The following is a 113668-nucleotide window of genomic DNA, read 5'->3' on the forward strand; positions in this document are numbered from 1 at the left end:
GTGAAGGAGCTGCGGCAGGGCTACGCCAAAGCCAGGGAGGAGAGCTCCCGGTCTGGGGCAGCCCCCCACTACTGCCCCTACTACTCAGAGCTGGACCAGATCCTGGGTGGCAGTGCAGAAGCACACACACCACGGCGGTTCGTCCAGTCTGGATTGGCAGACCCCGTGGTGGACGCTCCAGAGCGGGAGCTACAGCAGTCTGGAGACGGGGACATGGGCCCAGAGGAGGAGGACACCGAGGAGACGGCGACCCTCACCCTGGAGCCAGTCACCCAGACCTCTGAGGCCTCCCAGGCGTCATCTGGCACGGGAGAGGAAGCAGCAGGTGAGTACAGTGAGTTTGTGTCACACCCGGGGGGGGGGGAGGTAGGTGGGTGGGTGCACAGTGGGTGATGCACAAGGGAAACCTGTCATGCTCAGGCTGATGCCCAGGTCACACACACACACACACAGTGTGACCTTCACAATGTCTGCTTCCCCTGTCTCAAGGGAGAGGGCATGCCCTTTTGGACAGCTGTTGCACACATGACTGATTGTGATAGAAATGTAGCCGTGTTACTCTGATCTGAGGAAGTGGGTCTGGCCCTGGAAAGCTCATCCCCAAATAAACCATCCTGTTAGTATTGTAAGTGCTACAGAGTCCAGTTTATAGGACTGATTGTGTCTTCTTCTTTTCCTCCACAGCCGGACCAGCCGTGGAAGAGGGCCGCAGCACCCCAGCCCCACCTCCATCTCCATCTCCACCTCGGAGACATGGGAGCCGCAGACACAGGCGTGTCTACGCCGACATCCTCCGGCAGCACGTCGAGGCTGTGCAGGAGCAGAACGCCATCCTGCTACAGAGGGCGGAGGCAGAGGAGCGGTGGCATGATCGGCTCATGAATGAGCTGGTCCTGCAGCGCACGGTGCTGTACGCCACCCTGAGGGAGGTCAGCGGCTTGCCTGCTGCTGTGCCTGGTCCTGCTCCTCCAGCACCCCATGACCCCACCCCACCAAACCCCCCTTCCACAACAGCAGTCCTTTCCCCCCTTGAACCTCCCTCTCCCCCAGCCCCCCCAGCTCCCCAGCCCCTCTCTCCCCCTGGCCCTCCTCTCCCCCAGGCTTCCACGTCCCAAGAGCCCCCCAGCAGCCAGCCAACCGACAGGTGCATCACCCGATCCCGTAGCCGGGGAGCACCCCAAACACGAGGCCCAGCCAGGAAAGGGAAATCTGCCAAGCCCCGTTTTACCTGATCCCCTTCCTCCCTCCAGGTTTCCAGGCCCCTTCCCCCCTCCAGGTTTCAGTCACCCCCATCACCCCAGTTAAAGCACAAACAAAGGGTTAAAGGCACTGTTTGTTTATTGTATATAGTTTGGCAACAACAAAAATGAAGAAAATTTTTGTTATTTTGCCACATTGTTTGATTATATGTACAAAATTATAAATAAGTAAAGAGAACATTTTATTTTGAAACACACCCTGGTGTAAGTGATGTGTCCAAACTGGGTCAGGAGATGGGTTGTGGAGGGAAGCTTCTATTGGGGGCCAGGGCCCAGTCCCCAGGCAGAAGCCCCTCAGTGCACTCAGTGGCCTCCACTGGAGAATTGGTCCCGGAGGGTCTCCCGGATGCCAACTGCAGACCGGTGAGCCTGGCGGATGGCAGCTGTCCGGGGCTGGGCAAAGAGCCTCTCCTGGGCATCAGCAGCTCTCCCCCACCCTGGTAGGAAGGCCTCCCCTTTCCTCTCCACGAGGTTATGGAGGACGCAACACGCGGCCACCACCTCGGGGATGTTGGTCTCCCCCATGTCGAGGCGTGTGAGCAAGCACCGGAATCTGCCCTTTAAACGGCCAAACGCACATTCCACCTGGTTGCGAGCCCGGTTAAGGCGAGCATTAAACTGCTCCTTGCTCGCATCCAGCTGGCCGGTGTAGGGCTTCATCAGCCACGGCATCAGGGGATAGGCGGCATCAGCCACTATGCACACCGGCATGTGCACATCCCCAACCGCAAACTGGCGATGGGGGAAAAAAGTTCCTGCCTGAAGCCTCTGGTACAGGTATGAGTTCCTGAAGATGCGGGCATCGTGTGCCCGCCCTGACCACCCAACACAAATGTCCGAAAACTGTCCACGATGGTCGACCAGGGCCTGGAGGACCATAGAAAAGTAGCCCTTTCTGTTTATGAATTGGGCTGCTCGATGGGGCGGTGCACGGATGGCAATGTGTGTCCCATCGAGCGCTCCTCCGCAATTTGGGAAGCCGAGGGCAGCAAAGCCGGCCATGACGCTGTCCAGATCCGGTAGACAGATGAGCCTGTTGAGCAGCTCCGAATTGATGGCCCTCACCACCTGCAGAACGAGACAGACAACAAAGTGTTAGAAGGGGTGCCTTATGTCTTAGGAGGAGAACCCACCGCCCACCTTCCCTCTCAAACAAACAGCCCGGGAATCCCCTCCTCAGAACCCCCCCCCCCCATTCAGGGTGAGTGGAGGAGCTCCCTCCCACTCCCACTCCCACTCCACTTGGCCCTTCCTGACAGTCTCCCTTCCCCCCACCCCAAACTGTGACTGTCCCCAGACAATGACTTACCTCCATCAAGACGGCCCCGACAGTAGATCTCCCCACTCCAAATTGGTGTCCCACGGAGCGGTAGCTGTCGGGGGTTGCCAGCTTCCAGAGGGCAATGGCGACCCTCTTTTCCAGGGGGATGGCGGGCCGCAGGTGGGTGTCTTGCCGTTGCAGAGCAGGGGCGAGCCAGGTACACAGCTCCTGGAAAGTGGTCTTTCTCATGCGGAAGTTCCGTAGCCAGTCTTGGTCATCCCAGATCTCCATCACGAGCCGGTCCCACCAGTCAGAGCTGGTGTCAAACCTCCAAACACGCCTGTCAACGAAAAAGTTCGGAGGCAAGGGCAGTGTGGCTGCCGGACGGGGGAACCCCTCGTCCCTCTGGTCTGGGTCCAGCTCGGGAAGGAGCCTCATGATTGTCTCACGAAGATGCAGCAACAGCTGCAGTATGGTGGTGTGGGGCCCTCGCCTGCCCAGGGGCAGCTCTGGCTCCATGCCACAAATAAGGGTCTGCAAGCAGAAAAACCTCACAAGAAAAAAGCTGCTGGGGTGTCCCAGGAAGCTGAGCACTCCAAAGCAGCACTGCGATGCCTTGCCAAATTCCTCAAGGGACAGCAAAGGCAGCTGCAGCAGCAGAGCAACGGGTGTTCAGGAGTGTCCCTCTCACCACGCGTCTCTGCAAAGGGCAGGCAGGCAGCACCCGGAAGGAAATGCTGCCCCCATGCCCTGGCAGAAGCAGTTCCGGGTGGCTTTCAATTTCGAAAGAGCGTCCGGCAGTCTGGACGCTCTTTTTCGAAATAGCGGATCGATCTTTCGATCCGCGCATTGTAGTCTAGACGCGCTCTTTCAAAAGAGCCTCTTTCGAAAGATGCTTTCGAAAGAGGCTCTTTCGAAAGAAGCCTGCAGTCTAGACACACCCCTGGTGGAAAACAAGGTGTGAAAATTCCCCAAGGGCAGACACACAGCTAAACAATAAGTTTTTGCTGAATTGGTTTTGTGCAATAAGTACTGCTTCATGAATAAGTCCACTTTGCCTCATGATGATGCAGAAGTGTTTCCTGTATTTGTACAAGACCATTTCCTGCACCAAACCACCCTGCCTCTGGTATCAGCTCTGAGCACAGGAGATCACTGTCACTATCATCTGATAAAGCCTGCCTATGAAGGAAAACACAGTTCAGTGAACTAGGACTATGGGGCTACGTCTACACTGGCCCCTTTTCCGGAAGGGGCATGTTAATTTCAGCTATCGTAGTAGGGAAATCCGTGGGGGATTTAAATATCCCCCGCGGCATTTAAATAAAAATGTCCGCCGCTTTTTTCCGGCTTTTAGAAAAGCCGGAAAAGAGCGTCTACACTGGCCCCGATCCTCCAGAAAAAGCGCCCTTTTCCGGAGGCTCTTATTCCTACTTCGAAGTAGGAATAAGAGCCTCCGGAAAAGGGCGCTTTTTCCGGAGGATCAGGGCCATTGTTGACGCTCTTTTCCGGCTTTTCTAAAAGCCGGAAAAAAGCGGCGGACATTTTTATTTAAATGCCAGGGGGATATTTAAATCCCCCACGGATTTCCCTACTACGATAGCTGAAATTAACATGCCCCTTCCGGAAAAGGGGCCAGTGTAGACGAGCGCTGGGTGTTTATGATGTGGAGGCATGTGGAAACCAGCATTATTTTCAGATAGTACTGACTTGTGGGGGGAAAGGAGGAGAAATTAGCTTCCTTTAAGTGTACAAATATATCCACCACTCAACATGACTGAACACTTTTTTCCCTTTGACTTACCACTACTATTCCTTTCTCCCTATTGCACTAGAAATTCTGAGCGATCAGTTAATCCCATGTTTCATCTTCTAAACAGACAACATGTATCATGAAAGAAAGTGTCTGTATAGCCCTGGCTTTGCACACGAGTATGCCTTAATTACTGCTGTATTCTGCAGAATTGGTAAGTACCGTGGTTCAAGTAACACGCTACACTTGTCAAACATTCTGTGTACACTATAGCCATTTACTACAATTAAAAATAAATCCTTTCTGAGATACAAAGGGAAAACAACTTGTCAAATCAGCAGCTGAGGAAGCATTTTCCAGCTCATTAGAGCACTACCTGTCACAAGCTTAAGCAGCTCATAGAATAACATAAAATTGTGGACAAGTTTAGAGGCAAATACAATCTGGAAGGGCAGACAGACAACTGCATATCTCTACTGACTACAACCTAGTGACTAGTTTGAGTATTTTTGTGTCCATCATAAATAACCATTTTATGTCCTATGTAGACATTTGATACATGACAAAGACACCATGTAATATGACAACATCAGCAATCTTTGTTCACAAGACACCAGATTGAAATAAGGATGAGGTATTTTGCAGAGTGACACTCAGAATCATGCCTTTTTTCATGCTCTTATCTGACTGTCACCAATCTAAATTCATCAATCTTTTTAATAATTCCAATGTAAATAGAAAATCATAAAATAATAGAACTGGAAGGAACCTTGAGATGACATGAAGTCTAGCCTCCTCTTGGAAGAACCAAGCATCATCTAGACGAGTGGTCTCCAGCCTTTTTACACCCAAGATCACTTTTTAAATGTCAGATCTACTGAGACACCCCTCCTTCTCCCTTCCCCTTTCCCTTCTCCCTCCCCCCGCTTCTTGAGGCCCTGCCCTCTCCAAACCTTTCTGTGGACTACCTGTTGATAATGGAAACTCACAGTTAATTACATAATTACACTCAAGCCATTTTGCTAGTGCTGCAGCCGGGGAGAATGGTTTAATTTAAATTATTAAACAGATTAAGGGTTTTAACTTTCTCATGTTAGTTAATCAAACTTCATTTTAAATAAAGTAAAATATTATATCCAACACAAAAGGTTTCAATGTTTTCTTTATTTATGGCAAAGGTGGGGAACTTTTTTTGGGTTGGGGGGCCACTGACCCACAGAAAAAAAATCAGTTGGGGACCACATAAGTGAGAAGCAAAAAAACTCCTCCCAAAATCTCCAGCCCTTGTGGAATGAAGTGTAACAGTTAACTCGAATTAAGGACTTAGTACGAGTTAATGTTTGACTGCCGCGTGAAGCCGCAGGAAGTTAGTTCGGAATAAGGGGATTTAAAAATGGTGCCCAGATGGGAAGATGCAAATAAAGCCTGGGATATTTAAATCCCGGGCTTCATTTGCAAATTCGAATCCCTACATTAGCCTCCCTAGTTCGAACTAGGGAGCTAGTGTAGACATACCCTAACTGTCAGAGTAGTCAAACACTGGAATAAATTGCCCAGGGAGGTTGTGGAATCTCCATCTCTGGAGATATTTAAGAGTAGGTTAGATATGTCTATCAGGGTCTAGACAGTATTTGGTCCTGCCATGAGGGCAGGGGACTGGACTCGATGACCTCTCGAGGGCCTTTCCAGTCCTAGTATTCTATGATTCTGGATAATAGATAATAGCACAGATATCACCTCAGTCAGTTTGAGTATTCTAGGATGCATTTGATCAGGCCCTGGTGATATGAAAACATCTTACTTGTCTACATAATTTTTAACTTGTTCTTTTCCCACTTTAGCTTCTGAACCTGCCCCATTTTTACAGGCGTTCACTATGTTAGGCATCCCATCATCACCTACTTTCTTCATGAAAACTGAAACAAAGAAATCAATAAACATCTCTGCCATTTCCACATTTTCCCTCTTAAGTAACAGACCTACCCTGTCCTTGGTCTTCGATTTGTTTCTAATATATATATATGGAATGTTTTCTTGTTACCCTTTATGTCTGTAGTTATTTTGAGCTTGTTTTATCCCTTGGCCCTTCTAATTTTGCCCCTGCATGTGTGTGTTGTTTGTTTATATTCATTCTTTGCAATTTAACCTAGTTTCCATTTTTTGTAGGCCTCCTCTTTCATTTTTAGATCATTCAAGAACTCCTGGTCAAGGCAGAGTGATCTCTTGCCATACTTCCCATCTTTCCTTCACAGTGGAAAAGTTTGCTCTTGTGCCCTTAATAAAGTCTTTTTGAAAAATTTCTGTCCAATTGTTTTTCTTCTTGCTTCCCCAGGGATCTTACCTACCACCTCTCTGAGTTTGCTAAAGGCTACCTTCTTGGAATCTATTGTCTTTATGTTGCTGTTCTTCCCCTCCTACCATTCCTTAGAAACATGAACTCTATCATTTCATGATCACTTTCACCCAAGTTGCCTTCCACTTTCAAATTCTCATCAAGTTCCTCCCTATTTGTCAAAATCAAATCTAGAACAACCTCCCCCAAGGAAATTTTTTATTATTTCAAAAGATAGAGAAAGTGTCTCTAATACATGCCAATTAAAAATGAAGAAGATTCATCAAGAAATCAATGCCAATATAACTCACTCAGTGTAAATATATCCATGAGGGTACCTTTTCCTGTTATAGAGTAACTTTTGCTGCTGTCTTCAAAGTATCTGGCCAGCATAGATATCACAGAATTTTTGTGACTGAAGAATTGAACTTCACCATGGTTCCATGTCTTAGTGGAGAGAGGTATCAAAGGAAAAATTCAACTTTTATCATCATACAGTATTAGGGGAGTAATTTTTAATATCAGCCCAAATTTACTTCAGTGGGAGATTTGTCAGTTAAAGGACAATGTGATATCTCTGTTATTAAATGTAGTTATATATTCCCATATATTTGGTTAAAGATTTATAAAAGTTCAACAAGTTTTGCATCCTAAAGATCATCTAAAGGAGCCAGTAAGAACCAGACACAGGCAGGCAAGTGTTGTTGAGAGATTTTTGGTGAGAAGAAAATAAGGAGACTTTCTGAAAGAAATGGTTTTCAAGGATGGATTAAAAAGAAGAGGGCAAACAAGAAGTGTGTCATTGAATTATTTAGTACTTAGTGTTACTTATTACTAAGTGTTAGTGAGCTCTTCCTGGAAGACACACGAGATCTCATCAGTTTCTAGATGTTAATCATTCATGTGATTACCTTTGCTCACTGCCACTTTGAAGAGATACCAGATAGGGAAAAAAAGGAGAGAGCCATCCAAGTATTAAAAAAAAAAAATGGGGTATTTAAAATTAGGCTTCCTCATTTTTCATTTCAGAAATCTTGCGTTTTCTCTATAAGAATACGTTGCATGAGAACATGATATTCTTTCTTTATTTCAGTGGAAAGGAGAAGAAAATGTGATGACTGAATGATAGTAGAGACAAAAGGACAAGGAAATACTATCCAATGGCAAAGGCTAGAGGAAGTGCAAAAACAATGGCTGATCACTATAGTGAATGAGTTAATCCAGCTACAGCACTAATTAGTACCAGGTGCTAGACTTTGGTAAGCAAAAAGCAAAATGCAAATGATATACATCTTTCTTAATTGTGGTTATATTGATTCACGGACAGGGAGAAAAAACCAGCTAGTCCATTCCCACTTGTTATTGGTCTTCTGCAGAAGCTTTTCATGAATTCTTAATCATATGAGCAGCTGTGACAAGTATGGTGCTACTCATGCAGTTCCATTCTTAATTTCACTTTTCTTCATACTCAGTGTAAATCATCAGCATCATTGTCAACAATCAATCCAAACTGGATCATGGTATATGCGTAAGAGGTCTAATCAGGTGTTTGAAGAATCCGCTTATGGCTGACAAGTCCAATTGAAGCGTGACGCAGCTTGTTACAAATTTCACAGGTCCATATGTTGTCTGAGTTAGATTCCAGGATTACAGCACACTGCTTTCTTCTTTCTTGCTTTGTTTCCATCCTCTGGATCAAAGCTGCATCATGTTGAGCTACACCTAGTGCCAGATATTCCCTCAAATTTGGATGAGATTCTTCACACTCTTCCCAGCTTTCTACACTGATGTTGAATGACTTTGTATCATTTTTGCACACTCTGTGGTACCTCCATAAAGGGTGACCCTGCTTTCTTAGAGCTATCCTGAATCTTGCTCTACAAAATATTATTAAGGATAGGGTATCCTCAGTGTAAATAATATAATATTAATATATGCTTTCCGAAGTATAGGTCTCTGAAGTGGTATAGCATTGAAAAAGGAAAAGAAGATAGGTAGCCAAATCACCAGCAGAATGCCTCAGTATATTTATGTTCCTGCTCCTTTGCAAATCAGTATCAAAACATTAAACAGCAGAGGCCTCAAAATAATTATTAGATTACTTAGAAAGGAGTTTGTTTTCATCTGACTTATTTGCAGCAGAGCAGTACTGCTGCTTTCCTGGTATTATCGTGCTTGTGGGATGGATCATGGACCACGTAGTTCCTGATATTTAAACTTAGCATCTCCTGGCTCTGGTACTTTCAGAGATACTGCAAAAATTGTATTTACTACTTACAAAATTCTAACTCCAGTTAGAACAGGGCTTGTTTGTGAAAACAACACACACAGAAAGACTGTATATATGCTTAACTCATTAGTAGGATCATATAATTTTAAAGGTGGAAAATGTATTTAGGAATGGCATTTAAAATGCATGTTCACTGTACAGAGACAAGCAATGGTTCCCTCTAAAAGACAGGTCTCATACCAAAACTTTTGTGTCTGATGGGAGATTTTTCTCAAACACAGCTTTTGTAAAAGAAAAGGAAGGAAACAATCGATTGCCTAGTGCATTCTTTCAGATATATGAACTGATTCACTGCACTAATCATTAATAGCTCTAGTTTATCCATTTATGTGCACTTATTTTGGTTGAATGGGCAGCTTGCAGTATTGCCCTTTCCATGCCTCCCTTGCATATTTTAATGCATTATTGAATTTCAGCCAAAATAAAATGATTTTGCCTCTTTAAGAATATATAATTGTTGTTGACAGCAAACCAACAAGAAGAAGCACTGCCAGATTAATTAACAGTGACCCATAATTAAACACAGCAGTACTTAGAGATGGATTGGTCCCTTGATAGTATTGCTTTAGCTATAATGAGTGTTTATCATTATTGTTTGCTTGGACTGTAGCAGTTACCAAGGTTAGTTACAAAGTTTTTTAATTAAAAGGAAATTATGTAAAAGGTACTAGCTTTGACAATAAACAACTTGAAATATTCATAATTTACAGATCATCTCACTATACTCAGATCCCTGCAGCATATTTTTTAGTCACGGACTAGCTACATAGCCTAATATTCTCCTTAATAAAGCACATTTAAATAAAAAGAATATTGTTACAGTGTTTTCTTTCATTTATAAATCAATCCTCTATTATGGGTGTGCACTGTAAAACCTTGAAAGTAAAATATATCTCATTACTAAACATGTATTCTTCCATTATTCATGAAGGGCTTGTTGTCTCATGATTGAGTGTGAGGGGAAGACTCTTGGTTCTGGGATTGCTAATGAATCATATATGGGCATGTCTACACAGCAGGGCTAAAGCCAAACTAAGCTACACAACTTGAGCAATGTCAATTGCGTAGCTTAAGTCAAAATAGCTTTTTTTGGCTTTAGACGCAGTCTATACAGCAAGAAGTCCGAGAAAGAGCACTCTTCCTCCAACTTCCCTTACTCCTCGTAAACAAGGGTTACAGGAGTTGGAGTAAGAAGTCCTTAAGCTCAACATTATTTTGACATTATGTCAAAATAACTGCTTGTAGTGTAGACACGGACTATGTTCTTTTGGAATAACATCAGTAATTCCGAAATATCACTGCTGTGTAGACATATAGACACTTAGGCCCAGATTTTTACAGCCTCCCTCTCCCCCCACAACAGCAGCTGCCTAATCCTGCCCACCTTCAGCCTGGCACCCACTCCAGCCCTGGGAAGGTGGAGGTGGGTGCCTGGTAGCTCCCAGGGGACCCAGCCCACCTTCCCCGGATGCCTTACCCTGCCCACCTTCAGCCAATTTAGATATTGCTATACTCTGTTGCACAGCCTAACTAATTTAGGAGCCTAAATGTCTTTTTCAAAAGGAATTTGAGTCTAAATCCCATTGACTATCAAGGCCTAATTCTAATTTAAAGTCAATGGGAGTTCTTGGTGCCCAACACCTCAAAAAAATCCCTCTTTGTTATAAAAGTTAGGCAAAAAATTGAGGCAAACAAAATAGGATACAGGGAAAGAGTCAAATATTCAAGATTCTCTCTCATTTTATCCACTTTTTAAATAAGGTTTGCTAAAATTTAGCTGGCTCCTAAGAGTGTATGATAGGTTTGATTATAGTTTGAAAAGCATCTCAGTCCAAATATGGGAGGTGTAATCTTAGTGCAGAAGATAAAGAATGCTTTTCCATGCAAATGTCCTGCAATATAAATCCAGGTCATCCACATCATTTATTTGCATCATGTTGATGACATGGATTTCTTTGTTTCAATTGACATTTTTATTCTTAAAACATAAACATTAACTATGGGTTTTAACAATAGATACGGGAAAAAAGAAAGGTAGGTCAAATTTAGGTTCCAGTGATGTCCCATGCTAATTGCTCCAAGTGCTTAGAAGAGGGTAATCTTTGTTTTCTTTTGCAATTGTTTAAATCCTAGGTAAAAATAGAACACTGACCAGGTTCAAATGAAGGTTGTTCTTAAAGCAACTTGTACACACAGAGCTAGAAGGATTCTTGCTGCCAGCAGATAGCCTCTATTTGTATGGTATGGTTACCACATAAATCTCTACATAGAACATACGGTGCCCACCCATAACAAAACTTTGTTTTCAAGAGCATTTTGTAAAGTAGCACATATAGAACATAAATATAACAAAAGGCCTACTATGTATTTATTTATAAAAGTGTAAAAAAATTGCATGTATTTTCCCTCCTCCACCTCTTATTTCCTCTATAACCACCCTCCCCCGTCCCAATTCCTCATTTGGAATCAAATTGTTCCAGTCCTTGATTTCTACAGCAATTTATTACTGAGTCATGACATTTATCAGTCTAACAAACTGGATGATCCCTCATCATAGCACTTATAGGAATATTGCAAAAGCAATTTTTTGGATGTGAGGAAACAGAAGAGCTTCCAAGTCAAACACTGCTGAAAAACTTCATACAGACAGTTCTTTCAGACAAGCAATTAGTCATCTTCTTAAAAGGAAGTTCACCATTTTTTAGGGTCATACATTTCAAAAAAATATATAATCAGCTAGCCCTATCATGTTACAATGCTTCTGCTGACATGCCATATTACTGGAATGCCCAAATGACCAAAACTTACAGGTAGTGACCACTAGAAGAGGCTTCTGTTGTTTATCATGGTGCTACTGAAGTCTTTTGGAGCTGGCATATGCCACTCCAGAAGATTAAGAAGATGAAGACAGCTCTTCCAGTTGGACCATAAGAGGGATTATGTCTGAGCAGTAGCTCAAAAGATTATTCCAGAAACAGACACTCTCTTTTTTTAAACTTCGTCACTCTTGTCACATTTAGGAGTTTACCAGATCAGTTCCCTGTTCAGTCTCCTGGATTACAAGTTTGTGTGATTGAGGAGTTTATTCAGTAACTGTATTTTGGTACCTGTTTCACTCTTTGAATTGTTTTGAATCTCAGGCAAACTACTGGACTTTTTCTTAAAAATATAAGTTGGGAATTTGAAATCTGTTAGTCTAAACCAGTCACATTTCCTGCAATCCTTAGAAGTTCTGAACTGTCAGCATGCATTTGAAAACTGGATTAATATTTCTTGTAATTTGTCTTGCTCTCCAAGTTCAAGGAAGAAAAGGTAAGTTCACATGTAAAAGGATTTTGTTTATTGTGTCTTAATTGAAAAATCTTTGGAAAGATCAGTTTGTTTTCCCTAGCTATAAAAGTCAGTGCCTAGAATTGGGTGCTATAGAAATCTCAGTTATTGACACTGTTAACTTGAAAGGTTACCCTAAGAAAATGTTGACTAAACCTGCTGAGTGGGTTTGCTCAGCATTAAACTCTCTAAGAAAGATGCACTTTAGTTTATTTACTGATTTATGTTTCTAGATGAAAGAACAATTACAAATGATGTAGAAGGGAAAAAATAGCTGAAGTGAATGCATAAGAAAACATTTTTACTATTAATGAGAATTTGTTGTTACTGGTCTGAAAAGAAAGCAACAAAGTATATTTTTGGCTTTACTGGGCTTTGTCAGGGCCAACTTAAGACTTGCAGGTATGTGCACAAATATTGTAACTCGTAAGTGGAAATAATACTGTTAAACAGAGAATATCAATGCAAATAAGTACTAAATTTCTAATAAATATGGACAGCAGATCAATCAGAAAAATATAAACATTATTTTAAAAATGCAAAAGAATACATCTACTGACAACAGGACCTTAATGAAAAATGTAAAATAAAATAATCATAATAATAATACTTTTTTCTGACATGAGAAATAAATTTAAAATCTCTTGCAATGAATAGATTGCTACAAATAATAAAGCAAAGCATTGATAAGTTTGTAAGTCTTTAAGAAGACTAAAAGCAAGACAGAACAGAGACAAATATTCCTATTCAGTTAAACAATTGTTATTTAGATACATTAAACAATTAACGAGTCTTTTAATTGTTTGACCCAAAAACAAATACATGAAAATGTATTTTTCCCCTTGTTCATTTGCATACAGGGGAAAAGATTTTATTTCTATCACGAAATATTGTTGGATTTCTTATTTGTTTTCATTTTTGTTTTTTCCCCCTTTGTTGTTATTTTTTAGATGGCTTGTTAACTTTTGTGCCTGTGCTTTGACATATATATATATATATATATATATATATAAAACCTAAATAAAATCCCATGTCACTATTGCTTTATACTTTGCCTAAGGGATTAATAAATGGCCTAATCCTTTTTACTTTCTTTCAGTCCTAGTCATGTTAGTTAAAAATTCAGAGATCAGACAGTATGAGAAAAAGAGTATTTTCATGTATATTTACTTCTTTGTAGAGGAAGAAAGAACTCCAGCATTTTTCCGTTTGCTGTTCATAATCTGTAAAAAAACAATCTGTACAGCAAAAACTATTACCATTTTTCTATTTCAGGATTTTTTTAAATAATTGTTTTATCTCACTGAAATACAGTTAGACAGCTACAAAGAACATTTAGAGAATCCAAGTACTGAGGATATTTTATTTTGGCAAAACATAATGGGTCAGCTAAGTGCTAGCATCAGATGCAGTTAATTTGTATGGGGCTGCTTTATTTTTTCACTTCATATAAATAATTGCAATGAATCATTTAACATTTGGAAGTGTGGCAGAAAAGGGGATGAGCGAGAGGGAGTGTATGAATCCAGCATACGTGATTAGGAAATAAAGGTTTACCAGGATGCATTGCTTTTGTAATTAAGGCATGCATTTATAAAATTGTAAGATAAAACTTACTCTATGTTGTTGTAAATGCATTAATTATGGTATCAATAATATGTACAATTGTGATGATAAAACTAGAAAAAAAATTAAATGAAAAAAAGCCGAATTATCTGGTTTATCTTACATTTTACCTAAATATTGCAACATATCTGATAACAGTGTAATTGGATGGCATTTTACAAAGAGCATTGTAGACTAAATATTGAGGGAAACTTCCTAACAAAGAACCAATTGGACAGTAAGTGTTTTCTGCAAGAGATGTAGTTGAAGTCCCATTGCTGGAACATTTAATGTCACCCATAGAAGATTTTATATATATGAGCAGGGGTGGGGAACCTCAGGCCCAAGAGCCAGAGGCACCCCCCCTCACGCCCACTTATCTGGTTTCATCCCTCAAGGTTCATGCTCCCCCCTTCCAAGCACTGGGGAGCCTGCACTGGTACTCCAGCCTCCCTCCCTCCTCACCCCAACGCAGGGCTGGAGCACACAAAATCTACTAGGCACGGCCCATGCTAGGCTCTGGTGTGCAAGAGGAATGTGGGGCATGTCTTTTTCCTCAGTTGAGAGTGATGTCAGTGAGCAGTTTTGTGTGCTTCCTTCCTATGTGTGGCCCCTGATGGATTTTTCTGTGGGTCAGTGGCCCCCGATCCAAAACAGGCTCCCCACCCCTGTTTTAGAGTGGGTCTGTCTGACTGCAAGCCCCTTTGTTCAAGAACTCCTCCTAAATGGTAAGAGTAGGGGCCACTAAATTTGGTATGTAGCTTCCTCTTCTCCTAACTTAAAAGCAAGGTCAGGATTTGGTTGTGTCAGGACAACTAGAAGACCAAGGAAAATGACTATTTTCCATAACATGCAAAGGGAGGGACTGCTATTCAGAGGGATGCAATATGAGTGGCCACAGAGGGCAGCAAGTCCACAGGGGAGAGCTATCCTGCAGAGTGACCACTGGGGCAGCCGCACCACCAAGTGAGATGCCAGCAGGGCTGGGGCTCTGTCATCACACCAGCACCCGCTACCCTTTTCCCCCGCTCCTGGCCTTTGGCCATATTGCCAGGAAGGAGGGGAATAAAATAGACCCCTGGCAGCTGGGCGGGGGGGATGCTTGGGAGTGGGGAGAGAGATCAGGCCCCTGGCGGCTGCGGGGGGATCTTCCCTGAAGGATCCAGGCAATACTGGGTAAGTTTGCTAGTACTAGATAACATTGAGGGATCATCTTGTACCTGAAGGGGGAAAGGACTAAATGATTAAATAGACTATTTTCATCTCTACTATCTCTAATTCTTTAAAATAAACAACAGCACACAATAGCTTGCTCAAATATTATTTCAGTACTTAGGAACAAAGGCAATAGGAATTTCCTGCCTTTTGTTGGTTTATCTGGCAGTGCTTTGTTATAATAATAAACGATGTGGGGATTTTTTTCAATATTAAGTATGTCCACGCACATATTGGGATTATTTTTGTTCTCATGCATATTATTTAATATTATACACTAAAACCTTTTTAAAACTAAATTCTGCTTTCAAATATACATGCACAAGACACATTAATTTCAACAGCATTTAAGTGTTCAATGATGCACAGACAGTGGCTTGTGGGATTCTCAGAAATTCCTAGAGCCCAGAAATTTAAGCATAGTTAGTGCCTTATCAATGGGAGATAAGTACGTACCTACTGTGTTTTTGAAAATCCCACTATTAGGTTCTTTGCATCTTTAAGTGCTTAATTACCTTTGCAAATCTCTCCCTAAGTACTTAAATATAAGAAGTGGGTATTAGTGAATAGTAGACATAATTTAGATGTGTTCAAAACTTTCACGGTCCTTCAGGTGTACTATAGAGTACAACAGCTACATAGGTAAAGTTGGAAATACTAAACTTTCTTAGGATATTGTATGTTCAAATGAAAATTAACATTTATTTCCTTAAGAAGTTCTTCAGAACACTATCTCTTAACTAATTTATATATTAATTAATTGCTCATTGTTTGCTCTATGGCAGAACTGTTACACTCAATATTGTTTCAAGGTGGACAAAAAATGGAGTTAGTTCTTTGAGATACTCCATTTTCTTCCTACCCACCTAAGGCTATGTCTAGACTGCAGGCTTCTTTCGAAAGAGGCTCTTTCGAAAGAGCCTCTTTCGAAAGATCGCATCTAGACTGCAGGCGGATCTTTCGAAAGAGAAATCCACTTTTTCGAAAGAGCACCCAGCGAGTCTGGATGCTCTCTTTCGAAGACGGCCTATTTACATTGAAGAATGCCTTCTTTCGAAAGAGGAACTTTCGAAAGAAGGCGTTCTTCCTCGTAAATTGAGGTTTACCGCCATCGAAAGAAAAGCCGCGTTCTTTCGAAATAATTTCGAAAGAACGCGGCTTGAGTCTGGACGCAGGGGAAGTTTTTTCGGGAAAAGGTTACTTTTCCCGAAAAAACCCCTGAGTCTGGACACGGCCTAAGTGTGCTGTGAGACTTTCAACAATCAAGGTGGCTACACATGTCAAAGGGGGTTATCAGAGTCAAATTACAAGGTACCCTCTCTCCTTCATGGGCTGAGTAGACAGAGTTTCAGAATTTGTTAGTTCCAGAAGGATCCAAAAATTGAACTTCAACTCCAATTTTATGCATTACCCTACCACAAATCATTTTTAAGAAAGAAAAAGAAAATCCTTTATGTAGGCCAACAGAAAGTGTGCACTATATTTCGACCTAGAATGAATGTGAGTTAAAAAGCCTGAAAATACAAATTTACTAATAAAATGTTGAGAAGCTTTGAGCTACAGCAGGCTCTCCTAATATTATGAATTGAAATTATGCACTTTTGTACCCCACTTTCAGTCAGAAAGAATGTAAGTGAGCTGCACAACAGTACTAAAGACTGCTAAATGTGAAGGGATTTTTTTTTAAGTAGACAAATATTCTCCATTCAGGCACAGTCATTCTTTAGGAGACAAAGGCTTTCTGTGTGCTCTGTGAAATCATTTTAATTCATTCTGACTTATCCCTTCCCATTGAGCAGTTCCAATTCACCAGTAACTGTTGCAAATCTTTGTTACTGTAATTGCCCTTGAGAGAGGGGTTAAACAAATCTATGCCAAAGGAAGAGGAGAAAAAACAATAACAATTTCAAAGAAACAAATTATGGAAATGTTTGATTTATTCATCAGAATTATTCCACAGTTCTTCCATAAAATAAAAGTTCATCTTGCTGAATTAAGGATGGTAGCTTCCCTGTTTATGTTTATAAACAACTGAAAAAATAAAATTCAAATATTTTGAATGCAAAAATACTGAACTAATTAAGAATGTTTTTAATATTTAGCATTCCTTGACTTAACTCTAAAGTTAAATATATGTAATAAAATGTTAGTATTGCCAGTGAATATAATGCTAGAAATGCTATGGAAAGCCATAGAATTGTTTAGCGCTGAGGTGGGCAAAATGTGGTCCTCCAAGCTGCTGAATTCAACCCATGGCCTGTCAAGAGCCTCCGCCAGACTCCCTACCCTCTCTACCCCTGCACAGTACTCAGAAAGACAGCTGCAATGGCCTTGTATTACTGTGAGTGCTTTAAGTCCAGAGGGAAGGCAGAAGAGACCTCACATGCTGCCCACAGTCACAGCACAATCTCCCAGTTCCCATTGGCAAGTTTCCACGCACAAAGTACTCCTCTATTCTGGGCTTACAGCATTCAGAGCAGCACATGGCCTTGCTGACTGCTCTGAGCAACCGGAGGGGGCATGAAAGGCAGAGAGCCTGGCTGAGGAACCTGCTGGGCAGGGATGCTGGCTGGGATCTGACCAGGTAAGTTTCTCTTGGTTACAATCCACCTCTGGCATCCCAGCCCCTTCTTCCACCAGCCCTCTGGGCCCCTCCTGCACCTCTACGTCATGTAACCCAAACCTTCTGCACCCCTGCTCCTGCACCCATATCCCTTCCCGGACCCTGCACCCCCTCCTACACATCTCCTTCAGGTCACAACCCTCTCCCACATCATGTGCCCCAATCCCCTAGCCCCATTCACATCACGAATTCCTGCACTACCTCCTACACTCCTACCCCCAGGTCACAATCCTCTTCCATCTTCCTACACCCTCCTCCCCCGACTTACACCTGTCCTCCAGGTCACCATCCCCTCCCAGGACATGCACCCACTCCCCTACACTCCTCTTCAAGGTCAGAATCTTCTGCACTAAAACCCATTCCCAGATCCCACAGTGCAGTCTCCTGACCCAAGTCACAAACCTATCCTTCACCAAAACTCCCTCCCAAATCCCAAACCCCCTCATGCATCCCAGTCTTTACCCCAAGCTCCCTTCTGCACCTAGCCTCTATCCCAGACCACCTACCTCCTCCATTAATATCATGGAAGAGTGCATCCCTTGACCACTTACCAAATTCCTAGTGTGGTCCCTCATCAAAAATCACTGTCCACCCCTGGTTGATGTGTTCTGCACAAATTCTTATGATGTCCTCATAACTACGGTATGGTAGTGCCTTCTAGTCAGACATGTGCTGTCATCCTTTTCCTAGGAGAAAATCTGTATATGGGATGGGCAAAAGAGCCTCCATGGGCTGAATCTGGCCTGCCAAGCAGGTTGATCCAACCTGTGGAAGCCCTGCTTCTCCCCCCGCCCCTAGGCCAAACAAGGTCCTTGGGATAGTGGGGGGGAGAGCACATGAAGTCTTCTTCCGCCTGCCCCCATGCTACAAGAAGCATGTGACGTGTGCTACTGGCAGGGTCAGAGGAGACTTTGTGCACTCTCCCTGCACCCAAGCCCTGATTGGCCTGCAGGCATAGAGATCATGTGAAGTCTCCTCCCATCCTACAAGGGGCACAGAGCTTCTGAGTGCCGCACACCCCTTGCAGAATGGGGGCAGGGCGAGAGGAGACTTTGCATGCTCCCTGTGCCCCCAGGCCAATAACGGCTTGGGAGTGAGGGGGACTGTGAAGTCTCCTCCCACCCTGCAAGGGGCTTGACACTTAAAGTCAACCACTAAGCTGGTGGTTGACTCTAAGCACAGCACTCCCTTGCAGGGCAGGAGCAGGGAGTGAGAAACTTTGCATGCTCCCCCTTCCCCAGCCCCTGATTGATTTGGGGACCAGAGGGAGTGTACAAAGTGTCCTCCTGCTGCCAGGGGCATGGGCACCTTGAGCGAACAGCCAGCTGTTCAGAACAGCTGAAGGTTCTCTCTGGGGTGAGGCAGGGCAAAAGACATTGCATGCTCCCTCACCTCAAGACCAATCAGGGTCTGAGGGTGGGGAAGCACGGAAATGTCCTGGCCTCGCCCCTTCGGGTAGCCTGGGGACACTTCAAAAGTTTCTGAAGTGGCCTCCAGTCAAAAATTATTGCTGTATATTCATTATGATGTATTTTTATAGGGTTTAACTTTTTTTTTTGAAGAAGTGGCCTGTGCCTATGAAAGCTCATGATACCATCTACGGCTACATCTACACTGGCCACAATTTCTGGAAAAGGGATGCAAATCAGGTAAGTCAGGATAGGGAAATCCGCGGGGGATTTAAATATCCCCCATGGATTTAAATAAACATGTCCGTCCCTTTTTTTCCAGCTTGGGGAAAAGCCGGAAAAAAAGCGTCTAGACTCGCGCGATCCTCCGGAATAAAGCCCTTTTCTGGAGGATCTCTTATTCCTACTTCTCCCCAAGCCGGAAAAAAAGTGGCGGACATGTTTATTTAAATCCGAGGGGGATATTTAAATCCCCTGCGGATTTCCCTATCCTGACTTACCTGATTTGCATGGCTTTTCCGGAAATTGTGGCCAGTGTAGACGTAGCCTACATGTTTTCTATAAAGTGCTACCAGACCATTTGTTATTTTTTAACTTTATCGTAGATTATATGTACACGTTTCTCATGGACACAGGGCTAGCTGTTTCACCGGCACCTTTTAAGTCTCTCTAAGTGTGTGGCTAGACTATGGAGTTTTTTCAGAAAAAGTGGTCTTCCTTCGAAAAAAACTTCACTTACATCTAGACTGCTGTCACGTTTCGAAATTAAATAGAAAAAACGCCACATTTTTTTCAAAATTCATAAACCTACTTTTACCAGGAAGAACATCTTTTTTCAAATGAGCTCTTTCGAAAAAAGGTGTTCTTGAACACAAACAGGGCTTTTTTGAAAGAGAGCATCCAGACTGCCACTTTCAAAAAAGTAGATCACTTTTTCAAAACTCTTGTGACTGTCTAGATGATCTTTTTCGAAAAAGGGTTTAGGCATACCCTAAGGGGGCATCTACTCTTCACTATTACCTCAAAATAGCTTATTTTGAAATTTGGTGCTCTGTAGACAGCACCAAATTTTGAAATAAATCATTATTCAAAAACTTTCCCTTAACCTTCATAGAATGAGCTTTACAGGGACATTGGAATAGCAAGCCAGTTATATTTTGAAATAACAGGGACCCTCAAAAGACATGGAATATTATTTCAGGATACTTCCGGTATCCTGAAATAGTGCCACAGTGTAGACATAGTCTAAAGGAACCCTCTCTGAAGGCCTCTTGTCCTTACATAAGAATGGCCATAGAGGATCAGACCAAATGTCCATCTAGCCCAGTATCCTGTCTTCTGACAGTGGCCAATGTCAAGTACCCAAGAGGAAATGAGCTGAACAGGTGATCATCAAGTGGTCCATTTCCTGTTGCCAGTTCTCAGCTTCTGGCCTTATCTGTCTTATGGTGGAATTTTGGTTTCTTCCACTCAGACTCTCAATACCACTTACCACCTGGCAGGCCAGACTTTCCGGCATTTTCAGGAACCTGTGATATTGACCAATATCCTTATTAAAATACAATATTTTTATTAAATAATTGGAACCATATATTAGAGAAAAAGGGACTCTCAGTAAGAAACATGTCTTTAGTTTCACCTAATCTTATGTTTCACTACAGGCTGTTAAAAAGGCTTTCCTTGGACATAAAAGAAATAGAACAGAACCAACTTTTCTTCTCCTAACAAGCCCAGATCCTCCTGAGGATCCATGTGCCTCCTAGTCTGACCCATTCTGTTCAGACATGTTTCCATACTCCCTGGCTGTGTCTAGACTGGCCACTTTTCCAGAAAAACTTGCCAGCTGTCTACACTGGCCGATTGAATTTCCGCAAAAGCACTGACGATCTCATGTAAGATTGTCAGTGCTTTTGCGGAAATACTATGCTGCTCCTGTTCAGGCAAAAGTCTTTTTCCGAAAAACTTTTGCGCAAAAGGGGCAGTGTAGACAGCAGAGATTTGTTTTCCGCAAAAAAGCCCCAATCGCGAAAATGGCGATCGGGGCTTTTTTTGCGGAAAAGCGCGTCTAGAAAATCATGCCAGTGTAGACGTAGCCCCTATGTGTAGTCCAGTGGAAAAGCTTACCTTTATTATATTGGCTGGTTCACATTATATTTTGCTTTATTATATTTAGCAGAATGCAAGAAACGTATAGGTTAATATCTGTAGGACTTTGGCTTTAGCAGTCAGCATAAGGCTTGAGGCCTATGAACTTTGTAAAAAATAAATATAGGTAACCCATAGGTTATGGGATACTGGAAGTAAGAGGGAGTTTTGTCCGTAATATTAGCCAACTACAGAACATGAACTGACACCATCTTTTGGAAGGTTTTGAAGGAAACATCCAATCACAATGAATTAGCAAATATAATAATGGGGCAAAATTATAAACATACTAACCTATTTAAAAAGGACACCTTAACATTGGTAAGGGGGGGAACTGCTATTGAATATGCATTAGGCATAGTAATGTCAGTGTAACAAATTATAAACAAGGCATCCCAGAGCGATTGGAGTAAAGATGTAGACTTTGGGAGGATGGTATAAAAAAGGATAATGGCTAACATTTCAGGTTGTTCTGGGATGGTGTGAGTATAAATTTTCAGATGTATTTTCTGTCTTATCTCTATCTGCCTTGCTGAGTTAGCGTGTGGAGTTTTGCAAAATGTATTAAATTATGTGATGATATAAAAAAGTTCCTATCATATAAATATCAAACCTGTGCACATTGGGGTTCCCAAGCATCAACTTACTGTAACAGTCTAACTGGGCTTGATCTTGGAACAAAAACTCCAAGACTTGTTCATCCTCCAATTTGTTAATCCTCCAAGTAACAACTGAAAATCTTTATATCAGACTACAGATCTGGTGCCTGAACAGGGACCCCAACGAACACACAGGCCTCCCATTCTGGCATAGATAAACTCTACAACTTTGGTAAAATCTAAATTAAAATCCAGGTAACCTCTGTCAGAATTTGGTGCCTGTCAGAAACACTCACTATATCTCGCTAGGGATTTCTTCTTTTTCCTTCAGTTATTATTCCTCTTTTCTCTTTCTTTGCCTCTGGTATATTGCTTCTGGCTTTCTTATCAAGAAAAGGAGGGATCTGCCCTCCTGGGGGAGAGTAGTAACACAGATACACAAAGGGTGCATGTGTCTACACAGCACCCTAATCTCAAAGTAAGATATGCAATTTGCTGCACAAATTGCATATCTTATTTTGAATCTATTTCAAAATAGCTTATTATGAAATTTGGCGCATCTACACAGCGACAAATTTCGAAATAATGCACTATTTTGAGCCATTCCTTATCCCTCATGCAACAAGGTTTACCGGGATGACAAAATAGCACACTCATTATTTTGAAAAATATTTCAAAATAACAGGAGGTTTGTGTAGACACTGGATAGCTATTTCTGGGGTTACCTCTGGAATCCTGAAATCACCGTGCCATGTAGATGTACCTGAAGAGAGGAGTGCTCAAGTTCTTGACCATCAGATTCATTTGGCATGATAGTGACAGGATGCATGAGGGGTGATGTGGGACATCAGCCTGATTGCAATCTTCATTGGGTATTATTGCCTTGTCACTGGGTTAAACACATGATAAGGGGTTTCTGGTTGGAGGTACCAATAAAAATCTGTTAAAAATTGCAGTTGCACAGGGCCCAGGTGATCCACACTTTGAGGTGGCAGGTGAGTTGATTACTTCATATTTTAATTGGCACCAAAAAGGCCACAGTAACTCAGTAACTATATGCTTCAAGCTACCTTAATGTCAATCCCTGCAACTGTCCTGGACTGCATTCAGATCTGTCTACTCAGAGCTTCCCCCTTGCTGCTTGGTAGGTCCCAGCTAGAAAATAAATTCTCCATCAGCTAAGAGCATATTAGCTACCAAGGGAAGAGAGAGGAAGCAGAACTCCCCTCCCTTCTGCTTTTCTTGGAACTTATTTAAGTAATTGTTCAAACTGATGTATTTTCTTTACTTCCTTTACATGGTACAAACACTGGAGGTTGTGAGTCTGCCTTTCTGAACAAACTGCTATAACACCAGATTGACACTGGCAATATTAGATATGCGATTCCACCCATGACAATTGTGTAGCTGGAATTGATGTACCTTACTTTTCCGGTGTGGCCCCACAGAGGGAGGTCAATGGGAGAAATGCTGCCATTGACTTCACTTACTCCTTGCAACTGTGAGGCATGCCAGGTTGATGGGGGTGCCATCAGCATTCAATTTACCGAGTCTTTAATAGATCTGCTAAATCAAATGCCGGAAGATCAATCACCACAACACCAATCTCTACAGCAGTGAAGACAAGCTCTCAGATGCTGCCTTTAGAGGAGCCCAAAGCTTTTCACTCCAAAAACTGCAGAAAGGGATTTGCAAAGTTCCTTACTTATTAGCTGATGACAGCAAAGGAGAGCATGACTGATGCTAAATTGCATGCTAATTACTACTCAAAGACTGTAGGGATATTTTTTGACCCTGATATAAATGTTGTCTGTGTTTTATAGTAAAACAATGAGGAAAACTAGCTTCAGGGATTGAAGTTTGAAGTGCATGTTCATGAGGCATGACTCAGAAATCACCATGTCTCAAGGTAAAAGGCCATTTATGTTGTGATAGGCCTTATTTGGAACAAAAGCCTGTCAACTCTCAAAGTAATAACTGAAAACCTTTAAAATCAGACTACACAGGAGAGCAGGCTAGAGCCATTAAAGCTGTTCATTTTGTCATTGCTTCTTAATGATCCTTAAGTGTAAGTTCAATCACATTTTCAAAAAGGACTTAATGAAAGCAATGTCAAAAAACTTACACTTGGGACAAAATGTAGTGAGGTTTGTTGTAGTTCTTTGCTCCTATAGAAGTTCATTGTGGATTCATGAACTGGCCCCGAGAATGTTCTATCTCCTGTATATACAAGCTTTATCTTTGCAAGGGACAGTTCCATCTGCCAGAGGACAGATGCCGTTACCTTAGAACTTTAAGTGATCCTTTAGGCACCATGGCTTCAGACTTCTAAAAGTATTTTCTTCTGCCAACTAGAATAATCATCTTACCTGAACTCAGCTTCCACCAGTTGCTTTCTTCATGCATTAGTTGATCTTCTCCCATCTGTGTACTATCTTGGTGGTTCATGTCCCTATCAAATGATAGATAATTGGATATTATCTGCAAATCAACAGCTTTTAAGCCCCTGTAGTTTCATAGGCTATGTCTACACTACCAGGTATGCAGATTTTGAATAGCATTGAATTGAACAACCATTAGTTCTCAACCATGGTATGTCTATCACTTGGAATACTCAGGGGTCTTCCGGGGTTTTACAACAACAAAAAAAGCAATAGTGAAGTCAGCATCAACTAAAATTTCATAGACAATAATTTGTTTATACTGCTCTACTACAGCTTTTCTCAAAGTGGTTTACAAAACCACTTTGAGAAACCAGTTAACTGGCCACTCCAGTGTGTTTATGATGGCTACGTCTAGACTACAGCCCTTTTCTGATATCCCGAAAAAGTTATGCCACATCCAAGGAATGTGTCCGCTATTCCAGAAAAAAAATTCACCATCCCTGTAAACCTCATTTTACAAGGAATAAGGGATGGCTCAAAAGAGGAGATTTTTATGAAATTTGGAGCCATGTAGATGTGCCAAATTTTGGAAAAGCCTCTTTTGAAAGACAAGCGAAAAAAGATACGCAAATTGCGAACCTGAATTTATGTATCTTTTTCTGACTTTTCTTTGTAATGTAGACATAGCCTTACTGACGTCATGACCAAGGAACCTCGCAACTCCTATTGGCTCCATTTTGCCAGTTGCAGCCAAGGGGAGTCGTGGGAAGCAGCAGCCCAACCCATGCCGCTTCTTATGGTTCCCCTTGATTCCAAATGGCAAATCTGAGCCAATGGGAGCCACAAGGCTGCACGGCCACGATGCCAGTAAGTAAACACGCCAGAGTGGCCATTTAACAGGTTTCTTGAAGTGGTTTCATTGACCACTTTAAGAAACCGTTGTACTAATATACACTGAAATGTAAGTACAATATTTATATTCCAATTGACTTTTTTTTTTTAACAATTATAGAAGTTGAACCTCTCTAGTCTGACAATCTTGGGACCTGACTGGTACCAAACCAGAGAATTTGCCAAACCACAAGAAGTCAATATTGTCTAGCAGCATTACCAACTCTTTCAATGCTTACTGGGCTTTTAGAAGACATTTGGGGGTAAATTAGAGCTAAATAACAGCATGGAACAATGAGAGCCAGAACTGGTGGCTGTAAACAAACCTTTATGGGACCACAGGAAAATTAGCCATGCCCATGATAAGTGAACATCCAGCTACCCAAAATCATGCCAGACCATGAATGTTGCCAGACTACAGAATGCCAGACTAGAGAGGTTAAACCTATATTATAAAAATGAAAAAGAAAGCAATTTTTCAGTAGTAGGATGCTGAGACAGACACTTGTGTATTATAACTTGTTTTGTTAGTTTTTAAGTGAGGTGAAATTTTGGGGTATACAAGACAAATGAGACTCTTGAAAGGGGTACAGCAATCTGGAAAATGGCAAGCACCACAGGAATGGCAAATTGATCTTAGAGGCACTCTTTAAATGAGGGGACTATTGGGAGAGGTGCAATGTCTATTCATTGTCCTTTGGGTGCATTCTTCAAGGAAGGACTTGAATCATTTAGAGTATTCTCTTGGATGGGACTGATGTATCTCAGGGTCAACAGAATATAATCCTGCAAAGAAATTGAGGAGAATGGGAATGGAGGCCCATTATCCACATAACATCAAGAAATCTTTCCTCAGTTATATTAATGCTGTTTCTGGCCCATGTCCTGGCTTGATACGATATTGTGCAGGATGTCGGGTAATGGCTTCAGCTAGATGAACTCATGGGAAGCCTTAGATTAGTTTCTTGAAGAACTCACTCAGCAATGGACCGTTTTACACTGTTGTTCCAGCTTCCCAAAAGGAGGGGGATCTGTGCAGCCACTCCTCAGGGAAAGGAATGGATCCATATGCTTACTGCCCCACCATTTGGGAAGATGAGGGGGGCCAGCAACTGTTGCATGGATAGAGACCTGGTCATGTTCATCCCTGCTGCCTGCCCCCTTCATCAATCTCATTCCTATGGAAATGGAGTGTAGGGGCTCCCATTGTATCAGGACAGACTGAATGAGCATGCTGCACAGGCCCTGCCCACCACTGGCAAGTACCACCAGATTGGCCTCGTGAATGATCCCACTAGAGAATGGGGTGTGTGGCTCTGAGTAAGAAATCCAGCACTTTTCCTTTAGCTGTACCAGTTGCACCTGCTCATATGTTAGCTTTCCATTCATACTAATCAATCATTTCTAGAGAACTGCTGATCTATTTTTAATGTATGTTGTTATCCCTACCTACTGCTCAGATTCAAATATCAAATACTGTACTGTTACTTAGAATCATAGAATCATAGAATAATAGGACTGGAAGGGACCTCGAGAGGTCATCGAGTCCAGCCCCCCGCCCTCAAGGCAGGATCAAGCTCCGTCTACACCATCCCTGACAGATGTCTATCTAACCTGTTCTTAAATATCTCCAGAGAGGGAGAATCCACCACCTCCCTTGGCAATTTATTCCAATATTTGACCACCCTGACAGTTAGGAATTTTTTCCTAATGTCCAATCTAAACCTCCCCTGCTGCACTTTAAGCCCATTACTCCTTGTCCTGTCCTCAGAAACCAAGAGGAACAAATTTTCACCTTCCTCCTTGTGACACCCTTTTAGATATTTGAAAACCGCTATCATGTCCCCCTTTAATCTTCTTTTTTCCAAACTAAACAAGCCCAGTTCATGAAGCCTGGCTTCATAGGTCATGTTCTCTAAACCTTTAATCATTCTTGTCGCTCTTCTCTGTACCCTTTCCAATTTCTCCACATCTTTCTTGAAATGTGGTGCCCAGAACTGGACACAGTACTCCAGCTGAGGCCTAACTAGTGCAGAGTAGAGCGGCAGAATGACTTCACGAGTTTTGCTTACAACACACCTGTTGATACAACCTAGAATCATATTTGCTTTTTTTGCAACAGCGTCACACTGTTGACTCATATTCAACTTGTGGTCCACTATGACCCCTAGATCCCTTTCCGCCATGCTCCTTCCTAGACAGTCGCTTCCCATCTTGTATGTATGGAACTGATTGTTCCTTCCTAAGTGGAGCACTATGCATTTCTCTTTATTAAACTTCATCCTGTTTACCTCTGACCATTTCTCTAACTTTCTAAGGTCATTTTGAATTATGTCCCTATCCTCCAAAGAAGTCGCAACCCCACCCAGTTTGGTATCATCTGCAAACTTAATAAGCGTACTCTCTATCCCAATATCTACATCATTGATGAAGATATTGAACAGTACGGGTCCCAAAACAGACCCTTGAGGAACTCCACTTGTTATCCCTTTCCAGCAGGATTTAGAACCGTTAACAACAACTCTCTGACTACAGTTATCCAGCCAATTATGCACCCACCTTATCGTGGCCCTATCTAAGTTATATTTGCCTAGTTTATCAATAAGAATATCATGCGAGACCGTATCAAATGCCTTACTAAAGTCTAGGTATATGACATCCACCGCTTCTCCCTTATCCACTTGCTGTACACTGAATTCCTGGGTGACAAACACTTTTATGGGAAGCACTTGAAATAACCCATTTGGTAATTTTTTGGTCAGTTTCTTTGTTACTAGTTATTGTTTTCTTCCTTGAATGAGTCTTGGGCTTTAATTAGTAATGAGTTTACTTTGAAGACAGTATGCCTTGTTTATCAATCAAGCTTTTTTTTCTACACTTAGTGAACATGCTCTTTTTTTAAAGACACCAATTTGCTTTTTTTTTTTATTGATTTCAAACATTGGGTTGATTTCAGGCAATTCTTTTCTTCCGGAAGTATTAAAATATAACCATTTTTGTCCTGATGTCACCCTTTACTTTTCTTTTCAAGCATTTGCAATTTTATAATTCTTTGCATATAATCAACTTTCTGACATCTAGTCAAACTATTCTGAATCTACCCATTAGCATAATGCAGTCATGAGAGTATATTTTGCAGGCCTACAAGAAAGAAAATGACAACGAGGATAACAGCTAATATTGTCAGTCAGAAATAAGGAAATATTTATAAAAGGATATCCACTACAATAATGGGAAAGTAACATAGATGCAATCTCCCTGCTTCTGAAATATCCCACAGATTTGCTCCATGAAGTTTCTAAATTTCTTTTTTTCTAAGAGCACTGTTAAATAGCCATGAATTTTCCTGTTACTGTCATGCAGATTCATAAAGTTGGTTGGGAAATTTTGAAGAAATATTATTTTGACACAAAATATTGATTAGATTAATCAAACTTTTCATAGAAAAGGCTATTTGACAAATTTCTCAACCCCAAAAATGTTTTGGAAAAAAAAATCAAAATTACCAAAAGGTTTTGTGTCAACATTTTTTAAACAAAAGATTCTGGTTTTCTTGTTCAGGACTACTATAGATTCAGAACCTATGTTTTAAATGTTGAATATCAGTTCTAGAGGACCAGGCATTCCTAATTTTAATATCTGCACTAACACTAACTCCCACCTTGGCCCTGTTAAAACCATTTAACTGGTCTTCCTCAGTTATTCCATCTGGAAAATGGGGGTAATTATATCTACCTCCTTCAGAGGGAAGTTTGTGAGGATTAGTTACACATTTGGAGAATATGAAACACTTACAATTTATTATTGAAAGGTTACCCAACTGTGGCAGATGTCTCTTTTCTTGGACTAGACTTACCATGAAAAAATAGAAATAATCTTCTATACATTTCCTGATGTTAAAAACTGGTACTTGATCTTTGACAATTAACATTACTAAACAAAAGGGCCAGAGAGTTGTTTAGAGCAAGTGTTTTATGTATACACACAAAAGTGAAAAAGTATTTTATTTTACTTTAAAATAAATCTCCATATTCATGGGATACCCTGAAATATGGTTTCTTTAAAAGTATTCAAAGTATTGAATTAATATATACACTGTATAAAATAGGGATGGGTCAAGTCTATTCAAATATAGAAGGGGGGAGAAAATAGTGAGAGTGTAGACTACGCAGCTGATAACCACATCACCAGCTGGCAAAGAACGTGTTATGTATAAGTGAATTTTTTTATCCAACAGAAGGAGACAAAGGCTACGTCTAGACTGGGCGGGGGGGGAGGGGTTGGAAAAAGATATGCAAATTGCGAACTCCTGCTATTTCCTCCCCCATTTTCCTGCAAAATTATAATTCACTGAGTTCCAAAAATTAGCAAATGGATATTTCTTTCTTATTTTCCCCTTATTCGTCTAAAAACAGGTGACAATTTCAGTGGGGCTAGAACTAGGGTGCTGTCATATCTTGTGGCCTGAAGTAGTATTAACACCAAATATCAGATATCCATCATCAGCCCCCTGCTAGAAACATTGTTTCAGCACTCCTGAATAATATTGTACAATATTGTCAGGATTTTTTTCAAATTCACATGAAAATTGACTTGATTTGTTTTACACTTGGTGTTCTAATAATCTTATTTCCATGTAAGTGTGTTCTATTGGTTTATCACCTTTCCCCTCTCCTTAGAAAGTTTGAACTTTTTCAAAACGCAATTGTTGTTTGCAGCCAATTCATCAGCATCCAGGCTTCATGCACATTATGTTACCCTCTGATTTTATGCTTCAAACGTTTTCCAATTATCTACAGAATTCACCCCCTTCCTTTTCACAGCAGTTCTTCCACCTACTAACAATTAATTATATTTACATTTTTGAGTATTTATGAGTAAAGGCTGCATCAAGCCTATGTAAATGCATCAAAAGTAGTCTTAAAAGTGCATTTTAACATGTACATTATAATTTATGCAGCATTAAAGAAGAGAATCTAAAATACATAGATTGCTTCACCCAAGAGCTCTTTTATTATCTTCATCAAAAGGCTACTTTTTAAGCTTGCTGAAATATATAGCTTACAAGTTATTTTAATTTGATTACAGCTTTTTAATATCAAACTTGAACTCTCATGTAACGTGATAGCATGTTGGGTATTATGCAGAATTTGGACAAACGTGTCCTGAAAAACTCCTAGCCATTCAGAATATAGGGATATCTGCTAATCTGTGGATAAATTGAACATTGTCACCTTGGAAGCATTGCCATTCCTTACAAATGTTCTGCATAAAACAACACTTACTTACTAATGATACAATTTTATGCTAACAACTACACCCCACTACAAAGGCTCTTAACACCTCTGTAGTGCCTTCCAGGATTCTAAATGATTATGAAACCTTTAAAACATCCCCATGAGGTAAGTACAGCAAGCAATATCTATCCTCATTTTTTCATGAGGAAATGAAGGCATACAAGAGATTTAGGGGTCAGATTTTGAAACGTACCTGAAGTAACTTTCAATGAAACTTAGATTTCTAAAGGTAGATTTTTACAGGTATTTAGGTGCCTAAAGTGGCCTACTATCATTTTCAATATAACTAGGAACTTAAAGTAATGTGAATTAGGCTTGTAAATCAATTTAGGCACTTTTGAAATGCACACTAGCCACCAATATGAATCTTTAGTCACTTAAGTACATTTAAAAATATGGCCCTAAGTTCCTATGTCACTTTTAGAAATGGGACTTAGGCTAAAGTCACGCAGACCCACATCCTCAAGGCAACTCGGGCAACTAACTTCCATTGAGTTAGTCCTCTAAATACCTTTTAGGCTCTGGGCCTTAGGATAAAATTCTCAAAAGTTCCTATGTGTTTTCAAGGTCATGCAGTGAGCTAATCAGAGAGGAGATTAGAAATCAGATATCCTGCCTCCCAATTATATGGTCTGATCACAAGACCATATCCATCAGCCTGTACATTGACATTTTCTCTGTAACGTAAATATTTGAGAACCCTAGTGTTTGGTGTTTATTTTCAACATGTTATCTTATAGTACATATGGACTTCCCACATACAGTGTGTTCATGTATTTATGTTTCCATTATTTTACCCCTTACAGAAATCCCTAATAAAATAAACCACGATGAAACCAAACATCTTAGTGATCCCTCAGGGTCAGAGAAAACAGAGAAAACAACAAAGAGGTCCAGAGTGTCGACCATCAGAAGGATGTTTGATATGGCAAAGCATCGAACAAAGAGGTCATCTATTTTCTCAACGGGTGTGAAAGTCTGTCCACAAGAATCAGTGAAGCAAATTTTAGCCAGCCATCAAGCTTATTATCGGTTAAGAGGTAAGATGAGGATAGCACCATATATTCGTTTCTTGTATTTCTTTCCCTTCTTTAGTACTGGGCAGAAAACTTGTAACCTACTCTTCTGTTAGACCAATGAAAAATTACAGGTACATCACAAAAAAGTGGTAGCACCCAGGATGAGGGGTTATCAGAATATAATGCAGCGATGTAAATAAAAGATACCAAGTTGCTATTATAATCATCAAAGAAGATACAAAGTGTTCTTGTTTCACTGATGATAAAAAACAAATAAGTGCATGGATAGGTGAAGAGAGACTACCTGTAAAAAAGAGACATGGCAGATGCTTCAGGGTTTCATAGAATCATAGAATACTAGAACTGGAAGGGACCTTGAGAGGTCATCAAGTCCAGTCCCCTACCCTCATGGCAGGACCAAGCACCATCTAGACCATCCCTGATTGACATCTGTCTAACCTGCTCTTAATTATCACTAATGATCAAGATTCCACAACCTAGTTAGGCAATTTATCCCTGTGTCCCCTTTCATCACTGCTCACTGGTGCTCCTCTCCTCACTCCTTCTAGCACAACACAGACTGTAGAAAGATTATTTTGGTCCTAAACAAGCAATTCAAGTTCAGTAGAACACTCATTCAAGCCTCCATTATCTGTATCTCCATATCAACCAAACCACCAGCCACTCACGGCTAACAGTGGTGGGACGTGGGCAGTCTGGTCCAGGAGGCTAGAGCTCTAACTGTTAGCCCCATGTCACCCCCACCATGTTAAAATAGGGATAGGAAACTCTCTGCCAACTCTCCTGATTACCCACATTTTTGAGGATCTGATCTGGCCCCAGTCCCAATTAGATTGGATAAATGGGGTTCCACTATATATTATTGTAGATTAGATTGTGATAGTATCCAAAATGTTCTATACACCCTCCAAATATAGAGCTAGACATAGTCCCTCCCCTGGAGAATTTGCAATCTTAAAAACAATTTCATCACTAGTAATTGCCATCCTTCCTTTTGTGTAATTTCAAGCTAAAATCAATGCAAGTGACTGGAGCAAAACTGTGTGTGTGCAAATAATGCAATCAATGTTGAAGACCTTACTTTAAATCTTAATCCCAAATGTATTTTGTTGTAAATTACAAATTAAACTGAGTTTAGTGGTTTTATCTTAGTTCTTCATATTGAATGTTTATTCCTGTTACAGAATGAACACACAAAGATCCTGATCCAATGCTCATTGAAGTGAATGAAAAGACTCCCATCCAATTCATATGCGCTTTCAACCACACTATAAAAACAAAAAGGATGTGGTGATATTTGCACAACCCATACCATACTGGGGGGGGGGAGTAGAGGTTGTGCATGGACACCATGGTTAAATCCATGGGGTGATATCAGACTTTACAAGCCCCGTGGTCCAAAGATGCTCATCCCAGTGTCCAAGGTAACATGGCCTAACAGCCAGATTCAGGGTAGCAGCCCTTCACTTACATGGCAGTGTGGCCTAACAACCCAAGTCAATAAACAGCCCTTCACTACAGGGCAGCAGCTCTAATAGCCAGTGTCTACATTGCAGCTCTTTGCAATGGAGCAGCTTGGCACAATAGCCAGTACCAAAAAGGCCACCAACAGGAAGCCTAGCAGCCCAAGTAGTGGGACCTAGATCCACTCAACTCTCTCAAGCCACAACGCAGGTCTCTGCCAATGTCAGCTCAGTACACCACTGACTCAGTAGGGAATCTCACCAAAACATGCTGAGCTCACCTGTGTGAATGATATCACTCATGCACCCTTCCTGGTCACTTCCTACAGTATTCAGTGGTGTGGCAGTCCTTGAAGATAGGGTCTCCAGGTTCCTCAGCGCAGGTTGCTTCCTCCTGCTCCAGCTGCTGTGGAGGCTTATTTCAGTCCTCCAGGTCTCCAGTTCTACCAACAGGTTCTGTGGCTGGTTCTCAGCTGGAGCTCCCACCAATATGTAATGTTTAAGACATAAGAGACCTTAAATATAAATGTTTGAGTTCATTTCTTTCCTCTCCTGTGACCAGTCTCTGACTGAGCTAAATTGCTTCTTTTTATACTGGCCCAGCACTTCGAGCATGCTCAGTATGTTGGGAGGGGCGTGACACCCTCTGGCCACAGTGTTGTGCTAACCCCTTCCAGTCTAAGATGGGGTACGCACACCCCTTCAGAGATAATAATTTGCAAATAATTTGCAGATTAAAAAAAGTGCTCCTCTTTAGAAAATTTAGGCCCTCCAAAGAAGGATCACAGAGACTACCAGGTGTGACTTAAGGAACTAACCAATAACATGAATGACTGCTCATTTGGAACCAGATTCTGTCACCCCTAACTCCCACTACCTAATACAATACTCAGCAGGTGCTGCTCATAACGGTATTATTCGATGTAAGTAAAATGTGGCTAAACATAGTTCTGGTTGCAAATAAGGAACAAATCAGTCTAAAGGACACCGTAGGCAATTATAATTCATGGATGGAAAAAAGGATTAAATTAATCAGTTAAATTATTCACTGTTAATATAACAGAGGTCTCTCACTGACCTCTAGTCAGAGGAGAGGCTCAGCGCTGGGCAGGGCTGGCCTTACCATGAGGCGAACTGAGGCAGCTGCCTCAGGTGCCAGACTGTGCAGGGAGCACCACTAAGATCCAGAGTGTAGAAAATTGTACTGCTGGTGCAGCGAGGGAGCATGGGGGTGTCATTTGAGCTCCCTGCCTCAGGTGCCAAAATGTTGTGGGCCAGCCCTGATGCTGGGAGGGCAAATGTTTCACAAGTTACAATTGAGGTGCATTGGCACTGCAAGTGTGAGCATGTTTGCAGAGTGCATGCCTATGCTAACTTTGAGACTAGCAATTTTTATCGCTGACTGTATTAATTTTAGAAACCCTGAAGTTTCTGATACTATATGCAATTTTGACCTGCAGTTACTGAAATTATCAAATATTAAAAGTGACAGCTCCATCTCACAGTTATCAAACATTTTAAAATAGACCTGAAACTGCTGAAGGAAACAACTTTTAAATTGCTGAGTTCTGTGCAAAAAAAAAATAAAAAAAGGGATGCTACATTTCAAAAATGTTTGAGTTCATTTTCCTCTGAAGACCTCAGACTTGGAATGCACATTTTAAGGAGTCTGAACTTTCAGTATGTGTGAGTGTCATCTTTTCACAAAGCCAAAATGCTTTAGCTAGGTTTGGTGACACTGAAAGTAACGAAAAATGGATTCAGCCAACAAATAATGAATGAAGTAATCATCCAGAAACGGGGAGGGAGGAAGTTCAGTGAAAGAAAAATAACAGTGCAATAGCTATTGTGTACATAAATCTCAGAATCATTTTGTATTTCAAGCAACGTTAGAGATGATATATAGCGTTTAAGACGTGTGATACTTTAAATATTAATTGCCACATCAGTCATATAACAAAGATAGATTCCCTCAGATCAGCATATGTATTACCAGAATCATTTGTAAGTTAATGGGATACTGCAGAGTGAGATATGGGTCTCTGCCTGATCTTTGTAACCCTTACAGAACATTTTGGGCAAGAAGAGGGGTTGGCATCTGTGCAAGGACTGAAGGACTTTCAAAGGGGTCAGGGCTCCAATAGCTAATAGGGATGTGGAACACTTGATTATCTTTGTGGATCTAGGAACAGCTGGGCCCCCAACCTCATCTTACAAGATAGGTGACTACAGTCAGAATGAAAAGCTGTAGGTATTTGCTGGGTATAAATGTTAACAGAACAAGGCCATGTTCCATCACATGCTTACTTATATGCTCCATATCGTCTGTATTTGGGCCACTTCCAAAAAAATTTCACCTCGGCTCACTCGAAGCACTTCTACAAACAAACTTCTGCAGCATTGCCTACAAAATCATGCCCAGACTCATAAAAATAATTAAACCAATACAATGTATGTTTGGGTAACCATACTGTTTTATTATAACCCATCTGCTTCCTCCTCTCTCCCTGGTGCATGTTATGATCCTCACTTGTCCACATTTGGTATGCAAGCTCCTTGGGGCAGCAACCTCACTTCTGTTTGTTGCTTGTGAAACGTATAGCACACTTGTGGAAACTATAAAAATGCCGGGGCCAGCCCCAGATGCAAACTAGTTAAAATATTACTTAAGTTTCATGGCTTTTTTATGCAAGGGGAGAGAAAATAGTCTATGCAGATGTCCTCTGCTGAACATCAGGTTGTTGGCAAGAGTGGAGCAGGAGAAAGAGAGAGAGCTCACACCATACCATTAATTACCTGGGATAGCTAAGTAGAGCTGCTGTCAGAGCCATTCCTGATTTACATGTGATTTTTAGCCCACTGAGCTCTTCATCTGAAATTTCCATCTATGGTCTTATTTTCCTTGTGCTCACTTTTATTTTCCTAAGAGATTCAGAACAGCAGTGTTTTTTCCACAGGGGAGAAACCCATCTCTTTGCTGCATGCTGCAGCTTTGCATACAATTTGGTGATTCGTCACCATGGACTTGATATTTAACATGCAGCAAATGAATGTGCTGTACACATGTACAAAGAGAAAGAAAACACTTTTGTTTCTCAGGGGATTATGCCTGAACTGAGTCAGTTTTTCTGGAGGTGCTTTGGGAAACAAGGGGGAAGTGTATGAAGTTTTAAATATCATACTTAATTACTCCTATGCCCAAGGGTATGTCTACACAGCAGCATTATTTCAAAGTAACTTAGTCCACTTCTACACAGCAGGCAGTTATTTTGAAATGTTGAAATACTGTCAGGCTAGAGGAGTTCTTACTCTGACCCCTGTAACCCTCATTCAACAAGGAGTAAAGGAAATCAGAGGAAGAATGCTCTACTTTCAAATAAGTGCTGTGTAGACACTCCCAATTTTGAAATAAGCTATGTAATTGATGTAGCTCAATTTGCATAGCTTATTTCGAGTTAAGCCCTGCTGTGTAGATGCACTCAGAGATTTAATCTCTCTTCTTTCAGGCTTTGAAAAACACTTAAATTCACTCACAAACTCCATCTTAGTAATGCTTTCAAAGAAGAAGAACCCTGAGATAAATTCATCCCTGATATAATTGCAGTCAAGTCAATGGAGTTACACTACCAGAGTTTAACTTGACACTGTCTGTTTTTGCTAGAATTTTTCTCCATGGCCTCTTCCACTCACTTCCTGAGAAATTAGTTCAAATCTGGACTCATCAATGAGACTGGACTTTTTTTTATTGGCATGCAGAAACACTACACAGAGGTGATAAGCTCAAATGCAGCAGTGTGAGTTTTAGGGATTTACCACATCATCAAAGCAGGTAATAATAAATAAAATTATATAAATATTCTAAAACACACTAATGTATGAACATTATATTTTATATTGTATCACCCTTTATAATTGCCTTACTAATTTTTGTAACTAATCCCTGTATAGATCTTGAACTGTCGTTCATGAACTGCAAAATCTACTATATATTTGGGAGAGAGAGAGAGTGTGTGCGTGTCCATATATCTGTCTGTCTGTTCAAGAACTACTCCTAAATAGTAAGAGCTAGGATCACCAAGTTCAGAATACACCTTCCTCTTATTATAACATAAAGCAAGGTAAGGTTTTGGCTGGGTTAGGAAAATGGTATGTGCCTGGAATAGAATTGCTTTCATGAAACCACATGAAGAGAGACACTCACCAGCAGGTGAAAATGGCTGGCCGGGGGGCACCCTCTCCCCATCCAGGGTTGGCCAAGTCCCAGGTACCCTTTAGCTGTAGCTGCTCTCCTCCCCCAATTGCTGTTTTCCTTCATTGGGGAGCGAAGGGAAAGTGCACAATTTCCTGCATTCCTCACTGACTGGGAAGCACAGGAGGCAGATGAACCTGGACCTGAGCCAGCCAGGGAACATGCACTCTCCCCCCACCCCGTCTGTGCCCACTGCAGCACTTATGGAGAGGTGCTTTTCACCTTTCACCAAGCTGCTGTGGTAAGAGAGGGCTGGGGTAGTATTCTCTCCACTAGGCAGCCTGCATATTGAACCCCTCATCCCCAGCCTCACCCCAGAGCAAGAATTTAAAAAAAAATAATTGAGTTAGGATTTAAATTTACATTGGGTAAATCATCTAACATATTAATAAGCAAAACTGCAGCTGCAAACTTATCAAGTGCTATTCTTCTTACTATTTCTTTATCTATCAACATGTTATTTACAAATCCACTTGTGAATTTACGGTTAACATGTTTCCTTACTTCTGTTTTCTTTCATTGTTCACACAAGGCCTTCATGTTGCAGCAAGAAGGTGCTTGCTAACACTCAAAGGCCCAGTCCTTCAGTGTGAAGAGAAATGAATGTCAACTCCAATAGACCTGAAAACTGGAAAAAAAAAAAAACACCTTTCATTTAAAATCCTAAATGCAACAGAACATGAGCTCTTGATTTGTAAGAGTGTGTGGATCATGACCTGGAAATTTTCTGTTCAGTTTAGTACACTCATCCCTGACTCTGCTCTGCTTTTTCAGTTTGCCAGGAAGCTGTATGGGAAGCCTTTCGGATCTTTTTGGATCGAATTCCTGATACAAATGAATATCAGAACTGGGTCACTGCCTGCCAGCGAGAAACCTTCTGTATATTTGACATTGGCAAAAACTTCAGCAACTCTCAGGAACATCTGGAGATAATTCAGCGGGTAAGAACAATTTAACTTTCTTTAGAAATGGGAAGATTTCCTAAATTCCACCCCTTAAATATCACGCATAAGATCAAAGGAATAATGTAGATAGGGGAGGGTGCACTGCAAAAAAATCAGCATTCACTGAGTAAAAATAGTGGTGTTACCAATAAAGTAAATAGAACTAATAGGCTTCTGGTATTCCACTGAATACACCCACTAGTAAAAAAACCTTTTTTAATCTTTTTGCAGCGAGTAAAACATAGAACCTTCCAGGAAAGGTAAGTAAAGCAAATGTAGAGTACTCACCAGTTGATGCTACTGCCTTTTTGAAAAAGGTATGTGCAGATTTATGTGAGAGTGAGAGAATGCATGAATGTGCAGTAACCTGGTGTGCAGTGTATGTGTATATGTAAAACTGTACAATAACAGAGCCCCATATAATTAAGGCTGTGCAAAAGCCTTAGTTAATACCTTTCCTGGCTTAGTGTGACCAGAAGCTCAGACACGGCCAAAGCCTCTGTCAGAATAGCTGGCGTGAATGAGGGTGACTAACACATAGGTTCCACAGAATTCTCCCCAAAACCTTAATATTAAATTTAAAAAAAGATGGAGAAAAGGGTAATTCACTGGTGTGGGGAAAACTATGACATTCCTTGATTGTAGAGGGTCTAATCACTTTTTGCTCCATTCTACAAGTGCAAATCCTCTTACATAATTAAGTTATGATTAGCTCAGTGTTAACTGATGTTCAGTTGCCCTGTAAATCCTACCATGCAGAGAACTGTCACTACACAGACATTAAGGCCTTTTTGACACTGGGAAATTCACTATTTAGCTATTTCAGAGGAACAGTTGTTTGTTTGTTTTCAAATTTAGCTTAATCTAGTTCTGGAATACATATTTTGCTAAATTTCTATTGGTGGACAAATATAGCAGTAGGAGAAACTTAGCCTATCCCCGTCCCAATGATCTCATGTGTCATCACTTGGGACCATTTGCAGACCAGCTATATTAAGCACAATTATTTATCTAGTTCCTTTTCTTTTTAATTAACTACCCTGTCTCTCTCTCAGAAATTAAAATGTAAAAACAATGTTAAATGGACACCAACTTAAGTATACAGGCAGTCCCCGGGTTACGTACAAGATAGGGACTGTAGGTTTGTTCTTAAGTTGAATCTGTATGTAAGTCGGAACTGGCGTCCAGATTCAGCCGCTGCTGAAACTGATTAGTTTCAACAGTGGCTGAATCTGGACGCCAGTTCCGACTTACATACAGATTCAACTTAAGAGCCCCAGGCATCCCCAAGTCAGCTGCTGCTGAAACTGATCAGCGGCTGATTCCAGGAAGCCCGGGGCAGAGGCTTCCTGTAGTCAGCCACTGGTCATTTTCAGCAGCTGCTGACTTGGGGACACCTGGGGCAGAGCAGCTGGGGTGCTGCTGGGTTGGTCCAGTGGCGCCCAGAGCGGCGCTACGGGACCAACCGGCAGCGCCCCAGCTGCTGTACCACAGGCGTCCGGAGCAAAGCCATGGAGCACGGGGGCAGCGGGACAGCCCAGACGCGCCGTGGCTCTCCTGCTGCCCTCGGGCTCCGTGGTTTTGCTCTGCTCTGCTCCCCGTCCCCCTGGTCTGCAGACCAGGGGGACGGGGAGCAAAGCGGCGGAACACGCGGGCAGCGGGACAGCCCAGATGCGCCGTGGCTATCCTGCTGCCCTCGGGCTCCACGGCTTTGCTCTGCTCTGCTCCCTGTCCCCCAGGTCTGCAGATCAGGGGAAGGGGGAGCAGAGCGGAGCACAGCAGAGCGGCGGAACGCGCGGCCAGCTGACAGCCCAGACGCTTCTGGGCTGTCAGCTGGCCGCGTGCTCCGCTCTGCTCCCCCTCCCCCTGGTCTGCAGACCAGGGGGAGGGGGACCTGAGAGGAACAGAGCGGAGCAGAGCGGCAGAATGCGCGGACAGCTGACAGGCCAGATGTGTCTGGGCTGTCAGCTGGCTGCGCGTTCCGCCGCTCTGCTCTGCTCCCCCTCCCCCTGGTCTGCAGACCGGGGGGGGGGGGAGCACAGCGGAGCACGCGGCCAGCTGACAGCCCAGACGCGTCTGGGCTGTCAGCTGGCCGCGCGTTCCGCCGCTTTGCTTCCTCTCCCTGGTCTGCTGGAGACCAGGGAGAGGAAGTGCCCCGTTCGTAACTGCGGATCCGACATAAGTCGGATCCGCGTAACTCGGGGACTGCCTGTAGTTTGAAACTTACTTAAACAGTTCCCCATGTTAAACTTACTCAAATCCCCCTGACAATATTTGAGATTTTCAGTACTCAAATTCTTATTTTTAAAAAGTTTCTTTCCTGTTGCAATGTAAAAGGATAAAGAACATGATGGCTATGATTAATTAACTTACTATATGAAATGTGCTGTCAAATGCAACAGAAAACAAATTAGAATTTTTTCTCATTGAATCACTTTAAAATTACTCTGTCTTTATAATGTAACAGTAAAAGTAATATTTTAAAAGTTCACGTTTTCCCTTTAATATGACATTAAAGTTATACAGTCATTGACTTTTTAAATACAAACCGGGATATGCAAAATTTAAAACTCTAACATAGCAACATGCAATGTGGCTGAGTTCATATATGTAGCATTTTGCATTTCTATTTTTCTGAATTATTGTGTAGCTGAATATATTCTAATAACATATTATTTGTATGTTGCAGTTGAGTTCACATTGCTGTTGGAATCTTAAGCTTTGCACATTTTTTCTGATTTTAACTGTTTAACCTTAATTTTTCACTAGTATTCCTTTGCTATATAGTGTAGATATAGAGATCATATATTTGCTGTATGCATATAAACATGCCTTGCATGAAATCCTGGTCACACTGAAGTCAGTGTCAAAATTCTTATTGACTTCAAGAGGAGCCAAAATTTTTACTCCTTGCATATGCATATTTTTAATGAATGGTTTATATTTTATTAGAGATACCTTTATTGTGTGTATATGTGAAAACTGGCATTTTTCAGTAAGACAATATTTATTCCAATAGTGACTTTTCTTCATTTAATAAAAAAATTAATTTCTTGGTTTGCATGCTATAGTGATTTGGAACTCCTTCTTCCAGGATCCAAAAATTGTTAAATAATTCAGTAGAAGCCACGGGGGAAGGGGAGGAGGAGGAGATGTTTTATGTCATATTCTGAAAAGATAGCCCATCAACCTCAGCTTCCAATCAGCTAAAATAAAATGATGGTAGATACTTACCATCCTATCTAATAAATGCAATTGTATATGCTTGATGGACAATAGACCATGCCCAAAACTCCAAGAGAATTATGTATGGTGCATGAATACTAAAAATATGTAGGGAAGAGAGAAAAGGGTCAAACCTGTCTTAAAACTCCCCAGAAGAATTTATACATTTGTAGAAATCTAGACTTCAATTTCAGGTATCTCACTACTATTGTGTATTCATTCACTCATTCGTTCATATTAAAAAACTCTCGGTACCCAATGCTCTGCTTCACAATAATAGCTTTAATCCATTGAAATTCCATTAAAGTCAATGACTTACACTCACATAAAACTAGTGTAACAAAATAGATCAGGCTCTATATGTTAAGAGAACATTAGGCCTTCAGGATAAAACCCTCACAAGACTGAAAATGACAAAATTAAAGTTGCATGCTTAATTCTGCCCCCTTGTATGTAAATATTACGGTACTATTTTAATCATGTGATTATCTGTCAAATTACCACAATATAATTTCATACAATTGTTTGTAGAACTCTAGGTATCCTGTGTAATAAGCTGTAATTTTTTTTTCATTCTTATAAACTACATTGTTATCATTGTCACAATGATCTCATCTGTCATTAGTGACTTTGACTTGACAGTTCTGAGTTTTCTGCTTTCTTAGGTATCTATTTTAATAATTTAAGACGTTGTTAAATTCCCAGTTCATATCAGTGCAAACTAGAGTCGTCAGTCAGCAGGCAAGAAGTATACAAGGGCTGAAGTGACTAATTATGAAGCTAATTTCCAATGCTCTCATGAACAGCACAAATTTCCTTATATACAGTTCAGAGGATGAGGCAGATAAAAATGAAGTTATTTGTATTTTAGCTAAACAATTTTAGCTAAAAATGTAGATGGCTCTGATTCTATGCAATTAGACTTATTCTTTATTACTGAATTGTTTGAAGGAATGATTTCATGTACGTTTCAGCGACGCTGCCAAGTACAGATTAGTAATTCATGCTTAAATATACTACATGTTATTATCTAAAGTTGTAGAAAAATATGGTAATTATATTCAGTTGCTGCCAAACACAATGTGCAGAGAATGTGGCAAAAGATGCACTGTCCACCTGCTCTACATTTTTCATGGTATAACTAAGTTAGCTATTTGGGCATATGCAGCATGACCTGCCTAGGCTGCATGTGCTGAGATTTTAATGTTTTCATCATTAACAAAATACTTTGCATATGTAATATATTTTCTCTCAGATCAGTTTTTGCCAGAACACTCCGCTCATAGGCATTTCCTCAAAAAAAAAAATCTATTTTCCCTCTAATCTAATGTATTCAATAGTGAAGTCACATGACATGACAGTCGCCAACCTTCTAGCCAATGTGTATTGGACATATGGCTGGCACAGGATGTCATACTTCTCTTTTAGTTGAAAGGGTACCAGCAATTCAAAGCCCATGTGAGGCATTTACTCCTCTTTCCAGGGATAAGTGTATAAGTGTTAGTTTGGGGAAAGACAACTATTAAATTCAGATGTCCAGTTTGGTAGTGCAAAAAACTGCCTCCGTGTCCAGAGATTATTTTAAATATCCATAACGTAAGAAGGGCCATTGATAAGAATCAATAGATAACATTCAGGCAGCCAGAAGGCAGAGCTGGATTCAGCCAGGACCTTGTGTTCATAAGTCCTGGTCATGAACAGATCTGGTGCAACATCAATGTGCCATTCCTATGTCTGAAGAAATGATGGGGTCAAACCTGCAAAGTTCAGATCTGGATTTGAATCTAAACTTGCTCAACGTTCTGGGGCATCTGGTTTAAGGCCCATTATAGAGAGGCCTGTGATGATGTGATCCAGATCGGACCCCAGATTTTCCTATAATTCAGCCTGAAGTCACGAGATCTGGTTTAAGACCATTACCAGTTTAAAGGGGATCATTGTTGGCCATCTTGCTGCCAGTGATCTGACAACTGATTCTCACTTATATCTCCTCCTTAATTATTCAGGAAAAATAAAGAGGATTAGTATAGTAGAGCCCAGTGGCTCCAAGATTAAAAGATGACAATATGAAAGATCCTTAATATCATGACCAGCAAGAGAGAAATATTTGATTTAGAGAATATTCACAGTGATTGATCTGAGGCCCTATCCAATTCTGACTTAAGTTGCAAATATCTTATAATAGTTTCTTAGTGACAGAAGGAGTGCAAAGCAAAGGGGAGAGAAATGTAAGTTCTATAAGTTCCCAAATAAAAAAGCAATTGATTGCTCCACTGCTGTGTTTAGATAGTCAGAATCAAAATGTTACATTAAAATAACTACTATAATTTAAAAACTGCATTTAAGATAGAAGCCAAAATTTCATTATATTTCTGATAATAATGGCACTACAATCATGCTGGCCATTAAATCATTCATGTCTATTTGATTAATAGGAAAGATGAAATATCTACAGAAAAGACAGGTGGCAAAAAGCACGAGGACATTTCTTCCCTTTCTACAGGTAAAACTGAAACTGCTAGTCCATTAGCACAATTGCTTGAAACAATTACTGTTAGAGTTTAGGAGACTGTAATTTGGTGACTGCAACAAAAGTAAAAAATGTTCAGTTACATACAGGCAAAAAACAGTGTCTTAGCAAAATAGAGTATATTAGAATTTTTGTATATCATACTTTGCCACTGAGACAAAGTTACCGACTCTAAGGATACATCTACAGAGCAGCGTTATTTCAGAATAACGGACATTATTCTGAAATAATATTGAGTGTCTACACAACAAGCTCATTCTTTCAAAATAAATTCAAAATAAGTGGCTTCTTACTCTAACTTCTGTAAATCTCATTGTACTAGGAGTAAGGGAAAGAGTGCTCTTTTTCAAAATAAGTGCTGTGTAGATGTGCCCAAATTTGAAATAAGCTATTTTGATTTAAGCTACACAATTAGCATAACTCAACTTGTGTCGCTTATTTCAAGTTTAGCCCTGCTGTGTTAGTACCCTAACTTGATTTCTCACATTATTTTCCATTCTTAGGGTGCACTTCAACAAATGTAACCTTTTGATTTGAGTTGCACCAAATAAGGTGACTGCTAATTTTGTTTCACTGATAAAATAATGGTTGGGGTTAAAGCTGTTGCATTTTGATAGCCAAAATCAGCATACTAAGATATTCCAAAATAATTTTTTATTTTCAAAGTATTTAGCTAGAAAGTCATATTGATATAAGCATATTAATTTCAGTTTTTATTTAAAAGTTGTGGCAGGAAAGACTATTAGCAGGTGTGATATATAAACCTTAATGTGTTTTTTCATATTATGTGTTGGTACATATTGAAAATAAAACCTGTAAACACTAGTAATTTATTGTAATAAGTGGACCATCATCTTTATTAATTTGTGTATTATATAAATCTATTAAAAGTGACTTTAACCAAGGTGTTTGTAATATTATATATAATTTGCTTCCAATGGGGAAAAAAATCAAGGGTTTTTTTATCTCCAGAGTTTCTTGTTACTTGAAATTGAGCCCTAAAAAAAGATATTAGTCAGTCATGGAGGCCCATCGAGCAGCAGGGTTCAGCAGAATAGATGTACCTGCCTCAGTTTTCCTCTTTCAAAATCCGCAATAACTCCACACTAAGCTCTTTGTCTCAATAACACCTCTCCTCAAAACTTGGTGTAATATAATCCATAACAAAAGATGCAGAACATAGTCCATTTATCACACTCGGTGCACGTAGTCCCTAAAAAAACACGACATGTTGATACCCTCTACCTTTTGCCACCCTCTACCTTCATACCCATCACACTCCTGCATCTTCTGCCAGACCTGGATCTTTGTGGGTCCTCTCTTGTTCTCCCAGGACAACCACCCTCACCCTTCCAGCTAGAATGCAAGCCTACTCCTCCCAGCAAGAACTCCCCCAGCCTCTCTTCTGGCAGTTCATCCTCACTGTCCACCTCTTTCCCTAGACCATTAACCTCTCAGATTCCAGACCAACCAAAAAATAGACCCATCTCCTGGTCTCCTACCTCCAGTTCAGAAACATCAGCAGACAAGTTTCTCTGCTGCTCCCTTGCCTTAAGCCCTCTTTGGCCTTTAGCTTGAGCTCTTTGGCATACAAGTTAGCGTACAGCTCTGCTGCTACCTGGCCTTGAGCTCTCAGGCCCTGTCTCGGAAAGGTTAGACAGCAAATTGCTCTACTGCTCTCCTGCCTTTAGAGGAGCTTTAGGCACCTTCTACACTCTTCTTGTGCCTAGAAAACCCTCACCTGCTGCTGTCTCCTTGCTAGGCCCAAGTCAGTTTTAAGTCAGTTGGGGAGAAGCTGACAAGATGCAAGTGTACTTGATTCTTCCGTCTTAATAGGCCAGTGTCATCCTGTGACATGGTCAAGAACCAAGGACTGCAAGGGCAAAATCAAACATACACATTATTTTTCCATATGGTAAGGACATTTAGCAGAATACATGTATTGTGTGTCACTAAATACATATATCCAAGTCCTCCACTGGTCCCTTGCCTAAGACCTTCTTTTTCCCTCAGCTTCAGCTCTCTGGCTCAGAAGTTCTCAAAGGAGTTAAGTTCAGAGTTACTCTGCTTATTGCAACCCCACTGACTTTATAATATTAATGAAAAGCCATATAATGGATACAGCAAAAGGACTCTCAGTCACAGCTTCATGCATTCCTACATTTTCATAGCCCGGGCTTTTCTTGACACACTTACACACCCCATAGGAAATTAGGAAATGCATTTTCTGTTAGTTGATATCTAAGCAACAGAGAAAGGTGACTGATTTTTGCCATTTTCTAATGAATGTCCTTTTCTCAGTTCCTTTTTATTTTAAATCCTAGCAGGTGCCCCTAACATATCTCCACCTCCATATGCATCAGCTTCTAATGGCACTCTACGCAACGAAATTGTCAATGACACAAAGACTCCTGTGAAGGTAAGGACAGCCTAACAACCTATTTACTATTGATTCACCTCTCTTTTCTAAACTAATATGGCAAATAAATGAATAAATGTTGTTTATAGAACCCTGCAGTTCAGAGCCATTAGTGTTTTTTTCTGTTCACTTCAATTAAGATTCAAGAGTTTTATTAGCCTCTCTTCCATACACTAATGAGTAATGGTTCCTGCTCATGGGTGTGGAAAATATACAGACTATTATAATGTCTTTGAAGCATAGTTCTCCTTTTTCTCACAATTAAGGCTCTTAGGCCTAATTACACAATTTTGCAATACCTCTATTTCATGTAAAAGCAGTAAAAATTTACACTCTGAGTTCTGTACCGTGCAGTGGAACAGGCAAAAATATCACTAGTCCCTCTGGCCTTTCTTAGCAACAAGTGTGACACCGAAATCCTCCCTCACATCTCTTCAGAGCAAACTTCCCAAGGGCTTCAGAGGCTGAAGGAGGGAAAGAGTCCCCTGTTCTGACAGAAATACCTCAGTGCACCACTGGGGAAAAACTGGGCCTGGCTATTAAAAAAAAAAAAAAAAAAAAAACTCACGTGCTTTGACTTTTCCTTCTGTTAATAAAATTGAAATTGGGAAAGTTGCAACTTACTCTTTTCTGTGCCATCTATCAACAACATTTAATTCATCAGAGGCAAAGCAGACAACAAATGTAATTCATTTAGGGCCAATTTTTAAAATAAAGTTAAATGATGCACCTAAATACCTTTAAAAATCGGAGTCTTACCTCTTTATTAGCTGGGGAGGGGAAGAAGCTAGACAAAAGTAATTTGTTTCTACTGTTTGAAACTCTCTAGTCTGGCAACACCTGTGGTCCAGCATGATTTTAGTTAGACAGATGTCCACATATCATGGGTGTGGCCAAGTTTCCCATGGTCCCATCAAGTTTGTTTACAGCCACCAATTCTGGCTCTCAGTGTTCTGTGCTGTTATTTAGCCCTAATTTACGTCTAAATGTCTTCAAAAGCCTAGTAAGCAGTGGAAGTGTTGGTAATGCTGCTAAACAATATTGACCTCCTGTGGTTTGGCAAATTCTCTGGTTCAGCATTGGTCAGGACCCAAGGATGCCGGATAAGAAAGGTTCTATGGTAATCCAAAACCCTAGAAGTACACTTTAAAATGAAATCAATTTTTTCATGTTGTAGGTTCACTCTCTATTCTCTCTTCACCCCAGTCCTTGGAACTGCTTCCAAAAGGAATAGTGATAAACATGTATGAATTCTTTGGTCCTGCACTGATTGTAAAAGCACCCAGAATCATGCACCTCCCTTTCTGACAAGCCATTGAAATGACAGATTTTTATGTGCAGTGTATCTGGCATAGGTTAATCTAAAACTGAGGCATCTTGATCAATAATTGCACATCACCACCACTGAATATGCTGGCACAAACATACACTTGTTTGTAATTATCTTTCTTTGTATGTAACATGCCCCTTTTCTCTCTTTCTCCTCTGTCACCATCACAATAGATTAAAACAGACCATTTGTTGTGTTTTTCTGTAGCAGACTAACTCGGCTACCCCTTGAAGCTCCTGAATAATAGATTAAGTCGCTTTTTCTGCTTGCTCTTGGCAGCTATCAAAGCCCAGGTGCTCAGCTGGCCATATGTATTGTTGGCTTTACACAAGAGCTGAAATGTCCTTGAGCAGTAAAAAAAAAAAAAGTAGCATTTGTTAATCAATAACAATATGTTCAATACTGTACAAGACAAAGATGATGGAGAGATGGTTCTTGCTCCAAGTTTCTTACATTTTTTACAGGCAGATAATAGGAAATCCACAGGGGAACAGAGAAGATGGCACTGTATTACAGCATTTGTTTTTAAATGCAATTGTTTTGGCAAGGGAATGCTGTACAGATGCAGGTCAGTATTACTGATTAGCACTGAAGTCTTGAAGAAGGATTTGAAATAGAAGACTATTTGAATCTTTACACTACCCTTAGAGATGCCTGTATTCCAAAGGTAGCTAGGAACAACATCTATAATATCAAGTTGTAAGTTAACAATTTACCAAGGGAGATTGTGAGATCTCCATTACAAGAAATCTTCAAAGTCTGGGGATGCAATTTTTAAAATCACGTAAGTCCATTGACCTGCATTCTCCGATTTAGGCACAATCTTGTGGGCTTGATATAGGAATTACACAGCAACATTTTATGTTGTGAGTTATACTGGTCCCACTAAGTGATTACAGTGGACTCTTCTAGCCTTCAAAATATATGAATAAACAACACTGATAATTGGCTAAGTTCATAATTTCATGCATTTACAAGGACTGAAAGGGCCTAAAGTGGTTTCCCTCCTCCCACTTCCCCAACAAGTAGTGCACTTTAACCAGTTAATGAAGTGTTGTGTTTAGAATAATAATATTAAAGAGTATAAAAACAAATTAAAATCAACAGTAGCCTAAACTCTGTTCTCATTTGCACCCTTGCCAGCCTCAAGAAATCAAAAACCATGTTGGATTCCTTAAAGACAGAGAAAATGATTAGACAGATCCCCCCTCAAAAAAAATCATGAGATTTGTCCTATTAACCATGTTTTTAGTCTGTCTTTGACGTTTTAAATCCTCACTATGGTTGTGTGTGTGTGTAATAATTTCAAGTTGAAAAATTCATTTTAATGCACACACCATGCATGTTTCTCCCTGGCTAGTCCGCTCCACTTAACTTCTCCTCATCAATAAGAAAAGAAGTGAAGAAAGTTCTCCTATTACTTTCTTGATTCGTACCCTCCCCTGCCCTTGCTTTCTCCCAAGGCTCTTCCTCTACCTGGGTTCCAATAAAAGCAGTGGAAGGAGGGAAGTGCTGCTGCTGGGTCTGGTGCCCCAGACCTAAAAGCAGCTTTTCCCTGACTCCCCTCTTCATTGCCTCCTATTGCTCATGGACCCTCTCTCTGCTCTAGGGCCACACCTGATGGTAGGGATCAGGGTGCAGGGCAGATTTGTGACATTACCCTAAAGGCTCTCACACAGAGCACTGCCCACACATGCTTAGCCCTGAAGAATCACAGGACTGAGGGAGCATCTCATGTTATCTGAACAGCATCTCCTGCAGGCTCCCAAACCCCATGACTTGTGATCAGTTCACAAGACTAAGCAACATCACCTCCCCAGCTGCTCAGAGGGGACTTGCCTTACCCACCACTAGCCCTAGGCTGAAGATGCTGCCAGTCTATTCACTCCATCTCCCACTATGTCAATGTCCTGTGCAACCTGCTCAGTCTCCCTCCTACCTGCCAACACTCCCTTAACCCAGTAAACTTCTGCTGCTCTCAGTGCCCTGCTCCCCCTCACTTTCCCCATTCACCCTTCACAATGTATCTGCTGCTCCTCGCTGTCCCCATATCCTATGTAGTCCCCTGAACCACAGAGTGGTAGCCATTTTGCCCATGGACATGTTTTCATACTCACTGAAAACAGTGGAAAGTAGTAGCCATCTTTATTAAAGGAACCTCACTTCTACTTGAAGATAGCCTGTAGGGAAATGGCAGCCTTCTTTCTGGCTTCAGCCATTTGTAGTTATAGGAGATGGACATTTTGAATGAGCAAAAATTCATAAAGAGGTGCCTTTCACCAAATTTTCATTAAAACAGGTAAAACAATCCCAAAATTGCTACAGTTGCAATAAAATCAGTGTTGCCTTTGAACTTAATAGTGAATAAAGTTATACCACAGTAAACAAAAGCAGAATGTTTGTATGACATGCCAAAATCAACTGTATCTGCAAGCTGAGACACACCAAGGTTCAAACCTATCTTGTTTCTGTAAAAAGCTTTATGTGATCTTTATGCGGATGTCAGTTAAATTGCCAAAAAATGGGGAGAAGAATAAGGGAAGGTACAGATCTATGCTGCACACTAATAATGATGGGATTTTAGAACACCATTCACTGTGTGGGCCTGACACTCATATCACACACTATGGCGTAAACCAGAAGTAACTCCCTTAAGATGCATAGAAGAAATAACTTTGTAAATGGCGGAAGAATCAGGCACAGTACTAAGACTCTTTTGTTGTTGTTGTTGTTTTAAATAGGTAAACTCCTTCCCCAGACTAGAGGCAGCTGTCATTTTGAGCCTCTTTCATAGGAGAAGCATAGCATACGCTCTGATGCAGACATTACTTTTGTTCTTTCTTATTCTGTTATTCTCCCTGAAAGTATTTTGTGGATTAAACATATTGGACAACTCTGTGCCAAAATGCATAATTTTAAAAGAATAATTAGAAATCTTTTTTTTTTCACATGAGAAACCTCTACTGTAGAAAGAGTAAGAGAATCTTTGTACCCATTAAAGGTACTAAACTGCTTGAAGAAATTACTTTGTCATCCTATTTTCCCCTCCCCACAAAGCTCATTTCCTCTTCTTTTGTTTCAGGGGCTGGAGCCAGAAGTCACTAATACAGTCCCTGAACTCCCAGGGGAGCAGATGGTGGAGTTCAGTGTCACTCTCATCAATCACGAGTACACACCAGAGCTGAGCGATCCCAATTCCCCACAGTTCCAGGAGCTAGCAGCAAAAATTCAACATCAGGTAAGCGGGTTGCTAAAGAATGAGTCTTGTATTTGTTTATACCAAAAAACAACTGCAACACATTGACATTAAAAAACAAAGCATCACATACAATGAAGATCTCTCAAAGGTTTTCTCTTACCACATAACTATATTACAAAGAACATTCTTATTAAAGAACAGTAATATCCTACTGTAATACAGGTTTCCATGGAATTGCTGCCAGATTACCATGGGATATTAAGGGAAGAATTCAATAGTCTCTACTGTACCTCATGGTCCCTGAATCACACACAAAATGCTTCCTATATTTCAGGCCAATATCAAATTAGTGTAACAAGAACTGTTGAGGAAAAGACTGCTACAGGAGGTTTTACTTCCTTGCCACATTACAAGCTTATTACTATCAAAGATTTAGTAAGATGGCATATTGGTATTATTCAGTAGTTCATATGAGCTGTGGCAAGAATTAAGCATATACTAGTACACACGTGGTGGCAGGTACTCAACCGTGTGTAGGTTGTCCCATTTGTTCAATTGTCCCTGCCTGTTGCATTTTCCTGCAAGCACAGCCATCTCTTGCTTGAAATAACTGTTCATGTTTCAGTCTACAAGAATTCTAGCATCTTTTCTGCAGCATAGCTGCAGATAACCAATCAGCAGAGCATTAGTCCCACTTCAACATTAGGAAGTCATTAGGGCCTAATCAGGAATTAATGGACAGCGCTTTGTAGTAATTTAATTTCTACAATAAATTTAATGAGCAATTTAATACAAATGTTGAAAGAAATTAGCTACTGTTGTCTGAACTACGTTTCAGAGCAAGCAGCCACGGGACTGAAAGCATACAGCCTCTTCTGGTTTTTTTATTGTGATCTAGAGCAGCAGTGGTGTATTTACATCATTAATAATGCTAATCACATCTTTAATTAGCAATTTTATAGTTAGCATGTGGTGGTATGGAGATCTCCAGGAAGCTTGCTTTGTAAAATTAACTAAAAGTTAGTGCCAATTTCTCCAGAGTTCCTTTGTGCGTTCTCCTTAGCTATACTCATTAATGAATTGTAGACGCTCACAACAAAACTACAAAGTGTATTGACAGAGTTAATAAATAGCTGTTTCTTCCAAAATATTTAGGTGTATCTCATTATTAAAGGTTGCTCGCAGACTTTTCTTTACAGTACATATACTGTTCTGACAACTTATAAATTAGCTGTGTCTTCTGGTTGCTTTTTTAGGAGTTTCTTTTCATATAAAAGAAAAAGAGAAAAGGGGTTTTGATAATTAAAGTATCTTCTTTTTTGTGTGAAAACCTTTGTAAAGAGTCTGAAGCTATGTTTCTAACATTCAGTACTGAACAGTTAAACAGTTCACATGCTGGCACTACATAGGACAGCTAGCAACCCTTCCTCCAAAGATAGTCCACTGAGGAGGCAAACGGCGATCTGATCACCAGAAAGAATTAGAAGTGCATTAGTGGAGTGAGAGTAAGCAGGTTAGAACCACCAGTGCGAACTCAACCAGCTTTGAGACCTCATCCACAAATTCTAATTTAGCTCTTATTAGGGAGAGGACTATTGGAACCCAAACATCCATGGGCTCATAATTCACCTCAAAACACAGAAAGAGCGATTTAAGTCACTGTAGGCTTTTGTGGCACAAATATGAACACTAACAGATTTGCATAAAATTGGATGCTAATGAAGTTAACACATGTCTGTTTATGGAGACAAACTAAATTTAGCATGGAGAAGCAGGAAACAAGATGTGTCACACACAATTGAAACAATGCTGTGATTTCATTCATTATAACATAGAACCAAGGAAGGACTGCAAAGAGTCCCCTAAGAACAAGTAACCAACAGGGCAAGTCCAATGCTTTATATTAGGCCATATCTCCATGGCAATTTGATAATCACTAGAATTAGGCTACACCTAGCACTCCAGCCTCCACATTAAAACTATCCAAGATTAAGATGGAGGTGATCCCTAGAGCTCTCCTCATGTGAGGGATAAGTTCTAGACAAGAGGTGCCATAGCTGCATTATATATGAAAATTTTTATTCACCCAGTAATTCAGAGAAAGACAAATGCCACATAGCCAGCTCGGACTGGGATGGAACACCGGCCACCTTCCTTTACTTGCTGTGGATGCCTACAAAACTTGTGGAAATTTGTCAAGTCTAGAAAAAGAATCTTAGGCCAGATCTCCTATGTGCTTGGGGGAAGATGTGAAACTACATGGCACTGTGCCATTTCTTCAATGAGAGAAAAATCCTTCATAACATCACCAGGGTGCTGGGGGAACTAAGGGACAAACAAGAAACCTGGCAGCAATTGACAAATCACAGCAATTAGCCAAGGGACATTCAAGAAGGGAAGAGTGGGCAACAAGTGAGAACCTAAATACAAAGTTGAATCTTTTAAGGTCACCTACCTACCAGTCACTTATTTTGAAGGCAATGAGAGAAGTGAAGAAAATCAACAAGAGGAGTGTCATAGATAAGGAGGGCGTGCCTGCGTCCACACGTACACAAAACAGGACCCATAAGAGTGTTTTATTCCTCACTTCTCAGAGTCCAATTCCTTCCCACCCATTAATGGGAAGAGTGGTGTAATGTAAGCAGGATTTATGCAGAATCATACGAAGAGAAGATAGAAAAGACTTAATGATTACACTAATTCATGCAGCTTGTAAATGATGTGCTAATGTATTAGGAGCTTATTCCTTAATGTGCAGTTCATTGGCTTTGTTGTTCTGGGTTCCTTGAACTCCCAAGAGTTTCATTAGCAGGATAAGAGCACTCAGCACCCAGGGTGATGTCCTCAGTCTTTTACAGAACTAAAATGTTAATCAGATCATTCTGTGAAAATGTGTGTTTAAACCAGGAGTTTATCTAATTTACATAATATATGTACACACAAGATACCATTTAATGTAGTGTGCAAATGTTACCATAAACGAGCAAACACAAAATTGTTAAGGCATTCATTCATTCATTCATTCGTTCATTCATTCATTCAATTCACTGTGATTTGTGGTGATTGTTATTTCTGACCATCAGATATTCATGAAGATGCTTATAAACCTCTACAGCTTGACAAATGTGTATCATACATGTTTTTAATCTATTATTTGCTACTCATTAAGTCTTATTCTTAAATTAAAGAGGTCCACTTTTCCTTTTCGGGAGCAGAAGGTATACTCTGTGACCACCCAAACACAATGAATAGAAAATAGTCAAAGGTATCAGTTCACAAGCACTTTGCAAACAACTCACAAGCTGCTAAACTCAATGCATACTTTTGAATAATTAATAATGCACAGCTAACAGGTTGTTTTGCAAATGTTTCATGAATAAAAAGCAGACAAAATGAAGCAAATATTTGGTTCAATGAATATTTTACTTACTCTATTATGAAGTAGGCTACCACTAATTTACATAATTACTCTCACTGAAAAAGCTGCATTTTATATTGCTTTCTGCTCATCAGGTAGTACAGACAACATTTACAAAGCCAAGTCATGTATAAATTGAACAATGACATCAAGAAAAAATTATATGCTACAATTTCCTAAGCATTTTCTAAAATCCTAAATGTTGTATTTCAAGCATTCAAAAAGTTTCCCATTCACAGCAGGTGTTTGCATTTAGGTAAAGTGTCTAACAGCAGACATGGCTTTAATGAGTTTTTACTTTTCTATAGATGCAAAAGATATTTGAGAAACTTCCAGGATTCAAAGAAATTCATGTGTTAGGATTTAGGTAAGTAAGAAAACAGGACTCCTGTTCTATTTACTGCTAGGATTCCCTCCCCATCACCAAGAGGACTATTACAAGCAATTTTATTGTAGAAAGTATGTGGTTATAAACATAAATTAGCTCTCTGGGACCTTTTGTAATAAGAATGGAGAATAGCACAGACAAATACCTCCAAATGAGACTGGATAATAAAAAAAAAAAGAGAGAGAGAGAGAGAGAGAGAGAGAGAGAGAGATGGAAAAAGAGTCCCTGCTTCCTCTGGAAAACAGAAATGCTATTTCAAGGGCCTATTAATATGCACATCACCTTCCATTTGTTTACTTGCCAACAGCCTTGTGTTAATATATCTCTAATTACCTAAAGAAATAAAAATGTTCTGGAAGTATGCCCATCCCCTCACACTTTTGTTTTATGCATGAATCATGTTTTCCTTATAGACCACAGAAAAAAATGTCTCAGCAACAGCAGGTTACAGCAGTAAAGGTAATTAGTCAGTTACTGGAGATTGTTCTGTACTAGGCAAGGCAGTAGCTGTAAGCAGCTCTATTGTACTGATTACTTTCATGATATATTCATACAATCTGTGAGTTTTTTGCAACCAGTTTGTTCCAACCTATCCAAAGAGTCTCAGGGTTTTTTTAATACAGTCTTGAATTTTTAAACTTCCATCTACATTATTACTCCAAGATGTCTTGTAGCTTATTAAACAAAATCTGCAGCAGTTTTAAAGTTCAACTGTAGCTCATAGCATAAAAATATAAACACACATGCTGCCCCCAGCCCCAATTTACTAATAAATAATAATAATAAAATAATAATAATATAAAATGTGGGGAAGGGAATCAAAGGCAAAGACCAGAATTTGGTCTCCCAACCTTCCTTTATCATTACCTCCACCAGACTAGCTTCCTTCAGGTAACCCCTTTTAATACTTTGAAGGATGTTTCCATCATATCCTACTCTTACGATGTAGTTACTCACCTTCCCAGTTTTCTTTTCTACAGAATTACTAGAAAAGGCAAATAGAATGGAGATAAGTTTTTAAACTTTTTGATAGAAAAAACAGAAAAGAAACGGTGTTATTTTGCAGAACAGTCAGGAAAAAAAACATTCAGCGCTTTATCATAATTACCTTGGTTTGGCCAGGGAATTATTTAATCTTACAAGGAAGGGCAACCAATAATAAAGATACTTGGGATCCAACAGACTCTCTTCTGACACATTCACAATCTGTTCTGTTGCTATAGTGAGAACTATAGTCTGCAGCAACAGGATTTAAGAATCTGTTCAGAGAAAGGAAGTGTTTGGATCATTTGTGGTTTTGGCCTGCATGCACTAACATTTTTTTCATTATTCATCATGTAAATTGAATGTCACCAACATGATTTTATTTTTAATCTTTACAAAAGCCAATACATTCATGTTCATTTTTCAGTGTGCCACTTTGAAACAGGAACAAACATCAAGGAGACACAGTTCTAAGTTTGCACAAGCTGTTGCTAAAAAGCATGCTGCTGCATCATTTAAACTGGAGAAGAAACTAATTTTAAGCAGGTGTATTATATGACCAGAGAATTTCTCATAGTGAATTCAGTTACAGAGAATTTCCTCTATTGAAAACTTCTCCTGAGGTCTCACCCTACTTCTAATGAATTCCAGAAAGGCACAACTCCTGTAGGTAGAGACCAAAACTTAAGTTATGGTAAAAAATTCTAGATAGCAAGTTATGTTAATGGAGAGGCTGCTTTAGACTTGGCCTTTGTTCTCTGAAATCTTAAAGGAAAGAGACTATAAGTGGAAGCTTCTGCTTGAAATAAAGCCAAGATGCTTTAAGGGTATGTCTAGACTACATTCCTCTGTTGCCAGAGGGATGTAAATTAGACATACTGAAACTGCTAATGAAGTGGGGATTTAAATATCCCGCGCTTCATTAGAATAAAAATGGCCACTGCTTTTTGCCAACACATCAATTTGCCAGCAAAAAGCATCAGTCTAGATGGGGATCGGTCGACAAGGAAAGCCTTTTCCGACCGATCCTGTATAGGCAGTCCCCGGGTTACATACAAGATAGGGACTGTAGGTTTGTTCTTAAGTTGAATCTGTATGTAAGTCGGAACTGGCATCCAGATTCAGCCGCTGCTGAAACTGACCAGCGGCTGACTACAGGAAGCCCGAGGCAGAGTTGCTCTGCCCCGGGCTTCCTGGAATCAGCCGCTGATCAGTTTCAACAGGCTGAATCTGGACGCCAGTTCTAACATACAGATTCAACTTAAGAACCCCAGGCGTCCCCAAGTCAGCTGCTGCTGAAACTGATCAGCAGCTGATTCCAGGAAGCCCGGGGCAGAGCAACTCTGCCCCAGGCTTCCTGTAGTCAGCGCTGGTCAGTTTCAGCAGTGGCTGACTTGGGGACGCCTGGGGCAGAGCAGCTTGGGTGCTCTGGGTTGGTCCAGTAGCGCCCAGAGCAGTGCTACAGGACCAACCGGCAGCGCCCCAGCTGCTGTACCACAGGCGTCCGGAGCAAAGCCATGGAGCACGGAGGCAGCAGGACAGCCGAGACACGACGCGGCTGTCCTGCTGCCCGCGTGCTCCGCGGCTTTGCTCCCTGTCTCCCTGGTCTGCTGGTCTCCAGCAGACCAGGGAGACGGGGAGCAAAGCCTCGGAGGACGCTGGCTGCAGGACAGCCGCAGTGCGTCTGGGCTGTCCGCTGCCCGTGTGCTCCGCGGCTTTGCTCCCCGTCTCCCTGGTCTGCTGGAAACCAGCAGACCAGGGAGACGGGGAGCAAAGCCACAAAGCACGCGGGCAGCAGGACAGCCGCGTCGAGTCTGGGCTGTCCCGCTGCCCCCGTGCTCCACGGCTTTGCTCCGGACGCCTGTGGTACAGCAGCTGGGGCGCTGCCGGCTGGTCCCGTAGCGCCGCTCTGGGCGCTACTGGACCAACCCGGCAGCACCCCAGCTGCTCTGCCCCAGGCATCCTGATTCAGCCACTGCTGGTCAGCATCCCGGGAGCTGGAGCAAACCCCATTCGTAACTGCGGATCCGACATAAGGGCCTGCCTGTAAACCTCATTGCACAAGGCATAAGGGATCGGTTGGAAAAGTCTTTCCTTGTCGACTGATGCCCGCCTAGACTGCCGCTTTCTGCTGGAAAATTGCCGCGTCGGCAAAAAGCATTGGCCATTTTTATTCTAATGAAGCGCGGGATATTTAAATTCCTGCTTCATTTGCAATTTCGGTGTGTCTAATTTACATCCCTCTGACGACAGAGGGATGTAGTCTAGACATACCCAAAGAGATTTAATTGCTTCAAACCTTTCAGCTACTTCAGAGACAGTGGTCACCAGTAAAAAGTCAGCATGTTATTTAAATTACTGCCATGTAAGACACAACTGAATTTGTCTGCCCGTAGAATAAGAAATCACTGTGGTAAGAGCCAGTCCTTTCATTTTACTAGGCATACTACCTCTGCAGTGCCAGTATTCCTTGCTGGCATTCCCACAGAACTTTGGAATGTCTAGAGGCCCCAAGTCTTTTCTGCAGCAAAGAAGCTCCAGAGAGAATCCATAGCAATAGAGTTAAAGAAGTTATATAAATTTTACACTAACTACATTCCAACAAGGCCTGATCCTATCATGAAATTTCCGGATCATTTTAATTTCTATCATGCAAGTTTGAAAAACTGCTCACTATTTATGTATTAATTATTTTTTCTGTGCAAATGAAGTTACTGTAAGTACATAGAGTATGTACACTATTCCTGATTGGTAAGATGTTTTGCTATTTTTGACAGGTCAAATCTTGTTTATCTAATTGGTCCTGCAGAATATACAAAGTCCCAGACAGAGGAAGCCAACATACTTTAGGAAAGGGGAGAGGTTGTGTTCATTCAAACACTGTTCCCTACAACGAAAACTAGACCTTCCCCAGATTGTTCTGCAGCACATCTCACAGTCTTTCCAGCTAGTGAGCACATGTCAATATTTGATTTACATTTTTTAAAACAGAAAGCATATTTTTAGCTTATCATTTCCCATGGAAGAGCATTCCACTGAGCTGTTATGCTCTACCCTGCCTATAAAGATCAAATCTGACAGACACTAAGCATCAGCATCTTACACTGGGGCAGGTCTACACTAAAAAGGGAAATTGATCTAAGTTACATTAGTTAAACTATGTAAAATATGTAACTTACATCAAATAGCTTAGATCAATGTACAATGTATACTGTGGCAAAGCTCCGACTATTCCCTGTAGGTCTTGCACTATTGGTGGATAGTGTTAGCCTCAAAGGCTCACTGTGGCCCTCCACACAGCCTCTTTCTCTTTACTAGAGGCAGGAGCTATAGCCTACTGAGCCACACTCATCACAGGCTAGATCATAAGTTTGGGGTAAAATCCCTGCTGGAGTCCTGATCTCCCTTCTCAAGGCCCACTACTCCAGGTTTCAGCACAGGGACACTAAAGCAGTGGCAACAGGCAGGGTTACTGCCACTCTCAATCTGGAAGCTTTCCCTCAGCCACTTACCCAAACTATCCCTCCCAATACCTTTCCTTTGGTACCTGCTCGTCAGTCTTCAACTCACACCCACATAGCACTGCCTCTTCCTGTCCTTCACTCTTTTTCTCCCCACTTCTTTGCCGGGGTGGGGGAAAAGGGGAGCTTTTAAAGCAGCACCACAGGCCTTAATTGGCTGCAGGTGTCTAAACATCTTGTATCTTTTAGCAAGCTCTAATTGAGCCCAGGTGCTTGCCTGATTATGCTGCAATTAAGTTGAGGCTTTTTTTTTACTCAGAGAAGAGAAAACAGTTCACCCAAGCCCTTCCCTTAGGTGTCTTCCCTCTATCAATGTGTGGCAGCCAGCTAGTCTTGGTCTCTCACACTACACTAGACCTACTACATGATGCCTCCTGTGCTGATCACAGCAGCTCCGATTTAGCCCACAGTGAAGATAAGCCCTTAGTGACATCTCTAAGGAATGGCTCCAAGAGATCAGTTCCTCTCCTGGTATCTTATTTTCAGACAGTAGGGGCTAGTCTAGATGTATAAGAAGTACATTGGACCACCCCATAATCATGTTATCTCCTGAAAATTAAGGATTAGTTCTGATGTGCTCTGCCAGAGTTTCACAGCACAATCTTCCTTGATTGACAAAAAAACTGTTTTGTGGAGTCTGTAGCAGGGGCTGCTGCTTTGTTGGACATAGGGTGTGTGTGTGTGTGTGCGCTGCTTTGTTGGACATAGGGTGTGTGTGGAGAGAGAGAGAGATTAAATTATGGATGTCAACATAAAACATGTCCTCTGGAATCCATGGTAGGTAATTAATGGGTCAGCTTACTTCTGAGGCTTAGCAGACAGATGGTCTCAGTCCCAGCTTTTTACTCCACTGGGGAGATGCATATTAGGACCAACATCACCACAAATTGTGTCATTTGTAGTGGAACTGTGAGTGCAGATCTTTGAGCAATAGAGTACAGTAAAATTCCTGCTCACACACAGAGACAGAGCAAAAAGCTGCCCATCACTTGGAAGGGAAAGTGTGTAAGGATAGACAGTAGACTGACAAAGATGTCAAAGGATAGGCAAAATATTAATTGTCCTGAGATAAATAACATATGAGTGCCTGGCTTAACAGTTTACATGGATCTTTTCTTTCTCTTTTTCCTTCTCTTTTGCATTATCGTGACCTATCTTGTGTGATGAAATGAAGACGGAATATGGATAAAGATGGGTAATTCAGATACATTTTTTTAAAAATAAATGTAGTGAACCATTTGAGAAAACTATTTATTAATGTGGCAAAGTGAATTAATTTGTTTTTCATTCAGACACAGAATCTGTGGTAAACAAACAGCCTGGCTTTCATTTCCATTTGAAAGGCTCATTTAATCAAATTGTAATAACCTATCTGTGAATATGGAGAAAACTTTTTTAACCTAAATCACTCTACTAGATAAGCAAAATAACATTGATTTGAACACCTAAAGATACCTCTATCCAACATAAGGTTTAAGTAGAAAATGTCATACTTTAAATTATGTTTAAAGGAGTATATTTGGCATGACAGCTGCTTGCTAGTTTCTGTTTTCACATACACATTCTCTTCAGTAAGTACATTGCATCTAATTTGCTACTTCAGTTCCCAGTTGAGACAGAAGTGAAGCAAAAAGATCAGCTATGTCTCTGAGAATGATTTGATAAGAAGCAACCTTGCTCTCATGTTTACGTGGTAACATCTGTAGAATAGTTTCTTACCACCTAAAAATGCTACTGGATTATAAGATTTATTATTTACATGTGATTTACTACAAAAATTACCTACTCCTTTTAATGGATGTTTGCTATGCAGTATGAATGAAAATTCATAGCACATCCCAAATACGAAACCAAGTCCTCTACCTTCAGTTATTCATCATTATGGAAAACTGTTTCACAGTTTTGGATTTAAAAATTAATGTTTGTTATATTTTTTAAAAAATGTTTATTTACTGAATATTGAAAGTAACAATTCAACACTCCTGCAGATCACATTTTCTGTTTAGCTATTCAAACTAACTATCATGTCAAACCAAACTGATAGCTTTCTTAGATAGGATAACAAGTCTTGTGGATAAGGGAGAAGCAATGGACATGGTATACCTAGACTTTAGTAAGGCATTTGATACAGTCTCACATTATATCCTTATCAATAAAGTAGGCAAATACAACTTAGATGGGGCTACTAAAAGGTAGGTGCATAACTGGCTGGATAACCAGAGTAGTTAACAGTTCACAGTCATGCTAGAAGGGCAAAAAAAGTGGAGGTCTGCAAGGGACTGTTTTGGGACCAGTTCTGTTCAATAACTTCATCAATTATTTAGATGATGGCATAGAGAGTATGCTTATTAAGTTTGTGGCCGACACCAAACTCGGAAGGGTTGCAAGTGCTTTGGAGGATAGGGCCAAAATTCAAAATGATCTGGATAAATTAGAGAAATGGTCTGAGGTAAATAGGATGAAGTTTAATAGGAACAAATGCAAAGTACTCCACTTAGGAAGGAACAATCCATTTCATATATACATAATGGGAAGTGACTGTCTAGGAAGGAGTACTGCGGAAAGGAATCTACGGGTCAGTGTGGACCACAAGCTAAATATAAGTCAACTGTGTGACACAGTGGCTGCTTAATAGGAATTTTGTAAGCAAGACATGAGAAGTCATTCTTCTGCTCTACACTGCACTCATTAGGCCTCAATTGGAGTATTGTGTCTAGTTCTGGGTACCACATTTCAATAAAGATGTGGAGAAATTGGAGAAAGTTCAGAGAAGAGCAACAAAAATGATTAAAGGGTCTAGAAAACATGAACTATGAGAGACGACTGAAATAATTGGGCTTGTTTAGTTTGGAAAAGAGAAGACAGAGGGGACATGACAGTGGTTTTCAATGATCTAAAAGGGTGTTACAAGAAGGAGGAAAAAAAACTCCTTGGCCTCTGAGGATAGGACAAGAAGCAATGGGCTTAAACTGCAGCAAGGGAGGGTTAGGTTGGACATTATGAAAAACTTCCTAACTGTTAGGGTGGTTAAACACTGGAATAAGTTGCCTAGGAAGGTTGTGGAATCTCCATCTCTGGAGATATTTACGAGCAGTTTAGATACACATCTATCACAGATAGTCTAGGCAGCGCTTGTTCCTGCTGTGAGGGCCGGGGACTGAATTTGGTGATGTCTCGAGGACCCTTCCAGTTCTAGTGTTCTATGATTCTATGAACAGGAACATCCATTGCAGCATTATTAGCCTGATGTACATGACTCATCCATGACCTGGAAGAACTAACTCAAATTCTGAAAAGCCTTTATGCATTCCATGTATAGTAAGCCCTTAGGGCAGGGGTTCTCAAACTTTGTGATACCGCGACCCCCCTCTAAGTTGCTTGCAACCCCCGGGGGGTCAAGACCCACAGTTTGATAAACACAGCCTTAGCAGATCTTCTAAGACAGCTAGCAATATTACCTACTGGGATAGGAGTTTTGATAATGTGGGAACCTTGCCACTAAGTTGAAATGAAATCAATTTATTTCACATAGGCTATTGTATTCAACAGATGGTTATGATGTTTGATCACTGCCAGCAGAGATTTGTATTTGAACTAGTGAACTAGGAGCGGAAGGGTTTGTGTTCAATTACTGATCCCACACAAGTCATACAGTTCACGAATTAAGCTTTAATTGGATTATTTCTGCCACTTCATAAATTTTCTTTTGACAATGGATTTTTTCTGTTAATAAATCTAGTATTTCTGTGCAAGGGATTTTTTTTTTAAATCTCAGTGATGGAAAAAATCTTTTGGTGGTAACAGTTAGGTAGATAATTATGATTATGTTAGAAGTATAATTACATTACTTTTATAGAACTATGTTGGCATATTGAGGATAATAGGGATCCTTTTGAAAAAAAATCCCTTTGGCCATGTAATGGATTGCGTTGTAGCTATCATTCCATTCTTGCACTGCAGGTCAAGCAACACTGAAGTACGGTATGTTGTGAATTTTGAGAGAGACAGCTCAGAAGTGAAAGATCCTGAGGACGATCTCTCAACTATTGGCTCCAATAAAGTTGAAAATGAAAAAAGCCCTCATAGTACAAAGGAAGGGGAGGGGATACCAGGAATTAAACTCTCAGTACCAGAACTTCAGCAGTTGGTTGCCATGGCACTACAGGAAGACCAGTCCTTGATAATGGACCTTGGAACACTTCAGTTTACTGACGGTTAGTACGTAGGCTGCTAAGGGCATGACTCTGAATACTCTGTCTTGCTAATTTATGAGGTTTAAATAACATTATTTTTCTTTTTCCCTTTCAGCTTTATTCCATTTGGTATAATTAACCTGTTGGAATGTGGACAGCAGGGCTTCAGAAGGGGTTCAGAAGTGAAGTGTGCTAAAACAAAACAGTCAATCAAGACAGTTTCCATTATTTATTTTTAAACATACTTCTGTTTAAGTACAGATGGAGGCTGTATATTTTTTTTCCTTTTGGTAGAAGTAGGAAATTTTGACAGATTCTGTGAAATAAGGAAAAATATGAGTTTTCAGCATACTGTCTGACTTCCTAGTAAAGACAGTTTCCTGGCTGGCTTAATTGCACAAAAGGTTCAAATGATTTTCACACTGTTGCAGTGCATAGGTACATTTCAGATTTTCCCAGATTTCACTGGCTCTGGGGCCTAGAGCTTGTTGAAAACCAGGACACTGATGTAACAAAAAATGTAAAAGTGTAACATTTTTTCCCCTTTGTGGGGTTCAAATGGATCAATCTTTCAATATATTATTGATGTTTTACAATTATTATTAAAATATTTACCAACATAATTTTTAGTTACAAGTGTTTTTGTAGAATAACAGCAGCAGCAGCAGCATTTCATTACTGAAAACAATGCTTTTGGTAAATAAAAAATCCCTATTGATTTTAAAACAGCTTAAAATAGCCATTAAAAGTGTCATGAATAATTGAAAATGGAAAAATTTAATGTCGACAACTTTTTACGTTTTTTTTTAAATATGACCTTTCAACAACCAAAAACACCCCCTTTTAGTGAAATATTTGAAATATTTCAACTAATATCTCCACCAGAAACTGTGTAGCAGAAACCCAAGAAAGCATTAGATGGTGTGGACATAGGATAAAACTGCAGTAATTAATTACACAAGTCAGCATGGCTTATGTGGATTCATTGAATAGTTTCTACTTAAACTAGTTTTAGCCAGTTGGGATGATTCAATTTTCTACAGAAATATCTCATTCCTACTGACTATGTAAGGCATAACAGAGTGCTGAAAATAAATTTCTGCTTTACTTCCAGTTGTAATATAAAATAAAATGTACCGCTCATTCTCATTAGCACTGATTTTTAAAAGTCTTTCAGGTGAATAATTGTGTGTCAGTTTTTATCTCTATTAGAGAGGTTGTACGCTTTGATCAGGATTCAGTGTGCCTTTATTTTCAATATGCAGTTTCAATGAAAAACATATTTTGCCTTTTTTATTTCATTTTGCAGAAGCTATTATACAATCTAGTGACTCAGCCAATGACATTAAATCAGGGGTCACTATTGCTCCAGGAGGCATTGACTCGGTAAGCTAATTCTGCTTCTTTATCTCTCAAAGCCCTGGTCTGCACTAGCACCTTATTCCAAAATAGCCCCCACCCCCCATTTGAATTTATAAACACTCCATCCACAGTAGAAAGCCCACTATTTGGAAATAACAGGCCATGGAATTCAAATTCTGTACTCCTGCTTTTCATGAGGAGTAACACCAATTCCAAAATAACAGTAGTGAGGATGCTCTGCTAATTCGAACTTATTGGCCTCCGGGAGGCCTCCTGCAGCTCCCCAGAGTGCCTTCTGGGGCCTAAGTCCAAGGTAGAGCATTCACATTAATGGAGCCTGCCTCAGACTAATTTTGATGCTTTCCCATAGTGAGAACACACTTGAATTTGTTAAATTGGGAGTTCTTAAGTCGAATTTAGTAATTTTGAAATAGTTTCCCAGAGTAGACATGGCCAAAGGGAAACTAACTTAGATATTTTAAAATCTGCTCCCTCTCACATGCACACACACAAACTGATGCTAAAAATAAGTAGATTCCTTCTGATAAATGCAGCCAGTAGTGTGGTGTTTTAGAAAAGCAAAAAGTAATTGATGGGAGTATTTACATCTGGAAGACATTGTCCAGTTTCCTCTGACAGCGTTTATGTGAATTACAGGTGACCGTATTTGGTTAACCATAATCTAAACTGTACATTTCAGTGAGTGAGATAGAACAAAACTCACATCATAATAAAATCCCAACTGATTTTAAAACAATGGATTGTTATATATTTTATTTAGGATCACATTCACATATACCAAGCATTGGTCTGTATTTTACAACTACACAATGGAGCCAAGTATTACAAGACGTTGTGGCTACATTTTTATCAGACTCTGATGTAATGTAAACTACATCCTGTAAGTGATCTCTACATTTGATTTTCAGGATGATGGCTTGAGTGCTGAACTCCCACTAGGCTATCCTAGTCCAGCATTGGTGGAGCAGACAGGAGACAGTTTGATTAGTGACTATATCACTGGAAGCCCTGTGCTAAGTGGAAATGTCAGTGTCCCTGATCATTTCATTTCATCTAATCCTGCATTTCCTTCCAAATCCTCAAGCGACTGGTCTAAAGACAAAACTGTTACAGAACACGATTTGGACTCGTTGAAGGACATTGAAGACATGAACATTATTATTGACACCCAAACCTCTACTGTGCCTTTCAGTACTCAGGATAGCACCAACGGCCCTTTAAAATCAGAGGACTCTGATTTACCTCCTCCAGCAGATGAGTCCGCCAGCAATGATTTAAGCATAAGACAATTTGAAGTCCCAACTGAGCAGGTTGTCACACTGGCAGCTTATAGCACACCATCCAACTTTCTGCAACCAAATGATCAGAAGAGCGAAGCTGAAAGGAAGAAAGAAGAGTCCATTAAGGGAGCCAACCAGGAAAGTCTGTCTGGAGAAGGTAGGTTATGAAATATCTGTACCTGAAAAGAAATAGGAGAGACCCAGCCTCTATGCCACATATATACTAATTTAGTAAGTAGACTAAACATTTGCTTAAAATATTTGCTTTTTACATTTTGAGTTGCAGCTGAATGTTCTTACATCATGAAATGTGAAAATATGTCTTAGAAATTTTTTAGCATCTATTCTGAGCAAATGAGTCTTATTTTGACTTCAGGGTTAATAAAGCAAATAAAAAATCATAAGTACCTCAGATTAAGATGGAGCTGTATAGAAGATTAGGGTAGGATTTCACGAACCCGAGGAAATCAAAGAGATGTGAAATAAACACACAAACCAATCATAAATAAGAACAAAAATGGAGATTAAATTACCCAGATATGCTACAGGCATCTTAAGATGAACTCTGAAATGAGTACGGTAACAGAATTTGTCTACAAGGAACTCTACAAGCCCGTAGCACAGTGGGTCATGATTAGAGCTTCTGGGCACTGCAGCAATACAAATAAATAACAATCATTTGAAAGAGTGTGGATTTGCTAATAATCTGATTAAGGATTACAATATTTTCAAAACCAACTCCTTTTCTTTAGTCATCTATTCGATTCTCTCTGCATGGTAATTTAATTTACAGAACCGTGATCATAGAATCATAGAATCATAGAATAATAGGACTGGAAGGGACCTCGAGAGGTCATCGAGTCCAGCCCCCCGCCCTCAAGGCAGGATCAAGCTCTGTCTACACCATCCCTGACAGATGTCTATCTAACCTGTTCTTAAATATCTCCAGAGAGGGAGATTCCACCACCTCCCTTGGCAATTTATTCCAATATTTGACCACCCTGACAGTTAGGAATTTTTTCCTAATGTCCAATCTAAACCTCCCCTGCTGCACTTTAAGCCCATTACTCCTTGTCCTGTCCTCAGAAACCAAGAGGAACAAATTTTCGCCTTCCTCCTTGTGACACCCTTTTAGATATTTGAAAACCGCTATCATGTCCCCCCTTAATCTTCTTTTTTCCAAACTAAACAAGCCCAGTTCATGAAGCCTGGCTTCATAGGTCATGTTCTCTAAACCTTTAATCATTCTTGTCGCTCTTCTCTGTACCCTTTCCAATTTCTCCACATCTTTCTTGAAATGTGGCACCCAGAACTGGACACAGTACTCCAGCTGAGGCCTAACTAGTGCAGAATAGAGCGGCAGAATGACTTCACGAGTTTTGCTTACAACACACCTGTTGATACAACCTAGAATCATATTTGCTTTTTTTGCAACAGCATCACACTGTTGACTCATATTCAACTTGTGGTCCACTATGACCCCTAGATCCCTTTCCGCCATGCTCCTTCCTAGACAGTCGCTTCCCATCTTGTATGTATGGAACTGATTGTTCCTTCCTAAGTGGAGCACTTTGCATTTCTCTTTATTAAACCTCATCCTGTTTACCTCTGACCATTTCTCTAACTTGCTAAGGTCATTTTGAATTATGTCCCTATCCTCCAAAGAAGTCGCAACCCCACCCAGTTCGGTATCATCTGCAAACTTAATAAGAGTACTCTCTATCCCAATATCTACATCATTGATGAAGATATTGAATAGTACAGGTCCCAAAACAGACCCTTGAGGAACTCCACTTGTTATCCCTTTCCAGCAGGATTTAGAACCGTTAACAACAACTCTCTGACTACGGTTATCCAGCCAATTATGCACCCACCTTATCGTGGCCCTATCTAAGTTATATTTGCCTAGTTTATCAATAAGAATATCATGTGAGACCGTATCAAATGCCTTACTAAAGTCTAGGTATATGACATCCACCGCTTCTCCCTTATCCACAAGGCTCGTTATCTTTTCAAAGAAAGCTATCAGATTAGTTTGGCATGACTTGTTCTTCACAAACCCATGCTGGCTATTCCCTATCACTTTATTACTTTCCAAGTGTTTGCATACGATTTCCTTAATTACCTGCTCCATTATCTTCCCTGGGACAGACGTTAAACTGACCGGTCTATAATTTCCTGGGTTGTTCTTATTCCCCTTTTTATAGATGGGCACAATATTTGCCCTTTTCCAGTCTTCTGGAATCTCCCCTGTCTGCCATGATTTTTCAAAGATCATAGCTAAAGGCTCAGATACCTCCTCTATCAGCTCCTTGAGTATCCTGGGATGCATTTCATCAGGACCTGGTGACTTGCTGACATCTAACTTTCCTAAGTGATTTTTAACTTGTTCTTTGTGTATCCTATCTTCTAAACTTACCCTCTCTCTGCTTGTATTCACTACGTTAGGCACACCTCCAGACTTCTCGGTGAAGACCGAAACAAAGAAGTCATTGAGCATCTCTGCCATTTCCAAGTTCCCTGTTACTGCTTCTCCCTCCTCGCTAAGCAGTGGGCCTACCCTGTCCTTGGTCTTCCTCTTGCTTTTAATGTATTTATAAAAGGTCTTCTTGTTTCCCTTTATGCCTGTAGCTAGTTTGATCTCATTTTGTGCCTTTGCCTTTCTAATCTTGCCCCTGCATTCCCGTGTTGCTTGCCTATATTCATCCTTTGTTAGTTGTCCTAGTTTCCATTTTTTATATGACTCCTTTTTTATTTTGAGATCATGCAAGATCTCCTTGTTAAGCCAAGCTGGTCTTTTGCCATATTTTCTATCTTTCCTACACAACGGAATTGTTTGCTTTTGGGCCCTTAACAACGTCCCTTTGAAATACTTCCAACTCTCCTCAGTTGTTTTTCCCTTCAGTCTTGCTTCCCATGGGACCTTACCTACAAGTTCTCTGAGCTTATCAAAATCTGCCTTCCTGAAATCCATAACCTCAATTGTGGTGGTCTCCCTTCTACCTTTCCTTAAGATCATGAACTCTATTATTTCGTGATCACTGTCCCCTATACTGTCTTCCACTTTCAAGTTCTCAACTAGTTCCTCCCTATTTGTTAAAACCAAATCCAGAACAGCTTCTCCTCTGGTAGCTTTTTCAACCTTCTGAAACAGAAAGTTGTCTCCAATGCAGTCCAGAAACTTATTGGATAGCCTGTGCCTCGCTGTGTTAGTTTCCCAACATATGTCTGGATAGTTGAAGTCCCCCATCACCACCAAATCTTGGGCTTTGGATAGTTTTGTTAATTGTTTAAAAAGGCCTCATCCACCTCTTCCACCTGGCTGGTGGCCTGTAGTAGACTCCTAGCATGATATCACCCTCGTTTTTTACCCCTTTTAGCTTAACCCAGAACTCTCTACACAGCTATCTCCTATGAGATGCATGAGAGTACACAGAAATTCACAGAATCTTCTGTCAGCTCTTTAAGGGACTTTCTTCTGTGAATAAGGAATAGAAATTTGCAGAGAAAAAACTACATATGGTATGAAATTCTGCCTTCCTGTCAATATCAAAACCTCCATTAACTTTAACCAAGCCAGGACTTCATCTGTGGAGTCTGAAATAAAGTACAAACAACATTCCCAGGCACAAAGTAACAATTAGTCTATATTCTAGAGTACCAGGTATAGTGTAACCCTGGTTTTACAGACTAACTGGGGACTGAAGAATTCATAAAAAGCAAATAGTTCATAAAACTGACTCTCAGTTACAGTAGGTAAGGTGCACAAGTGTCAGTACGGTGCACTGCATTGCTTCCTTTTTGTCCTTCCAATAACTGTCATGCAATGTCCAGTGCACTGAAAGCATAAGTATATGAACAGCTGTCAAGTTGTTCTTCATTGACTTCACTTTTGTTATGTGATTATTTTTTCTATTGGGAAAAATGGTTAGTATAATTGGTCATTTGTAAGACTGGTGCCTGTAAATTCAAGGTTCTGTTGCATGCATTTATAAACAGATGGCTATGAGTAAGAGATTAGGGTGGCATTATATGTTCTTTGCTGTCTCCCCTCCTTCCCACCACCAAAACAAAATCGAAGAGCTTACTCAGTTTTCTAGAGAGCAAAGAGCCTCCGGCCTTGCTGCTAGCCAATCAATCAGCTTCTGAACCCAGAAAATAGCATTTTTTGTCTTAGCCAACCATCCGCTGCTGCTTCCAAGATAATCCTGGGGCCAGCATTAGCAACAACAGTAGGCAAGATGAGAAGGCACACCAGCGATCAGTGAAATAGAGCAATATCATCTCCATTCAGGTAAGCCATTCTAGCCCCGCCATAGCACCATCTATAAGCCTAAAAAAGAACACCTTGAAAAGCAGAGGGCACTAGAAGGTTAAAATCTCTCAGAGTTAGACAATTCCGAAGGGTGAAACTAACCAACAGCCACTGTTGGGGACAGAGGGGTAATTTTAAGTGAATGACAAAATGTGCAGCTATGGCAAATTAAAATGGGCCACCCAACAAGGGATTGGTCTTGCAGGTATATTGTTTTGTGCTGTGCAGTTTCAAATAGCTCTCTGGAATCTGTCAGGGCTACTCCTGAGGCTGCTAGAGGGACCTTTTTAGGTTGGTGTGAAACAATCTTTCTATCCAGGAGCTGAATTTAGCATCTTCCCCCAGCACTTGCAAATTCTTTAAGCATGATAGAAAAGGCATTTCTAACATGTCGCCATCATACACAGTGCACAGTCTGGACTCTCAGTGATCTTTGAAGATTCTTTCTTTGCATTTTGTTACATCTGGTTGGTAGATAATATTAGGGTTTGTTTGCATCACATATTTGTGAGAGGAAAGTTTCTAGGACAAATGGATCTATCAGGTGTGCATAAATGTGACTGTGGACAGTGTTTTGTGTGGTGGTAAGTGTGGTCAATTTAAATTTGCCTCTGAGCTCATCTTCATTTGGTGAGCACTGAAAGTGCACTCAGTCTGCTATGAGCCACCAACATTCCCTGTCCTGACGAACTAAAAGACAGACAAGTATGACAAGATGTGATTGCTAGGTTTTCAGAGCATGGACCTTGTCTTGTTACCTGAACCACTCTGTGCATGTTTGGTCATCGTGAAACAAAAATAATAAGTCACGTCAGGGTTCTTAGAAGAATGGTTGTCATTTTTACTTCTTAAAAACATGTCAGGTTTGTGTGTCCTTGGCAGAGGTTTGTGTGAGAAAATAAGTGTGCATAGTATGTGGTGACCATTTTCCTCATCTTAACTACCTAATCCGAAATGGCTTTTCCTGCCATTTTCTTCCTGGATACAGTTTAAAAACACACACACATAGAAAATAAGATTAGCATATGAGAGGAGTAAGACCAAATTGATTGGGTAAAGTATTCCACTGTCTTGTGCAACCAGAACCAAATGTTGCAAATGACAAGTTTATACAGGATAATTGTAGCATGCAATATGATCAGGTGGTTAATTGTTAGCTTATGTTCCTAAGCATAAAGGTTTATATGTTTGTACATAAAGTAGCTGCAAATGAAAATAATTGTTGGCTGAAATGGCAATTTCTTGCCACAGTCAGAAATTGCAATATGCCTTTCATTTTATTATCAGCCATGCTATATGTTATGATCTTCTGCAAGACTCTCTCTCATGTATTATACAGTTTACTCTCTTTCTGCAGTCTTCTTTCTCACACAGGGAGATCTGAAACAAAGAAAGCCACACATTTTTTGATTAACGCAGCAGTCTGAAAATACTAAGGAATAAGAAACAGTTCTCTGGATGAATGATCTGTGTATCATACTTGATAATGTTTTGATGACAATTGTCATTAATAACTTTATTTTCAAATACAAAATACATTGCCCAACTTATTAATGCAGAGAAGCACATCTTATCTTTCAGATTGCAGGGCTGATCAAATACAGTGCAGTTTCCCTTTAACAAACAAGCACTGGCATGAAATTATACCTTCCATAGATGAAAATACTCTATTTATTCACTCACTGGTTGATAGACTTGGTGTCAGAAATCCACCTGATTGCTGAATATTGCATTTTTCTGAATAAATGAAAGAAACTGTAGACAGACAACTCCCTATTGGTTATCTCTCTACTGACTCCCTCAGCAGAGGGACTTCATTTATTTGTTCCACTTGAATCATTTTCAGATCACAGCCCATGAAAAATGTGTACATTATGCTTAATTACAATTAGCACCGTAGATGCAGGAAGTAGAGCTGCAGGAGTGGGGAGAGTACTGCAGCATCCCCCAGGTTGGGCATCCGGTATCCCAGCCCCACACGCCTACTGCCCAGCGTCTCAACTACCAGCCTAGCACTCCTGCTGTCCAAGGTCCTGGCCAACTGAGGTCTCAGCTGCCAGACTTGTGGCTACCCAGGGGCCCCACAGCTGGCCTGGAGTCCCACTCAGCTGCCAAACCCAGGGTCCCAGACATTGTCCCTACATGTACAATCTTTCCCGCCAGCCCGGGGTCCTGGCCATCAGCCTCACATGCAGGGTCCCAGCTGCCAGCCTCAGCTTAAGTGGTGATGAGGGTTGCAAACTAGAGTAAGGGGATATAGTTAAGCACCCACTCTAAAAACTGTTCCAGCACCACTGGTTAGAATCTAAGTTTTATCAAGGACCTTTGGCTTGCCCTAGGGCCACCCCCAGACACAGTGTAGTACTAGAATAGCTTACATGGCTGTGTCAGTGTAGGCACTTCTACCTCAGCACCTCTGATATGTGGTGCTCTGTCTGAGATTAGGCAGTGCCATACCTGCCTGATACCCATGCATGAGGAAGACTGAGGAACCAAGTATCTAATGAATCCACTCAGAAATGTGAGAGCCACCAAATAAAGAGACAAGAGCAATCAGCAGATAGGAAATTGAGAAAGACAACTCCATCTTCACAGCTGCCAGAAGGGGGAAAAGAGAAATAATGATGAGCCATCCCTTCAAGCTGCCAAGTAAAGGGGCAGGGAGTTAAGATTCACCTCAGTACAACCTGAAGGAAGTATAGAGAGAAAGGAGTCTCTCCAACCCCACAACTCAATCAGAAAAAAGTAGGGAGAATATTCTCTGATGGTTCCAAAAAGAGGAGGGGCTGTAGTTTGGCTTAAGAAGTGTGTTTTTTGGGAAAAACAAGCTTACTTTTGCTCTACTTTGGAGATTGGTAGATGTGCACTTTTTTTTTAAACCACATGTGTCAACTCAATCTTCCTGTCCAGCAGCTTGGCTTGTTTCTTTTAATGGAAAATGAAACTAGCTATATACTACAGTTAGTGTTCCCATAGTGTTATCATTCATACTTAGTGATCTCCTGTTTTCTAATCTTTCCTAAGCCTTTTTAAAAGCGACACTGCAAAAAATAGTTTTTAGCCCAAAACGGAGGAAGGGTGGCTAGATTCTTCCATGTATGCCACACCGAATTTACCTTCTTTTAAAGAAGTTTAAAAATGCTGTCTCTTTGCCTCCCCCCACTTCCTTTTTATAAACTGAACTGGGATTCCACTGGCTTTCATTTGTCGCTTTCCTCTTCCCATGGAAACACAGAACCATTTCTACTTCTCCACTGTGAAAATATACAAAGAATGTTTAATTTTCTTCTATCAGTAAATTATTCTTGCTATCCCTTAGAGAGCCTTCAGTCTACTTCAAAGAATTATTTTCCATTAGAACTTTGAAAACAGCATTAGTCATTTGTTTTTATTCTCATTAGGCTTGTACTTGTGAACGCACTGGGAATTTTGATTCCATATTTTAAATGTTGCTAAGGAACATTACATACCTATTACATTATAATCCACTACAATTTATAGTGTCTTTTAACATCACAGTGAGTATGAGGTGAAGGAAGAACAACAGAAAAGGAAATTGTCTAGTTTTCCAGTGCAATTTTCTCTCTCAAATTCTTCCCTGATTGCTTAAAGCACTGCTAATTTTTTTCATTCAGTTGATTTTTAACTACTTATGTTATTTTCTCCATGTGAGTATAGCATTGATTGTTAGCTAAGGACAGATGTGGTTTTTGCCATCTCTATAGACATAGTCTCTGTGGGTTTGATCCGGTGCTGAAAAGTGTTCAGTGATAGCTGGAGGTGCTCAGCATTCTGTGAAAGTGAGTTTTTATCTATTGTATGCTAAAGGAAGTTATATATGGGGTAGAGGTGTTGGATCCTAACAGTTCTCAAAAATCAAATAACCTTATTAAGCTGGCAAAATTATTTTCTCCAAACACAAGATCCATTGCTTTAATACCTGCTTGTATCCCAACTGTACACATAGGAACATAATCATGCTCATGGCAAGACTGTACAGAAAAACTCCAGACTCCAAAATCAGTTGTGTAACAGTAATGTTAGAGTGCAATATTTGGTGATGGGTAAGTAAGTTACTCAGTATGGCTACATCTAGACTACATCCCTTTTTCGTAAAAGGGATGTAAATTAGACTTATTGCAATTGCTAATGAAGCGGAGATTTAAATCTCCCCTGCTTCATTAGCATAAAAATGACTGCCGCTTTTTTTCAACACGGAGCTTTGCCAGAAAAAAGTGCCAGTCTAGACGCTGATCTTGCGGAAAATAAAGCCTTTTCCGAAAGATCAGCGTCTAGACTGGCGCTTTTTTCTGGCAAAGCTCCATGCCGAAAAATAGCGGCTACCATTTTTATGCTAATGAAGCGGGGGAGATTTAAATCTCCGCTTCATTAGCAATTGCGATAAGTCTAATTTACATCCCTTTTACGAAAAAGGGATGTAGTCTAGACGTAGCCTATGAGTATATCTACACTGCAGTGGTTACAGCAGCAACACTTTTTTCCTCCCGTAAATGTAGTTAACCCACTTAAGAGGCAATAGAACAATTCTTCCATCAGCATAACTACATCTACAGTGAGGGTTAGTCCTGTGCAACCTGGTTAGTTCAGTCTAATTTTTAGCAGTAGACCAGTCCCATGTTAGAGATAATACAAGGCTGTATATATCATCATTTATTTATTATTATACACCCCATCCTCCCCTCAAGTGTGGGGGATGCTTCACAGAACACAGAGATTTTGAAAGCATCCTACTGAGGTTCCTGAAAGATTGTGTACTGGGCAAATTTAAAAAGCGCTCTCCATTTTGACAGCTGTTACCCATTACAGCAATATTCCCAGTGCTCTGGATTTTGTCTTCCATGAATTACACGTTTCCTACAGAGATGTACTTACCTTTCAGAGGGTATGTCTACACTATCACCCTAGTTCGAACTAGGGTGGTAATGTAGGCAACCGGAGTTGCAAATGAAGCCCAGGATTTGAATTTCCCGGGCTTCATTTGCATCTCGCCGGGCGCCGCCATTTTTACATACGGCACGGATTAGGTAGTTTGGACTACTGTTTCACGAGGAGTAACAGTAGTTCGGAATAGGAAGCCTAGTCCCAACTACCTAGTCTGTGCCACGTGTAGTCACGCGGCACGGAGTCCGCACTAGCGGACATTTAAAAATGGCGGCGCCCGACGAGCTGCAAATGAAGCCTGGGAAATTCAAATCCCGGGCTTCATTTGCAACTCCGGTTGCCTACATTACCACCCTAGTTCGAACATACCCAAAGATTCCGAAGTTTATTTAATTTTATCCTGTGAATATTATTAAAGAGTATGTTGTCAAATGTAGAAAATCTATGAGGCATAAACAATTGCTGAGTCAGGTGTATATAAACTGCTGGGTTTCCATCCCACAAGTGGCTGTATTTCTGTGGTGGAAATACATAGTAAAGTTTGATGATCCCTGTAGGATTTTTTGGATGTAGACCTGCTGTGTCATCTGTAGATGTGCCATTAAAACTTGCTTTCCCTTTAGATTTCTATATTCCTTTCTTTCAACTCATTGACACTAGAACATTTTCTCATATCAGGCTCTCCTGAAATGTAATGGTCTGACTTTCCCTTTTTTTGGTCCAACTTTTATTATAATTATGAATCTGACTTATTCACTATTACTTAGCCACACCACAACTTCTTTACTTCCATCCAGTCACATCCAGTCTCTGGCTTAGCAAAGGACTCAGGCAAATGAGTGATCCTATTTTGATCTAAAGTTAGCTATGGTTAAATACCTTTTTGGATCCAACTCAAAACCCCCTTCTGTTAAAGGTTCTTTTTTCCCCACAGTGTGATTGGAAAGGAGCCTGCTTTACAGCAGCCATACCAATTCACTGACTTATTTACAGTTGCCACTTAATTTCACCCTCCCCTTTTCACAAACTTCCTAGCTCTTCGTTATTTCTTTATTGCTTCTTTCTACATAGTTGCCTATCACACTTTCTCTGTAAAATCATGTACTCAGTGGGTTAGATTCTCATCCCTGCTCAAGCCCTCTTTCACTGCATTAAAGGGCTGAAATAGAATAAAAGATTTCTAAAAGCCCTAGTTCTGGTGAGAGGAAATTCCCCCATGCTGGCTGTAAGAGAGAGGCTATTTTTGAAGGATCCCCTCTCGTGCCACAGTATTTAGGAACATGCCACTGGTGCGGTGAGGGTGGGGAGAGCTTTGTTTCAATCCCTAGACACACATCCCAGAATTAGGAAGGTACAAGGAGCTACAGGCAATTTAGCATCCTCATTTCCACCTACCAGCATGTGTCACTCTTCTTACAGGTACAGAACAAATTCTCATCCTATGTAATTTCTACCTAAAATTAGAGATGAGACTCAAGCATACAATTCAAAACCAGATGTACAACCCCATTTCCAACCCTGAAAGCTTAGCACTCAGGTTTTGTTTTAGACTGATCTCTAGTCATAAATGGTGTCTCTTTACCATAGTTCCTTCCAAATCTAAGGTACTGCTATTTTTAAAAACAGTGCAAAGTCAGTTCTGCCCTATTTAATTTTCTTGGCTGTTTATTACATAATCTCTGTCTCTCAGTATCTTGCATCTATGTATTTGGACTTCCCTCCAGGGTCACACCCATCATACTCAAATCTCCTCTGTATGCTAAAAGTGCTCATTATCCTATTCTTTTTGTCATCTTCTTCTATTTCCACACAATAAACCTTAATGATTGTACAGGAAGGAAATCACATAGATAATATACTATATGGCTTCTTGTTGAAAAATACAAGAAAATATTAACAGCAGATGAATCAGGGCAAATTTCTAATATGAAAGAGAAAAAAAAACATTTGAAAGTATTAAAAACCTGACCAAAAAATGAAAAATAAGGTTACTTCCAAAATGGTAAGAATTCCTTTTAAACAATTAGCGCATGTTTTAAGTTATTAATGCGTGCTATTTGTAAAATTCCTAGCGTCATATGGGAAATAGTATTTCTGAAGGCATCATTCCCAGATACACACTATAGAAATGCACTTAAGGGAGCTCATTTTGGCTCTCTGGTACATAACAATCAGCACACGTACTGCTGGATTTAACCCTTTGCCATTAGATTGTATTTGTACTGTTTCATGGAGTCATAGGCCTTGGTTGCCTCCCCAGATACCTGTGGGAGATGAAGATGCTGTGAGGATCTTCTCTCAGTTTTCCTAGGATCATTCTTTGAATATGCTGAGAAGTGGGTGGTGTTTCCCATTTTAATCCCTCTGGCTCTGTGCCTCCCACCCTGCACTCAGGAAAGACAGCATGGCTCCCTTGGACACCACTCTCCTGCATAGAGTTAATACAATCTCTTGCTCACTCTTTTGATCTAATATTTGACAGTGATCAGACACAAACTCCAAAAGAGCAGAATATCGTATAAACATTACAGTATTTCTAGCATTCTTCCTACCTTATATTCATTCCCGATTCACCAAAGCTCCATTATTGTTAAATGTCACATTTAACATGACGTTCCACTTGGCAGGCTGTTAAATGCAAATTGCAAAGGAAACCTCATTATTTATGTCTTACAAGAACTGCTCCAGATGTTTCATAGGGATTGGAATTCAGTCCTTGTTATGTACTTGACACCGAGGGCATTTTTTTCCTTTACCCAGATCACCACTTTTAAAGGGTAAGAATTCTTCTATTTTCATTATTCTCTCTTTTGGTTTTCATGAATTCTCTTTGATCAGAAATTGACAAGCTTCTCCTAATGTTCCCCGCCCCCCATCAGTCTCTGTGCACCCTTTTACTTTTTCTCATTATTGCCGGCAGCTTTAGAAATGCTAAGATTACTTGTCGTGGGGCACTACTTCATCCAGTAGTCTAAGGAATGAAAAGGTAAGACTAGTTATGTAACTTTTTCAAGCATTACCTAAGACTTGGATTAGTCTGACAATTATCGTTAAACTGAGAGTGAGAGTGGCTGTCAAGTGAACAGCAGGTCTACAATAGAACCACAGAAATTCCTCTAAAAAAGATAAAAAGAGGATGTTCTGTACTTCTTGACCAGAAATGTTTAAAAGGAGATGGGGTAGAAAACAATTGTTTTGGCAGAAGTCAAAAAGGGGGATTCAAAATCAGAAAGTACTGTAGACATTACATTTGTCCATATGCTGTTCATGTTCTGTAATTTAATAACTATGATGGGCACTTTAGAATAACCAAAACAGAAAAAAATAGAATAAAATGATAAGCATCACATCTTCACATCATGTTTAAAAGCGTTCAACAAACAATCAGGACTAACAGAGTCAGTTGTATTTGAGCATTTTTCACAAAAAGTCTGAGATGGGGAGAGAGCACTGCATTGGCACCTTTAACGTTTTAAGACAATTTACCCAGTCTCACCAATTAAGGGTTTCATTAATGTATAATTCAACTTTACTTCTTTCAGATAAGATTCATCACTATTTTGTACATGCGTGTCAAAAATATGCAATACAAATATATTATTAAAGCAGGAAAAATATTATATTTTAGATGACAACTCTATGAACCCATTGATATTATCTAGAAAGCATAAAAATACCTGTTCAGACACGTCAAGAGAAGTTACCTAGCCAGAAAAATATCCACATTTACCATAAACAACATCACATGCAACTCTGCATGTCTGAGCCCAAAATGTATCAAATGGAATCTGAAAATGCAGAAATCTTTTTGATAGTTTAAAAGCCAATTCCAAATGCAAATGTTTAATATCTGACACACCCAAAAATATATTTATAAACTAGCTATTAACAAGCAGTCCTTGGGTAGATTGGGGAAAGTTAAAAATAAGAGCAAAATTCTGAAGTTACATGATAGACGTAGTTTTTCACAAAAATAGATAATTTACTCTAATATTCAGAATGTCTGTATAGACTAAACTAACTAATCTGTGAGCTAAAACAATTTATTTTAAAAATTGCCCCTCCCAAAAGCTGTTTTCACAATATCCAATACAGCAAAGGGAATCATTCCAATCTATTGTGTTAGCTTTTCTACATTTCTGCAAGATTTATTTAATGAGTTAGGGGAAAAAGTAGTAAAATTAAAATGTTAAAATAAATCTTAAGATAAAAGGTAAGTCTGAAAATTAAGTTTTGAGGATGAAAGTGTATCCCTCAGCTGCATATATGTGTCTGGCTATTAGCATTCATACCGTATATGATAAAGTGATCCCTACAACGTTTACACTTACTTACTGATTAAAGGGACACTGTTAAGGGATTGTTAAGAGTTGAATATCACTCTTCCCTCTTCCAGTAAAAAAAAAGTCCAGTCTTATGTGTTATCTGTGCTAGAAATTCTGGCTTCCAGGAATGGGTATTTTGCTCAGATGGAATTGACATTTTGATTTTAAAAATTACCGCACCTCACTTTTTAGATGGTTCATTGTCCTTTTCATATGCGGTTAGATTGATAAGATAAAGCCAGACATTTTTAAGAGTAAATTGGCATAGCTCTTTTCTTTTAGGATAGTATTGATACTGTTGTTTTAAATATGATGGCACCAGTCAATTTAAACAAACACCTAAGGCCAAATGCTCAATAGTGTTTATAGTAAATTATGTGGGCTCTTTTGCATTTGTGAAAAATCCAAAATACATATACAACTCTTGATGAATACACATATAGATATTTGTACTTGTACATATGACTCTGTTCATGAAAAAAACAAAAACAAAAACACATTGGCACAGACTATTGTTTGAATGTACTTTAGGTAGTATCTTGTCATTATCTCTCAGTCTGACATTATTCAATTTCCAGTAGTTCATAGAAAGGGAAATGCATGAAAAGATTAAGCACTATCACAAGAAATGATGCCCATGAACTACAAGAAAGAGATTTACCAATGCATTAAAAAAAGAATTATAATTTTATAGGGTCTTTCTCCAACAGGTAGAAGTCTAACATTTTAGCCCTCTATAGTAATGACATCATTGTGTGTCAGTATCACATTTAATTAATGGAAACGTTTCTGCAGAAATCATTATATCAATCAGTTTCTTGCTCATTTACTTGCATTTACAAATTTAACTTTCATTTCAGTTTTTTCCCTTCAATGGATTTTGTCTGATTAAAGCTATGCTGTTCCTTTGCAGATTGGAACATTGGTACTATCAACCAATAACTGAGCTAGTAATAGAAAAGTATATATTTTTGTCATTACTTCATACTATGTAAGTAATTGGAAGCTGCTATGCAAATTGCAGCATTAGGACTTTCAAACAGAAGGTGCTTCTTACTATTAACATGGCTGTAACTGGAAATTGAATAAACAGAAATATTATTCAGTTTGCTATTTGTTTTCTAGCTGCAACCAAGTGAAGCTACCTCATATTTGTGAACATACTAGAGAAATTCAGTTCCTCACCTTGTTCTCCCAATGAAAAGATTTTGAGGAACTGAAAATATTTCGACTAAAAAGTTCAGCTTGGAATCCAAGACTTTATATTAGCTGTTTATGTAGGTTGGGAAACAAATAAGGAAGCTGTGCAGGTCTTGTTTTGTGAGTACAGCTGTCAATCAATCACAATTAACTAATGCAATTATCTCAAAAATGAATCACTACATTAAAAATCAATCACAAATAATTTAATTTAACTCAAACAATAAAATATCTATCAAAATTTATTACATATTTTGTATCTTTTCATACATTTTCAAATATATTGATTTCAATTACAACACAGAATACAAAGTGTACAGAACTCAGTTTATATTAATTTTTTGATAAATATTTGCACTGTAAAATTACTAAAGAAACAATATTTTCAGTATACTTTATACAAGTACTGTAATGCAATATCTATCATGAAAATGCAACTTACAAATGCAGGGTTTTTTTGTTACATAACTACACTCAAAAACTAAACCATGCAGAACTTTAGCACCAACAAGTCTACTCAGTTCTACTTTTTCAGGCTATCACTAAGAAAAACAAGTTTGTTTACATGTACAGGAGACAGTGCTGGCTGCTTATTTATGTCACCTGAAAGAGAACAGAGGTTCACATGATACTTTTATAGCCAGCATTGCAAGGTATTTACATGCCAGAATCAAATGTTATGCATATGCCTCTTAATGTTTCGGGCCATCATTCGAGAGGACATGCTTCCTTGCTGATGATGCTCATTTAAACAAACGTGTAAATTGACTTTGTGACTGAACTCCTTGGGGAAGTATTGTATGTCTCCTGCTCCCACCTTCTGTGATATAGTTCATATTATAGCTGTCTCAGATGATGTTGTTCATTTTAAGAACATTTCTACTGCAGATCTGACAAAATGCAAAGAAGTTACCAGTATGCTATTTCTAAAGATAGCTACAGTACTCAACACAAGGTTTAAAGAATCTGAAGTGCCATCCAAAATCTGAGGACTAAGCGTGGAGCATGCTTTCAGGAGTCTTAAAAGAGCAACATTCCAATGCAGAAACTACAGAAACTGAACTACCAAAAAAGAAAATCAACCATCTGCTGGTAGCATGCAACTCAGATGATGAAAATGAACATGTGTCAGTCTGCTCTGCTTTGGATAGTTACGAAGCAGAACCTGTCATCAGCAAGAACTCAAGTCCTCTGGTTGAAGCATGAAGGTACTATGAATCTTTAGCCCATCTGGCACAAATATATTTCAACACCAGCTACAACAGTGCCTGTTCTCACTTTCAGGTGACCTTGTAAACAAGAAGCAGGAAACATTATCTCCTGCAAATATTAAAACACACACACACACACACACACACACACACACACACACACACACACACACACACACCACCACCACCACTTGTTAGAGTGATTGGCTGAACAAGAAGTTGGACTGAGGGGATCTCTAGGCTCTAAAATTTTGCACTGTTTAATTTTTGAATGAAGGTTTTTTTGTTCAGAATTTTACATTTGTAAGTTCAACTTTCATGATAAAGAATTAGGTGAATTGATAAATACTATTTTTTTCTTTTTTATGGTGCAAAGACTTGTAATAAAAAAGAAATATAAAGTTAACACTGTGCATCCAAAACATCCAAATAAATAGTATAAATAAATAGCCATTTTTACTAGCATCTGACCTGCGGGAACCCTGGCATTAAAGGTCAGATTCATCAGTTATGCCTTGGCTACTTTAAATTTCTCTGATGATGCTAAGCATTCATAAACTCAATTTAACTGGCCAGTTAAGGCCAAAGATGTATGTATTGCTTTGCTGGAGTGGCAAAAACCATATGGAGTTTACCGATAATTTGCCCACCTGAGCTCAAATCTCCAAAAGGTATTTAGATGCCAAAGTCCCACTAAAATCAATAGACTCCAAAATACTTTTTAGTATTCGGGCAAAGGTGTATAAAGCAAACTATTATACATGTACATATAGAAAATAAATCTGTTATATAAAATGTCCTACACAGTCCCTTATTTGTGTTTTCATCATAACAGCACTAATTCTTCACCACTACCTCATAAAAATGTTCTTAGCAGTAGCCTTTGAAAGAATTCAACATAAAAGGCAGAAGTGAAGTCCACAGGCAAGGAACTATAAGCAAGAAGAGTGAGGCTTTTAAGTATAAACAGAAGTTTCAAATGCCTTGAAGGAAAAAGCCCATAGACATGTACATAATTGAGGCAGATAAAATCCTTATTGAAACATAAAATGACGAGTTGAATTAATATTTTTTTTGACCACAAGAAATTCTGAGACAAGGCATGTGGGAATGCAAATTGAAGAAAAATGATTTCAGAATACATTTCACAGGAAGCAAGCCCTTCAGACAAGTGCAATGAGTAGAATTACCAAGTGGACAAGATTGCCATAATGGGAGATACTGAAGGAGCAGTTACAAATGCTAAGAGGCAGGAGCACGCAGTGCAATGAGGGTCACATGAAATTAACAGCATACCCAAGTCCTACAATGTGCATTTGAGTGTATGGTTACCTAAGAAGATGCATCCCAGTAGTAGGGTCCTTACTGGGCAGCAATTCATTTTGATGGTCTCTGACATGGATCATTATTTTTCTAACCATGAACAGCTGTTGCATGAGGTGTAGTGAGGACACTGAATATAGGCCTTTAATAAACAGAACTAAAAGATCTTATAGTTTGAATTTGAATGTCACATTTTTTCATTAAACAAAAGACAGGACTATGCAGCACTCTAAAGACTTAACAAGATGGTTTAATAGGTGATGAGCTTTCGTGGGCCAGATCCACTTCCTCAGATCAAATAGTGGAAGAAAATTATCGCAACCATATATACCAAAGGATACAAATAAAAAAATGAACACATATGAAAAGGATAAATCAAATTTCAGAACAGAAGGGAAATGGAGTGGAGGGAAAGAGGGGAGGTAAATGTCTGTGAGCTAATGATATTAGAGGTGATAATTGGGGAAGCTATCTTTGTAATGGGTAAGATAATTAACGTCTTTATTCAAATTTGAGCATGAAGTGTCGAATTTAAGCATGAATGACAGTTCAGAGGATTCTCTTTGAAGTGTAGTCTTAAAAGGCCTTTGAAGCAGGATGCAGGTAATCAAGTCATTGAGACAATGTCCTTTCTGGTTGAAATGGCAAGAAACTGTTTTTTCTTTGTGATCCTGTCTGATATCTGTTTTGTGGGCATTGATCCTTTGGCGAAGTGTCTGAGAAGTTTGTCCAATGTACATAGCAGACAGACACTTTCAGCACATGATTGCATAAATTATATTTCTGGATGCGCAGGAATGTGTGTTCTTGATCTTATAACTCACTTGGTTGGGTCCAATAATGGTATCAGCAGAGTGAATATGTGGACAAAGCTGGCAAGGGGTTTGTTGCAAGGGAAGGTACCAGGGTTGGTATTAGTGTGGTATGTCCTGTGGCTGTTGGTAAGAATCATCTTGAGGTTAGGTGGTTGTCTATAGGCGACTATGGGTCTGTCTCCCAGAGCCTCTTGGAGTTTAGTATCCTGTTCCAGTATAGGCTGTAGTTTATTGATAATGTGTTGGACAGGTTTAAGTTGGGGGCTATAGGTGATGACAAGTGGTGTTCTATTGTTGGTTTTCTTGGGTCTGTCTTGAAGTAGTTGGTTTCTAGGTATTCATCTGGCTCTTTCAATTTGCTTTTTTATTTCTCTGGGTGGGTAATTGAGGTTTATAAATGCTTGGTAGAGATCCTGAAGTTTCTGGTCTCTGTCAGTGGGATTAGAGCAGATGCGGTTGTATCGAAGGGCTTGGCTATAGATGATGGATCATATGGTGTGTTCTGGATGGGAGCTGGAAGCATGTAAGTAACTGTATGAGTCAGTGGGTTTTCTGTAGACAGTGGTGTCTAATTTTCCATTGCTGATTTGTACTGTTGTGTCCAGGAAATGGATCTCTTGTGTAGAATGGTCCAGGCTGAGATTGATGGTGGGGTGTAGGTTGTTAAAATCTCTGTGGAATGTCTCCATGTGTCCAGATCATAAAGATGTCATCAATGTAGATTGTTTCATGTCTGTGAAGAAAAATAGCACTCCTGTGAAGGTGCTGCTACATTTCAAGCTGGAAGGGTAATGTTCAGCATAAGGAGAGAGAGTCATGCTAGCCTGGAATAAGCTAACTTGGTACAAGTAGAAGAGTAGCCATGGCAGCATGAGCTGCGCAAGGAGCTAACTTGCACCAACATGAATGATTCCATAACACCAGGTGTGTACACAAGGTAGCTAGCCACCCCTAATGCTGCAGCTACACCCGTACTTTTAGCATGCTAGGTCCATCAACACTAATGTGGATATGTCTCCTTGAGCTAGAAATTAATTCTCATGCTCCAGTGAAAACATATCCAAAGACAGTAAATCTTCTCTACACTCTGTATTATGTATTATATAGACTGTGCCAGTAGCATCACTGATTACTAAAGTTGCTGTCACTTCCCATTAAAAGACCCTGTTTTCAGGGGGCTTATAACTTTGCCAAACTTTAACAATTTGGGCTGAACTTTTCCCTGTTGAGTGGTGCATCAAGCTAATTCTTTTGGTGGGGGAGGGGAGAAGAAAATCAGTCTAAATCATTCAGCCATTACTGAGAACAAGGCTGGGGGGGGGAAATGTTGTTTTGCTCATTTAAAAAAATTATCACATTCTTTTGGTTGAAAAGCTCTACCCACCTTCATGCATTGAAACACAGAGTTGAAATTTGGCAGAGTGGCCTATGTATTAAGGATGTGCAGATGAAAAGTCACTCATACATTTGGCTAAGCTATAAGGCTTTGAAAAAAAAAAAACACCTCAGCTCACACATGCTCAGTAGAGACAACTTAGCTTTTTCTTGCTAATTTCCCTCGAAAAGTCCATCCTCAGGGAGCAGGCCTTTCTCTGCAATTGCAGCTCTGGGCTATTGCAGACTGCCAGGTCTGGCCCCAGAACTGAGAGCAGTAAGCCTGACTCCTACGTTCCTAAAGATATCCTGGGATGTATGTGCCCTATTCAAATGTAAAGGGAGCAAAGCACTATGGGAAATGTGGAAAGATTGGAAGTGGAGCTGGAAGAGGGAAGAGGAGAAAACTGAGACTCACCCATTAGTGTGGAAAGGGAGACTGGGACCGGCTAGTATCTGGCTGCAAAGAATGGGACTGGAAATGCCAGGGCAAGGAGACTGGGAACTAGTAGGAAGGGGAGAAATTGAAAATGGATAAGGAGTTAGGAAAGGGACTGGAACTGAGAACCAGTGAGATGGAGTGAAGAGGAGATGGGAAGACACATCTGATGAGGAGCCAAGGAAGAATTTGGGAGACCTCGGATTGCCTGGGCAAGGATACAGGGACTGGGAATGGTGAGGAGAGACTAAGACTTAACGGGCTAAGAGACAGAGGTGAGAATCCTGAGGAGTGATGAACAGAGCTGACTAGGTGAGAAGAATAGCACTGGGACAAAAGCCAGGGTGGAAGAGAGACAGGACTGGGTGGGGACTAGTTGGAGGGGATAAGGAAGGAGAAGTTAAACTTGTGCGAAGAAGAGTCTGTGACCACTAGAGCAGTGGTATGAACGCAAGATGCTTGAATCTTATCCTTCATCTGCAAAATAATTAACTATATCATAATACATATACAACTGAGGGAGCCCCAAATTAAAGTGGCACAGTTAACCTTAATTCTGGCATTTTCTATCTCCTGAGTTGTCTTCACAATCTTAATAGTGTTATTTTGATGTAGTTTGGCATGTGAGAGTATAATATAGAATGTTGTTCCCAGAAATAGCTGCCAATCCTTACTACTACTCATCTGTATTGGTCCTATGGTACAAAATCAAGTTTTGGCCCAGAAAACACATGACAGTGACTTGCAATGCATGAACACTCCCAAAATAAATTCAGGCCTTGTTAAACAACATATAGCAACTACATACCTTTGAGCTAGAGTTGTAAAATGCAGAAACAGACCTGTGAAAATTGGGACTGCTCTGAAAATTTCAGGATATGTGATAATCCTAGTAGGAAAGTCCAGGAGGCTTTAGGTTGTTTAAGATTTGAGATTAGAACGGTGTAAAATTTTTCAACTAAAACTATTTTCTATCAAAAAATACAGATGAGGTAACGCTGGAAAAGCTTTCAAAGACACTTATACCCTGTTGCGAAAATACTTTCTTGTTTTTAGTGAATGAGGTTGGATGGTTGATTTTTTTAATAATTACAAAATGAATAATCTCATTTTATAACTAAAATAAGCACCTTATGATCACAGCAATTTCTTTTTAGTAACTCACATCCACATGATTTGTTCTCCCTGTTGAGGAATAAACCTCTGTGTCTAGAAAATCACTTACAGAGATTCAATATTGCAGATTGTTCAGGAAATGGCCTCTTTTAATTTAGACATCTATGCCAGCAGCAATTTAGCTTTAGCCATAACATTATCCTCAGTATCAGACAGTCTGAGTATGTCCATGTGACAATAGAACAAACATTTTCAGTCCTCACTGAACATATTCTCGGGAGATTAAATAGTGATTGAGAGTTGGAGCTGCTGCGATTTTTTGGACTGATAGCAGTTTCAAGCCTGTGCTATTTTTCAGCCCTTCAGCCTGAGAGTTAGGTTGGGGGGCATTTTTTTAAATCTAATCTCTTGATTTCAACACACATGATGGAATTCTGGAAAGTTCTGGAGCCCCTCTCAATGTGAGTTGAGCAACTCCAGCCCAGAGGCTGGCAGAATTCAGGGAGACGCTGAGCAAAGCGGCGGAGGACCCAGGGCCGGACCTCCTTGCCCTTTGCAGTGTTCTCACAGGAGGTGTAAAGTATCTACCAACCCAGCTCCCCCTTATTTTCTGTGAGAAATGAGGACAAGTCAGTGCCTTTGTTGCTCCCTTGGAATGGGAGATGAGCCCCCACATGGAGAGGGGGGGAGCTGAAGAAATAGAGAAGAGGCATAGATGATGCTGGATGGCTAGAGACTGATGAGGCTAAACTGGTGGTGGGCACTGCCAAGTTCTCAGAAGAGGAGGAGCCAGAAGGAAAAATAATTAAAAAACAAATTAATTCTTTTTATCTATTTGAACAATTCTGAGTTTTAAAAAAAACAAAATGTCTTTTAATTACTAGACTACAGAGAAACAATCGGTAATGTGCAAAGGCAAAGGTTTTTAGATCCAAAACTTCTATGTATTTCATTCATGCATTATCAACTCAGAGAGGTCAGCTGAGAAAATATTAGTTATGACCAGTGGGAAAACAGCTTGTGATAAAATGGCTGAAGCACTTTTTTCTTCTGATCTTAATGGAAGATCTTTTGGAACTGTATCTTGTGTCATATGACACATGCTTATTCGAAACACAAAAGAAAAATGAGGACTCAATAACAAGGCAGAGCACAAATAAAAGATCCTGGGACTGATTCTCTGTTGCATTAAAGACACTTTCTATCACTGTTGTAGCAGAAAGGGTCCCTCTTTGAAAGTCTCCTCTGGTGTAGCACTATTGGAGCAGTCTCATGCTATGCCACCCACAGCTTTTGGTGTGAAGAAGTGTGATGGGAGCATGTTTAGAGCACCCTGTGATAAAGCTGTTCTCTATGTCTCAAGTCCCAGATTTGAGGCTGTTCTAATGGAAGGACTGAGAACTGTGGGCTCCGTTTATCATGTAAACTGATTATCCTGGCATCTGACAAAGATTACAACTTGTTTGTAGGCAGTTGGTAAATTCCGTTGGAGAGGGACTTTTAAAGATGTTTGTTATATTGGTATCAATGTTCATATAAGCTATCAAACATTTCCAATCATAAGGACATATTAAGAACCCAGATCCTCTTAAGATTGAATCTTAGCTCAGACGTTTTTCAGTTGGAAATGTGGGAGCTCAGCGTCTTTGACCTACACCCGTCAGCTCAACAGGCATTGAAGATATGCAGGTAACCTATACATCCAGAAAGCCCAGTTAAAACCAAGAGATGGAGAGCTAGCAATACAACTGCCAACCATCACCCTGATCATTTTGATTAGGTGTTGTGTCCCATTTCCCCCTCACTATTCATCTGTTTTGTATCTTCCTATATGTGAATAAAGCACCTGACACATTTTGGTTAACGATCGTTATAAGAAGAATGGTTGCACAAGATAGGACTCAGGAGTCATAATATCAAACTATTTTATAAGTACAGCACCAGTCAGGGAGCACTGTTATTGTTACAGTTAGAGGGAGGGTGAAATCAACATCACAAAGTTTTTTTCAAAATACTATAGCCTCCCACAGTAACAGTCTGATGACAACCATACACTGTCATGGGACAATGTTTGAGGATGAGATAGAATCACTGTCTTTTCACAAGGTACTTCATTAAAGTAAGGCAGCAATAGTATCCTTAAGCCTAGTCTTTCTTCCTCCTGCTCCACTGCAAAGTGTTTGTTTAGCACTTCTCCCAAATCATCTTCTGCCTGGATTCCTGTTATAGTTATAAGCAAAAAATAATCCTCTCCACAAATCGTCGTGATGGAACTATTACTGTAATAATATAAATGCACTTTTGCTAAAACATAGGGCTGGGCATCAGAATTGTATTGAAGGCTCACTTAAAATTCACCGTGTGAATTCAGATGAGTCACTTAAAACTACCTCTCTCACAAATACCATCACAGTTTCAGTGTCTGCCAAACCAAAGCCCATAAACATTCCATTTTAATTTACCGCTTGGAGATAGGGTTGCTCCAGAGTGCCAATACTCATACTTGTTTTTATTGTGGAACATTGTCTAGTGGTATTTTATGTAAAAGTCACTCTGATGGAGCCATTGGGTGGGTGATATGTTAGAAAATGGTGTAATGTAAGCAAACTGGCATCCCGATTTTGACATCTAGCTATACAATGTCACCAGGGCATTTCCATACAATCTATCCAGCTTCCTAGAATCATTGCCCTGAGCTTTTCAGATCCAGTTAGCTTCATCTCTCTTAGACTGGTTTAATAACCAGATAGCTCCACTGTCATCTTCTCTGAGTTCACTCCTAAACATGAGAGCAGAACCTGGCCTTACTCATTCAATCAGCAAACAGAATCAATGTTTAGTCATTAATTAGGAAAATCACCTAATCTAAACTGCTTGTTGTGATTATTATTTTGTACAAAAGTATCCATCAGGTGCTTAAAGAAAAGGGGTCTGCACTTATGAAGGAGACTTAAGGAAGATTTCCTCAGCTGATAACCAGGAGAAAGGAGATGAATGAGCCACTAGCAGCCTCCTATCACCCTCTGTCTGTATATCTTATTTATGGAGTGCTTAGCACTGTAGTATTTATAATTAATAATCCCTGTCTTGAGAAGGGCAAGAGATAGCAAAGACATTGGAAAATGCCAAAATATATCTGGTTTTGCTTCTTTCCCAACCCTATGGTTATGAGGTGGAAGGGGAGTAAACTATAGCATGTGTGTGGCCTCTTCCCAATTGTTTTTGCTGTAGAAAGTCAGGTGTGTGTATGTCAGTATTTTCTGCACAGCTGCAAGAACACCACAATATGCTTTGTGATACAATGTTACTGACATAGCAAGCTCAACTATTTAACAAAAGTTTGTCTGCTACTGGCATTTCCAAAGTAATTATCAGCAAATTACAGAACTACTGTACTCAACTACGGTTACTCAATGTCTGCCTAGCATAATATTGGCATATGGCATACCAAATACCGTTTTACATAGAGCCTTTCATACTGGTATTCCAGCAGTTTGCAGTGAAGTAAGCTAGTGTAGTGACTGTATAGACAGAAAGAGCTGCCCTAAGGCAATTAACAGAGGGTATGTCTAGACTATATGCCTCTGCCGACACAGGCATGTAAACTAGGCTACCCAACATAGTCAAAGAAGCCGGGATTTAAATATCCCCAGCTTCATTAAAATAAACATGGCCGCTGCACTGTGCCAGCTCAGCTGATCGTCGGCACAGCGCGCAAGTCAAGATGTGGATCGGTCGACAAGGGAAGCCTTTGTCGACCGCTCTTGTAAACCTCGTTTCACGAGGCATAATTGAGCGGTCGACAAAGGCTTCCCTTGTCGACCAATCTGCATCTTGACTTGCGCGCTGTGCCAATGATCAACTGAGCCAGCACAGCACAGTGGCCATGTTTATTTTAATGAAGCTGGAGATATTTAAATCCCGGCTTCTTTGACTATGTTGGATAGCCTAGTTTACATGCCTCTGTTGGCAGAGGTACGTAGTCTAGACATACCCAGACTGCTTTACCCAAGAAGGAATGGTAAACCATTGTACCCCTTATTCTTTTCCCAGAAAGGGCAACCAGATGTTCAAGCTGAACAATCAGTAGGACTTCTATTCATCCTTTCATCCAAAGGATGGATAGCACTTGAAAAAAAATGAAGTACTCTAGAACTCATCTTATAGGAAGGAATGACTTCTGCCTGTATCCTAGAAGCTAATATTGGCATTTCCTAAATCAGAAGTTTATGCATTCTCAGTGATATGAGATGATACCATGGGACAGAATGCTGTCATCTGAGCAATGCTATCCTAACTGCTTATATCATAAACCATGACAAAGAGTAAAAGTGTTTCCTTCTAGGTCAATAATCGTTTGCCAAGGTACTTCTAGGGGCCCTATCACTATAGGATCTGAGAATCTCTCAGACAGTAATGAATCACAACAACTCTGAGAATAGACACTGAAGCAAAGACATGAATGGCCTTTCTTACAATCACACAGGAAGTTTAAGAACAGAACTCAGATCTTCCAGCCCCATTACATTGTTTTAACCACAGACTCTTGAGTGCTTTGACCAAACTATGTGAACCAATGTCACTCATTGAATTATCAATTTAAATATATATATAGCTATAGAAAAAAAACATGAGAAAGCAAAATGATGAATGAAAGAAAAAGCATATGTTCCTGTCAAGGCTGTCTCCCACTCTGGCACTTTGAGTGCAGAAGATGGATACCTGGCAAGAGACTTTAAAATACTCTGGCACTAAAGACTTCTGCTTAAAAACTCCCCAAGGTCACAGATTCCTTGAGGGTGGGTGGCACACTGCCACCACCCAAATGCAACAAAAAAAACCGTTTCTGAGTTCTCAGAAAGATGCACTTGGGAATTTCTTTCTGTGGGGTACCCTCAAGTTCTTTAACCCTCCCTCTGGAGAGAACTTTAAAGCAAACTGTAATTTCTTAATAGCTAACTCTTTAATCTCAGGCACATGCACACAGAACCTCCAGTCTTCTAGGAAACAGGAATCAGATTGTAGTAATTAACAAAACAAAGAAAACATCCTTGGTAAAGCTTACTTGGTTGCTAGGATTTACGGAGCAACTGAAAAAAAGGCAGATTAAGAACACAGAGAATAGCCTCCCTGGGATTCAGTTTAGAAAGTTACAGTGAACAGGAGGTCGAGGGGGAAGAGAAGGGAGGATAAGTGCATGGGCTCAGCACAACAAACCCCACAATTAAGAAAATAACCTGATCATGTCTGACTACACAGGCATGGATGTTGCTGAATATTGCATGCTTGCTTCCTGGCTTAATTCATGTCTGTAGTTCTCCTCTGGTTACACAGACTGAAACAGGAAGATCAGTGCTTGCCATTCAAAAAAACTACAGTGTTGTCACTGGCTCTCCTGGCTCCCTGCCAACACTTCCTGGAGACTCTCAAGGACCCACTGTCTCAGGGTTTAATGCTTACTGGAAATTTAGTTAGCTGAATGGCTGTAATATCCTGAAAAAGTTAGTAGTACCCCTCCCATTCATCATAGCACCAGTTCTTTTCCCAACTGTGAACAAGGCGGTGACAGACAGGTAGTTGGATCTTTTTTCTAGGGTCTAATTCTGAAGTCTTTAGAACTGCACAAACAGCTGAGGGCAGATTTTGGTACAGGACATCTATTTTAAATGTCTGGTTATCCTAAAGGAAAGTGGATTGGGACATTTTTGTATCTTCCTACCAAGGTACACTAGCTTTAAATTGATATATAAAAGAATTCTCATTGGTAATTAAAAGAACGGAGAGTGGCAGCAATATTTTAACAATGAGCTCACTAAAAGAAAAAAAATCCCTTCAGGCTTGGAGACATTCTGACTGACAGGATTTATTTGCAGACATTAGGGGTGAGGGATTAGCATATTTCTTTACTTTCCCATTTAACAGACAAGGTCTCCTATAACCTTTATCTAGAGATGAGACCCTGATGTATGCTAAGTTTCTCTCTGATGGAAGTGCATATTTGCTCCTAACATACTGATAGGATAGGCAAGGGCTCCTAACCTGTGTCATTTGAAGAGAAGGGAGACAGTTTGGAGGGTTCAGAAAAACTGTACTATTTTGAAAATGCCTCTCTCTCCTCCCCCCTCCCAATCCAGTCCATTCTAAAGGAAAATATTTGCTCTTCAAAAGTATTTTAATGAACTGCTAGGATAAGGACTTCTGGCAGGGATAATAATTTAGTATCCAAAGATGGGGAAGATACCATCAGAGATGGTAATTCTCTTAACTTTCCAATCAAGTTAAGTAAGCAATTTTGACTAGAGCTCCTTAAAGCCCCCTAACCAAGATGTTAGTGAAAAAGACTGACATGACCCTCTTGAGTATAAATTGAAGTCTGTCATTTTCTATTACCCTTCTATAATAAGTTGGCTGATTGTCTGAATTCCAACTGTGTCACTTATATTTAAGATTGGGATTTCAACTGCACATTCATAGGCTGTCTCTGAGCTCCAGCAGGCATATGAAGGAATCCTAGAACCTGGGGCAAATGGTTGCTTTTGATGTAGCAAATTACTTGGGGAAGTCATTTGTTTTTTAAATAGCACAAAAGTTGACAATCATTTGTATCTGAGGTGGTTGCACAGGTTTGTACACCCACATTTTAAGGTCATTAGTAAATACCATCTTTAATCTTTCAGAAAGGGGCATGGCTAGGAATGAATCAAGCCCTACACTGACCCAAGCAGAAAAGTCAAAGCTGCAGCCTACATTTTGGGTCAATATAAGTGGCAAGTGTGCTTATGTATTGTGAAAACCACCCAGCAAAACTTAGGGAAATACATACGTGTATAATTATCAGGTAAAGTACCCACAAAACACAACATGAAGCCATGTGGACTGGGCATTTTCCTCCGTTTTCTTATTAAGTCATCAGAAAGCGGTCAGAATGTTCCAATGATCTGAATCTATTCTCCTTAAAAATTTGTCACTTGAAATGCTATATAGATATTTCCTTATGTCTCTTTTTCAAAGTTAAATATTTGCCTCCCCCACCCTTTGCAGCTGTAAAGATCATAGATCCACCAGAATCATCAGGTGATGATATTTTACCCAAAGACAGAACTTTGCCTGTCTTTATTGATTCAAGTGACAACTCCATCTCCCTGCCTGAAGAAGCCACCATGGCCATATTACCCACTGACCCAATCACACTACTGCCAGCAGTGACCAGTCCATCTCACAGCCACTCCATTATCATAGACCAGTCCTTTGAAATAACAGGTTCACCAACACCAGCAGCTGAGAGCGGCATCACTACTGGCTTCGAAACAGGAGTGCAGGATATTGCTGCAGAACTGGATGGAGTCAACCCAATGAGCACAGCAACAATGGATGAAGTGGAGTATGGCAGCGGATATATTTCCGTGTCGGAGAGCCAACCAGCAGAATCTACCCCAGCTCCTTCACTGAAGTATGTGACCACTAGCTTGATGACAACAGCAGCCAAAGGCAAAGAGCTAGTGGTTTTCTTCAGCCTGAGAGTAACCAACATGCTTTTTTCCGATGACCTCTTCAACAGGAGTTCTCTGGAATACAGAGCACTGGAGCAACAATTCATGCAGCTGGTGAGTAAAAACAGATTGTCTGTAACGTACAGTATTCAAGCACACATTAAAGAAAAAAGATTTTCCTTGTTAGCTTATATTATTGCTCCCCTGGTTAGCAAAAGCAATGAGAAGAGACAAGCATCTATGATAGTGACTACAAGGGGCATTCAGATTGTGATTTATTCTGACCAGATCACTATGATAAGGTCAGGCTGGAAAATACAATTGCATGAAGTAGAACATAGTGTTGGACCCGATCTTCCAGTTTAATAAAACACTTTGAACTACTGTAACAAGTAAGTTTTTTTAGGCTCAAATGCAGGCTAACAACATGTAGCAGTGGTTTACAAAGGAAAATACATGTAAATAAAAGACATCTAAAATATTTATCCATGCAAGAAACTACGCACATTATTGTTGACAAGTAATTTTAATTGGTTATTTTGAATCTGCATTTCAGTGGTACGGCAACACTAATTACATCTAAGAATTGAGTCTTTAGGCTGAATTTATTATCAATCCTTTTTTAAATCATCATGAGGTATCAGAGAATGTGATTAGATATAGATTTTCCAAACAGATCACTAGAAAAGAGTAGCATGCCTATTATGTCATGTTCTAACTTTCTTGGATGGAGCCTTTAAAAGTAATTGAAGCTGACTTTTTACTGAAGTGATTTTTCTTTATTCAGACACTCCCAAAACACTATGTGTTTCATTACAAGGAAACATGTACCTCAGTGCATTACTAAGAAAGATGCAAATACAGAGACTAATCAAGGTAAACAGAAAGCTGGACTTGATAGTTAAGCACCAAGGAAATAAGTGGATGATTCATGTAACAGTTAATGAAAAGTGAACATAAGTGAAATAAATAACAGTCAGGTATTGACAAGGGATTTAAAGTAAAACAACTTCCTGTTTTGCAGCTGCTTCCATATCTTCAATCCAACCTTACAGGATTTAAGCAATTAGAAATACTTAACTTCAGAAATGGAAGCGTGATTGTTAATAGCAAAATGAAGTTTGCTAAGACAGTTCCATACAATATCACGGAAGCCGTGCACTGTGTTTTGGAAGATTTTTGCGATGCTGCAGCCCAGCGCCTCAATTTGGAAATTGACAGCTACTCTCTTGATATTGAACCAGGTAAGATTGTGTTACTAAAATGTAAAAAGAAAACAGCTGACCTTTCACAGCTTTGATACAATTTATGGTTTACTCAATCCAACTAAAAAAAAAGAGAGAAATTTCTACTTTATAGACTATGAATATTGGGCTTCCAGTATTGTAGACTGCCTATGATCTTTCATTTAAATAGGAAATTATGGCAACCAGAAGTAATTTGGAGATACTCAAACTTTCCTGACTACAGCAATATTTATCAGGCTATAAACTAGGGATATAATGGGAGATGCTTAACTGGTGATGCTTACTGGTTCTGCTTAACCCAGGGGGGTTGAGGGCGGTGCAGATCCTAGCCTCCTGTGGGTAGGGGCTACTCCGTCCATCCAGGCTAGAGTGTCCCCCCCCTTTAATTGGTTAAACATCATGCTTAATTGGTTAACCGATTAAATGGGATTTTACATGCCTTCTATCCACATGCTTTCAAAGTCATCAGCAGTTAGTGGAACACATTCCATCTCATAAAACATCTCCTCCAGACTTTGTTTCCTGACATGCTCATTCCTCATTTTCACCTTAAGTTTAGAATACTATGCCACCAGTTTCTCAACTACTTTCCAAAACCTACATAAAAATTGAAAATCACCTCAAACATACACAGGTTTGAAACATGCTTAAAATCTTTTTGAAGCAAATTCAAATAAATTCCCTTTCAATTGTGAAAATGAGCCATCTAGTGGAAACAATGTCATTACACAGCTAAAGATTTAAACAAACCAAAAATCTTAATCCTATAAACAAATCTCAGCCTTTCACAAGAGGCAGCCAAAAGACCTATCGACAGCTACACACAAAAATAAATACCACAAGAAAAAGTGCATTAGGTAAAATAAATCTTCAAGTATTTTTAATGATCTAACCAAAGTTGCAACAAATTTTGATTGTCACATTGTCCATCAAAAACTGTGTTAAAAGAAAATGAACCAGTACAATTCAGAAGAATACTTAACTCTAGCAGCTAAACAGTGACAGCTTCAAATTTCTGAGATCCACAATGCTGATGTCCACAATGAGTAAAACCAGAGAACCAGAAACCCAGATCTCTTGGTACTGATACTGACCTTCGGCACCACAACAGAAATCATGTACATGAAACTAAAAATGTATAGTTGAAACTGGAAATTTACAAAAGGAGATGAGAATAAGGCAAGTGTTAATATTTTAATCAATGAACTACTTAATGAATCAGATGAACAACTCTCATGATCTCTCAAACACCTACTAAAGATTTTAGTTAAAATAGCCACTCAGGAAACATACGTTCATTTAATGAGCTAAAATGAACAGGGGAATAAGGAGGAGGAGTGGAAGAGCTTAGAAGGTCAGTTTTCATGGGACTAGATTTAATGGTAAAGGACGAGAGAAGAAAAATATAGCATCTGACTCAGAAAGCAGAATTGTCTCTAACAGAATGATCTCCCATGAGTCTCCATAAGGCATTATATACACTTTAAAGAATACATTCCTTTAATATTGGGGGAACAAGCAATATGAACTGATAACTAGGGAGAGAGTCAAATGTAATCTGAGATGAATGCAAAATACAAGGCCAGTTTTCACACCACCAATTACAAAAGAGATTCCAACACAAATTGTATCTTTGCAAGCAAATACCTCTGAACCCAGGAGATGAAGATGTGGAGAAATAAAATGAGAAAGTGAAAGCTCTCCATGGAGCTGTGGAAAAGGCAAGGAAAGAGTAAATATTGACTGTACAACATTTGCAGAGAGATGCAGCTGAGGGAAATGAACCACTTGCAGTACTCACCATTCCTGTGTATAAATCACAAAGTGGTACTGCTTCCAGCATGAAGGTAAAGTAGGATTGCACAAAATTTCAAATGCACAGTCAGGTTCCCTCTACTTAACATTCACTAGACTGCTGTGAGGAAAGCCAAATTCTCCATTAACCATTAGCTTCCTGGCGTTAAGCAGAGTTCAGCTAATGCCCCGGGTCTAGGTACACATTCCACAGGCGGCCTTCAAGTCTGACACCCCCTTGGCAGTGTGGACTCCCGCCCAAATTGTCTAGACCTTGAAACAAGTGCCACATCCCCATGCATCCCCAGCAGCTCTTGCATATTCCCTAGAACAGTGGTCTCCAACTTTTTAAAGCATGAGATCACCTTTTGAATTTTAGTACAATCCAGGATCTACCTCAAACCCAAAAACCCTTGCCCCGCCTCCTTCCCGCCCCTCCTCTGAGGCCTCAACCCTACTCACTCGATCCTCCCTCCCCCATCCTCATTCACTTTTATCAAGCTGGGGGCAGGGGCTTGGGGTGCAGGAGGGATTCAAGACTGGGGCTGGGGTTTGGAAAGCAGTCTCCATTTACCACAGGTTGCTTCTGGGTGGTGGTGCAGGGGGCTAAGGCAGGCTCACCTCTGTCCTAGCCCTGCACCACTATTCCCAGCCAATGGGAGCTGCAGGAATTGGTGGCCTGGCCAGCTGTTTTATAACCTACTGCAGCCTTTTGCAGCACCCTGATCAGTCTCGTCAGATGATCACACATCCCTACTGAAAGACTACATTGCCAATCAACTTCTCCTCTGGTAAACCAGTTCTCCTTGGTAAAAGCCAATCTTTTGTCTCAGGTTTCCACCTGAATAGACAACTATTTAAGGTCTGGTCATCAACTATTGTCCTGTATCTAGTAGGTACATACTACAGGCCTGTCGACAAATAGTGAATCCCACATCCACATACAGCAGGGGTGAGCAAAAGAACCAAAGCAGGCTCTCTGCCTGTTGTAGCTCCAGGCTGTAGCTCCCTCTAGGTATAGCATGCCCCTGGCAGGTGGGAGGGCAAGACTTTGCTCATGCTGTGATAATTGGCCTAAGATTGGGTGAAGCTGTGGCATGGCCCACAGCCAAGGGCAACAGGCACATGGAGGGAACCTCCAGCTGTTTTGAGCAGCCTGCAGCTGTGGCAATCAGGGAGCCTGCCTCGAGTTCCCTTTTGGGCTGCTGGCTGGGCGCCACTTAAGATAAATGCATCCCAACCAGAGCCTGCTTCTGGAACTCCACCCTTCCAACTCCCTGCCCCACCTCACTACTCCCTCCTGCCCCAGGTCACAACTCCCTCTCAGACCCTGCACCCTTTCTTACACTCCTCCTCCCAGGTCAAACTCCATTCCTGCACTCCTATCCCCACATGACCCTGTACTCCAGTCCTATGTCCAAGGACATAACCCCCTACTTCAGCCAAACTCCCCCTCAGACTGTACATCATCCACATCCCCTACCCCAAGCTCCCTTCTGCACCTAACCTGTCCCAGACCCCTCCATAGAAAAGTACAGCCCTTGAACATTTAAAAAATCTTGGTGTGCCTTCCCCCCCCCCCCATCAAAAATTATTGCCTACCCTGGATATAGAGCTATTCCAAGGTACAATTTCATATCCACCACCATAATTCATAAGCAGTATATAAACAAATCCCCTGACTCATCACCTATGGAAATGGAAATGGACTGCTCTCAGTCTGGAAAGCATGTTTTTTTAAGGGCCAATTAACATCAACATGACTCTAACCTGAATCTATCACAAGTCTGATCACTTCCCTGAAAGATACTTTTAAAAGTAATCAGTGAACCTATCAACAATTCCACTGTGTCTCTAGCTAACAGAGAATGATAAATCCTTATTTCATGCTTAGGGAACAGATTTCGTGACTGATATTCCTTTTATAATATATAAAGAGATGGATATTATGTAAGTACATTTTAACCATTTTTGAAAATCCATCCTCAATTCATGTCCCACCTTTCATGAAGAGTGAACCAAGATCACAGCAGAGATGCAGTGTCATCAGGAATGATTTGACTGAAAGTGGTAGATTCTTTATTTCTTGTAGTCTTCAGAGAAGACTGGGATGCTGTTGTGGAAGATATGCTTTAATCAAATGGAAGTTATGGGCACATTACAGGAGTGAATGGATGAAATTCAATGGCCAGCAATAAGCAAGAGGTCAAACAAGATATTCTAATGGTTTTCTCACCTTAAAATCTCTACGTCTAATGCATAATTCTAATTTTAATAATATCTATTATATGCACACTTTTTCCCTACTAGTATTTAATCAAAGTTTCAGTTTATGTTGACAATTTTATTTACTTTATTTTTACTTATAAGTAAGCTAAGACAGACACTACTGAGTCATCTAGTTAATAACTAGCCTTGTAAAATGCTGGAGGGAGGCAGGATGTCATTTTGGTGGATCCAGCTCACATTTCTGAATCTTATGTTTCTGTTGCTAACAGGCTCTTTATTGTTGTTCATTTTTTTTTAAGAGAAAAATTGTTTCTGTGTGAACATTGATTCCACTCTAGGCTAAAATCCGCTTAAACCATTTCACTTCCTTTCTGCAAATGAAGAGCCAACAAATGTTGATTTACAAACCTATGCTTTTGCTACAAATTGATTTTTTAAAATTTTTATTCCAAAATTATTAATATGGTAAAGAAATGTTATTGAATGTAGACAGATTTGTCAGCCATTGCAGATATTTACTGTATTATATTGTTGAAATGTCTCTTTTGGTTCAAACTTAGTGCAAAGCAAAGTTCTCCATTCCAATAACAAAGCAGATGCCAAAGTGACATCTTATGAGTACCAAAGATCGATTTAAAACAGCCTTCTTAGTCTTTAATGTGACGGAAAAGCTATTCGTGGATTTGTATAGAAGTTTAGAGGTGAATGAGACTTATTGATCATTCAATCCATTTCACTATCTGCACGGGCAGACGTGAGTGCCCTCAAGCATGGCTGGGATTCTCAGTGCCACCAGGGAGGACTCAGTGTTCCATTTAACATTTCAGGCATCTCGTATGCATCTGACTGCCTCTTCATACTAGGAAGACTCATGCTGAATCCCTTGCTGGTTTTTGACGAGCGGCTGGACTGAAACCCAGCAACAGAAGGAAGCAGGACAAGGCAATCCATAGGAGAATTAGAGGTGCTTGCAGGAGGAAATATGGCTGCATGGTGGTCCTTGCTGGTCCTTACTTCCAGCATCAAAAGACTTAATTGCGTACAGTGTCTCAATAGCTTCCCCCTTTCCAAGCCCAGAAAACCAGCAAATGGTGATGGTTTCATATACCTTATGGAGAGTGTCCTAAAATGTAAAGCATCTTACTTCCACAAAGCCATTCAAACAAAGATCACCCCAAAGAATGCCACGTCTAGCTAGCAGTGTATTACCCACAGGGACGGTGCTGTTTTTCCTTGCAAATCAGATTGCAAGCTACTTGTGACAATAATCACATTTCTTGTATATATGCACAGACGGTACTACTACTCCCCAAGAGTAACAACTAATGGAATCTGAACTTCCACATGCAAAAAAGTCTTTGTAGTTCAAACACAAAAACATGGTTCTGAATATGTGGGAAGGAAACAGCTTGTGCAAGAAAGTATAACATAGCAACTTGCTGTGCGATCTGAGAAAAGAAAAATGTACAGATTCCTTTTTTTCCAAGATATAGTCCCACTAATTGATGTAGAAGGAGCTTGGCTACAGTGAATCTCTTTTGTTCTCTCTAGCTGCCACAAGTTCTGCCAAGTATCCTGGGATAATGCATCAACACATCCATTAATAATGTCTCTGTCTTATTACAGCTGATCAAGCGGATCCATGCAAATTCATGGCATGTGATGAATTTTCACAGTGCATAACCAATGAATGGACAAAAGAGGCAGATTGCCTTTGTAAACCTGGTTATGCAAGCAAAGATGGACTGCCATGCAGGAGTCTCTGTGAGATGGAGCCTCATCTGTGTGTTAATGGTGGAAAATGTGAATTAGTTCCAGGAAAAGGAGCTGTCTGCAGGTAGGTAAATTATATTATTTATTAAGTCTGCTGCATAATATAGTTCCTGAAAATTAGTCACATGAAATGCTGGGATTGAAATGACACTATCAGGAGTGTCAAGTGCAAGCCAGCAAGTGTAAAATTCTATAGACACTTCGACCTAGGTTGTAGTACTGTTACCTTGACAAAGTACCTTACATCATGGGACTATTTGAGTTGTCCAATACAGGTTGAACCTGTCTAGGTCTGCACTTTTGGGACCTGACTGGTGCTGAACAAGACAATTTGACTGACCACGGGAGGTCAGTATTGTCTAGAGGCATTGCCAGCACTTCCACTAATTACTGTGCTCTTAGCAGACATTTAGGGTAAATTAGAGCTAAATAACAGCACAGAATACTGAGAGCCAGGTCTGATGACTATAAACAAATTTTATGGGACCATGAGAAACTTAGCCACACCCATGATAAGTGAATATCCGGCTAACTAAAAACATGCCAGACTATGGATGCTGCTGAACCAAAGCGTGCTGGATTAGAAAGTTTCAACCTGTAGTACTGAATGTCCATCAGAGCATCATAGTCTAGTTCTTCATTAGAAAGAGTGCATTTATTAGAAAGGAAACATTGACCTGCGTCACAAATACCTTGAAACGATCAATTGCTCATTCCAAATGTAACTATTCTGAAATTTTGGAAACCCAAATAACATCTGTTCACATTTTAGGCTATTGGTAAAATAGGTATATCTGCGAGGAATTAATTTTTGTCTGGGCTGTGTAAAATATATGTAAAATATGATAGCAGCTGTCTATTACAAGGCATATAATGAGACAGTTAAGATCTTTGCATGAACATACACCCTGCTGCCCATATTGTTCAAAGTAACCAAGAACATTAGGATTTGATCAGTTGGGAGAGCATGATGTTTCTTACAACTCTTTGAGACTGTGACTGGACACCATAAATATTTCCACAGGGAGCAAATTCAGAAATGCAGACTAATTACTGAGACTGTCATGCCATTCAGACACATACATTTTCCCTTGTGATCAAGAGGAGAATAGACTGTACAGAGGGCCAAAGAGGATGAGGCTCCCTGGACATAAGGATATTACCTAGAAGGCCCAGAACCTTGAGTGCCACTCAGCAGTTTATTGATTGCCATGGTAACAAGCAGAGTACAAATTTGAGGTGTTCCTATTAGCCCACTCACTCACTCTTCGTCCTCACCTCAACAGGTCAGTGTTAATTAGAGCATTCAATATCCACTATAAACAATATGAACATTGAACAACTTCTGCATATCATTATGGCTGTAGGGGAATTACCAACTACTGTTAGTGAGTAAAATGAACATAGTCGAGTTACCTTAACTCTTCTTGCCTATGTTGGCTTCCCGGAGAAAAACAAAAATCTGACACTTGAAGCACCGAGTTCTGAAGGGACACTGCTGAATTCCCTAAATGCAAGCTCACATTTATTGTATTCTGCAATGATAAACTTAACTTGGATCTAATGAGAGGCATTTTTCTGACTGAGGTAGCAGGGGCAGTGATTAAAAAGTATCTGTCACAATGCATTAATTAAAACATATTTCAATTTTAGACAGGCATAGGAAGAGGTGTGTTTTATGTTAGGGTAGTATAGAATCCTCACTTTAGATTGTTCATCAATGACCTCTAACTCAAGAAATGCTATGTGGAGGGAAGGTATTTAAAAGAGAGATATGATTAGAGACGGAATAAATTCTCATGGAATTCAAGTGCAGGGTTTTGGTGTGGCCTGATTATAGAACAAGGAATCAGCCATAGAGCACTGTTTTATATGCAAAAATCTTCAAGGTTCAAGAGTGGGGAGAGACTATATCAGTCTCCAATTTTTTTATATATAATTTACAGATATATTATTCCATGTATTATTAATCATGCTGCTTCATATGGAGACTCTGATTAATTACAATGAGAAAGCTCTTACACTTGGTTGGCAGTTTTCCCTGTATTTTGGGTATAAATACTATGTATTTCCTGCCATCACTCTTATTTGTGTGTGTATTTTTGCTTTCCCCCTCTTTCTATTTAGATGCCCTGTACGTAGGCACCGGTTTTACCATGGGGAGCGCTGTGCAAAGTTTGCTCCAGAACCTATACAACCCTTCATTTTAAAAGCTGTGGTTCTTAGCTTATTAAGCCTTGTTTTTCTTGTCATCATATTAATTGTTAAGGCAAGAAGAAAATGCAAAAGCCAGATCAACTTGGAGTAAGCAGTTAATGATTTTCCCTTCACATTTAAATATTAATTTTCAATTATGTTTTGGAAGTTACAGATTCTTAAATAAAACAAAACTTCTGCATTATAGAGGTCCTGCTCCCAACAACTGTGGCACAGAAAATGCTGTACGAATTAATCCCATTTTTGAACATGATGAACACATCACTAGTTTTTGCCATATGCCTAGTAGCGTAAGTGCTTGTGTCAGTCCTTCAGTGCTCATTGACCAAGGAACTTTACACAACTGTGAAAACCCAACACAGTGTGAAGGTAAAATGCATGCACATACATTCTCATCCTCTTCAATATAAGTTTCCCCCAAATAACAATATGTCTGCTTTCATACATTAACTTCACAACTAAATCAGGTTTTCATTTATTTTCCATCTTGCCTCAGCCATTTTTAAGCTAAAAATACTAATCCCGGAATTTACTAATCAGTTTATAAAATTTACTGGTGCATAGGTTTCATGATAGAACTTTAGAAATTACTTTTTTACAGCTCTTCTGCATGGTTTTGGTGGGCCATTCTATCCTGATAACTTTCCTAATTATTAATACAAAAATTAAACATGAATATCCTTGTTTTAATGTTGTAGGTCACCAGATTATATTACAAAACCAAGACTGACAAGTTAGTGTCTGAAATTCTGAAGTTCCAGCATCATCCAGATCAGATGAAGGTTTGTGATTCCATTTTCAATAAAAGTGTACCATTAATGTTTTCTCTCAACTTCACTTTGTGTAGATGTGATCAGCAAACCACTATATGTACTAGTTTCATATTCCTTTTGAAGCTGAAAAGAAATTTTTGGAAATTACTTTTCCTTGGAGAGGTTGATATGTTAGCCACCTTCTAATTTGACATGTTTTTATGCAGTACTGTATTGTGTGCCAATTTGTATGCCCATTTTCTAATGCAGTAGTCTCTAAAGACATTAAAATTGTAACAAACAAAAGAACTAACGTTAATAGTAATAGTAATCAGATATTTCACTTATTAGTGCTATGTAAGGAGCTGAGATTACTTAAATTAGTCACAGGGCCTTCTTACAAAAGGTACCTACATTTGAATTTGAACACTACCCTGTATTTTACTTTGTGTGAATCTATAATTTAAAGCGTGAGACTTAATAGGATTCCCTCTTTCTTATGCAAAATGCAGGACAATGTAGCACTTTAAAGACTAACAAGATGGTTTATTAGATGATGAGCTTTCGTGGGCCAGACCCACTTCCTCAGATCAAAAAAAAAAAGTTGTTTTTTTTTAATCTGAGGAAGTGGGTCTGGCCCACGAAAGCTCATCATCTAATAAACCACCTTGTTAGTCTTTAAAGTGCTACATTGTCCTGCATTTTGCTTCAGCTACCCCAGACTAACACGGCTACATTTCTATCACCTCTTTCTTATATTATTCCTGGAGGGATTCTCCACCAAAAAGTCAAAATTCCGCACTAAAAAATTCAAAATTCTAAAATTGTAATTGTCAAAATAATGTAATATAATCACAGCGGTTTTGATTATTTTGGGAATTTATTTAAACTACAATACAGAAAAAGTCACAACAACTATTTAGTATTTCCTAAACACATGAAATTTAAGTTACAAACACTTGGTAACTAATACCCTGCATTCCAATTATAAACCTGAACTTTCATTTAAATTGTATTACAGAACACCAAACAACAACAAAAGTAAGTTATTTTTAATTGCACAGACTTTCACACATGAAAGTCATACTGTTTGCTAATTACTGTCCTGAATTAGTCTGAGTACTTTGGGAAGTGCTTGATTCAGATTATTCTGACATTTATTGACTGCCTGGTAAATGTTTTATTTACTATCTAAGTCTTTTTTTTTTTTTAAGGGCAAGTAAAATAAATCCTGAGTTGCAATCTAACCCCATTGTGCCACTTAGGCACAGGATAAAAGAAAGAAAGCACATACCGTATATTCCGGCGTACAAGACGACCTCTGATGTTAAAAAACATCCCCCCAAAATCGGGGGTCGTCTTGTACGCCGGATGCACCGCCGCCGGAGCCCCTCCGCGGCTTTGAAAGCCTCGGGGGAAGCCGGCGGGGGGGCATCCCAGGCGCGCATGGGCTGCCCCCCCGCCGGAGCCCCTCCGCGGCTTTGAAAGCCTCGGGGGAAGCCGGCGGCGGGGCATCCCAGGCGCGCATGGGCTGCCCCCCCGCCGGAGCCCCTCCGCGGCTTTGAAAGCCTCGGGGGAAGCCGGCGGCGGGGCATCCCATGCGCGCCTGGGATGCCCCGCCGCCGGCTTCCCCCGAGGCTTTCAAAGCCGCGGAGGGGCTCCGGCGGGGGCGCAGCCCATGCGCGCCTGGGATGCCCCGCCGCCGGCTTCCCCCGAGGCTTTCAAAGCCGCGGAGGGGCTCCGGCGGGGGGGCAGCCCATGCGCGCCTGGGATGCCCCCCCGCCGGCTTCCCCCGAGGCTTTCAAAGCCTCGGAGGGGCTCCGGCGGGGGGGGGGGGGGGCAGCCCAGGCGCTCCTGGCGGCTTTGCTCCCGGTGCCTCTGGTCTGCTGGGGACCATCTCCAGCAGACCAGGGACACCGGGAGCAAAGGAGGCGGAGGGGCGCTGGAGTATAAGATGAAACCCTATCTTTTAATTAAAAAGATAGGGGGTCGTCTTATACACCCAGTCGCCCTATACGCCGGAAAATACGGTAGATGTTCCCAGCTCAGGATTCCCCTACTGTCATCTATAACAGGACTACTTTACATCACTCTGGCAATGTAGGGGCCTTAAAATTCCCATAGGGTTTATGCTTCTGGGGGAATTGGCTGAGAATGGGAACAGTTAACTAACAATAGGAACTATAATTTCAGGGGGGTTCTTATCAGCCTTTTTTAACTATTTAGTTTTTGAAGTGCTAATAGACTGTTATTTTTAAAGTTTTTCCTGTTACAGACTGGCTCTGCTATCCCTTATCTACCCAATGTCCTCCCCGCCCCAACCTTCTCCTTCCCTTATTTATTCTTGGTTCTGGACTTCCAACTTCATCTGAAGAAGTGGGCTGTGCCCACGAAAGCTCATGATACCATCTATATGTTTTGTTCATCTATAAAGTGCTACTAGACCATTTGTTGTTTTTAAAGTTTTTAATAGGAACTATAGGGATGCTGCTACATTTCTGCCTCAGAGAATAAGATCAATTAACCATCAACAGCAACTTTAACAATTTCACTACATAGCCAAGATTAAGGTTGTTTGTGTAGATGTTTGAATTTTCAGTAGGATTTGCATGTCTTTGGCCTCTTTGACAATCCCAGCCCAGATCTCAAAGAAATCATTTTACAAAGGCTTGAAAAAAGACCCCTCCCCCTTCCAACAGGTGTGTGGTAGGTAGAGAAGCTGGAAGTGAAGGCAGCTCAGTACACAGTCCAGGATAATTCTGAGTTCATAAAAGGGTATTTGAAAATCCAGTTATAGTGACATTGAAACAACTCCTTTAGTCTCCTTTGAAAATTGCTTTCACATGAAGTCATATAATTGATTACCATCTAGAAGGTATCTATGATTCTAAAAGCAAGCATGTGACTCCTCAGAAAAACCCTAGTAACCAAGAAATCAAGTGGTTAAACGAGTGGATTCATGACTATGAAGAACCATACCCTTCTTCTGAAATAAGTATATCTTTCACTGAATTTGAGCTCATTCCTGCACTCAAGCAGATGAGGTATTTCATATTTTGACTGTAAGTAAATATGACCAAACTTAGATGAGCCCAACAGGTCAAAAGTCAAACCTACAACTGTCCTTAGGACACTATCTACATGCATCCTAAGTCATCTAATAAGTTACTTTTCATTCCCACCAGATATAGAATGGAAGAAAACATCTCTTTCAAAATGCACCATTTCTGTGCAATTATGTAACAGGGAAGATAATGTATTATTTAAAGAATCAGGAAAGAGGTTTATCACAGCGCTGTCAGAATCCGTGCTGCCTGCCTTGTGAAGGGGCAGCAGCACATTTCAACTGCAACCACACAGCCCAGATTTCAATGTCATTCAATGTCTATCACTGTGAATGGCATCAGAGATGAGAAAGGAATCCCCTTCCAGACACTGGCTGGTACTGTCCATGAATAATTCTAATGTGTGATCTACTTAAGAAGAAAGGGTCTTATCTGGAGAACATCTCTTGCAAAGTTCAGTTTGCAAACTAAATTTATGCAATCTTACAGAAGACACATTTGCAGCCTTGCAAAAGGTGCAGCCAGGAATCAGTTGCAAGTCTTAGACAGAAACCCCATTTCAGGCCCCACTTTGAAGTGCATTTATTGTAGGTTTGCAAGATTCTGTTTACAGGATAATGCTCTCCTGGAGAACTAAAAGGTCATTATAAATGTCCCAAAGGAGATGGACCCTTTGACTGCAAATCAAATAATTTAGAAATACTAGAACTGAAGCATATGGGATCCTCCTTAGATAGATCTGAGATGATTTCTTGATTTTCAAGTCATTTAGTGCTGGGTCAGCCTTATGTGGAAACAGGTACTTCCCGTGAAACAGCTGTTTGGGTTCTTTCATCATACGTGTCTAAATGTATAGTTCCTTTCTCATCTGACACCGACAAAAACAGCATAACACCCTTTGCCCAGACATTCCTATCACCAGGGATGTTAGTTGGAATTACACAGTTTGAGGGGCAGACGGCACACCACAATTTCTTTTCTTCTCCATATCTGCTATATTAGACAAGTGGTCTGAAGAGTAACTGAATTACTGAAATATTAATAGGATTTTTTTTTAAAGGACAAAAGTACAGCAATATAAGTAAGTCCATTTAACAAAGCCATAACACCACACAGGTAAGATTCCATTACTAAGGCTGATGGAAGAACCATCGAGGGACCAGTAAGATACTTTGGGGGAGGGAGGTGGAGGAATAAGAAGGGTTGTACACTCAATTGCAGATTGATAGATCTGACGTTTGGACACGGTTCTCTGGTTTGTAAAATAAGCTACACTTCAATTGAGACTACGTACAAGCAGGGTTAAGAAGGAGAATGTTTTATTATGGCTGCTAGAGCTATTCTATTTATGATTCCATATGTATTTCTCATGTGAATCCTTCAAAATATTGTATTTCATTCATTGTTTAATAATCAGGAATACACTGTTCAAATGAATACACTATTCATGCACCATTTCACTAAAATTCTATATAAAAATCCCATTATGCTAAGCACAGCAACAATATGAGTGGTATTGCATAACTGCTCTGAGCAATTAAATAGCTGCATGTAGGGGACTACTGAATTCTATTTGAAACAGATTTTAGTGAAAATTTGCCTGCCTGATTACAGTGGCTTAGTAAAACATTTTCAATTTATTCCAAATTTGAGAATGCTTTATTAAAAGATTTCTGTAAACTTTTAAAAAATGTTTCTTACAAGAGTTTCTCTTACAGGTATTCAGAAACAAGTTCTGCATTATTCAAGACTGGAGTTCAGGTTAATCTATATATGGACAAATTTGGGAAATACAGAAAATCTTACAATTTTGTCTTGAATCTGGAGCACACATCATGTGGAAGTCAGTTTTTGTTAATGGAAAGTCGCAGCCACTTTGCTTAGTGCAACAATCTAAAATTTTACCATGAATAAAATATTAAAATGCATTTATAAAGTATAGTACTTAATGATTTTAATTCATTATTTCAAAGCTAAGGGACACAAGCAGACATCAGCTGGGGTTATATTCCACTCTCAGAATGAGAACCAGGTAAAAACCATTCCAGCCTGTATTTTTTATTAATAGGCTTGGAAGTATTAGATTTTTATCAGTAAATTTCAGTTTCAGACAAAAATATAGATCAATAATAAACGTTTATGGATATCTAATAAAAGAAAAAATGAGAAGTTCCCAAGCAGCAGTTATTTGTCAACATTGCGTGTCAAAATATAAAGTGTTTTAACAGTTACAAAGCTTTAAATAATTGACTCAACATCTACTGTCATTAAATTATTATTGTCTGGACACACCCCCAATAGAACTTTGTATATTTCATTGTTTAATTCATGGCAAAAAGGTCTCTTATTCTGAGATTTCCCAATTTTGGATGGATTGAGATGATTGCCGTTTTCCTTAAAGTGGGCTTTCCAGGCACAAAGAAACATTCTGTAACTTTTATAATGTACATAAGAGATGTGTTTATGATTACTCTATGGTAACAAATAGAGTGTACACACACACACACACACACACACACACACACACACACACACACACCATATATTCAATATATACTAGGGCTATCAATTCACATGCATTACCTCCTGTTACTAATGCAGGGCAGGATTAACACGTTAATTTTTTTTAATGCATTAATCGCAGGCGTTCATGCTGCACTGCCCCTTTGAAGTGCCACTCCAGAGTCCCCAGATGACCTTGGGCTCCACTGCCCCTTTGAAACGTGCGGAGGCCGTGTTTCAAAGGGGCAGCTGCCTCACAGCTGAGCAGGGATAAGCTGTGCAGTGGCTGCCCCTTTGAAATGCCACCTCCCAGGGCAGTGGAGCCCAGGATCATCTGGGGACTTCCCAGCTGATCCCGGGCTCTGCACAGTATTTCCCCAGAACCTATGTTCAGCTAAGTTGTCCCCAGATGACCCTGGGTTCCGGGGAAGTGCCACACAGACCCAGGATCAGCTAGGGACTCCCCGGCTGATTCTGGGTTCTGGCAAAATGCCACAGGGAGTCTGGGATCAGTTGTGCGGTGGCTGCCCCTTTAAAATGCCACCTCTGGTGTTTCAAAGGGACAGCTGCCATGGAGCCCAGAGTCAGCTGGAGACTGCCTAGCTGATCCTTGGCTCTCTGCAGCAGCAGAACCCGGAATTATCTGGGGAGTCCCCAGCTGTCCCCGGGCTCCACTGCCCTCTTTGAAATGTGCAGACATGGCATTTTAAAGGGGTAGCTGCCCTGGAGTCCAGGGTCAGCTGGAGACCGCCCAGCTGATCCCAGGCTTCCTGCAGCATTTTCCCAGAACCTGAGATCAGCTGGGGAGTCCTCAACTGACCCCAGGATCTGCTGAAATGCCACATGGAATGCCTTGCGCTGCCACATGGAAACACTGCCCCGGCGCTTCAAAGGGGCAGCTCTGCATGGAGCCCAGGGTCAGCTGGGAACTCCAGCTGATCCCAGGCTCCATGGAGCGCTGCCCCTTTGAAACACCGCAGCGCCATTTCAAAGGGGAGGTGCACGAGATTAATCACAGCCCTACTATATACACAAATCTCTCCTATTGGTTACTATTACGTTTTTGCAGAAGGCATCTCTAGAAGAGACAGGCAGCCATAAAAATTTCATATGCTTATCAACCCTCCTGCCCAATGCTGGATTGTTTCATAATCCAGATTCAAATACTGATGTTACTTATCCTATACCTGAGTATGTCTGTGCTGCATCAATGTTGTATACCTTTGGGCATTGTTTACCCTGTTTTATGCAACAGAAACTATACTTAAAGTGCAGTTCTACCCGTACAGTGTACTATAGCAACATGGTACCTCTTTATTCAGATTTGAATCTTATGTATATTCAGAATATTATCTGTTCTTTTAGTGACAAAATTGTTTAATTTTTAATTGTTAGTGCTGGAGAGCCAGCAAAGAGTGAGTAAACTTTATTCTCTGTACTTTGTGTAGTGTCAACAGAATAGATGCAAAGTTCCAATGAGTTACATCTGTGTAAACTGTAATTTTACATGCAGAATCTGTGTTACTGGTTTGCAGGTTCAAGCTAGAAGAACCCATCTTAAAATACCATGTTGAATTTGCAGGGCTGATTAGGTATTTTGACTAGGTAATCTTTGAGACAATAAATGGGGAACCCATGATTCTATTTTACCAAGTCATGTATCAGAAAAATTTAACGTATTTTTCAGAGGACATTGAAAGACCTCTTCCAACAAATGTTAACTCTAAATGCTGATATCATTACAGAATGTGCAAAATAGTCAATTTTTTCATTTTATTTAGTATATTTCAAATCATAATGCCTCTTCATTAGTCAGGCAATAAAGTCACTTTAAAGGTGCATTTTATTAATGAAATGGTTGCTTGTGACTGTATTTATCACTATCAAATATTAATTACCAAATATACTTGCTGGATGTAAATCTTTTGTATTTCAATAAAATATAATAAAATTCTTTATTTGAAAATTGCATAGGAGATACCTGTATTTAATCTCATCATCACAATTCCCTTCCAATTTGACATGTGGGTCTTAAATTAATTTGGGGAAAAAAAGATGAGAAAATTGTCACAGATTAGTAGATCCTAGAGTTGAAATAAGGTACCCATTTCAAAATCCAAAGGGACACTTATCATCAGACACGCAGAGAGAAAGACAATTTGCAATAAATGTGATTTTGCTAGGCCAAGACTTTAATAACTTCCAATTTCTCTGGGGTTGCTAGTTAATTTGCACAGCGCAGATCAATCATGATTTCTTCCTTAATTGCTCTCACCTCATGTCAGGTTGCCATCAACCCCCCTCCATCTCTGCCTCCCCCCCCCCCCACACACACACTCTTCCACAGCGGGCCCCACTCCATTGCTGAGACCCTATCACCAATCCTTTGTACCAGAGCAAAGGGATTGGAGAGAGTTGTCTTGTGGTACCCAAGATCAAGAGCCTCTTCCCATTTCCCAGCTACTTTAAGAGACGCCTCTCTCTAAATCCACTTTTGCTTCCAGCTTATTAGGGACAAGGCTTCCTATGGAACAAGTCCTTGCCCTGGACTCATGCTATAAAGAAGCACCAGTCATTTTGTTTGGCTGTTTCACACCAGCTCCAGTGGGTTCCCAGATAGTTATCTATTTCCTCCTTGAGGATATGTCTACACTACCACCGTAGTTCGAACTAAGGTGGTTAATGTAGGCAACTGAAGTTGCAAATGAAGCCCGGGATTTGAATTTCCTGGGCTTCATTTGCATCTTGCCGGGCGCCGTCATTTTTAAAGCCCCGCTAGTTCGGACTCCGTGCCCGTGGCTACACGTGGCACGGAGTAGGTAGTTTGGATTAGGCTTCCTATTCCGAACTACCGGTACACCTCGTTCGAACAAGGGTGGTAGTGTAGACATACCCTAACAGTCAACAACAGATCTGCTCCCTGCTCAGGAAGTTATGCTATTTTCCCCCTAAATAACAAAGTTACCAAATACAATAGTTTTTGGTAGTTTAGTGGTAAACTATGGACTTCCTCGTTCACAATTATTCACTCACCTTCTGGGTCTGTCAAGTCAGAGAAGGCTGGTGGCTCCCCTCCATACAATTCTGATGTAGCTTTTCAGACCAGTCAACATCCAGATGTTTTCAGGAAGTGATTTGTGCTAATTTTCTCAGTGCCCTGTTTACATCATCCCCCCTACAAAGTCCACCCAGATGAAATATCATTTCAGGTCACTGATTCCTGACTGCCAGAGAGTGTAAAACAGGCATCAGCTGGTCCCAGAGAACATCCTCCTGCTGCTGTGACTCAGATTTGCTTTGCCTCACTGCTAATGCCCAGCTGCAGACCTCCAGGGGAACACACTAACTCCTTGTGATCCCTACCCCAACATCAAGTCTCATGACATGTCACCTGACCCTCCACATGTGCCAACTCAGAGCTTCGGCCCAGCAGTAAAATTCCAGGGGAAAATAGCCACCTACCTTGGAGCCAAATGCATAATAACTGAGTCCACACATCCAGTCACCAACTCCTGTGATGTGTTCACAAGATTCTGAAGGGTCAAACAGGGAGAGTTTAGCACATATAAACCACTCAACTATTTTCCCCTGCTGGAGCCTCCATATCCTTCTATGCATTT

General features: G+C 40.3%; 1 protein-coding gene across 1 annotated transcript; it reads left to right on the forward strand.

The window, feature by feature from the left end:
* The first annotated feature begins 26006 nt into the window (after nucleotides 1-26006).
* Nucleotides 26007-104250, forward strand: IMPG1 (interphotoreceptor matrix proteoglycan 1). Its single transcript, XM_089777149.1, has 17 exons — nucleotides 26007-26013; nucleotides 31200-31433; nucleotides 37920-38086; nucleotides 38321-38349; nucleotides 43750-43817; nucleotides 46172-46263; nucleotides 50685-50831; nucleotides 54519-54577; nucleotides 60278-60298; nucleotides 63064-63317; nucleotides 64606-64682; nucleotides 65588-66116; nucleotides 94021-94583; nucleotides 95494-95713; nucleotides 101366-101576; nucleotides 103640-103816; nucleotides 103917-104250. Exons 1-17 carry the CDS (start codon nucleotides 26007-26009, stop codon nucleotides 104137-104139), a joined length of 3078 nt encoding a protein of 1025 aa, XP_089633275.1. The 3' UTR covers nucleotides 104140-104250.
* The last annotated feature ends 9418 nt before the right edge of the window (nucleotides 104251-113668 follow it).

Source organism: Pelodiscus sinensis, chromosome 3, assembly GCF_052426305.1.
Source record: "Pelodiscus sinensis isolate ZL-2025 chromosome 3, ASM5242630v1, whole genome shotgun sequence".
Lineage (NCBI taxonomy): Eukaryota > Metazoa > Chordata > Testudines > Trionychidae > Pelodiscus > Pelodiscus sinensis.

What these genes read in the sequence shown, in the direction of transcription:
- IMPG1 (XM_089777149.1), top strand. An exon ending in CTCTCTTGATATTGAACCAG is followed by an intron (nt 95,714 to 101,365) that starts GTAAGATTGTGT and finishes GTCTTATTACAG; the next exon opens with CTGATCAAGCGGATCCATGC. An exon ending in AAAAGCCAGATCAACTTGGA is followed by an intron (nt 103,817 to 103,916) that starts GTAAGCAGTTAA and finishes TCTGCATTATAG; the next exon opens with AGGTCCTGCTCCCAACAACT.